At 37.2% G+C, this 144,179-nt stretch overlaps 9 protein-coding genes, 3 long non-coding RNA genes and 5 other non-coding genes across 22 annotated transcripts; 12 read left to right on the top strand and 5 right to left on the bottom strand.

The window, feature by feature from the left end:
• The first annotated feature begins 25,111 nt into the window (after nt 1-25,111).
• LOC139190403 (uncharacterized) lies at nt 25,112-26,817 on the top strand. Its single transcript, XR_011574653.1, has 2 exons — nt 25,112-25,183; nt 25,705-26,817. It is a non-coding gene; the product is annotated as an uncharacterized lncRNA (long non-coding RNA).
• A 2,919-nt stretch (nt 26,818-29,736) lies between these two features.
• On the top strand, nt 29,737-29,946 carry MIR156F (microRNA MIR156f). Its single transcript, NR_120843.1, has one exon. It is a non-coding gene; the product is annotated as a microRNA MIR156f (primary transcript).
• A 29,205-nt stretch (nt 29,947-59,151) lies between these two features.
• On the bottom strand, nt 59,152-61,298 carry LOC103440732 (thioredoxin-like protein HCF164, chloroplastic). 3 transcript variants are annotated; one of them, XR_530140.4, is made up of 5 exons: nt 60,990-61,298; nt 60,398-60,616; nt 59,915-60,018; nt 59,447-59,786; nt 59,152-59,346 (listed from the first exon to the last, which is right to left on the bottom strand). XR_530140.4 is itself a non-coding variant. In XM_029091545.2 (5 exons), exons 1-5 carry the CDS (start codon nt 61,143-61,145, stop codon nt 59,504-59,506), a joined length of 717 nt encoding a protein of 238 aa, XP_028947378.1. In that variant the 5' UTR covers nt 61,146-61,280; the 3' UTR covers nt 59,152-59,503. The 3 variants fall into 3 exon arrangements, 2 of the variants coding, with proteins under 2 accessions (XP_028947378.1, XP_008377652.1); XM_029091545.2 differs by having other exon boundaries at nt 59,152-59,786; nt 60,398-60,549; nt 60,595-60,616; nt 60,990-61,280; XM_008379430.4 differs by having other exon boundaries at nt 59,152-59,786; nt 60,990-61,293.
• Nucleotides 61,299-61,458: 160 nt separating this feature from the next.
• LOC103440733 (uncharacterized) lies at nt 61,459-62,228 on the bottom strand. The gene has a single exon (XM_008379432.4). The coding sequence runs from the start codon at nt 62,072-62,074 to the stop codon at nt 61,601-61,603; it is 474 nt and encodes a 157-aa protein (XP_008377654.1). The 5' UTR covers nt 62,075-62,228; the 3' UTR covers nt 61,459-61,600.
• LOC103440734 (uncharacterized) lies at nt 62,151-65,901 on the top strand. The gene is made up of 6 exons (XM_008379433.4): nt 62,151-62,634; nt 63,330-63,574; nt 64,376-64,582; nt 64,718-64,808; nt 64,954-65,227; nt 65,315-65,901. The coding sequence occupies exons 1-6, from the start codon at nt 62,198-62,200 to the stop codon at nt 65,645-65,647; spliced, it is 1,587 nt and encodes a 528-aa protein (XP_008377655.2). The 5' UTR covers nt 62,151-62,197; the 3' UTR covers nt 65,648-65,901.
• Nucleotides 65,902-70,423: 4,522 nt separating this feature from the next.
• Nucleotides 70,424-71,820, top strand: LOC103440736 (uncharacterized). Its single transcript, XR_011573448.1, has 2 exons — nt 70,424-70,850; nt 71,538-71,820. It is a non-coding gene; the product is annotated as an uncharacterized lncRNA (long non-coding RNA).
• A 2,681-nt stretch (nt 71,821-74,501) lies between these two features.
• On the top strand, nt 74,502-77,598 carry LOC103440735 (BTB/POZ domain-containing protein At5g66560-like). The gene is made up of 4 exons (XM_029091532.2): nt 74,502-75,072; nt 75,191-75,260; nt 75,361-76,674; nt 76,805-77,598. Exons 1-4 carry the CDS (start codon nt 75,014-75,016, stop codon nt 77,408-77,410), a joined length of 2,049 nt encoding a protein of 682 aa, XP_028947365.1. The 5' UTR covers nt 74,502-75,013; the 3' UTR covers nt 77,411-77,598.
• Nucleotides 77,599-80,112: 2,514 nt separating this feature from the next.
• Nucleotides 80,113-80,198, top strand: LOC114823828 (small nucleolar RNA SNOR75). Its single transcript, XR_003771775.1, has one exon. It is a non-coding gene; the product is annotated as a small nucleolar RNA SNOR75 (small nucleolar RNA).
• A 185-nt stretch (nt 80,199-80,383) lies between these two features.
• LOC114823811 (small nucleolar RNA Z105) lies at nt 80,384-80,452 on the top strand. Its single transcript, XR_003771758.1, has one exon. It is a non-coding gene; the product is annotated as a small nucleolar RNA Z105 (small nucleolar RNA).
• A 1,580-nt stretch (nt 80,453-82,032) lies between these two features.
• On the bottom strand, nt 82,033-82,106 carry TRNAV-AAC (transfer RNA valine (anticodon AAC)). Its single transcript has one exon. It is a non-coding gene; the product is annotated as a tRNA-Val (tRNA).
• A 117-nt stretch (nt 82,107-82,223) lies between these two features.
• TRNAI-AAU (transfer RNA isoleucine (anticodon AAU)) lies at nt 82,224-82,297 on the top strand. Its single transcript has one exon. It is a non-coding gene; the product is annotated as a tRNA-Ile (tRNA).
• Nucleotides 82,298-83,065: 768 nt separating this feature from the next.
• Nucleotides 83,066-84,966, top strand: LOC114820558 (oxygen-evolving enhancer protein 1, chloroplastic-like). The gene is made up of 2 exons (XM_029091529.2): nt 83,066-83,508; nt 84,033-84,966. Exons 1-2 carry the CDS (start codon nt 83,266-83,268, stop codon nt 84,786-84,788), a joined length of 999 nt encoding a protein of 332 aa, XP_028947362.1. The 5' UTR covers nt 83,066-83,265; the 3' UTR covers nt 84,789-84,966.
• A 1,539-nt stretch (nt 84,967-86,505) lies between these two features.
• Nucleotides 86,506-88,800, top strand: LOC114820555 (CASP-like protein ARALYDRAFT_485429). Its single transcript, XM_029091524.2, has 3 exons — nt 86,506-86,958; nt 88,083-88,215; nt 88,309-88,800. The coding sequence occupies exons 1-3, from the start codon at nt 86,828-86,830 to the stop codon at nt 88,501-88,503; spliced, it is 459 nt and encodes a 152-aa protein (XP_028947357.1). The 5' UTR covers nt 86,506-86,827; the 3' UTR covers nt 88,504-88,800.
• A 914-nt stretch (nt 88,801-89,714) lies between these two features.
• LOC103401256 (pentatricopeptide repeat-containing protein At2g22410, mitochondrial-like) lies at nt 89,715-96,024 on the top strand. 4 transcript variants are annotated; one of them, XR_011573441.1, is made up of 6 exons: nt 89,715-91,837; nt 92,485-92,622; nt 92,706-92,790; nt 92,911-92,981; nt 93,125-93,239; nt 95,515-96,024. XR_011573441.1 is itself a non-coding variant. In XM_070808653.1 (2 exons), exon 1 carries the CDS (start codon nt 89,833-89,835, stop codon nt 91,822-91,824), a length of 1,992 nt encoding a protein of 663 aa, XP_070664754.1. In that variant the 5' UTR covers nt 89,715-89,832; the 3' UTR covers nt 91,825-91,837; nt 92,358-92,497. The 4 variants fall into 4 exon arrangements, 1 of the variants encoding a protein (XP_070664754.1); XR_011573437.1 differs by having other exon boundaries at nt 92,706-92,816; XR_011573440.1 differs by having other exon boundaries at nt 92,290-92,622.
• Nucleotides 96,025-99,815: 3,791 nt separating this feature from the next.
• Nucleotides 99,816-100,617, top strand: LOC114820545 (uncharacterized). The gene has a single exon (XM_029091503.2). It carries the CDS (start codon nt 99,925-99,927, stop codon nt 100,399-100,401), a length of 477 nt encoding a protein of 158 aa, XP_028947336.1. The 5' UTR covers nt 99,816-99,924; the 3' UTR covers nt 100,402-100,617.
• Nucleotides 100,618-118,545: 17,928 nt separating this feature from the next.
• Nucleotides 118,546-120,732, bottom strand: LOC103430511 (uncharacterized). Its single transcript, XR_003767987.2, has 4 exons — nt 120,485-120,732; nt 120,316-120,381; nt 119,512-119,575; nt 118,546-118,731 (listed from the first exon to the last, which is right to left on the bottom strand). It is a non-coding gene; the product is annotated as an uncharacterized lncRNA (long non-coding RNA).
• Nucleotides 120,733-128,953: 8,221 nt separating this feature from the next.
• LOC103426817 (uncharacterized) lies at nt 128,954-134,105 on the bottom strand. The gene is made up of 12 exons (XM_008364902.4): nt 133,608-134,105; nt 133,432-133,514; nt 132,525-132,597; nt 132,148-132,234; nt 131,901-132,017; nt 131,287-131,715; nt 130,632-131,026; nt 130,450-130,549; nt 130,290-130,349; nt 130,122-130,208; nt 129,886-130,014; nt 128,954-129,563 (listed from the first exon to the last, which is right to left on the bottom strand). The coding sequence occupies exons 2-12, from the start codon at nt 133,506-133,508 to the stop codon at nt 129,261-129,263; spliced, it is 1,857 nt and encodes a 618-aa protein (XP_008363124.1). The 5' UTR covers nt 133,509-133,514; nt 133,608-134,105; the 3' UTR covers nt 128,954-129,260.
• Nucleotides 134,106-144,179: the final 10,074 nt, after the last annotated feature.

Genomic DNA, 144,179 nt, shown 5'->3' with positions numbered 1-144,179 from the left:
AGAAACTGCAGCGAAAAAAATGCCCACCCAATCACGTATAACCACACCATATCCTTCCCGATGGGACCATTCATGCCAATCTCCATCAAAATTATACTTCAACCCTCTTGAGTTCGGTTTAGTCCACCGTTGTAGTGTCTAAGCTTTTCTTGATCTATCTGGAGAATGCCATTTGTGATACTCCTGAAGCCTACTCTCGGTCGCGATCAAAATCTTCATTGGGGAGGGGGTAAGATTTCCATGCAAAAGTAGTGCGTTCCTTGCACCCCAAATACTTGACACTAACATAAGACATAAGTCGAATGCCTGCTTTGACATGTTTTGTGCAACACCCAAAATCCAGAAACTAGTTACAGGTGCCTCACAAACTCGTAGCCCCAATCCCGCCAACCACACCGCATCAGCAAAATCACAGTCTCGTAGCACATGTTCAATGTTTTCCGGGTTGCTTCTACAAAATGCACACTCAACATCTTGTAGCAATCCTCTTCTTGCTAATGTTGTACATGTAGGGAGATTATCCTGACATCCCCACCACACACAAATTTGAACCTTTCCAGGAACCCGAGCTCCTTATAGCAGCCTCCACAACACTTGCTCATCTCTACTAGCCTCGAAACGCTTAGCTTCAACACCCATCAAATACACATCTTATCGAGCAACATAATAAGCACTACGTACCGATAATTTGCCATCTTTTTCATGATACCATATAATTCCATCACAAGTGGATCAAAAGCTAAATGGGATGCTTAGAATCAGCGCCACTTCCTCCGCGTTAAATACAGTGTCCATTATGTCTCAATCCCACCGTCGCGTAACAGGGTAGATTAAGTGATCCACCGTGGTCTCTAATCCCTAAGTTGTTGGGCATGGGATAATAATGCGAAAGAAGTTTTTATTAAGGATAAAAATGTAATTACACCTTCAAGGGATAATACTTAGAGGCTAAGGAATGTTTAGTTTGTTAGCTTAGTTACACTTTCTGTTAGTTGTAATGCCAACTGTGATAGTTGTGATAGTTGTATATAAATACTCAAAGTGTAAAAGTTATTTTTTGATTTAATGAGAATATTTCTCCTAATATGGTATCACTCGCCCTCAGTCTCACGACGTTTCTTTTTCGATCCTCTTTTCCTGCTTCTCTCTGCACCGCTTCATCTTCTCCGATCCATTGATCTTGTTCTTGATCTTGATCATGTCTTGTTGTTCTTGATCGTATCTTGTTCTTCTCAATTGTGATTTCTCTCTCAATCCAGCTATGGTGACTGCTACATCTTCCTCTTTTGAGTCCACCGATCCACATCCTAACCCTAATTCTGCGATTTCTTCCTCCATTACCATCCAAAATATTGGATCTATGGTTCCGCTCAAGCTTACCACCACAAATTACCTGACCTGGAGTGCCTTATTTGCTCCAATTCTTCGTCGCTACAATCTTACTGGTCTTATTGATGGATCCATGGCGGCGCCGCCCAAATATCTTCTTGATTCTTCTGGCAATCGCACCGCCACTCTCAATCCTGCTTATGTTACTTGGTTTGAGAATGATCAGAACATTCTCATCTGGATCAATTCAACTCTATCTGATTCTTTGATTCCTTACACAGTTGGCGTCACTTCTGCTCGCGAACTTTGGGCGAAATTGGAATCGCGTCTCGCCACTGCATCTCAGTCTCACATCCATGAGCTTCGTTCTCGTCTTCGCAGTCTTGTTAAAGGTGAATTGATTGCTGCTCAATATCTCCAGCAAATTGAAGAAATTGCCGATGCCCTAGCAAGTGCTGGTGCTCCTGTTGAAGATTCCGATCTCATCTCCGTCACACTTCATGGCTTACCTCCTGAATTTGATTCTTTTGTGGATGCTATTCAGTTTCGTCTTAGTTCCACGACTATTGATGAATTACACGGTTTACTTCTCAGTAAGGAGATTCAACTCAACAATCGGAAGAAATCTGTCTCCACTGCACCATTCCAGGCATATAATTCCTCAGCTGGTATTCTTCCCTTGTCTGCTCCCTCTATCCCTCAAGCATTTACTGCCCAGCATCTTTCTCAGTTCTCCAATCAAGGTCGCAATGTGGATCGCAATTATCCGGGCCCAAATCGGGGCACTTTTCAGAATCGTGGAAATTCCAGATTCAACAATGGCAGGAATACCTACTCTCGTAATAATCAGCGATTCAATCGTGGAGCTCGCAATAACTCATCTTTCCCTCGAAAGCTTTTCTGTCAGATTTGTCGACAACCAGACCATGAGGCTTGTGATTGTCCTCATCGCATGGATCAAAACTACAATGGCAAATCTTCTCATTCTGCAATGGTTGCTGGTACCTCTCATTCTACTCCTACCTAGATTGTTGACTCTGGTGCTAGTTCCCATATGACAAACTCATATGCCAACCTTCAGAATCCAGAAGCCTACACTGGTCCTGAGCAAGTGTATATTGGAGATGGCAAAGGTTTGCCTATTCTCCATTCTGGCTCATCCTCTTTACATACTTCTACTAATTCTTTTGCTTTAAAGCATGTCTTACATGTTCCTGCTTTAAAGCACAATCTTCTCTCTGCTAATCAATTTCTTCTTGACAATTCTTGCTCTATGCATCTTTATCCTTTTCACTTCACTGTGAAGGATCTTTCTTCGGGGAGAATGCTTTTTAAAGGACCGGTTCAACATGGCTTCTATCCTTTTCACTCATCCTTCTCTCCTGCTACCTCGAGTCAAGCTTTAGCTGCCTCTGTCAAAGCTCCCCAGCATCTTTGGCATCAAAGACTGGGCCATCCTTCTGTAAAGATCATGAATAAGTTGGTTTCTCAATCCTGTATTTCTGTTCTTGCTGCTTCAAATAAAGCTTTTTGCTCCGATTGTGCACTAGGAAAATGTTCTAAACTTCCATTTTCTAGTACTACTTGTACAACCCGCAAACCTTTAGAGCTTATCCATACGGATGTTTGGGGACCCTCACCCATCCTGTCTCATCATGGTTTTCGGTATTATGTCATTTTCATAGATGACTATACCAGATATTGTTGGTTTTATCCTTTACGGTGTAAATCTGATGTTCTCTCCACCTTTATGCAATGGAAATTACTTGTTGAGAATTCTCTGTGTACAAAAGTTATTTCATTACGTTCAGATTCTGGTGGTGAATATGTTAGTACTGCATTCTCTCAGTTCTTAGCTCGCCATGGCATTCATCATCAGCTCACTTGTCCTCATACCCCCGAGCAAAATGGGTGTGCCGAACGTAAGCATCGGCATATTGTTGAGACCTCTCGAACTCTCCTGGCAGCATCTAAAGTGCCTCATGCTTATTGGGTTGAGGCTTTTGCAACCTCTGTTTATCTCATCAACCGGCTACCCACAATATCTCGATACTCTCCTTGGCAGTCTCTTTTCCAGAAAGCTCCTAACTATACATCTCTCAAGGTTTTTGGTTGTTGCTGTTTCCCTTGGTTGAAACCATACACATCCTCCAAACTTGATCCTAAAAGCACACCCTGTGTCTTCTTGGGTTATAGCTTAAATCACAAGGGTTATCTATGTCTAAATCCATCTACTAACCGGTTGTATATTTCAAGACATGTCCTCTTTGATGAGTCTACTTTTCCCTTTCATACCTTACAATTGTCTCCATCTCAACCTGTCTCCTCCTCTCCCTTATACTCCCCCTCTATTCCCTCATCGCTCACATTTCACTTTGTCTCCACCCCACCTACACCCTCTGCCCCTTCTACAACCCAGATTCCCACCTTTGCAGCATCTTCAAATCTGCTCCAACCATCTGCAGCTTCCCCAAATCCCTGCTCCCAACCTACAGTACCTATTAACACCCACCAAATGCAAACTCGTTCAAAATCTGGCATATTCAAACCCAAAGCCCTAGCTGCAACCAAACACCCTATTCCTTCCCATCTTGTAGTTGACTATGTTCCTTCAACCTACCTACAAGCTTCTAAACACTCTCATTGGCGCAAGGCAATGCAAGAAGAGTTCAATGCCCTTGCCTCCACTGGTACATGGTCACTTGTACCCCATTCTTCCTCTCATAACCTTGTGGGCTGTAAGTGGGTGTTTCGGATCAAACGAAAACCCGATGGTTCTATTGACAGGTACAAAGCCCGTTTGGTTGCTAAGGGTTTTCACCAACAAGAGGGTCTTGACTACACTGAAACATTTAGTCCCGTGGCAAAACCAGTGACTATTCGTCTCCTGCTCACTCTTGCTACTCAGTTTGATTGGTTCCTCAATCAATTAGATGTCAGTAATGCCTTTCTCCATGGCACCCTTACTGAATCAGTGTTTATGCAACAGCCCCCTGACTTTGAAGATCCAACCTACCCGCATCATGTTTGTCATCTTCACCGATCTCTTTATGGTTTGAAACAGGCTCCTCGAGCTTGGTATGACAAGCTTCATAATGCTCTGCACTCTCTTGGTTTTCATGGGTCCAAAAGTGATCATTCTTTGTTTATAAAGAGTTCTTCTACTCCGGTGTTCATACTTGTCTATGTCGATGACATCTTAGTCACCGGCCCCTCTCCTGCAGCCTGTCAACAGGTCATCACTCAACTCAGTGCTCTGTTTCCCATCAAAGATCTTGGTGCTCTTCATTACTTTCTTGGTATTGAAGTTAAACGATCCTCTTCTGGTCTTTTCATCTCTCAAACCAAGTATATTTTGGATCTATTGGCCAAAGCAAAAATGGATGGTGCCAAGCCCTGCAGCACCCCTCTCAGTACAACCAAGCTGGATCACTTGTCTCCTCTGCTCGATAATGCTTCTGAATATCGATCTCTTGTTGGAGCTCTTCAGTACTTGACTTGGACTCGGCTTGATCTTAGTTTTGCTGTGAATTTGGTATGTCAGTTTATGCATAGTCCCCGACTTTCCCATCTGCAAGCAGTAAAACGTATTATTCGCTATCTTAAAGGTTCTCTTGATCTTGGATTATGGTTCCCCAAGTCCTCTCAAGTTCCGTCTATTCAAGCCTTTTCCGATGCCGATTGGGCGGGCTGTTCCTTGGACAGAAGATCCACAGGCGGATACTATGTCTATTTTGGCAAATCTCTCATTAGTTGGAGTGCCAAGAAGCAACCTACTGTTGCTCGTTCCTCCACAGAAGCGGAATATCGCTCTCTTGCAAATACGGCTGCGGAAATCATATGGATATGTAAACTGCTTGCTGACCTCTCTTATTCTCTGCCTCATTCTCCCACGATCTGGTGTGACAATCTCTCTGCCATTTCTTTAGCGAAAAATCCTGTTTTTCATGCTCGAACAAAGCATGTCGAGCTTGATTATCATTATATTCGTGAAAAGGTTCTCGCCAATCAAATTTCTGTGCAGTTTATCAGTACACAGGATCAGGTGGCTGATATCTGCACCAAATCTCTGTCCCAACCTCGGTTCATCCTTCTTCGTGACAAACTCCAACTGAGATTACCCCAGTCTCGTTTGCGGGGGGATATTAAGGATAAAAATGTAATTACACCTTCAAGGGATAATACTTAGAGGCTAAGGAATGTTTAGTTTGTTAGCTTAGTTACACTTTCTGTTAGTTGTAATGCCAACTGTGATAGTTGTGATAGTTGTATATAAATACTCAAAGTGTAAAAGTTATTTTTTGATTTAATGAGAATATTTCTCCTAATAGTTTTCCCTAGGAATCCAATTATCTTTCCAAATCTTCACCTCCTTCCCACTGTCGAGCTGCCATCTTAAATTTTTGTGTATAACACTCCTTGTTGTCGCAATGCTCTTTCAGAAATATGAAGCATTAGCTTTAACATGAGCATTAAAAAAAATCAGTTATCGGGAAATATTTTGCCTTGAACACCTTATACGCAAGAGATTCTGTACCCTTGACAAATCTCCAAGCCTGCTTGGATAGTAGTGTGATATTGAATGCATAAAAATCTCGAAAGCCAAGACCACCTTCAATCATGGGCTTACATAATATACGCCAATTTAACCAATGCACTTTCCTCTTCGTTGCACAGCCAAAAAGTCGGCTAATAGCTGCTGGTTTATGTTCATGAGGTTGGAGCTAAAAGACAAACAACTTTTGGTAAGGTTCACTGCTTGTCTTGAGGCCATTTCGTACGTCCTCAATACTCGCTTAATATTATCGAATTCTTTTAGTGTTCCACGAGCAAATAAGAAACTATCATCGGCAAAGAGTAAGTGGTGAATCACATGGGCATCCCGGCAAACTCTTACCTCATTAATCCCCCATTCACAACCTTCTTTCTTGAGCAATGCTGATAGACCTTCCGCGCAAATTACAAACATAAACAACGAAAGTGGATCGCCTTGTTGAATACCCTTTTTAGGTTAGACATAGCCTACCGGCTCTCCATGAATCTTGAAAGAATATGATAAGGAAGTGATACATACCATAATCAGCCGAATACATCCCTCTGAGAAACACAATCTTCGCATCATTTCCTCCAAAAAATTCCATTCAAGGTGGTCATACGCCTTACTGATGTCAAGTTTTAGTGCCATAATTCCATTCCACCTAGAAGTACGTTTATGCATATAATGAGCAATCTCTGCAGCCACGATACTATTATCCGAAATAAGCCTCCCTGAAACAAATACGCTTTAGGAATGCAATATAATCTGAGGAAGAATACATTTCAATATATTTGTAAGTACCTTGGCCATAATCTTATATAATACATTGCATAAATTGATAGGCCAAAGATGACTCATATCCTTTAGATCTTTAACCTTAGGAATTAAAGTCACATGTGTAAAATTCACTTTCCTAAGCATCATTCCTAACTGCAGTAAAGACCTGACTCCATTACAGACGTTGACACCAACTATCCCCCAATGTTTCTAATAAAACCCTGGTGTAAAACTATCCGTACCAGGAGCCTTCGTAGGGTGTATTTGAAAAATTACGGACTTGATTTCCTCATCCGTTGCAAGTTGCATAAGATCCTCATTCATTTCAGGTGTGACTTTAGGTGCAATATTCTCAAGTAGTGCGGCCATATTCTCTCCCCCATTTGTATCAAATAACCTCGGGAAATAATCCACCACAACCTTCTCCATTATTGGTTTATCATTATGCCAATCACCGTTCTCATCCTGAAGCCCATACAAAAAGTTTTTTCTTTGTCTCAAATTAGTCTTTTGATGGAAATATCTCATGTTATGATCACCCGATTTCAACCAATTTTCCTTCGAGCATTGCCGCCAAAACATTTCTTCTTGTTTAAGTAACATATATCAACTCTTTTTTTTTTGCCCTATTGTTTCCCTCGTGAATGGTTGACCAAGAAGACTGGTAAGCTTATCCTTAATCTCCTTAATCTTGTTAAGCCCCAGTCGTGCATTTTGTTTAGCCCACTAAGACAGCTTCAACCGAGTAGCTTTAATTTTTTTGGTAATTTGAAACATTGGAACACCATGCACCTGACATGCCCATCCTTGGTTGACAACATCTTCGCAACCCTCCTGAGAGCTCCACCAAATTTCATAGCTGGATAATTTCTTTCTCCTAGCCAGAACCCGCCCATCCCAACATACCAAGATCGGAATATGATCCGATGTGGTTTTATTTAAATGAAATACCTTGAATCTCGAAAATCGGTCCATCCAAACATGGTTTGCCATTGCCCGATCTAGTCTAACCTTAATGCCCTCATCCCTAGTAGTAAACCAAGTAAATTTATTGCCAAAAAAACCAAGGTCATTTAAATTAAATCTCAGCACTCTATCTTAAAAACCTTCCATTTGAGATGTTCTTTGAGGGTTAGCCCATTCCTGTTAGCTAGCTTGTAGAATCTTATTAAAGTCGCCCAAGCACAACCAAGGTTTGTCCCCATTTTCCCGTAACACATCAAACAGTTGCCAAGATTTGTACCTATCACAAACTGCTGGAAAACCAAAGAAACATGTGATCCGCTAGTAATCAACGTCTTCTATTCAACTTGCCACCACAAGAATCAAGTTAGGTACTTACACGTATTCTTGCATCAAAGCTACGCATTCACTCAAGTTATCATATACTTTAGATTTGTTGGACTTGTTTTAACCCTTAAATTCGTGAGTGTTCACTTAGCCTTCTCGACATCGCTATTCGCTAAATTTGAGAGAAATTTTCAATGAATTTGTTTGCGTAGGGGTTGTGAATCACATTGTTCTGGTTCTCGGTGTATCGTTACTTTTGTACCTCATCGTGATATGCGTTTCACTTCTAAGTTTTGTGAAATTTTCATGAAGGTCTTGAGTACTAAGTTGTTTGTCCTGTAACGCATTTTTATTTGCAGATTGTTGGACAGTCTTGAACGAACAATCTAGATCTTGAAAGATGTGTTGCGTTCTTGACTTCCCAACTTGAGGTAGGCCTCGCAATGCTTTTGATCCTTACTCTTTCGTGTTGGGGATTTAACTATAACCTAGATTGTGTTTCGTAAACATTGGTTTTGCTCATGAATAAAGAAAATATGAAAACCCAGATTCCGACGAGAAACAGTGGCTTCTAGGCCATTTTCCGACCAACTCCGGCCACCACACATCTTGAAATTGGTACGAACCTCTTCCTTGTTCCTTGGGCTTCAATTTGGTATATTGCATGATAGGTTTTAGTCACGTTTTAGGGTTCTCCCTTGAAACTGACCAACCTTGCCTGAAAACGTGTCGACCCGACCTGCAAAACCCAACCTCAAATCCCCTAATCCAGCCTAAACCTTGGGCCTATGTAACCAAGCCCAACTCAGAGACCCAACCCACTAAGCTAAGCCCAAACCCAATTGCCCAGGCCTAACATGGCGGCTGAAAACCCCCGGCCCAACCCAAAACCCAGAACCTTGGCCATCACGTGGGTCCCGCATGAGCCTACACAAAGATGCGCGTGAGCGCCTGTCTTGGTTGACGAGTGGAGTAGACGCGCCTTCCTTGGAGGTACTTTGCTCTGCCACTGTCCACGACGGCGCCGACGACTTTTTCGACCAACTTTTCGGCAACCTAACTCGTCGCGTGACGGCAGGTGCGACGGTGCTGGGGATACCTAAGGTCCCCCTTTATGTTTTTCAACGTCCTTAATTCGTTTATGAAGTCCGTTTCCCAAAATTCAATTGTTATGATAGAGTTTTATTAATTGGTACCTCTATGTGATTAGGTGCAATTGTGTATGGCATTTCCGTCCTCTCTTGTTTGCATGCCTCTTCAACGGTGAAGTATCTGTGAGTGAACCTTTTCTAAAGTGCATATTTTTATTATTAGAAATGCATACATGAAAAGCATGATTTTATGTCTACGTTTTATGAAACGTTTATGAGTAAAATGGTTTCATGCTTTATGAATTATCAGGCTTATTCGACTTTACTTTCTTTGTGGTATATATGATTGATGACTATATACCTACTTATGAACGTGGTTTTACGATATGACGTTTTAGTTACTGAACTCCAATTTGAGATATATATATATATATATATATATTAGAAATATTATGTTTATGTTTTATGTGCTTATTTTGGTGGCTATTCATATGATACTGCCTACAGGCGAATGATACTTATATTGGCTTCAGTCGGGCGTTTAGTTGGTGGCTTCGGCCAGAAGATACTTATACTGGCTTCGGCGGGGCATTTGGCTGGTCACTTCGGCCGGGTGTTTGGTTGGTGGTTTCGGCTGGAAGATACTTATATATTGGCTTCGGCGGGGCGTTTGGCTGGTAGCTTCAGCCAGGTGTTTGGTTGGTGGCTTCGGTCGGAAGATGTAGTGCCTACAAGCGATTGTGATAATACTACTAAGCATAACACTATATGATATATGTTTTACGAAAGGTTTTATGGCATGTTAGGGTTTTGGAAAACCTATTACATATTATACTATTGAGTTTTGATAAACTTTGGGGGTTAGTATGTTGATGAATAATTGTTTTAGTATTACTATATATCAACTTGGTTTATTCATGTTTTACTTTGCGCTCCCTCAAGACTTAGAAACGAGGCGTACAATCCCGGCATCATGGCACTCCTGCATCAGCATCTTCGAGTCCTCTCGGTGTAGGACTCATCCCTTTGTTCATTCAATTTAATATTATTCCTTTTTAGTGTCTCAGATTAGTTGTATGTTATGAACACGTTTCATAATTGCGTAATCATTATAACTAAATTTACAAGTTTTATTTATGTCGGTTAATTGTTTCTAGTCATCATGCATCGTAATATGGCTTTGTCACCTTCGGGTGTTGGCCAGCACATGCCTACCCTGGTGTTTAGTGAATATCAGGGTCGAGTGTGTCAATTTGGTATCAGAGCGTGGTTTGTTCAGAGCATACTTAGGATCTTCTGTTACTGTAGTAGTCTGTCGATCATGACATCATTTGGATGTCACGACTTCCAAATTTGGTGCCATTCGGCGTAGTTATGCAAATCTTTCTCTGTATGAATTGTCACTTTCTGGTTGAAATACAAGGATTCGTGTCGGGATTATGCCTCATCGATGACGAAATTGATTGTTGGACGACTTTCAACATCATACCGATACTTTACAACATGTGTTCCCTATGAATTGCGGGTAGAGTTAGTTTTACATTAAAGTGACTTGAATTAGAAATCTTAATAAGAGGAAGTCTGGTTAAGACCAGCTACAGATCTGAAGTGGCGATGCCACTCTGCAACATGCATTCTTTAGGAATTGCGGGCAGAGTTAGATCTGCATATGAGTGTTTGGAAATTGAAACTTTTTAATGGTATGAGTTGGTTAAGACCAACTGGAGACCCGAAACGGTGATGCTACTCTTCAACATCCATTCCTTAGGAATTGCGGGTAAAGTTGTATCTACATAGGAATGTGGTGAAACGGAAAAATCTAAGTGGTTTGAATTTGGAAGACCTGAATCGGTGACGTCACTCTGCGACAATCGTTCCCTAGAAATGGTGGGCAGAGTCATATCTTTATGGAAATTATTCGAAACATTCGAAGTTCGTGTTAGTGAAAGCGAGTAAACGCTAGTTGTTACGAAGTTTAGTAAGTGGTAGTTTGGTGGGATCAGATCAATGCTCTCGAACTCATTCCTACTGAGGAAATTCGTGTGGACCCTTAGAGTAATTCTTGACGATTGTTCTATCGATAACCTTCTCGCTTACTCCAACCATGAGGTCAAGTTCACTAAACATTAACAATCAGTTGTACGTCAAATTCTTCGAACGTTGTTTTTGTTTAGGGTAGATACTCTTCTTGGGAGTTTCTTTGATAACAGATGTTATTCTCATCAATTTCCAAAAGAGGTTACAACTGTTGGAAATTGAAAATCCTCACAAGATGTTGTGAAGTACGAAATATCTTTGGTTTTGTCAAATCATATCAGCAGTTCTTAACTATTCTTTGGGTTAGACCTACTTCTTTTTTGGCTAAGAAACTAGTCAACCTTATTGCAATGCTGACGGCGAACGAAGTTTTTGAAAACGGGGTATTGTCTCATCTGATTGTAGCTTTTACACTTTTCGAATTTCTGCGGTGGTGTATTATTAAATGTTGGATGCACGTTGATGCAGCATGATCAAGTAACGCATGTACCTCTTGATGATTGGAACCGCATGATGTGAACCATCCTATCTTTGATCTAGAGTTGATAACGATCTTTCTTGCTGTAAAATGTGGTGATGTTTTCTATTCAGTGAGAAATGTTGCATCCTTTTTACCAAAGAAGTTGTAGTGTGTTTTCACACAGAAATAGTTGAGTTTGTGACTAAAGAGGTGGATGGAACTCATCGGTGAGTTGTTTGCACCTCTGAGTACCATCATGGCCAGGCAACTGTCGTAGCTGATTCTCTTAGTAGGAAATCCAATGGACAGTTTACCTCCATCCGCGCTATCCATATCCCGCTATTGTTTTCTCTCCGAAGAATTAGTTTTACTTTGGCGTTTAACCCACGGTGAGTGTTGTCGGCTCACATTTCAGCTTATGCCATGCATGCTGGCAGTATTAAATTGTACCATTGTTTTCGTCCATTTTATTACTGGCATTGTATGAATGGGATGTCACTGAATATGTGAGTAGACATCTGGTTTACTGGTAAGTGAAAGCGGTGAGATGGAAGCCATTGGGCTTATCTCAATTTCCTTCTAGTCTTGTTTGGAGGTGGGAAGAAATTCCCATGATTGTCCTTTTTGGGTTGTCAGGGACTCATTAAGGATGCGAATGGAAATGGGTGAATGTCACCATAGATTTCTAGTACAAACCATCTTGTACACGTGGAGACTATGATGACGTTTCGGTATTTGTTGATCAACTCACTCGTCGTATTATCTACCAGTACGAGAAGAATATAATTCAATCGTTTGGAAAAATTCTTCATTCTAGATTTCTTTAAACTAACGTCTCAATTTACATCGATTGCGATTGTAATCCCAATTTCACCTCCTGGTACTGGAAGGCATTTGAGTCAAATTTGGGTTCGTGCTTACCCTACGACACTTCGTATCATTTCTAATGCAGGCAGACTGTTTAGGAGAATCACTCAGATATGAAGGTTTAGTCGGAACCATCAGTCGTTCAATCACCCATTAACATTCTATCGAGCAAAATCATTACCACTGATGATTGAATATCCCTAAGATTATTGTCCCTGAGTTATAGTTGTAACATGTTGTTGTGAAAGTTGGAATAAGGAAAAAGTTTGAGTTCCTGTTTATCAGATTACTTTTTACTACCACCCGAGTCGAGTCAGCACTCAACCATTTCGACTTGCCATCACAAGAATCAAGTTAGGTACTTACACATATTCTTGCATCAAAGCTACGCATTCACTCCAGTTATCATATACTTTAGATTTATTAGACTTGTTTTGACCCTTAAATTCGTGAGTGTTCGCTTAGCCTTCTTGGCATCGCTATTCGCTAAATCCAAGAAAAAAAATCAATGAATCAGCTTGCGTAGGCGTTGTGAATCACATTATTCTGGTTCTCATTGTATCGTCACTTTTGTACCTCATCGTGATGCGCATTTCACTTCTAAGTTTTGTGAAGTTTTCGTGAAGGTCTTGAGTACTAAGTTGTTTGTCCTGTAACCCATTTTTATTTGCAGACTGTTAGATAGTCTTGAACGAACAATCTAGATATAGAAAGATGTGTTGCATTCCTTTGATTTGTGTTTTCTAAATGATTAGATTTTGCACCGATCTCTTTTGGAGTAGTTACAACGATAGTTTTTATTTTCAGTTTGAGTATGGCACTATGTGAAACTTGGTTTGATAGATTCTATTGGTAGCACTTGAGTGGAGTTTTACGAATTGGTTTTCGGATGTTTGATTTCTTTTGGTTGTGGGAAACTGTGTGCTTATGTCGTTGTTGACTTGAGTTTGGGTAAATTGGTATGTTTGCACCCTTAGGAAATTATTGCATGCTTATCAAGACAACAATGTGTTGTCGGTATCGCGGGCGGCCGACTGTGATATCGATGGCTTATTCTTTTTTATGCAACCACTCTGACTTGATTTCTTCTTTATACATATATTCTTTCCCATCTTCGAGTATTTATGTATAGTACATTATTTCAAATTTCAGGATGAAATTTTCTTAACGGGGGTAGATTGTGACGACCCATCCTAGAATTTATGCAATAGATAGGTATTTTCATAATTTTCACTTTGGGTTTAAGATATTTTGATTTGGGTTACTATTTGGTCTTAATTGGTGAGCCATGTGAGGCCCAGCCTTTGGGTTTTGTCCCCCAGCCCAATCATTTATTTCCCTCTCCTTCTTCTCTCTTCCCTCTCCTCCCTATTAACCACTCTCGGATCCCTCTCTACTCTCTATGTTCTCCCTCTTCTTCGCCAAGCACAACATACACACGCATACACTTATTCCCTTCGACGAACATCATCACCCACCACCAGTGATAGGCCTTCTCCCTTCCTCCTTCTCTGTGAAGCACATAGACTACCCAACAACCCTCTCCAGTGAGTTCTCGACTTCCCGACTCGAGGTAGGCCTCGGGATTCTTTTGATTCTTACTCTTTCGTGTTAGGGGTTTAACTATAACCTAGATTGTGTTTGGTAAACGTTGGTTTTGCTCAGGAATAAAGAAAATATGAAAACCTAGATTCCGACGAGAAACCGTGGCTTTTAGGCCATTTTCTGACCAACTCCGGCCATCACACATCTTAAAATTGGTACAAACCTCTTCCTTGTTCCTTAGGCTTCAATTTGGTATATTGCATGATAGGTTTTAGTCACGTTTTAGGGTTGAATGGAGCTTGGATAGCTCCGGCTTTCTTCTCCCTCGAAACCAACCAACATGGCCTGAAAACGGGTCAACCCAACCCGCAAAACCCAGCCCAAATCCCATAATACAGCCAAACCTTGGGCCTATGTAACCAAGCCCAACTCAGAGACCCAACCTACTAAGCCAAGCCTAAACCCAGTTGTCCAAGCCCAACCTTGCGGCCCAAAACCCTCGGCTCTGTAATACCCTGAAAATTTAAACATATGAATTATATATTCATAATTATGAATATGTGAAGAAAATCGAAAATAAATTAATTTACGGTTATGAAAACAAAATTGGGAAAATTGTAAAGTTTTGTTTCCGGAAATTATTATAATCTATGTATTGGTATTATTGAGATTTTATGTTATTTTTCAAGATATTCTATTAATTTTTTTGAGTTTAGTTTTAAATTAAATTGGTTACGAAGTTTGAAGTTTGGAAATTAATTATTTAAAATTTGTAGACCATTTGAGGTCACAATTTATATTTTTGAATAGAGCTCAATCTTATGAACGCGTAGACGCAAACCGTTCGTGAAACGGAATTATAACGAAAGAGTTATTAACGTTTGAAGTTAGGGATATTTTTGTAAATTTCATCTTTAATCTAGAAGGCTCCAATTTATGGAGCAATCATGTGGGGCCACCTGGATGGCTGAGATGAAAAGGGGAGGAGAGAAAGGAGGGAAAGGAAAGAAAGGAGGGAAAGGAGAGAATGAGGGCCAATCAGAAAGAAGAGAAAGGAAGGGAAATGAGAAAATAAAAGGAAGGGAATCGGATCCCCTTTGAGAACCTGTGACTCAACCCGGTTCCATCTCCCAACTCCGGCCACTGTTGACGATGATGTTGGTGTCAAAATGACCTTACCTCGAGGCCATTTGATCCCTCTCCTATTTTCATTCGAAAATTTAATAAAATTTGGTGGATTTTGAGAGGAAACCGTACGGAGGGGCGCACGGGTTTGGCTTCGATTCACCATGATCTAAAGCTAACTCTGCCATCACCACCACCCATAGTCTCCCCTCAACCTTAGGAACAAATCCCGTGCATTGGTTGAGGCGTCGGAGTGGTTTTCGAGGCGAATCAAGAACACCCAAAATGAAGGGTTTCCGATGGCTCGTGGCCAATTTTAGGTGTTTCCCGGCCAAATTGGACTTGGCCACAGGTATGAAAGTTGTTCCCCTCACTGAGATCTACTTGCCTGTAAAATTTGGTAATTTTTGGAAATAGTTGATATTTTCCCGCAATTCGGGGCGGCGCTTGACCAGCGGGCCGCCATTGTCTTTTTCATGCAAATTTCGATATTCTGAATCCATAATTGGTAACCATTTGATGTGATTTGATTGTGAAAGCTAATGGTAAATATGGTGGTTACTAGAATATGTTTGGAAATTGATAAAGAAGGGAAGGAAGGAAATGTGAACTACGAAAAGCTTGATCCCGATCAAGGGTACGTAGGCAGTCTAACAGTGTTAGATGTAGCCTTAAATAATCAAGAAAAAATCCTTGTTTGAGGAATTGAGCTAAGTAAGGAATTTGGTGAAAATTTTGAGATTTAACCTTATGTTTTGGTGGTTAAATGTTGGTCATAAATCAATAAGTGAGAAATGGAGAAAATTGAAGTAGAGAATCGTAAGTAATGATAGTTAATTAAACAAGAGTTTAGTTGGGCCTATCACCGATAATTATTCTCGAAAATAAATATTTCGGGGGCGGGTTGTTACAAATCGTATCAGAGCAAATGATCTTGCTCTACAATATGCAATATTCTCGAATTCTTGTTGGTGTGAATTATGATATGAACTATGGTGGCATGATTTTGAAAGAAAAAAAATGTGAATAAAGTGGCATTCATGTGACATATATATGTGAGATACATATATGATTTGCATTGTGTTAGTGGTGCAATTTTCATGGTGATTATGAAAAATCCGATAGTAGGAATTATTATTTGCATTGATATTGCATTATTCTCTAAGTTCTTTGAATAATGAGTAAGTTATGTGGAATATATATATATATATATATATATATATATATATATATATATTTGAATGTTAAGGAATTTATTTGGATATGAACATTTGACTCAAGTCTCGGATAAATCTTAAATGGGATTGATATTATGTTATGAGTTATGAAAATATTTGAATGTTAAGATGATAGTGGAATTGTGACATGTAGATGGAAGAGTTGTATTATACCTATGCCTGTGAGAAATATTGAATTGGGTAGAAAATGTCGTCGATGTTGATTTGGGCGAAAAAGGCCTGTGGATGTCAATTTGGGCGTGATAGCCCGTGGAATTGGAGGATGAGTAATATGGGCACAAAGACCCGAAGATGTGTGATGTGGGCAAAAAGGCCTAAGGATGTTGATTTGGACGAAAAAGCTCGTGGATATTGATTTGGGCGAAAAAAAAAATAAAGAAAAAAGAAGCCCGTGGATGTGGATTTGGGCGAAATGACCCATGGAATGTGGAAAAGTGATTGAATGGGCATAAAGACTGAGTATTTTCGGGAGAAAAGCTCCATGTGTAGGCTGTGAGAATGAATTATTGAAGTAATAAGAATATGTGATGTGTATTGGCCAGGTATATTACAATCTTTTCCAGTCCACTAGTAGCTGATTGGAAAAAAAAATGGTGGTGGAAACATTGTTTTGACAACGATCATAAAGATTTCTTCATTTATTATTGGTGGACATGAATGAAAATATGGAATGAGATCCTGAGTTCGTTTAATATAAAAATTTCCAGTTGAGTTTTTGTGTTTGATGAGGAGAATTGACGAGGAAATTTTATAAATTACGAATTTGATTGGTTGGTTTGCCATTAACGAATTATGGTGTGAAATTCTGATATTTTGTTAGCCACGATAGTCATGGCTTGAATTTTGACATTTGATGTTGCCAATATTGTTTATGACCAGAATCTCTGATATTGGTGTTGCCAAAAGAAATGGTAAGTGGTATTACCAATAATTATGATATAAATTTCCAATTACTGTGAATGGGATTTCGTATGAAGATTCATCGAATGAGAATGAAATCATAAACTGAGGTTATGATTTGGTTATTATAATTTGAAATGGTGGAAAGACCATGAAGTTTCCTTCATTTATTATTGGTGGATATGAGTAAAATTATGGAATGAAACATTGAGTTCATTTAATATAAACGACTTCCCAATTGTGTATTTACAGTTGATGGAAATAATTGTTGGGGAAAGCTTGTAAATACAAACTAGATTGGTTTGGTTACCATAGTCATGAGTTATTATTGTTAGATTTGATATTGCGAACAGACCTGAGGAAGAACACGTATTTTCATGACTATGTGATTAATAAGGATTAGTTTTGTTGGCCAATAAAGTTGTACAATATATAAATCCCTCTTCATTGATTGATGAAATGTGAATAGTGCTCTAGAAGTGTGGCTCACAAATTTATTCTACACTTTGAAGCAATTTCAAAGAGAACCAATTGAAATAAAGAAAAAAAATAAGGTTTTAAATTTACTATGGGTAATTTAGTTTAATGGTGGATATGAAATGAAATCATAGAATGAGATTGATTTCGTTCAATGTTAATGGTATTGCATATTTGGTTTTAAACTCCTTCCCATTACTTAGTGAGTGTGATTGGAAATTTTAATGGTTGGTTAAAATTTTGATATTTACTTAGCCACTAAAGATTATGGCTTGAAATTATGATATTTAATTGACTAAAGATGGTTATGGCTGGAATTTATGATAATCGTGGTTATTATGCTAGTATATATCTAGCCAATGGTTGATGTGGTTTGATGTTTTGGTATTTATTTAGCCAACAAGAATTATGGTTTAAGGTTGATATTATTTTTGCCAATGTGTATGAGATATTTATTTTGCCAATGAATGTGGCTGGGAATCTGAGAGTGTGGGTGAGAATCATAATTATTATTCGTTGGATGCTTATTTTGGAGCCTAAATAAAATCGTAAACTGAGATTATGATATCATTCACCATTAAAGGAATGGTGGAAATAATTCTAATTCCTTTTCGTTATTCAATGGTTGAAATCTCGGGGACGAGATTTATTTTAACTGGGGGTGAATGTAATACCCTGAAAATTTAAACATATGAATTATATATTCATAATTATGAATATGTGAAGAAAATCGAAAATAAATAGATTTACGGTTACGAAAATAAAATTGGGAAAATTGTAAAGTTTTGTTTCTGGAAATTATTATAATCCATGTATTGGCATTATTGAGATTTTATGTTATTTTTCGAGAAATTATATTAATTTGTTTGAGTTTAGTTTTAAATTAAACTGGTTACGAAGTTTGAAGTTTGGAAATTAATTATTTAAAATTCGTAGACCATTCGAGGTCACAATTTATATTTTTGAATAGAGCTCCATCTTATGAATGCGTGGACGCAAACCATTCGTGAAACGGAATCATAACGAAAGAGTTATTAACGTTTGAAGTTAGGGATATTTTTGTAAATTTAATCTTTAATCTAGAAGGCTTCAATTTCTGGAGCAATCCTGTGGGGCTGCGTGGACGGCTGAGATGAAAAGGGGAGGAAAGAAATGAGAGAAATGAGGGAAAGGAGAGAAGGAGGGCCAATCAGAAAGAAAAGAAAGGAGGGGAAATGAGAAAATAAAAGAAAGGGAATCGAATCCCCTTTGAGTACCCGTGACCCGACCCGGTTCCATCTCCCAACTCTAGCCACCATTGACGACGATGTTGGTGTCAAAATGACCCTTACCTCGAGGCCATTCGATCCCTCTGCTATTTTCATTCGAAAATTTAATAAAATTTGGTGGATTTTGAGAGGAAACCGTACGGAGAGGCGCTTTAGCTTCAATTCACGATGATATGAAGCTAACTCTGCTCATCACCACCACCCATAGTCTCCCCTCAACCTCAAGAACAAAGCCCGGGCATTGGTTGGGGCGTCAAAGTGGTTTTAGAGGCGAATCAAGAACACCCAAAATCAAGGGTTTCCGGCGGCTCGTTGCCAATTTTAGGTGTTTCCGGAACAAATTAGACTTGGCCACATGTATGAAAGTTGTTCCCCTTACTGAGATCTACTTTCCTGTAAAACTTGGTAATTTTTTGAAATAGTTGATATTTTCCGGCAATTCGAGGCGGCACTTGACCAGCAGGCCGCCATTATCTTTTTCATGCAAAATTTGATATTCTGAATCCATAATTGGTAACCATTTGATGTGATTTGATTGTGAAAGCTAATGGTAAATATGGTGGTTACTAGAATATGTTTGGAAATTGATAAAGAAAGGAAGGAAGGAAATGTGAACTACGAAAAGCTTGATCCCGATCAAGAGTACGTAGGCAGTCTAACAGTGTTAGATGTAGCCTTAAATAATAGAGACAAAAACCTTGTTTGAGGAATTGAGCTAAGTAAGGACTTTGGTGAAAAATTTAAGATTTAACCTTATGTTTTGGTGGTTAAATGTTGGTCATAAATCAATAAGTGAGAAATGGAGAAAATTGAAGTAGAGAATCGTAAGTAATGATAGTTAATTAAACAAGAGTTTAGTTGGGCCTATCACCGATAATTATTCCCGAAAATAAATATTTCGAGGCAGGGTGTTACGGCCCCAACCCAGAACCCTAGCCAGCGTGTGTATCCCCACGTGGGCCTGTGCATAAACGGTTGTCTTAGCCGGTGCGTGGAGCACACGCGCCTCCACCGTAGGTACTGTGCTCTGCCGCCGTCCACGACGACGACCAAGACAGCTCTGACAACTTTTTCGGCCAACTTTCCGGTGACCCAACTCGGCGCGTGCGACGGCGCATGGGGTTACCCGAGGTTCCCCCTTATGTTTTTCGACGTCCTAAATCTTTTTATGACGTTCGTTTTCCGAAATTCAATCGTTATGATATAGTTTTATTAATTGGTACCTTTATGTGATTAGGTTTAATTGTCTATGGCATTTCTATCATCTCTTGTTTCCATGCCTCTTTGATGATGAAGTATCTGTGAGTGGACCTTCTTCTAAAATACATATTTTTATTATTAGAAATGCATACATGAAAAGCATGATTTTATATCTACGTTTTATGAAACATTTAGAGTAAATTGGTTTCACGCTTTATGAATTATCATGCTTATTCGACTTTACGTTCTTTGTGGTATATATGATTGATGACTATATACCTACTTATGAACGTGGTTTTACGATATGACATTTTAGTTACTGAACTCCGATTTGAGATATATATATTAGAAATATTATGTTTATGTTTTATGTGCTTATTTAGTGGTTATTCATATAATATTGCCTACGGGCGAATGATACTTATATTGGCTTCGGCCCGACGTTTGGTTGGTGGCTTTGACTGGAAAATACTTATATGGGCTTCGGCCGGGAGTTTGGTTGGTAGCTTCGGCCGGAAGATACTTATATATTGGCTTTGGCCGGAAGATGTAGTGCCTACGGGTGATTGTGATACTACTACTAAGCACAACACTATATGATATATGTTTTACGAAATGTTTTATGGTATGCTAGGGTTTTGGAAAACCTATTACATATTATACTATTGAGTTTTCATAAACTTTGGGGGTTAGTATGTTGATGAATAACTGTTTTAGTATTACTATATATCAACTTGGTCCACTCATGTTTTGTTTTGCACCCCCTGAGGACTTAGAAACGAGGCGTACAATCCTGGCATCATGGCACTCCCGCATCGGCATCTTCGAGTCCTCTCGGTGTAGGACCTATCCATTTGGTCATTCAATTTAATATTATTCCTTTATAGTGTCTCGAATTAGTTGTATGCTCTGAACACGTTCCACAATTGCATAATCATTATAATTAAATTTACAAGTTTTATTTATGTCGGTTAATTGTTTCTAGTCCTCATGCATCCTAATATGGCTTCGTCACCTTCGGGTGTCGGCTGTCACGTGCCTACCCTAGTATTTGGTGAATATCAAGGTCGGGCATATTAACATCACATTCCACTTCCATGGGCTTCAACCAAGCGTTTGGTTGGTGGCTTCGGCCGGAAGATGTAGTGCCTATGGGTGATTGTGATACTACTACTAAGCACAACACTATATGATATGTGTTTTACGAAAAGTTTTATGGTATGCTAGGGTTTTGGAAAACCTATTACATATTATACTATTGAGTTTTCATAAACTTTGGAGGGTAGTACGTTGATGAATAATTGTTTTAGTATTACCATATATCAACTTGGTCCACTCATGTTTTGTTTTGCGGCCCCTCAGGACTTGAAAACGAGGCGTACAATCCTGGCATCATGAGACTCCCGCATCGGCATCTTTGAGTCCTCTCGGTGTAGGACCCATCCATGTGTTCTTTCAATTTAATATTATTCCTTTTTAGTGTCTCGGATTAGTTGTATACTCTGAACACGTTCCACAATTGCATAATCATTATAATTAAATTTACAAGTTTTATTTATGTCGGTCAATTGTTTCTAGTCCTCATGCATCCTAATATGATTTCATCACTTTCGAGTGTCGGCTAGCACGTGTCTACCTTGGTGTTTGGTGAATATCAAGGTCGTGCGTGTCAACATCACATTCCACTTCCATGTAGGGTTGGGTTCGGTTTGAAACGATTCGGTTAAAAAACATTCGGTTTTTTTCAGTTCGGTTTTTTTTCGGTACTGTTTCGGCCCGGTTCGGGTTTTTTTTCCCCCTCTTCTTCAATAGCAAAAAAAAAATTCCTATACAAATGCCAAAAGGAACTTTGGTTAAACACTATTGATGGCTGATTCCACAGATTAAGCAAGGACAAGTAGACAAAGTTCACAATTGGGTCGCAGCCACATACAGAATATAACCATATACAAATCTCTAAAGCTGAATCTGCATAACCACAGAATTGGAAAGACTGTACACATTTTAACTCCACATCAACCCGAAGTTGAGTTTTCTCCAATGAAAATAATTTTATGAAAGAACATTTATTCATGCCTTAATCCATAAATTTCAAATCTTGAACTGACCCAGATGGCCAAATGTGAAATATAAAATTATAAATAACCCTTTTTTTTCTTTCTACAACTAAAGGGGCTCCAAGAAGCTCCACTCAAATACCGAAAATCCAAACTAACATAGCAAAAATTGAAACTTTTTCAGTATTCAGATCCAACTCAAATCAAAGGTTTACAAACAATCAAGAAAATTATTAACTTCAACTAGCAATTACATGTCTACTTTCAGAATAAAGCCCTAAATCTCCCCCAAATTCACAGCACTCCAACTACCAATTACATGTCCACTTTTAGATTACATACAACCGGGAGTACACAAGAGGAAGACACAGAGGAGAGGATGAGGAGGAACCTGAAAGCCGATGTGGAAGATGCCGCTGAGGCCGATACCGTCCATGAAGAAATTCGCGAGGAGAACCAGAGAAGAATGAGGGAGAGGGTATGATTTGGAGGAAAAGAGGAAGAAACTAAGAAAGCAGAGCATGGAGGTGCAAGAATTCGACGGTGGGAGAGAGCGAGGCTGAGAAGTCAGAACAAAAAGGAGATGAAATGGGAGTAAATGGGACGGCTAGGGTTTTGTGTTTAGAAATCTTATAAAGAATTAAAAGATCCAGAATCAGTATAAATATTTTACTAATACAATTATAGTAACACAAAGCTTGTTGTCAAGTTGGCTGAAGTAAACACTCTCAACCTGGAGGTAAGGGGTTCGAAGCTTTTGGCCTCCAGATTTCAGTGTTGTATATGATTTAAATAATTAAATATAAATCGGTTCAGTTTGGTCGGTCCGGTTTCTGGACCATCAAAATTGAAATCGAACCAACCTATTTCGGTTCGGTTCGATTCACTTAGTTTGGTTTGGTTTTTTTCGGTTTCGGTTCGGTGTTCGGCTCGATTTTTTTCGATTTTCGGTTTTTTGAACCCACCCCTACTTTCATGTTTTCAGCATGTATATCTTGGGCAATTAACAACCTAGCTTTTTGGAAAGTAATTAATGCTAGCGAGTCAACCTCTTCATCACTAGAATCCACGACCATATTCAAATCAGGTAAATTTGTTCTAATAGGGTCATGAACCTCGCCAATCACAATCTTATCGGGATTGTCCAAATTGTCGTGGTCTTCATTCAGGTCAACCGTCCGAGCTCTCTACTGCCGTTGCGACCTTCTTTGCTCTGGTGGATCATCATCGCCGTCAAGTGATAGAGCTTTAATAGACGAGGTCGGAGAAGGATCCAAACCAAAGCGTTTCCCCGTCGTCCTCTTTACGCAAGACATCCTCCTAAAACTATCTCCCATAGGGTTTTGATAAATCATCATCATTTTGTTCTCGAAAAAGCTCACATTAATCTTCAATATGATTCATTATCCCGCATAAGAAGTATGTCAATGGTAGCTTTTCATATCTCACATCCACTTCAACCTTTTTCCCTTCAAGTAGCAGGCAGACACTTTGCCGAAGAGGCTTGGTAATATATGTTTTGTGCGAACTCATAATATACTCCCCATGGCTTCACCTTTCCTACTCTGATCCATCACAACATACTCACCCAATTGATTTGCAATAAAATGACCCATCTGTCTCGTCATATAGGGCAACGTTATGCCCTTAAGTTGAACCCATAAATCTTGTGAATTCAGTGGAATCATGTGTGGTTGAGTGAGTTCGTCTGCCTCCGCGAGAACCAACAACGCTCCATCAAAAAGCCAGGGACCACCTTTATGGATCATACTCTTCTCCCTTGCCGAATCAAAACCAAAGGAAAACAAATTCTGCTCCAGTTCCACGATTGTAACCTTAGCCCTAGGTCGCCAAATAAACTGCATATGTCTTTTGAATCTCTCAGTATTCAACGTTTTCCTCGTTAATACTTTTCCAACTAGGAAAACCCTAGTTGTCTTCAATAACACACCTTCCGTCTTATCAACTACCACAACTTGTTGCTCCTCCTCCGTAAAGACTAATCGTTCCGAAAAGCCAAATACCATGTCCTTCATTGAAAACCAAACCAAACTAAATAGCCTTTGGCCCAAATTTCACACAAGCGCCACGCAGCTCGCACCTCCTTGAAAACTATACAGCAAAACTATCCACACCAAAGAACTTGTTATCGAGAAACCCTTTATGCCGTTGTCGGAATAGAAATAGGAATCGTCGTCGAGCGACTGTTTTTAATATTCTCTCCTAGGAAATCCTAGAGAGCTAAAATTGTTTTTTCTGACTTTTAACAGAAAATCAATTAAAATTCAATGAATCAATTGTAGCAGATTAGGTAGACAATTCAAAAACTTTTATTAATTTTGACTATATATTTTTGTACACTTGATTTCGATGACTAAACTATGTTAAATTTTATTATTTAAAAGAGATTTTTTATATTGTGATTTTGTAATTTGAATAATTATCATACAAGTAGAAAGTATAGTAATTATTCATTGTAAGTAGAAAGTACAGTAAATAGGTAACAAACTATTTTTGTGTAGGAATTCTTCCACAATTATGTGGAGCCAAATTTATCAGGATCTAGGGGTATGTTTGTTTGCCTTCACTAGCTTTCTTTGGACTGGACTAGACTAAATGATAGTCCAGTCTGGTGTTTGTTATTTACACGGACAAGAGTTAATGAGACTAAAGGGGACTCGCCCCAACTGAACGCCTCGTTAGCCGTTCTTAGCGAGAGCCCTCAATTTCTAGTGGACTCCTAGTCCCGTCTTCCATCGCAGCTGATCCATCCGTCTTCTTCTCCTTCACACCTTCGCCATCTCCTTTCTCCTTCGAGACTTCGCGCCCTCTCCCTTGGGCCTTCATCTTCACCATCCCGCCCAAAAGCTAAACCCAGAGGCCGAACAAAAACTATTAAAGAGTCTACCGACTCCCTCCGGCAAACACAGCCATGGTTATTGCTTCAACCGCAACTCCCGCTCCTTCCTGGTTCACGCCCAAGAGGTGATTCATTTTCTTACACTTTTGTGTTTATTTATTTATTTGTTATGTTCTGGGGTCTGTTTGGTTGGTAAGAAAATATGGAATTCAAGAGAGAGTTTTGGCCTTTTTATATTTTTTAGGGTTTTTTATTGTTTTTGTTACTTGGGTCTGGGAAATACACGGTATTTCTATGTGGGTTTCAGATATTTTGGTGATTTCTTAGTTTTTCTCTACTTTTCCGGCAACCAACTCAGAAATTCAGTTTTTCTCCATTGTGAGCACTAAATATTCTTTCTGTGAAAGTTTATGGATGGAAAGGGAAAATAGTGAGAATTGTTGGATGATTAATTAGTTAAACTATTTTGAAATTGAAAGGAGGAGATGATGTATCATGTAAATGAACGCTCTAGAGTTAAGAATATATTTATAAGTTTGAGCTTTCAGCTGCGTTGAGTCAAGTATCATTTGAAGGTTTTGCAAGACTTTTGAGTCACTTTAGTATCTCGTTGTGCAATATGAATGACTTTGTGCTGTGATTGCAGGTTACTTGTTATCTTTTGCTTGATTAACTTGATAAATTATGTGGACCGAGGAACAATAGCAAGCAATGGTGTCAATGGGAGCCTTGAAACTTGTACAGATAGTGATATATGCACGGCTGGTACTGGGATTCAGTAAGATACTAAGAACAATTTGATGGTTTCCTTGTTTCTCTGGCTTTTCATATTTGGTTATGTTCATGCATTGCTTGATTCCATTTATTTAAATGTGCTGAGTTTTCAGGTTTTCGCATATAATCATGTTCTAGATGCTATGGTATAGAAACATTATTGAGATTTATGAAATAAACAAATGTTCATCTGTATTAATTTGTTATGGATATAAAAGTTTCACTTGATTTCTAAAAGCACCGTATTTGAGATGTTGCCAAATTTGTTCTCTGATTAATTTACTTAGCTATGGTGTGTGAAACATATCCACCAACTACAATCTGCAGCAGTGTTGAGACTTTAAGGTTGAGGCAGTTGGGGGATTATCAGCATTTTATCCATTTTTAACCAATTTCTGTTCTGTTTACTACACGATGCTTAAAACATGCAGTCTTTTGATCTGAGTATCTGACATCATGGTTAATCTTTCTCAGTCTGAGCTTCCACCTGGGGTGGAGTCTGCTCTACTACAACAAGTTTTGAGCCTAACACCGAAAAAACTGAGTTCGTTGTCTCCGGAACAGCAATAAGTAATAAAGCTCCAACAGATGCTTCGGTGAGATCAAATTCAGCCATCGTAGCGGAGTCATAAATGGCAGTTTTGATGTAGCTAGTTGTTACATGTGCAGGCACCAACTTGCTTGCTAGAGCAACAAAAGGCGTCGTATTGATTCAATCGATTTTGATTGTTTGTAACAGTATGTTCACGTAAGGAGTTGATTAAGAGGATCTGCAGTGCAGGAGTACTATCGTATTCGTGTAGCCTACACAAGCTTGTGTTTTAGTCTAGTCAGTAAATTAGTTAGAATAGCAAAATTTTGTCTGTATCACAACATTTAAATTTACATTCCCTCAGCTAAAATTTGTTGCTTCACTTTTGACAATCCTTTGCTCCAAACGTTGTGTACTTTGCTCAAGGTATATTCATGATCTCTTCCTTTTGCATATTGTTATTGGTTTTCTTCATACTAGTTGGAGCAAGCAATTTACGAGCTCGAATCCAAATGTAGCAATGATCAAGGCTCGGCAATCCACTTGTTATTGCGCCTCACACATCATTATGGTCTTGGGATTGAATGCAATCAAACCAAAGGTGAATAATTAAGAAAAGCATTCTAAACCCTCTCAATTGTTAGGAAAACACATTTGTTATATTGATGTTTGGAGCAATACTACTCTTGAATCATGTATGTTTCTTTTGTTGGCAAAATTTGGTTTTTGTATTTTTTATTGATTCATACTCTCATCTAATATTATTAATTTTGATAATATCTTTAAATAAAAAGAAATTAAAATATAACAGTAATTTAGTCTCAATCCAAGCAAACACCAAATTGATGACATTACTATTTTCATTATCCTGCTTCTTAGTTCGATACTGTATCAAACGCTTCATTAAGTTAGTTCAGCTTAGTCCCTGAAGCTAGTCCAGTCTGAGATAGTCCGGTGCAACAAACGCACCCTAAAAGTATAATCTCTGTTTAAAAATGATAGACAGTCGTTAGTGCTTGATTGATCATTTGGTTGTATTCTTGATAAATGTGAATCTCGCATGCATTGACGATTAAGAATCATACAGGCATGTGTCGGCAAACCGCAGAAGCCAGAAAGCAAAGGAGGAGGAAGGGTAGGGTTTTATGCAATTGTTTGACAATATTGCCCTCGGGAAGGGCTACAGTGAATGGCGGACGTGGGCGGTTGGCAAAGAAGGGAAAAGCACCAAAGGTAGGTAGCTTGTCTCCCTCGATGGCGCAGTCCTATCAGCCACTCACCCCAACTTCCAAGAAGATACCCGTCCAGAGTACCTCACCCTACTATCATTGCAATCTGACGGCAGGGAATACGGCTGGTTTCATACTCAAACCCCAAGTCATATCAATCAATGGCTACAAATCATTTCAATTAAGGGCTTCTTTAAAAAATGAATTAAAATGATTAAAAATAAAGGAAAACTAATGAAAAAGATTTGAAAACTTTGGGTTTTGATGATAAGGACAAAATAAAGGGTAAAGTAAATAGTACCAGGATTGATTTTTTAGTGTAAAAATGTGGTTTTTCATTAAAGTGAACAGTACCGGGTGCTTTTCGTAAAGTTCCCTAAAAATAATTTTAGGGAAAATATTTCTGAAAAGCAAAATTTACTTACATTTTTATTAAAGATTTATTTTAAAAATATTTTCATAAAACAATTTCAAATGAACCCTAAGTGTGTTGAAACCAACTTAAGTAAAATTGCCTCATTAGGATAGCGGATAGCTCTGAGGTGAAACCAGGGTGAAATTAGTTAAACCAATATACAGAAATCCTATGTTTTTGTAGCAGTCACGTAATTATACTGCCTTATCAAAGCTTTTTATTAAGAACTTGTACCAATATGTGGAACACCATGGTGGTTTTTTTAACACCAATATCAAATAGTGATAGGTGCTAAAGTTTAAACACATTACACTGCTTAATTGCAGCGGATGCATTGTCAAACCATGGTGCTATATGATCAAGGTTTTCTTGGTGGGATCAGCTCCTAATTTTATGTCGAATTTTTGCAAAAGAGACTGATTGGGGTTTCTTATATAGTCATTTCGGCTTTTCTTGTATTGTTTTCGCTAGCTAGGTCTGGTTTTATTCATGTCTTCTTGCTGTATTTTATTTTCGGCTTTTGTGTTTTGGTGTTTGCTGTATTTCATCACCCTTACTACTGTCGTTTCGTAAAAGTGTAAAAAAGAGGGAGACTTACATACAGTGACATTAATCTGTATCAATGGCATTACTCTTTTCAATATAGCATATAATTGTCATAAGTGTTACCAATTCATATTTACTTATGCATATGAATAGACAACACTCGATAGATTCCAATTAAGTTTTTAAAATAAAATATCAATTATATCAATTATACTATAATACGTGATAATAATATCACATGATAGTATTATAATATATTATATAACGATGTGACAGGCACAGTCAGAAAACTCTCACCTCACCCATGTGTTGTAATGAACACGTACGTTACACGTACCCTGAAATAATCTCAGCCAACCAATTATTCATCTCAACACACAAAATACCAACCAAGAGTCGTCTCTGTCTCTTTGTTAATCTTTAGGTTAGTCTCAAACTTGGTTTTCCTTTTTTCTCAAAAAAAGCTTTATTTGTCTAAATAGACTTGGCTTCCCAAAAATCCAGTCAACTCGTATCCCTTTGTCTTCCTCTCCTCCCACCACAAACCTTTAAAAACATCAAATCATGAGGACTTCCCTTATTTGACCGTTCTGGGTTTCGCCGTTCCCGCACTGTGGATTCACTCAGGTCACTTCTCTGGCTACGTGTTACGGACACCTGTACGTCCCGTTCTGCTTGATAGAGAGAGAAAAAGAGAAAGGCAGAGAGGAGGTAAGATCATAAATAAGAGCAGTCAATGAAGAGAGAGAGACAGACAGTAACACAGAGACGGAGAGAGAGAGAGGGAGAGAGAGAGGGTCGTAGATAGCAGCAGTACAGCTTATTTTGGTATTGGGGTTTGTGGAGGTTGTTCCCATTTTTTCTTCGTTTTGTCTTTATTTTTCGCCATTGAGCGAAACCCTAAATTTATTTTACACCAAAATAGTATTACTCGTAGATTTTTCTGACATTTTGGTATCTTTCCTTATATGGGTTTTTGTTTTTGTTTCTTCCTGGGTTCTCAGATCCGACTCTTTTCTATCAGTCTTTTTATTACTTTCTTGCTTTGCCGAACCAAGGAATCCCTTAGATATAATGCAAAATGGATCTTGCTCTATCATTGATCAGAGATTCTCTATGAACAATACGAATCGGAGTTCTGCTTTCTTCACAAACTTTTTCTTCTTATTAATCAAAAGAAATTGGCGATTGGGTAGTTATATTATTGTGGTGAGTGTTAATTTGGTTGGGACTTAGGGTAGAAATTGACAGAAGAGAGTGAGCACACAGAGGCACTTGCCATAAAGCGTATGCCATTGCTTTTGCGTGCTCATGTCTCTTTCTGTCAGCTTCCCCATTTCCACTGCCGGATTAATATTAAGTTGTTCATTTTTAATTTCCTTCTCATCCCCATCCTTCTTCTGGTCTTTCTCTTTAATTTGTTTCACCAGTTCCCCTCTCTTCTCTCTCTCTCTCTCAAACTCTTTAATTTATGGTGCTTAATTAACTGCTCAAAAGGGAATTCAGACTTCAAAGTAAACTGAATCCCTAAGCCTAGCGTAGCTAAGAGAGCATGCTCCTGTTACTCTTTTGAAATCGGTAAGTGATTATTTGTATTATATCAATTATTTTATGTTATCTTATCAGAAACTGGTGAAATGAGAGCGTGACTTTTGATAGTGTTTTATATATAAGAATGTGGATATATCTGTTTACTGTGCGGAATTAGCGGCAAAAACCAGGTTATCAAGCATAACATTATTACGGGACCATCATTCACGCTCTCTGGTGTTAGAATGGTCCTCCCTTTCTTACCCTCCCTTCCTCACTCGTCAGCTTGAAACCCTGATCTAGTCCAAAAATTGGTAATTTTGATCCCTTTTTAAATCCATACGCATGTGATTCTAACTTGAAAACTGGTTCTTTTTTGGGCCTTTTTTGTTATTTGGTTTAATTAATGGATTTCTGTTGAACCCTATTCAGCACAGCCTGAGTAGGGTTGATTTGCTTGTTTGTTCGTACTATTGATTACAAAATTTTATTTTAAACCAGCTAGTTAGATAATTTCACACCCATTATCTTTGAAATTATCATCAGTGAATGCATATAGTTCTTATAATTCTATTGTGATTTAATATGATGATCGAAGATAAAATGAATATGGTTTTGTTATCTGTCTCTTGTTTGTCTGGTTGATTTTGCAGGTAAGGCTTATGGATTGATATAACGGTCCACCCATTGTCAAGTTGTAAGTTTTTTCTTCCTTTTTTTGGGCTTGTGTATGGAGCTATATCTTTCAAGTTTCATCAGATGAAAACTTAACAGGTATGAATTTGCTTTCCGAATTATCAAAATCGATCTGGTGGTTCATTTTGCACCGAATTTATGTATATATTTTCATCTATATGATCTATATGGCATACATATATTTATTTGGATTTTATTTTTAGACTTATGTCTCTAATTAGACGCTGCCTGGTAAGTATTTTAACCCAATTAAATACTGGATCTTTATACATACTGCACTAACATGAATAATTTCAATATGTGCTTTTATCTTGCAGTGAAATTTATTTCATATATATGTCCACAAACTGGTTTTTTTTCTTTTTCAAAATGGAATCCGCTGTTAGCAAACAACAACTGATAGACCAGTAAGTTTTCAAGCATGGATTGATCTTATATTAATTTTAGAATTACATGTCATGTATTCCATATAGCATGAATTTCACTTTGAGTTTGAAGTTGCTATACAATTGAAGTCATTTTTTGTGGCTTAACATTGATTCATGCCCAAAATTGTATTATTTCTTGTATGGTTACTGGTTGCGATTATCAAATAGTAATCATTTAGTTAGTTAATTTGTGTGACTGTTTGTTGTAATTTCTCATGACATTTGTTTAGCAATTTTTTTTGCTATTACTTTTTGATGTATCGATAGAATCTAGACTTTTGTGGTCCTTCTTCCTTTTATCCATCGACATTCCTGTAAGTTGATATGCATGCAATGCAATTGATTTTTAACATCTAATTCATTGTATTTGGTTTTTCATGTATCTAGCATGTAGACTTGTGTGTGGCCACACGAACAAAATATTATTCTATATAGGTTCTACATATCAAACAGTAGCCACATCCCATTCTCAGTACCTTTCTTCGATGTTATGAAGGCATAAGTCAACAAATTATTCCAGCAAATACGCATGGAAATTATAAGTCAAATTGGTACGGGATATAACTATCTTTCATGTGAATGTGAGGTACCGTTAGGCTTTAGATGTTGGTCCTTATGTTAGAAGAATGTACATACAGATCTTGCTCGTGCTTTTTTTTTTGGTTAAATTTTGCGGTCCAGATTCACTAAACTGAGCAACATGAGCATTTTTTTGACAAGTCTAGCTAGGAGGAACAATACCCTTTTAATTCATGTGATTGGCAAGCCAATTAAAGATGGCTTCAGCCTTATCTTTCCAAAGTACAAATAAAAGAGAAAAAAGTTGCTTTGGCTTCGCTTCGTATTGAGTTTGTTGTGTTCCTCATGTACTAAATGGCTTACCATCTCAATCACATGATACTGGCATCAAGGTCCAAGCTTGGGGGTTGGAACTTTGTAGTACTGCATGCATGCGCTGGGATTAACAACCACCACATACATAGTCCGTGGTGACCACTTTATTGTCTGGGATCGGACCATAATGTTGCTGCGGTGGTCCATCAGTACTTTTTGATGTGAGAAGTAGAAGTGAAAGTTTGGGGACGTTTTTCAGCAATCCCACCAAGTAAACAAAAATGGAAAGCTCCACATACCTAGGAAAGAGAGACTATCTCCATCTGATCTTTTGCTCTATTTGCTTGTTTGTTGTGTGGTTAATGTGATCGATGTTGATGATTATCTATATCTTTCAAAATCCATTATTGTTAGAACATAAAAAATATTCGTGCTTTACTCTTCATAGGGTCCTCAAGCAATTCAACTAGAAAAAATTGGTGGATTTGGAATCAATAGCATATCTGTTAAATAATTGATTCCCACACTATTGAAGATATGGTAAGGACATTTCTAATTGAACTATACTAATCATTTCGTGATATTTTTATTGATTTTCTTTTGCTGGTCATTGTTTCATTTTGGTGAAGAACGAAAGAATGTATGTACCTCTGTCCTCAAAATAAGTTTAAGTTGGTTGTTATCATATGCATTTTATACTAAAGTCCAGGAGCGCATATCATGTTTAGTTGCTAAAAAATTGTAGTTAGGAGTTTAATAGCTTGGTAAAATTTCAAACATAGTCCTTTTTGTATGGTTAAAGTAAAATTCTTCGTTGAACTTTACTCATGAGTTATGAATTATTGATAGATTGGTATATATAATGGTTACAATTAATGTTAAATATTGTCCAGATTTTTTTTTAACTGACAATACTCAACATTTGAAACCTAGCTATCTAGCTTCCATCTCGCTGGCTCATAATCCAGTGTTCCATAGTCATACTAAACACGATTGATGTGCATTTCATTTGCAAAAGAGTTCAATGTCAAGATCTAAGAGTTCATCACGTTTTTCCTCTGAACAACTTGAATACATTATGACAAGTACTACATTCTCCACAGTTATTATATATCTTAGAAACAATCTCATGATAGAGAGAGTCCTATAGTATGAGATTGAGGACAGATAGCCTGATGCCACATCAGCATAATTCATACTGATGTGGTGTCTGTTCAACTATAGTTGTGTTAGTTTAGAATGTTGTGTACTTCTTAATTATGTCATTTAGGAAAGTACATAAATATATAAAGTCTGCCTTGGTTCAGATGTAAATACCGATTTAGTTTTAATGAGAAAAAGCTTTGTTACAAGCCCTAGAATTTCTTTACTTATTTCTAAATCAATTGGTGAATCTCAGTCCAGATCATGAATTCGTTGAAAGATCATAAACGTCAACTGGTAAGTTTGGTATTTTTAGGTCAACCATATTTGTGGGGGGAGATGGCGTGAAATATATACTTATATATCGCTTATATGGAAATGAAACTTTGGAATCACTTACGAGGTTGTGTCTGCAGGAGTTATAAATTGTTAAACATTATTTATTATCTTTCAGAGTTTCATTCAAGTGTAACATCCTTCAAACATATAAAGTTTATGCCTGCTTCTGCTCTATATTCATGTGTGATTCCCCCTTGTAGATGAGACTTTTTCTTTGATAATTGGTTGTTATTGTGTATTTAGGTTTTTGCTAAGATTTTGATCAGGAGCTGATATACACACGTACATATAAATAATCCAAATTCTTGTGAAAAATTGCAGGATACTATTGATTCATCGTCATAGTAAATAATATATCACATCTGGCTGTTGGACGTTGCTTTTGAGTTCATCATCCCCACATGGCGTTTTAGTGTTGGAGCTAAGCTATTCTATTTCACTGCGGATGGCCATGGGGAGATATTTCTGCGATAATGGAGCCCCCCTTTTGTTTATTTCAGCGGAGGATCTGGATTCGCTACACTTCATGTAGATTTGGAGAGCGTGGAGTTCAACTAGTAAGTGCTTTCCCATATTTTTGGAAGCCTTTGTAAAGACCGACACGAATTGCCCTCTTCATACAGTTAATCCTCTTACAATATTCAATTATTATTTAGTGGTAGATGCCTTTTTGTACAAGGCTTTAATGGAAAAATCCTTGTATATATGTTCTTTTTTACTTTTGACCAAAATTAATTCTGGGAATGGTTTTTTCATAGAAGTATATGGAAATATGGTACGCAGAAATTTGCCCTTGCTGAGTATATATATGGCGACTTCTTCTTTTCTCCCCTTTGATAATGGTCGTCTCTTCTTTTTTTACTTCATCCGAATATCACCTAATTGCTTTCTTCAGATATTCAAACTGCTTGTGTAGAGGGTTTCGGGTTTTCGATCAATTCAGAAACTCCGTTAAGCTTGTATCTCTCCAAATATGCTGTTCAATGGACGTTATTGATTGCATTGGAGTGAGAAAATACCCCTGCTTTGTCCAAAATTATGAGCTTAGTTATGTATATATTATGGCCGATTGCGTGTACTGGTCGTTTATCGGTGCTGTTGGCGGCAAGTGAAAACTGTTTGGTCAGAGAAACTGGTGTATTTCATGGTGCCAAAAGTTCCTTGGGTGCATATTTTACCATGGCCAGGTACTGTCCTTTTTCTGTTATTTATTCAGATTTCAGGATTCGAGGTCAAGTTTTACCCTTGATTATCTAAAAGAAATCTGGGTCTGGTTACGAGTTTAGCCCTGGCAGTTATTTCAGAAACCAGATCAATTAGAGCTCAACATCTTTTCACCATTGTGTTAAAAGGTGACTTGCTTTCAATAAAACAATTGGAGATGAAGAGTTACATCATGTATCAAAATTAACCAATCGAAATATATTTATATAATAACTCCCAGTCCCAAATCTTAATCGATCCCACCCTTTAATTTCCATTCACAATTATCAACTTAAATAATGCAATATTTAATATTTAATTTTCTAACACAATTTACTAACCAAAATTCTTCCTCAAAATATGGCTTGACGCTTCATATAAAATACCAAGAAAACCAATATCTTATTCATTAATTACTCGAAACTCAAAAGAACAGTACACCCACCAATATATAACACTGAATTGCCACAACTCTTATTGTTGTTTACATATTACCATCAAGTGCGTGCATGCAAAGGTTAGAAAGTGATGGTTGGACTAGGAGCCGGTGCTAGAGGACGAAGCGTTTCGCAATGAGCCAAGCAATCAAATCCCTTGACCCAGCAGCTACCATCATAAAAGCAAATCGCACATAGTTTTACGGTCTTTCCGCATTTGCACAGTCATGTTAAGCATTATACAGAAAAGAGAACAGAGAGATTGTAGAAGAAGAAGAAAGAAACAGAGAAAACTTAGAGAGAAAGAGAATGATTTTCCACTTGTATTTTCTTGATTAATTTTCTGGTTACAAAGATATTGTTGCTATATAGATGGATATTCACCTAACTGCCTTATCTGAATCTTACAATACCAACAACCCTAACTGCCTTATGTGTTTAACTAATGACATGTGTCATGATCCACACTCTCCATATCTTATATACTCTAACATCCCCCCTCAAACTCAAGATTGGGGCACCCAATCATGAGGTTGAAGCATTCAGGTTGTCAAAAAAACATCAGCGCAGAGTGTAGACAACTCGTTGATGAAGATATGTTGTTGTTACTCTAGCCACTAGTAGAAACTTTAAAAAAAAAAAATATGGCTTTTAGCATGAACCATGAGCTTTGGCAATCTAAACTCTTTTTGGATAGTATTCCTTGCAATTGGAAAGTGGAGTATCTGGTCGCTGTTGCACATATACTGATGTAGGCCAAGGACTAAAGGCGTTATTACATAAAATTACTGGTAGCTGGGATTTAAGTTTTATAATATAATACATGCATTTTTAACTCTAAAAATGCATGTATCTAGCTTTAAATTTGTGGCTTATGGAATTCCTAGGTTAATGACATTTTGTGAAATCATTTAGTTTTTTAGGAGTTATATTGTAAGCCTTTATTTTTTATGTCTTTTCATATTTTTCACTTTAAGTTGTAAGCCTATAAGTACTTGTATTTGTAAAGAAGAGGGAGTTAAACTTTTTTGTTGGAGAAGTTGTTTGAATTATCATATTGATATTTGAGTTGTAAACTCTTTTTTATGTGCCTTTCTCTTGTTTAAGAGTATGTTGCTTTGTTCTTTCTAGTGTCTACGTTGTAGGCTGGTACTAGAACCAAAGTTCTAAGGGTTTTCAGGCCTCTCCTCGCACAAGGAGATAGTGGACCCTACCTATCAATCATATCTGTCATTTTATTCGTTTTTATCCCGATGCACCCTGCATCAGTTGGTATCAGAGCGTCAGCTCGATCCAAGGGTGACGCTATATTCAGCATGTCGCATATGCCATTAGATAAAGACCTTAATCTGGACCTTCCTCCAATATTTGATCGTTACTTGGATAGTTCATGTCCAATATGTTGTGAAAATTATTCAGGTGATTGTCTCGTAAATCTTGATCTTCCTCCCGAGTTTGATCGTTCTTCATATGGTACTTATCACATTTGCTGTCAAAGTTCTTATGTGGTTCAACAAAATGTTGATATGGAATCTTGTCTAATTATTAAAAATGCTGATTACAAAGAATATTTGAAGTTGGAGTTTCATGATTTAATGAGTTCATTGGAAACTTCTGGATATGTTGATTTAATTGGGGTTGATGTCTTCTACTTCAGAATTTCCAAAGTTTTGGTTGACATTATAAATCAAATGAAAGAGAATGTCAAGGATGCGAGGTATGCTATTAAGGGTGCTTTTAACACTTTAACAGTCAATATTAAATGCTCCAAATATCTATTTGTTTGGACCGGCAGAGTTCAATTTTATCGCTCCAAATCAGATGATGATCCGAATTCGAGGACGAATTCTCTCCAACCCCACGAGAATGATGCAGGCCAAGGACTAAAGGCGTTATTACATAAAATTACTAGTGGTTGAGATTTAAGTTTTATAATATAATACATGCATTTTTAACTCTAAAAATGCATGTATCTAGCTTTAAATTTGTGGCTTATGGAATTCCTAGGTTAATGACATTTTATGAAATCATTTAGTTTTTTAGGAGTTATATTGTAAGCCTTTATTTTTTATGTCTTTTCATATTTTTCACTTTAAGTTGTAAGCCTATAAATACTTGTATTTGTAAAGAAGAGGGAGTTGAACGTTTTTGTTGGAGAAGTTGTTTGAATTATCATATTGATATTTGAGTTGTAAACTCTTTTTTATGTGTCTTACTCTTGTATAAGAGTCTGTTGCTTTGTTCTTTCTAGTGTCTACGTTGTAGGCTGGTACTAGAACCAAAGTTCTGGCCTCTCCTCGCATAAGGAGATAGTGGACCCTACCTATCAATCCTATCTATCATTTTATTCATTTTTATCCGCTGCACCCTGCATCACATACTCTGCGATAAGAAAACCTCTTAGCATCTGGAGCTTGTATTTTACCATTACATCGTGTATACCATAGTACCCAGATCAACGTAGACTTGGTGCCCCCACCCTTATCAAAAATTCTCATATGGTAGCCTAACTGAATATCAAATATAATTCCACCATTGCATAACCGAAGTACATAAAATCCTCGGAACTCACGTACAACAGTTTGAGTAGGAACACCAATTTTCGCCTTGTTGTCAGAGTTAAGAACTGGAAATGTCACTTGAATACAAGGTTGTAAACCCACTGAAATCAACTGAGAGTCTGCATTTTCCTTATCAATACATTCGGAAACTTGTTTTTATGCATCATCTATAAACATTTCATCTTCTGAAACAATGAAGTGAAAGATAGAACCAGACTTGAGATCGTAAGTTGTATGAATTTCAACATTAGAATTGCTCTGTAAAGGTGTTTCATGATTTTCCAGGATGACTGGACACACTGGTTTGAGTTGTTGATCTAATGGGCTTTGACATGATTCAGGGGTTGAAACTGAAGATTGAGCATTATGTATGTGATAACAATCAGCATCAAAATGATCTTTCTATGAACAAATTTGATGTGTAGGAAATTCAGGTGGTGGAGAATTAAGATATGGAGATGGAGGTGAGCCAAGAACTCTTGGTGAAAATTGAGGAAAAGACTTGTAGATATTAAATCTTTCACCATTATTGTAATGAAACCGACCTTTACCACAATTCTTGGACTGAAAATTCCTATTAGCACCATTATAACTGACTACAAATATAACCATTGTAAGCCTCATTATCATAGCTAGATTGGTCTGAACTACAATTGGATTGAGAATGATAGCCACCATTGTAGCCAGCAACACTATTACCATTTATACTACTTGATTGACTAGCATGAAAATGAGAGCTAAAGAGAGGAGAAGAATAACCTTTTGTCTCAGATTTAGATACCATAGCAAACCAGAAATGTGGCACAGGAACACAACCCACAATGGCTTCCTCAGCAAGCAATTATGCATGAAAATCCTCGAGTGAAATGACATTCTCACACCCTCTTATTACACGTTTAAATGTGTTGTATTCCACAGGGAGTCCATTCAAGGCAATAATCACAATGTCTTCATTAGGAAATGTAACACCAAGAATAGAAAGCGTATCCCTTGCTTCTTTAATTCTTCGAAGATGCTGAGAAATTGAATAAGATCCTTTCTTAATGTTGTACAGATCAATCTTTAACTTGATGATACTAGTTTTTGTGATTAGTAAGGAAAATTCGTTTTGAAGACGAACCCACATCTCTTGAGAACTCTTGCTACCAATCACACAAGAAATTGCAAATGAAGAAAGTATTGTAGTAAGTAACAACATCAAAGCATGATCATGCATTTTCCACACTTTAAATTCATCTAATTCTGGTCTGGCAGATGACTCATATGTGATTACATAATGTGTAAGGGTTGCTACATACTGAGGAGGACAAGGATTCGATCCATCAATGAATCCCATAATGCCATGACCTTGTAGCATCATCTTCATTAGAAAATGCCACTGCGAGTAGTTGGTGTCATCTAATTTTACACAAGCAGAGGAAGAAACAGACGAAATCAACTATACAATTGGGGATTGCAAAAGTTGCAATTGTGTAGCTGTAACCATAACTTTTGTTGTAGAAATGAACAACCCAGACTGAGATTTAGAAGAAAAACCCCAAATTTGTTGCAGACAAATCAAAATGAGGGAACCGAGCAGAAAAATCGAGAAGTTATTGCAGATACATCAGAAAGAAAAAAGAATCTTGATCAAGAATCAAGAAGTCGAACAAGAAATCGACCGAAGTATAGAAGAAACGAGCAGAACCATATTGTTGGTAGTTGGGCTCATCCAACTTGATTGAAACTGATGTTGAAACAGATGTAAAACAAACACCTGGTTGATCAGTTTTCTTTGAGAACAAAAAATAAACACCTGGTGTGTAAGAACTTGTAGAATACAGAACGCATGAATCGATAAGAAACACAACCTAGAAAATCAAAAAGGAAATCACAGAAAGATCATAGAAGAAAGAAATAGGTAGTGGAAGCAAAGAACTAAGGATCGAAAAAGCTTGCGACGAAACTTATTCGGCGAGGATACCATGTTAAGCATTATACAAAAAAGAGAACAGAGAGATTGTAGAAGAAGAAGAAGGAAACAGAGAAAACTTAAAGAGAAAGAGAATGATTTTCCACTTGTATTTTCTTGATTAATTTTCTGGTTACAAAGATATTGTTGTTATATAGATGGATATTAACTTAATTGTCTTATCTGAATCTTACAATACCAACAACCCTAACTGCCTTATGTGTTTAACTAATGACATGTGTCATGATCCACACTCTCCATATCCAATATACTTTAACATCCTTGATATCTTAAGCATGGAAGTTGATATTTATTAGTGTTGTTGATAGGATGAGTGCTTTCATTGCCTGGTTTATATTATAAAAAGTAACAATTAAATTTTAATTAAACATAGTTTATTGTGAAACAAATCGACTTCAAAATATTGGTTTCCAAATTTTGAACAATATTGGTGTCGGAGAAATAAGTGATACTCACATTCAACTAGAGCTGCTAAGAGAACTATGCAGACAATGCGAGAAAGTGCCAATGAGACTTTGCTAACCTTAGTTGTTGACATTATCACCTATGTATGAGAAAAAATATCTATGTTGTTGTAAGTGGCAATCAAATTTTTAGTCTTTTATATCATTTTCTTATCAATTTTTATTCTGAATGTGTAGTATTTTTGGAAACAAAATACATTTTAAAAGGAGATTTAAAATTTAATAATAACGCTTATACTTTTGGAAATGTCATAAAAATCACATATATATGCACATTTGAAATCTTTATAGTTTTACCAAGTCTAATGAGTGTTATTAGATATTTGTGCATTTTGAAACACTTTTGACACATTGGATTTTGAACTTAGATTGATGTGCTTTTGACTAAATATTTGTGATTATGTTATGGAAAATGTTATTAACACTCTTAAAAGATCAATTATGCAGATTGGCAGATTGGCAGATTCTAGGCAGAAATAGCTCATTACTGTATCCAGATTGGCAGATTCTAGGCAGAAATAGGATGGTCCATCTTGTTTGGGGTTTGTGGAGTGTTCTGAATAGATTTTAAACACTTGGGATTCTTTACAATATGAGTTTCTTTATTTGTGGATGGTCCATCTTAACTATTACTAGAGTAGTATTTTAGCCGAGTATATATTTTGCATAGTTTATTAACCCTCCAAATCAGGAAAGTAAAGGCAAGTAAAGGCCAAAAGGCTAGGATGCAAGTTTTCAGATCCTGAATGAGGTCCTGGATCAGAAGTTCGGTCGTTGTCATGGCAATGTTGTGCGGTGTATGGGGAAGGCGTGGGTTCATGAGACGGGTGCCTCTTCTTCCAGATCGACCACATGAGAGGCCAATGCCTTGAAGGAGGATGTGACAACCCTAAAAGGTCAGCTTGCGGCCCAGGGCGAGAAGATGATGGCTATTGTACGGGCCTTACAGATGTCCGGCCTCCAAATCTCAATGCCAACACCTGATCTTGCTCCACCTTTGACCTTCCAGCTACTTCACCCAGTTGATACCAGTAGCTTGAAGACTACTTGTAGTTTTTTCTTTTTTGTTCGGACATCTTGTATGTACATTTTCATATATTTTATAATCAAATACTTTTTTTCTTGGTTTATTAATTATTGTTTAGAATTTAATTACAATATTTATTAAAAATTAAATAAAAAATTTTTTTGCCAAAAAAAGGGTTTGCGCGACGAAGAAGTAAACTACGTCGCGCAAACCTACTTTGCGCGACGTAGGTTACTTCTTCGTCGCGCAAAGTAGTTTTGCACGACGTAGGACCTGCGTCGCGCAAAGCGGGTTTGCGCGACGTAGGTTACTTCTTCGTCGCGCAAACCCTTCTGTCACTGCCTTGGCGCGACGGTTGACGCGCGACGAAGGTTCGTTGCGCTAATTTTTGAGTGACATTTTTTGGACTTTACACGATGAAGGACCTACGTCGCGCAAAGTGTTTTTCCTACTAGTGTTAGGAATGTGTGGTATTTTTGGAAACAAAATAAATTTAAAAAAAGGAGATTTAAAATTTAATAATAACGCTTACACTTTTGGAAATGTCATAAAAATCACATATATATATATATGCATATTTGAAATCTTTATAGTTTTACCAAGTATACTGAGTGTTATTATGATATTTGTGTATTTTGAAACGCTTTTGACACGCTGCATCTTGAACTTTGACTGATGTGCTTTTGACTAAATATTTGTGATTATGTTATGGGAAATGTTATTAACACTTTTAAAAAATTAATTATGTAGTTTACATAATTAGGAATGTGTGGTATTTTTGGAAACAAAATAAATTTTAAAAAGGAGATTTAAAATTTAATAATAACGCTTATACTTTTGGAAATGTCATAAAAATCACATATATATGCATATTTGAAATCTTTATAGTTTTACCAAGTATAATGAGTGTTATTAGATATTTGTGCATTTTGAAACGCTTTTGACACGCTGCACTTTGAACTTTGATTGATATGCTTTTGACTAAATATTTGTGATTATGTTCTGGGAAATGTTATTAACACTTTTAAAAAATCAATTATGTAGTTTACATTTTCTAAATTTTAAAAAGAAAATTACACTTAGGAGTGCAAAATTATTATTTTTGTATGTAAAATGACCTTTTTGACATTTGCTAAGATTATCTCCAATTCAAAATAGAAAATGTAAAAGTTATAAGTCCTATTTGACTACAAATTTGGTGTTGTATGTTATAACATTTTCAATACATACGGAGTCAAATTTGACCATGAACTTTTACACATAAAAGGGAGTTTAAGTCAACTTTAGAGCTAAACATAACTTTTATATCATCTAGATATGGCCGGGCCTTCCACTTTTAATCTTAGAGTATTATCTAAAGACATGTAACTTTGATGACATATCACCAACGTCATATATAACTACTCTAAATTTTTCTAGTATATTGAAGAGTGTCGAGTCCAAATTTAAAGAGCCTTTAACGATAGATATGCTCTTCAAAGTGTAGATGTAAGTAGGATGGTGACCCGCCCAGGCCAGAAGTGTCATCACTCCTTGAGCTAACCTCAAGGACTTGCGTACATGCATGTATTTTTGAGAGAATTATTGGCTGCTAATGTAGATGTTTTATCTCTTCGATCGATTATCTTGTTTAACAACACTAAACCTAATCAAAGTAGAACGAGATCACAATATTACTAATACGGAACTCTTCAAAAGGGCTCATCACAACTTATATATTCATGGTCTGCAAGGTTGAGACAAAGTAATAAGCCCTAATATTTGTATAGCTCTCTAAAATTTGACGAGCAAGCGATTAGCTAGGGATGGCATTTTGTATTACATTCTTTGAAAGTATCCCAACACGTGATGAACCAACCGCAATAAAAATATATTTTTGTACCCAGTTCCGAGCCCGAGCTACAAGTTTCTTACGAGCAAACGTTAAATTATCAACATCACCTCTCACTCTTAATTCTTCACAACAATATCGTTCTTGATGCTGCTAATACCATTGCCTTCATTGCCTGTTTAATTATAATGTTGTTTGGACCCAATTTTTCACACATTTGGTCCATTTACTCTAAGCTTTTGAATGAAAGAAATATTAAGGATCGAGATTGGTTTCCAGATAAAGGTTGAATCAATCCCACAATCAATCTATGTTCAGATCCTAATTGAAGAAGGCAAGACTTGCAGGCAATAGAGTTTCAACCGAGAACAATTCTGAGTATATTCAGAGATTATGCCGAAGAATGATAATTTTACCAGAATTATACCAGAGATTATGCCGAAGAATGATAATTTTACCAGAATTATACCATACTTGCCATAACGAAATTCATCCCTTTAAATAGAAGTGATTTTGCAACGTAGAAAGGCCCTTCAACTCAACAAACAACTCAAACGTTCTACGCAAAACCTTCTCACATTTCTGAGAAAAATACTAACTATCCTAACCCCTCGTCAACACACCTTCAGTTTGGATTAACAATTGTGTTGGTAACCGACGACGCATTCAGTTTGAAACAAACCACTGAAGCTGTAGAATCAGTCTATCGAGTTAGCGAGAGGAAAAATGTTGCACGACCTTATGACAAAAAGAAGAAAAGAATTCAGATGCAACAGTAACAAAATTAAGTTCAAATTTACAAAGAAAGGGATAAAGAGAGAGGAGAGAGTTGAGTACCTAGAGATTTTGATTCGAGATTTTAGCAGCAAAAGTATACTAGTTACTAGAGAGAAAGAGAAAATTGTTGTAGCTAGATAGAGTGAGAGATCGAGTTGCTGAGCAAGGAGGAATAAGAAAGGAACTCGTACTTAAAAAAAGATCAGAATCTTTGGCCGACGAACTAATCCGTCAAGCAAAGGTACCAATTCGTTTGGAAAAGGTATTAAAAATGTGACATGTGTATTCCGACCCAACATATTCGTCAGTCAAACTAAGTTGGTTCGTCGGGCAAAGGTTCCATAAAAATGCCGTGCATTTAAGTTTTTGGCCAAAAAAATTGGTGGGAAACACCTTTGCCCCACGAATAGTACAAATTTTCGTCAAATAAACCTTTTAATATAGGGAAAATTTTGAATTTTTGGGAAAAAAGTGGGAATTTGAAAGTTTTTCCCGATGAATATAGTGCTTTTGCCTGATAAAAATGTTAAGTTTGCCTAACGAATAGGTATATTTCGTCAGGCAAACACAAAAAAATAAAAAAATTATTGAAATTTTATTTATTTTCAAACAATTAAAAGATCAAGACCATCAAATAATATGAGTTTGTGGTTTTACTCTCAATGAGCACATTTTTAAAGTCATCAAAATCAGATCTAAAGTAGCCCGTTAAATCATTAATGATACATTTTTAACTGTCGAAAGATTTATTCCTGTTATTTAATCCCTAAATGATTTTTGGCGTATGCGATCTCATACTATGTTCAAACAAGTGTAATGGTTGGATAGTTGAAATTTAGTTGTCAGAGTGCAAAATCAACGAAGTAAGTCTTTCATTTATTTGTGCTAAATTGATTTTTTTTTTAAATTAATTTTCATCGGGTAAGGTTAGTTTTTTAGTTTATTGTATTGCTTTTAGTTTTTTGTTTTATTTTTTTTGCCCGATGAAACTTTTCATCGCACAAGGTTTTGTATTTCAGTTTAACTGTATTGCTTTTATTTTTTTTAATTTTAGTGTTGCAGAAGGTTTAGTTTTTTAGTTAGTTGTATTGTTTTTATTTTTTAAATTTTATTTTTTTGCTTGACGAAACATTTTTTTCCCACAAAAGGTTTAGTTTTTAGTATAACTGTATTGCATTTATTTTGGGAACTGTTAGTAGCACTCCAAAAATCTCATTCTAAACTCTTCACAAATGTAGTTTTCTTTCTAATTATTGAAAGTTTGGAATGTCAAATAAGATTTTTGGAGTGCTAATAACAACTCCCTTTATTTTTCTTACTTATTGTTTTGCTCAACAAAACTTTAAGACGTGCCAATTTTTTCCCTTAGCTTTGCCCGACGAAGGCTTTTGTCGCTTAAAGTCTCTGACAAAAACCGAAATATTAACCATTATTGCCCGACTCAACCAAAAAAAAAAAAAAACAATGTTGCCCGACCAAAGTTTCGATTTCGTCCGGTAAAATTGTCTGGCAAATATTAAATTATGATAGTTATTGCGTTAGAAAGTAGTTTTGGCTTTTATAATATTCCATGTACTAGGGTTATATAAGAATCATCATAAGTACTAGGCTCATTGTATTAGGATTAAGGATTCATGCATCACATTACTCTCGGTTATCCAAAATTAATCTCCTCAAGCCACTTAGTACTACGATCTAGTGATATTCCTCTTCACTTATAAATGAAAGGTTTAGATTCGATTATCATCAAGGACGAGTTTAGTCCCACCTTTTAACATTCACAAAGAGTTACATCATGTATATATCAAAATTAACCAGTCACACCTATACCCAGTCCCAACTCTTAATTGATCCCACCTTTTAACAGACACAATTATAAAATTAAATTATTTAATATTTAATTTTCTAACACAATCTACTAACCAAATTTCTTCCCCAAAATGTGGCTAGACACTCCATAAAAATACCATGAAAACCAATATCTTTATTCATTACGCGAAACTCAAAAGTGCAATACACCCAACAATGTATAAGACTGAATTTCCACAACTCTTATTATTGTTTAGATATTATCATCAGGTGCTTACATGTAAAGAGTTAGAAGGTGACGGTCGGAGTAGGAGCCGGTGCTGGAGGACGAACCTTGTCGCAATGATCCAAGCAATCAAATCCATCGACCCAGCAGCTACGATCATAAAAGCAAATCGCACATCTTGTTACGGTCTTTCCGCATTTTGCAGTCTTTTCCTAGAAACCCTTTGCATGAAAGCTGATGTTTATCGGTAGCACTGTTACTGCTGTTGGTAGGATGAGTGCCTTCATTGCCTGTTCAAGTTTATATTGCAAAAAACAACAATTAAATTTTAATTAAGCAAAACTGTTGGGAAAAAATCGACTTCAAAATAATGGTTGTCAAATTTTGAACGATATTGGTGTGGAAAAAAAAAAAGGTGCACATTCAACTTGAGCTGCTAAGAGAATTATGCAGACAATGCAAGAAAGTGCCAATGAGACTTTGCTAACGTTGGTTGTTGCCATTGCCATTACCACCTATGTATGAGAGAGAATATCTGTGTTGTTGTATGAGTCACAATCAAATTCTTAGACTTTTATAGCAATTTCTTCTCAAAGCTTCAGAATGTGTGGTATTTTTGAAACTAAATAAATTTTAAAAGGAGATTTAAAATTTAATAATAACGCTATACTTTTGGAAACGTCATAAAAAACACATACATATGCATATTTGAAATATTTATAGTTTTACCAAATATAATGTGCGTTATAAGATATTTGTGCATTTTGTAACTTTTTTTACACCATGCATTTTAAAACTTTGATTGATGTGGTTTGATTAAATACTTGTGTTTTTTCAGAAGAAGTTATTGACACTCTTAAAAAATTAATTATGCACTTTAAACTTTCTAAATTTTAAAATGAAAATTACACTTTGGATTGCAAAGTTATTTTTTTAGAGTAAAATGACATTTTTGAGATTTGCTAAGGCTATCTCCAATTCAAAATAGAAAATGTAAAGGTTATAAAATCTTTTTTCTTTTTTTTTTTTGAAAAATGGATCAGCTGGTGACTTCGTCATGACAGTCCACCCTTTCAGGAGCCTAAAAGACTTACAAAGGCATTTCAGCCTCCCCATAGCTACCATCGTGTGATTTACTAGCTAAGAATCGAACTCAAGATGGGCCGTGTGAAATATGGGTCTGGATTTCGTCCCCATCCACTAGGCCAGTGTTGCAAATTGTAAAATTTCCAATGCATACGGAGTTAAATTTGACTGTTAACTCTTATACATAAGAAAGAGTTTAAGTCAATTTTAGAGCTAAATATAACTTTTGTATCATCTAAATATGGCATGGCCTTCCACTTTTAACCCTAGAGAAATATCCAAAGACATATATAACTTTGATTACAAATAATACCGATGTCATGTATAACTACTCTACATTTTTACAGTATATTGAAGAATGACTGAGTCAAATTTAAAATCCCTTCAGTGATACATATGTTCCTGAAAGTGTAGATGTAATTAGTTGATGATCACACAGGCCAAAAGTGCCGTCACCTTGAGCTACTCTAAATCTCCAATGCATGTTGTATTTATCTTTTTTTTTTTTTTTGAAAGACTTTGGATGCGGTTCTTAATTATAAATATTCTTTGACTGAAACTTTGTTGGTTTTCAATTTTTGATCGAAGTCCCTGAAATTATTGTGATAATTTATTTCTATATATGTTACTATATTTTTAAAATTAAAAATTGAAATTTATAGTTGTTTATATTAATGAGATTTTAAATGAAAAACCATAATTTGTGGGATTAAAAATATTAAGATATAAATATACTATTGTGTGTGTATATATAAACATGGGTACATTCATCAAAATTAATCAAAAAATTATTATACCAAAACATGGGTACATTCTTCAAAATCACAACAAAAAAAATGATATTAGGCTTAATAACATTAGTAAATTTCTTCGATTAAACTTGACATGGATACATTCTCAAATCAAAGAAAAAAAATGTACCCATATAAGTTTAAAAATGGATTAGAAAAAAAATTGAATAGACTATATATATATATATATATATATATATATAAAGGGTACATTTTACATATAACAAATTGGTATATTTAAGAATGAGTACATTTTAAGATTAAAAATTTGAAAAAATTACATGAATGGGTACATACAAGATTAAAAATTTGAAAACATTTTAAAAAAAAAGCTAATGGGTACAAACTTATTCTAATTTATTTACTTATTTTGGAAATGTTTTGAATTGAAAATTAGTTAGGAGTTTAATAAATGTATGAGTATTAAAATTATAAATCAATTATTAATTTTTATTTAAAAAAATTATGTAACCGACATGTAAATTCATTATTACATTAATGCTATTGACTTGGATCAAAATCTGAAAACTAATAAGGTTTTAGTCAATGAGCATTAGTAACTAAGGAAAGTATACTAATTTTTCCTTTTATTTTTTCTCCCTATATCAAATTATTAGTCGCATCTTGAAAGTACAGAGTAATGATGATCACAATTTACTTTTCTCCTAATCAACTTTCTCCTAATCTTGCCTAATCTTTTAATCTCAACCCTTTACAGGAATTAACAATGATCACAGTCTATTAACCAAAATCCAACGTAAAGGATAAATTGTTATATGAAGAATGTTAACTAGTTTTGAAACTCAAATAACAACTCCACCAGCTATTAAAATACCAAGAAAACCAATATTTCATTACTTAACACTCCAAAGAGCAATACAACCAATAACATAGAACTGCCACAATTATTATCATCAGGTGTTTGCATGTAAAGAGTTAGAAGGTGATGGTCGGACTAGGAGCCAATGCTGGAGGACGAAGCTTGTCGCAATGATCCAAGCAAAAACCTCCATTGACCCAGCAGCTACGATCATAAAAGCAAATTGAACACCTTGTTACGGCCTTTCCGCAATTTTCAGCCTTTTCCTAGAAATCCCTTGCATGAAAGATGAGATTTGACTCATCGGCGGTCTCTTCCTCACCGTAGGTTTCTTCGTGCTTGGAGGACCCCTTATCAATCTCGTTGTCATATGATGACCCCTTAGTCGATGATTTAGTCTCATAATCATCAGCATTCTCAAAGTAAGGCCATCTCCAACCGAAGGAGGGCTAGACGGCTCTCTTTAGCCCTATAACCCTTCAAGAAATTATATTTTAATGAACAGTGTTAGGTCATATTTCATACCATCTCCAACCGAAGGGGCCAAAGGACCATATGCCAAACATAGCCCTGTGACAAAAAAACCATCTCCAACCGAGGGGGCCAAAAAGCCATAGGGCAAACATAATTTATTATTTTAATTGAATTAATATAGTTAATTAAATTTAAACTACCATATTAAAATAAGATTTTCGGAGATATTGGAAGATTATTGAAAGAGGTGACCATTTGAAAATTATTGAAAAAATTAAAGGAAAGATTATTGGAAGAGAATAGAATGTGAAGAATTGAAATAAAATGAGATAAGATAGTATGGAATGGTGAAAAATATGTGAGAAATGGTGTAGGAAAAAATTAGAATTAAAAAAAAAAAACAATTCGTCCAAAAAAAAAAAATGTGGGTTGGGCTCATCAGGCTGGCTGACTGGCTAGAAATAGCAAGCCCGCTAGCCTGATTTGGTGGTTTTGGCCTGGTGGGGCCCACAAGCCCTTTGGCCTAGCTCTCGGTTGGAAACGGTTTTCGTGTCATTTCGAGCTATTTTTAGCCCTATGGCCCACTGGCCAAATCGGTTGGAGATAGCCTAAGACACCAACTGGCCAGTCTTCTTATCGTACTTGATCGCCGACGGCTCCTACTTCTTCATGTAACGCTCAAACCTTATGTGCTCATTTTCTTTGTGGGGTTCCTCTCCATAAGAGCAACTACATTGGTGGTCTTTCTTCGGCAGATGGACCATTTGTTGGAGTTTTTGAGTAGAAATCTCATTCTATCTCATTGTCTCACATTGCTCATCACTAAAAGTTTCTCACACTTTGTAATACTTTGTCTCTCTTACCAAGTGAATGGAAAGATGGACCATAGAGAGCGAAATTGGACACCTTGGATTTGGGCTTTGGGGTGTGATAATTATATATAAATTAATATATATTTAATTAATATGGGCTTTGGGCTTGGGCTCTAATATTAAATCTAATATTGAATTATTTTATTAATTCAGAATCAATTATTTATTTTTTAAATCAACAAACTCATCCTTTTGGATGAAGTCCGAGAGGACGAAAGAGTACTAAGAGCAACGCATCCTTCTGAGCAGATGCCTCCCAGAACATGCATCCCAAATTCGTACATGTTGCGAACAAGCATATGTACATTATATATTTATCCATCTGCATTGCATTTATGAAATATAAATTATTCTTCCTATGAATTTTACCAAATTCTATCAATATGAGAAAACCACAAAGACATTTGTCAGAAGTCATGTTTTTTGGTGCTAGGATCTTGACTTAGATGCTTAAATCCTAGTGAAGCAGACATCTATTGAAATACAAGCACAAGGTAGGGACGAAATTATGTCTTAAAGACATTGCATTACACAAGCCTCGATGTCATTTTATCTGTTTGATATTACTTTTGTTTCATTCATACTCTGTCAATATATTTAGTTGCAATTTATTATTTATTCGCATATTCAAATTTATTCCTATATATATATATATATATATATATATATCATTGATTGTTGATAAATATCAAACACTCTTTCCCAACGAAACTCACCTCCAACGGTAGCAAGTTGCCTAGGAGAAATGGAAAATCCCGACCTCCCCCCCCCTCAGACGAACAAATCTTTTTTATGCAATAAGATATAAAACTGTATAGTCACTTAATCGCTTGTTTGACACCCAATTATTATTATTTAAATAAAATCGATATTGAAAGATGTGAGATTGGAACACAAAATCTTGAATACAAAGACAAATATTTTTAATCAATTGAGCTAACAACACCCTTATTGAAGTACAAACATAGAATGGCTTGTTCGGCACCTAATTATTATTATTTTGATACAATCAATGTTGAAAGATGTGGGATTGGAACATAAAATCTCGAATACAAAGACAAATATTCTTAATCAATTAAGCTAACAACGTCCCTACAAATTGAAGTATACGAATATAATAATGGAAGATTCGTACAAAATAAAAGTCTTCATAAGGACGCACGCAAAATTATTTTTTTATTTATTGTACCACATTCAAAACTAAGCAAAATGCATCAATAATACAATAATATAGTCTATCTGTGATAATCAGTTAGCCTAGCTAGCTAGTAGCTAGGAGTAGGGGCAGGGGCTAAGAGGCGACAGTTTTCATTACATTCTTCCCGAGTTGGATAGCAAACATGGTGAAAGGCGCAACACCAGCATTCCAGTCCTGTAGCTTTTTTACATTCTTCCCTGCAAAATGTTAGTCGGCGGCCGCGGTCCGGGATATTATTCACAATATCATCTCTCTCCCTTAAATTCTGATAAACTGCATCACTTTTCTCAGCAACGCCATCGTTGCCATTATTGCCTGCTTATATTGTTACATGCAAAAATAAATTAATAAAGCTAAATTATGTAAAAACCAAGAGGGTTAGTGAATGGTTATTTAATAGGCATGGAGATATACGCACCTTCGGTAAGAGCCACGAGACTTATGAAGATAATGCAAATTGTAGCCAACTGCATTTTGATTGCTTTACCAGTCTCCATTGATTTGTATGTTGGAGGAAGCAGAGACAACTTTGTAGTGATACGAAGTAAAATATTACTGTTAGGTTTTTATAACAAGAAGTTTTAGGTCAGTTTATTCAATTGGAAAGATATTAATTGGCTAATTGTTTTTTTTTTTTTGGGCAAGTAATCTCAGTTTCAGTTTCTTTGGATTTTACCAATCTAACGGTCATATGCAAGTATGCAACTCAGTTGTAATGAGTTTAGTTGGTTAGAGCAATATGCTATTCCCTCTAAATTTAAGTTTAAATTTTCTTTTCGTAATTTAGATAAGTTTAGTGTAGATTATCGCTTGTAAAAGAAATAAGAACAATTTAGTATAGTCGGCTTTATCAATTTACTCATAATCCTTATTCCTCAACATCTACTTGTATTTATAAAAAAAAAAAAAAAAACAATAGTTATAGTTGTGTAGAAAAAAGATATAAAAAGGTCGTACCCAGTGCACAAGGCTCCCGCTTTACGCAGGGTCTGGGAGAGGTGAATGTCGGCTAGCCTTACCCCCATTTATGGAGAGGCTGCTCCCAAGTCTCGAACCCGAGACCTACCGCTTATGGGCGAAGGCACTTGCCATCGCACCAAGTGCGACCTCTTAGAAAAAAGATATGCTTGTATAAAAAAAAATTAAAACAACATTGTTGATGAAATATGTGGTTCTTGACGTTGATATTCAAATTATTTTCTTAATAAAATTGTGCAATACATGGATTATCTTCCCTTTACGGGTTTAGGGTTTAACATTTAATTTGTGCGGGTCACAGACTTGTTGACATTCTTTTAGAGACCTCCAGCACTCATGGTTAAATGCACAACACCAACATTTTTGAATCTGATTTGGCGAACAACTTTGTGAGCATAGCTCCAGTTTGCTGGCCCAGATATTCACAGTTTCATCACCTTTCACCATTGAATTCTCGACCACATTACTCTTCTTGTTGCTAGGAACATCAAAGTTGTTTCCATTACCTGTTTATAATTTCCAGTGAAAAAAGAAAATACTTAAAATTATACCCCGTAAACGAAAGAAGTAAAGTTCAAATAACTCATAGAATTTAATGTCCTTTGAGAAAGAAATATAATAGATGACAACTTCCATATCACTAACAATCCTACAAGTTTTATTGGAAAGGATAAATTTTCTTCATGACTATGTATATGTATGAAGTTTGCATCTATTTGTTTATTCAAGCCACTAAATCTGATAAATTATTTATTAAATCTAATCATGGATGAAGTTATATACTTACATTCAGTAAGAGCCAAGAGGGCAACAAGGACCATGCAAAACAAAAGCAACTGCAGTTTGATTGCCATTTGCCAACGATGTGTTTGAGAAGTCAAATACAGCTTTGTGTTGGGATATGATGTCAAATTACATCTTGTTCTGTTTTTATAACAAGAAAATTTAAACCTCTATTAATCAGAGAATCAATGGTGATAGCAATCATAGCAAAGAATCCAACAAGTAGCAGGAAAGTATATGATATAATTGGAATTATTTTTAACGTATAAATTGTAATTGCCTTGTCTAGGAAAAATCAAACTAAGGTCCTGGTTTCAAGTTCTTTTAGAATAGTTGAGCGGGGGGAGTCCTATGACAACAAATCCAATCTACTCCTGATTGGTTTACCATTTTACCATCTAATGCAATTAGAGATTTGGTTTACCTTTTGTTTCTATCAATCTTTCTAATCCACATGTTATATTATAAATGGGAATGAAGTTTGATGTTTCGTGAATCTTTGATATATTATTAATAGATAATACATGTATTAAACTATAAGTAGATTGATAATATCACATGTAATAATGGTCACATTGTTGAATTTGGCATTAAATCATGCCTAAACTAAAACAAGAATCAAATAAGGATTAGGATATCTTGGACGCAAAATATTTGGATTTGTGTTTCCTAGTTGGTTTAGGATTTGGTTTTAGTATAGGATTTGGTTTCCTATATTCTAGGGACTTTGTGTAAACCTATGACATCTATTAGTATAAATAGATGGATGTGGGATAGAGTTTTGTATGTGAGAGTTTTTGAGAGGCATAAGTTTGTATACTTGAGAACACTTTGTGTTTGTGAGTTCTCTTGTATTTGTTGGTAATCAATAAAGCTTCCATTGTTAGAGAGGTCCTCCTATATTGGAGGAACTTTGAAATCGTTGTGTTTTGTTTATTGCTTGATTGGTTTTTGGTTTAGTTTACAACAAGTGGTATCAGGAGCTTAAGTTCTTACGTGGGTTATGACTATCAAGCAATGACGAAGACTGGTGATTCTACCAGTGGTGATGATGTTGAAGAAAAGTCTAGCACTAGTAGAACCAAGACGATGGTTCAGAGTGCTAGGTTTAAAATTGAGAAATTTGATGGAACGAACAACTTTGCTATGTGGCAATGTGAGGTTTGAGATGTCCTAATACAACAAGGTTTGGTTGTTGTGTTAGGAGACATGCCATTTTCGATGAAAAAAAAAGAATGGGAAAGATTGAATGCTCATGCATGTCCTACAATTCGGCTATGCTTGGGAAAGCAACAAAAGTGTGGTGTGATGAACATAACTTCTACGAAGGAATTGTGGGTTGCATTGGAGACAAAATATATGAAGAAGAATGCAGAGAATCGACTGCATCTTAAGAGCAAGTTATGCAGGTTCTAGTACAAAGAGGGCACGAAGATGATTGGCCATCTAGAAGAGTTCAACAAGCTTCTAGCTAAACTGGCAAATCTTGAAGAGATAATCAAAGATGAAGACAATGCCTTGATCTTGATGAACTTAGTGCCTGAATCCAATGAGCCTTTCGTGACTACTTAGATTTATGCTAGGGAGACAATTAAGTATGATGAAATCTTAAGTGCTCTTCTAAATCATGAGGTGAGACACCTTGACATGCAAGAAAGGAATAACTTTGAAGCTTTGATGGTGAGAAGGAGATCGAAAGAAAAGAAAGGTTCGTACAAGAAAAATAGTAGGTCTCATACTAGAGGAGTCTCAAAGAATAGGAAGTTCTTGGACAAAGATGAGTGTGCTTTTTGTCATAAAAAGGACACTGGAAGAAGGACTGCCCTAAAATCAAAGAAAAGACTAAAAAGAAGAATGACGACTTGGAACCATTCCTAAAATCAAAGAAAAGACTAAAAAGAAGAATGACGACTTAGAAGCAAATATGGTTGAAGTTGAGGATGAGGAATTTGTCTATGCCCTAACTGCATCGAGCACTGTGGATTATATGAAAGTATGGGTGCTCGACATAGGTTGTACTCATCACATGACTTCTCAAAGGCATTGGTTTTCAAACTTCAAAGTTATGAATGGAACTGTGTATATGGGAGATGATAACCCGTGTACAACTCAAGGAACTAGAAGCATCAGGATCAAGCATCATGAATCATGATGGTGTGATTCAAGAATTGCATTGTGTAAGGTACATCCCAAATCTAAAGAAAAATTTGATCTCACTAGGCACTCTTGAGTCACAAGGCTACAAGTTTTACTCTGATAACAACATGCTCAAAGTTGCTAAATGAGCACTTGTCATAATGAAAATGCCTCAAAATGGCTTACTTTATATGCTACAAGGAAAGACTTTGGAAAATGGAATGGCTATGGTAACTGATGAAGTGCAAAGTGATAAAAGTGACTTGTCTGCATTATGGCACATGAGGTTAGGACATGTAGGAGAAAAAGCATTGCAAGGATTGATCAAGCAAAGGTGTTTAAAATGAGCAAAAACTGGAAAGATAGAGTTATGTGAGCACTGCATTCTTGGCAAACAAGCAAATGTGAAATTTGGCTCAGCTGTTAATCAAACAAAAGGGATTTTGGACTATGTTCACTCTGATGTTTGGGGGCTTGCAAAGAATGCTTCTTTAGGTGGAAAAAGATGGTTTGTATTTTTTATTGATGACTACTCTCACATATCATGGATATATATGATGAAACAAAAGGACGAGGTTCTTAACATCTTCCTAAAAGAAGAACATGGTGGAAAACAAGACTAGAAAGAAGATTAAGATACTGAGAAGTGACAGTGGAGGGGAATATACCTCTGATCCCTTCTTTAAAGTGTGTAAAAATGAAAGGATTACTCGACATTTCAGTGTTAGACATACTTCATAGCAGAATGGGATTGCAGATAGACTAAATAGGACTTTGCTCGAGAAAGTTCGTTGCATGCTATCTCAAGCAAAGCTACCAACGAGATTTTGGGTAGAAGCTTTGAGCTATGCATGCCACGTGCTTAATCGACTACCATCAACAACATTGGAGGGTAGAACACGCATTGAAGTGTGGTTTGGAGAACCAGCTCAGGACTACGATAAGCTACAAGTGTTTGGATGCAATGCCTACTTTCATGTGAAGGAAAACAAACTGGATCCACAAGTCAAGAAAACTGTCTTTATGGGATTCAATAGTGGTGTGAAAGGCTTTAAACTTTGGTGTCCCGAGTTGAACAAGATTATAGTAAATAAAGATGTGACATTCGATGAAAATCACATGAAATTGAAGGAATGTTCAGATGGTGGAGCTTGGGGAACAAGTAATTGTGAATTCACAGCTAAGTAAAGAAGTTGTGGAAGAAGAAAGACAAGGTGATCAACTTGAACATAAAGAAAGTGATCACGAAGAAGAAACACCATCAGAAGAACTTAAGATACAAGATGATTGCATAACCAAAAGGAAGGGAAAAAGAGACATATCCTTACCTGCGAGATATAAAGATTGTATTGCATGCATGGTATATGCATTGCTTGTAATTGAGGCTGAAATTCCCACTAATTTTGAAGAAGTAGTAATTTATGAAGAATAGAGTAAATGGCATGTTACAATGGACGATGAAATGTTCTCCCTTCACAAAAATAAGACTTGAGAATTGGTGAAGCTGCTTAGAGGAAGGAAAGCAATTGGCTGCAAATGGGTTTATGCAAAAAAAGATGGAGTGGATGACAAGAGCTTGGTAAGATTTAAAGCTAGGGTAGTGGCTAAAGAATATGCTCAGAATGAGGGAATATATTACAATGAGATTTTTTTTCTCCTGTGGTTAAGCACTCATCCATTCGAAAATTGCTTGCCCTAGTTGCACAATTCAACCTTGAATTGGTACAGCTAGACATGAATACTGCATTCCTTCATGGTAATTTGGATGAAGAGATTTATATGAGACAACCCGAGGGGTATCAAGTGAAGGGCAAAGAAAGATTGGTTTGTAAGCTTAGAAAATCTCTTTATGGTTTGAAGCAGTTGACCAGGCAGTGGTATTTAAGATTTGACAAGTTTATGAAGGGTCAAGACTATACAAGAAGTCACTATGATCATTGTGTTTATCACAAGAAGTTGAAAGATGGTTTGTTTGTGTACTTGTTAATCTATATGGACGACATGCTCATAGCCTTAAGCAATATTTCAGAGATAGAAAAGTTGAAGGAGCAAATGAGAAAGGAGTTCGAAATGAAGGATCTCGGTGAAGCCAAGAAAATATTGGGAATGGAGATCACAAGGGATAAACAAAAAATGTTTATTATGTTTGTCTCAGAAGCAATATCTTGAGAAGTTGTTACAAAAGTTTGGAGTAACAAAAGTCACTAAGCCTATAAGAACTCCATTAAGTGCTCACTTCAAGTTGAGCAATCAACAATGTCCCAAAACTGATGAAGAAAAGATGAAGATGGACGATATTCCATACGCTAATTTGGTTGGAAGATTAATGTATGCTATGGTGTGTACTCGTCCTAATATAGCACACGCAGCTGGAATTGTTAGTAGATTCATGCATAATTATGGAAGAAAGCATTGGAATGCTGCTAAGTGGATACTAGGGTATTTACTTGGAACGAGGGACAAATGTATTTGTTTTGAAAGATGTGATGAAGGAATTTATAAGTTCTCAATTGGATATGCGAACTCAAACTTTGCTAGAGACTTAGACAAGAGAAGATCGACAACTGGGTATGTGTTTACTATGGCAAAGGGCCCTATATGCTAGAGATCAATATTACAACCAACGGTGGCACTATCAACCACAAAAACAGAATGCATGGCAATCGCTGAAGCTATCAAAAAAGCAATGTGGACACTGGGGTTGTTAGGAGATTCAGGTGTAGAACAACACAAGTTGGATGTATATTGTAACAGCCAAAGTGCCATTTATTTGGCCAGATATCAGGTACATCGTGCTAGGACTAAGTACATTGATGTATGATATCATTTTGTGAAAGAAGTGGTAGCTGAAGGTGAGATTCGTCTAAAAAAGGTTGCTACAGAATATAATCAAGCTAACATGTTGACAAAGGTGGTTAATACAGCAAAGTTCGAGCACTGCTTGAATTTGGTGCAGTTGAAGCAAGTTTGATCTTGCGATATGGTGGAGCAACGAAAGTTGTTTGATGCCTCGTTATGGATTTCATGCCAAGGTGGAGATTGTTGGATTTGGCATTAAATCATGCCTAAACTAAAACAAGAATCAAACAAGGATTAGGATATCTTGGACGCCAGATATTTGGATTCGTGTTTCCTAGTTGGTTTAGGATTTGGTTTTAGTATAGGATTTGGTTTCCTATATTCTAGGGACTTTGTGTAAACCTATGACATCTATTAGTATAAATAGATGGATGTGGGATAGAGTTTTGTGTGTGAGAGTTTTTGAGAGGCATAAATTTGTATACTTGAGAACACTTTGTGTTTGTGAGTTCTCTTGTATTTGTTGGTAATCCATAAAGTTTCCGTTGTTAAAGAGGTACTCCTATATTGGAGGAACTCTGAAATCCTTGGTTGGTTTTTGGTTTAGTTTACAACACACACGAAAGAATTTCAGACACTAGTTTCAGTTAGCCGGGCAAGACGAGTCATTGTGATGCGTAGACAATGTGTGATTTAACATACGCTTTCCGGGAGCATTGATATGATTAAGTCACGTAATTATTAGTTGTTAAACACCCCAATTAAATTATACGTAGAACAAATTGATCGAAGACTGCAAAAATTCATTCAAGGGTCAGTTTATTTATTCAATGTACCACATTCAAAATCAATCAAAATTCATCCGTGAACCGTCGTACAATATATAGTCCCTCCCTTGATGATATATAGGCTTGGGTCTCTCGGCGGTAGACTTGGTATTGCTTACTTGATGAGACAGATAGAAAACTTTGTCTCCAGCTTTGTCTGCAACTCCTAAGTAACACTGCAAAGTTTGTTGATCTCTCCTCTGGTGTCTATTGCAACTTTTTCCATGTTCCTCATCACTTGGATCATGGTTCTCAGTAGCTCCTCGTTCGACACTTGCTTCCATATGATAACAGGGTTCTTCAACTCGGTTGTGATCAACAATTTCTCAATCATAGTAGACGCCGCTGGTTTTCTTAATTGTCGTTTCAAATACATCTTTGTTAAAAAAATCAATCAAATTGTAGATCACTTAGTCGTTAATATGTATCAAATAATTGCGATTTGTTATCAGGATCTTAGTTGTTATCAAAACCATCAATCTAGTAGTTGTGCTTTATGGGGTGTCCAAAACCATTAAAATACTCATTCCCACAGGTAGAGAAGCTCCTCTAAAAATTCATTCAAGAAAGGTATGTATTACGAAATATTTCTTAGCAAAGTAATGAAGTTGCAATACAAGGACTCCCTTCCTCTACGGGACTTTACAATTGAAGTAAAATTCGAGATCTATGAGTCGCAAGAGTAGGTCAAATAACTTACAGGAGGCATATGAACAGGACCGCTAACCAATATCATTTTGCGATGTTTATCCTGCAGGTCGATCGAGGACTATCGAGATTCAGTCCCACCTTAAATGCAAAGACATGCAGTGTTACTGTATCGAATAACCCACAAGGTGGATACTCATTACCTTTATACGTAATTCCTTCAACAAATTAATGGGTTCTACTCCAAAATTAGCGAGCACCTATCCGTGACTTCTTGCATCAGAAACTTGGTGAACCTTTCTGGCCTCGGCACTTGAAAACTGCCCCACTACACGAGCGTGAGGTATGGAGGCTTCTCCACGGGCAAGAGCGTCCACATTTTCAAGCAGGTACTTCTCTGGAAGCCTGCCTACTACGTTACCCTCTTCGTTTCCCGCTTTATCTAGGAACGCAAAGTGTGGAATTCCCTCAACACCAAACTCATCAAGCTCCTGTTCCCACTTTGTGTTGTCTACGTTCAGCATAACAAAATTTACACGACCCCTGCGTACATTAATAATTGGTGAATAATGAAAAATAATAGTAGATCTACTTTAAAAGAAGAAACTGTGAAGCGTTCTAGTAGGGATGCAAATTTGAAGTAATAAAAAGTTAGAACTTGAAGATCATACTTATACTTCTGCTCAACTTTATAGACATCTGGAGCTAATTCCCTGCATACTTCACACCAATCGGCATAGAACTCAACAACAGTAGGCTTCCCGTTTGAAAGAGCCTAATCAGCGATAAATTACAGAAGATCGTAAGAAACTATTCACATTGAAGATCATGTCTAGATTCATTAACACACATGTACATGCTGGAAAACACAAATTAGATGACTCAAGACAAGGCAATTAGAGTGATCGTATGTTCAAATTACTACGTTCTCCGAGTTAGAGCATAAAAATCCCATTACAAATTACAATTCATTGTGGAATAAGGTCTGAACCTCAGCACTGAAACGGTTCATTTGTACTTAAACGTCTATGTTATTGTTTGAGGGTATATACTTGTCTAGGTTCTCAATCATGCTCATCACAACCGCCTACATACCTCTACACAACACCTGTTAAGCTAGACAAAGTAAAAAGGGAATGGCAAATCGAACGAACCTCTTCATAAGGTAATGCCGCAACGGAGAGGTCCTTCAAAGAAACACCAAAATCGAGCCTTGCTGATAAGAAAAGTGCCAGAGCTGCAAGAGTGGAAACCACCGCTACTTGCCTGTTGGTATTCTTGTTTGGAAATTCCGGAGGGCCAGAGCTCGTAGAGGAACTCGTAGCTTGACTGCAGCTATCACTGCCAGAGCCTGGCTCAACAACTGACTTCTCCTGAATCAGAATAGTTGATGAACACAGCACCAATCACATGGTAAATTCAACTCGAAAAACTCTTCGAACAAGAAATTGAGCCAACAACGATTCAGATACGCAACGATTAACGAAACCAAAGACATGCAGGATAATTCTAAATTTCGGTTGCCCAAATCCTAAATTTCATATAAATGCGGAAATCACGGAAATTCTAGAATCCTGAAATTCCAACTTTCTGCATCAAAACAACAACTTTGAGCTTCACAGCTGAAACCCAGAAAGGATAAATCGGGCAACATGCAAATTATTGAAAAGGGAACAATTTACAGTCGTGCAAATACTGGTTTATGCGAGAAAGATGGGAGATTTTGGAGGGAAAGAGAGAGCGTACCGTCGTGGAGGGGGTTTGCTGGCAAGAAACGGTCGGAAATCGGCGGTGGTGGTTTGGGAAGTGGATAGAGGGTTTAACGTAGCGGGGGAGTGGAGGAGTTTGGAAACATGGCCGGAATCTATGGAAGCCAACTGGGTTCGAAGCCACGCGAGCCATTTGTAATTTGCAGATAATCTGCCAACGTTCTTTTGTAATTTGCAGAAAGCCTATCGATCTTGGTTCAATCAAAATATTATATCATAGTTTGCGTATGATTACTTCTTTAGTTAGCGTGAAAGGAATTTGGATTTTGGCGCCATCTTTAGTTGAGTACGAGATCGTCACTCTTTAACGACTTTTTGGTTTTATTACGATTTTTATGAAAGCAATGGTGCTCCTCATCTGTCGTCGTGGCACATACAAATGCCCTACAAATTGCCAAACGCAGAGCCTCACGAAATCCACCATCGTCGTGTAATTACATGCATAATTAGCAATAATTCTCCTTCATTAGCTAGCAATTAAATACTTCAAGTTTACAACTTACAGTCCAACCCCATTAATCCAGATTTCACACAGACAAATTAGAAACAAATACAAATGAAATCGAAATTTCTATTAACGATTTCTAACTAACTCTCCGGCCCCAGAATCCCACTCACAACCGAAGTTGCCACCAAAACCCCCACAAACTCCGCTCCCGCCACCGCTCCAGCCTGCGCCAACCCCCCGAAGCTCAACGCCGCTTCCACCCCTTCCTCCGCCGTTTCAATCCCCAGCTCCGCCGATTCCAGCCCCTTCTCCGCCGTTTCCAGTCCCTTCTCCGCCGCCTCAATCCCTTCCTTCACTATCACCTCCGCCTCCTTCTCCACCTCCTTCACCTTCCTCCTCAGCCCAAACAGCCCGATGTCCTCCGCCTTCGCCTCCTTTGCACCCACAGCCGCAATCGCCGCGGTCCACGTCAGCGACAGCGCCAGCTGTCTCCGCCCGGATAATGCGAGTCCACTCGGCGGCGTAGGCTTCGGAACGTGCGCCGGGGAGGAGGAGGAGCTGCGGTGCGCATTGCGCTCTGGGTGGAGAGCGAGTACTGAAGCTCTCGCAGCCATGTCTTTCCTCTCTGAAAATTTTGCGAATTTTGATACCACACGCTAACTAACTAAATCCTTGAGCACATTTTTAAATGACGAATATACCCTTGTCACTGTGAACCGCCCCTAGAACGCAACAAAATGCTCCGTTTCGAGGTTCATAAAAGACAAAAACGAGGTTTCATTTTCATTTTCATTTTCCCTCTTCAAAATTCGGGGGTTTTTTTCTCATCGAGTTCTCTACGTTTTTGCGCCAAGAAGGAGAGGGTTTTTGAAACGATGGTAGAAGAAGCATCAGCGTCGGCGTCGGCGTCGGCGTCGGCGAGCGAAACCCTAACCCAAACCACCGCGCTGGAGGCACAGAGGTCGAACGAGGCCACCATCACGGAGGTAGCTCAGGGAGGCGCCGAGTCCACTTGCAACAACGACAGCGCGGAAGCTTCAGCTGTCAGCTCCGATGGAGATCGTGAAAAGTCGCTCGAGTTCGCCGACGAGCTGATTGAGAAGGGCTCCAAGGCGGTCAAGGACTCTGATTACGGCGAAGCCACCGAGTGCTTCAGCCGTGCCTTGGAAATCAGGTTAGGGTTTTTTATTTCCCTGATTTTCCTTGCTTGCCTTACTTAACATTCTTCGTGTTTTCTTAGAAATTGAGTATTTCGGGTGTATGTGATGCTGTAAATATTGTTGCTTTTGTTAATATTTCTTGGATTTTGCTTCCCTCATAAACCCTAACTTTAGGTCAGTTTTGATTTGTTGCGTTGCCGTCGGTTAAGGTGTTAGACTCTGTAGGGATTGTACAATTTGAATTATTCTTTTTCAATTTGCATTGCTTTCGTTAGTCAAGCCAGTGTGCCGGTATACGCATTTTCATATTATCAAAATTTTGTATTGTGCTGTTGAGCCCTGCTAATACAACAATTTAGTTGCCAAACTGTGCATTTGTTGGAGTCCAATTTCTTTGCCCTGTTATATCGTATTGCATTTGTTTAACCATGGCTTGCATTTGTTTAACCATGGCTTAAAAAATTTACATATTCGCAAGATACATTAGTTAAGGTCTTAGACTCTGTTATATTGTATTGCATTTGTTTAACCACTGCATATCTTTCATATTCACGTTGTCATTAAATTTTTGTTATTATTTGTACTCTCATAAAATCTGCATTAGTTAATTTGCAGATTGCCTGTGTGCTTTTCTTAGGTGCTCCTCTTTTTCCGAAGCGCACTAGGTATGCTAATTAGTAATTACTATTGATTATGTCAATAAATCCAGGGTTGCACATTTCGGTGAACTTGCTCCTCAGTGTGTCAATGCGTACTATAAATATGGATGTGCATTGCTTTACAAAGCTCAAGAGGAGACTGATCCATTGGGTACTGTACCCAAGAAGGAGGGCCAGTCACAGCAAGAATCTGCTAAGAATAGTGTAAATGGTGAATCTTCCACAGCTTCTGTTTCATGTAATGCCGAACAGGATGCAGGTTTGAGTAATCAGGAGGGAGCAGCTGATGATGGTGGTATGTCATTTGTGATTCTAGTTGAGTATAATTGTTGAATAGAACATTTCTCTTATGAATTTCTATTGGAAGCCAATCATGAACATTTATGAATGATAGAGCATTGAATTCCAAACCATCTTAACTAAAAGTAAAAGCCATTCAATGTAGCTCTTTGTTTTTTGCATAAATGTTGCACATGTATGAATATGATATCTTCATCACATATAATGTAATGAGATTCTAGTCATGTACTCCTGTAAAAATTGGCATCGTTGACTACTGTTAATACGCATGAGATACTGTGTCTACGTCTCCCCGGTGGCACCGTAGGTGCTCACACAGATCTGCTCCACTCCAACTCTTTGACTTCAAATCCATAGGAAAATCAAATGAGTTATCCCTTCTGTTTGGGAACAGATCATGAGTCTCATATCGTATTTTAGTGTAGGGATAACAAAATCTGTCAAGAGACACTGTTTTGCACATTGATCAACCGTTAGAAAAAATCTAAACTTCTATCCTGTGTTTGTGTTTGTCATGTCTTCTGGTTTAGATATTTGAGGAAACGTAACATCATATTGTCATTGTTTTAGATAGTCATTTAGTGTGTTTAAGAAACTCATGTGACAGTAAATTCAAAGGAAGATATGGAGAAATAGAGTCTAAATAGCTGAGAAGGATATAAGGACATAAGTTTAGGTATACGCAGATTGTATCGGATGATACTTTCTGTCCAAAAACTGATTATTGAGGATATCTTATCATTTTTGTTATCATTGCATTATGAAGTTTAACAGTTCATTTCCTTTTCTGATGCAGTTTCTGGTGGAAAAGACCAGGATGAAGATGGTGAGAATAGCGATGATGCGGACCTGGCTGAAGCAGATGCAGATGAAGATGAAACTGACCTTGATTTGGCATGGAAAATGCTAGATGTTGCAAGAGCTATTGTTGAAAAACACCCGGCTGACACAATGGAGAAGGTGGACATATTATCAGCTTTGGCAGAAGTTGCATTGGAAAGAGGTATGTTATGTACTCAGTTTAGTTGAATTGAGATCTGTATATCGTAATCGAAGAGATTCTTGAACTTCACTATAATTTTTTGTTGCATTTCTTCTGAAAACATCTTATTTGGCTTTACATTGTGTCTCCTTGTAGAGGACATTGAAACTTCTCTCAGTGACTACCAGAAAGCACTTTCCATTTTGGAGCGGTTGGTTGAGCCTGATAGCCGACGTATAGCTGAACTGTATCCTTTTCAAGATCGACGTACAGCCTTTGAGTTCATAACTGTTACTAATAACAGATCCTTTTCTATATTTTTGTTTTATTTTATTTGGGTTTCCCCCATTCCCACTGGGTAAGGGACTCACGACCTTAACTGGAGAATTCAGAAATTTTCGAATATGTTTGTGTCTAGAGATTGGTTCTAAGCCTGAGGAAGCCATTCCGTATTGCCAGAAGGCTATATCAACCTGCAGGTCTCGTGTGCGGCGTCTCATGCTTGAATCAAGGAGTTTCTCGGAGTCCACAACATCGCCGTCTGCTTCTATATTGGAGCCTGGTGTCGCGCTCTCCTCAAATGTTACCGAGTCTGATAGTATTGTGACGGATAAACAGGCAGAGATTGAAACACTAACTGAACTCTCTGGAGATCTGGAAAAGAAGGTCTCTAATAATATTTTCAACCTTAATTTTAAAATTAGAAAACATTCAGGCTTATATTTTCTGATTTTTGTATTCTCGAGCTTGTAGCTTGAAGATCTGCAACAGTTGGCGTCAAACTCAAAATCCATTCTTGCTGAGATTCTGGGATTAGCATCTGCCAAGGCAAAAGGGACTGGGAAAAGTGAATCTTCAGCAGTGGTGAGCTCTTCAAGGATGGGAACTGCTGACAACAATGGAGGCTTCGACTCCCCAACTGTTTCTACTGCTCATACGAATGGAGCTTCTGGAGTCACACATCTTGGTGTGGTGGGAAGAGGAGTCAAGCGAGTGTTGATGAACGCAGGCTCGGGAGAATCAAGCGCATCGAAGAAACCTGCTTTGGATTCATCGGAAGATAAGGGTGAGGGCAACGCGTCGTGAAGGTCATGGATTCCGGTAAATGTATGGACAGAATTGAGAAATCTTGGTTAGATTCTGGATTCTAGTATTATATGCGAAGTAATTCCTATTGAAGTTTAAGCTGACTTGTAGATTTTTGTGTGATGATAGACCTTGCTATTTAGATTTGAGATTATGAACTGCTCACTGCCCGTGTTTCCATTCGACTAAAGTTCATGCTGGTTTGTGTTCGATTTCGAAGAAATGGTAATGTACAAGTTGGAAGGTTAGCATACCATCTCTTTCTCATACTAATCAAAGTTCTAGAAATGCTCTTTTTTCAACGTTCTTCCTGGTTGATCATAATCTTGCAAGCTCCATTTACTTAGGGTTTCGTCTTCAGAATTTATCATGTCTATTTACTGAAGAAAAAAGTTGTTACAAGTTCATGAATAGATGGGCGAATTTAGCCTGTATTGTTCGTATCCGGGTAAATTATCATTTGGTTTACAAAATTTAGTTTAAAATTTTGGTCATCCTAGCATTACCCTTCTATCTAATGTACTCGAGAAAAGTTAAAAGGAGAACGAAATGAAAATTCTGCAATTTTTCTTTCATGGTACATAGCACTGAGTGATCTAGAAAATCAACATTTAGATCTTACATGTAAGGATTAACTGATCCTTGTAACGATTAAATCTTATATAAAAGTAGTATTACTAAGTGGGACGTACATTGTACCGAACCGGAAAGTTTGGACCTAAAACTCTTAACGATTGTCCCGCTGGGCAACTAGTAGCGGGCAAAGAACCGGCTAATCAGTCAAACCAACTGAACTGGCGTGAAAATTTCGTTTTTATTATAAAATACTTTTTCTTTTGTTTTTTTTCAAGAAACAATCAGTTTGTTTCTGGTTTTCAATTTTCCCGAACCAGGCCAACCGGCACGGGTTTTCAATTTAGTCGAAATCACCTTTCATGGTTTGTTTTAAGAAGTTTTAACAAACCACTTTCGGTACTGTTCACTTTTAACGAAAAACTACATTTTTACCATTCTCTGATACTATTCGTTAAACTTTTATTTGTTATTTTTCATTAAAATTAAATATTTTTTTTTACTTTTTGTTAGTTTTTTTTTTTTTTCAATATCAAAAAAGCATATGATTTTAAATGCAAAAAAGGTCCAATACAAGTTACAGAAAGCAAGTTCAATAAAAATTAGGGATTGCCAAAAGCCCATCCAACACAAATATAAAAGATAAAACAAAAAAACTCTAATCTTCCAGCAGCCACAAGGGTAGCTTAGAGCTGGTTTGGTATTGCTGTGCTTTGAAAAAAAACTGCTATGAGAATAAACGGTTGTGCTGTGAGAATAAGCGGCTGTGAAATAAATCAGCAGAGTGTTTGGTAAACTTTTTTGTAAAAGTGCTTTTAGAAAAAAAAAACAGTCTAATAATGGATCTTTTCATTAAAGAAGCATTGTAGCTCCGTGTGCTTTGAAAAAAAGCCAGTTTTCCAAAGCTGCAAATAGTAGCTTCAGCTTTTTCCTTTGATTTCAACTTATTCTCACAGCAGCTTCCAAAATAAGCCATTTTTTTCAGTTTACCAAACACCTAAAACCCTCACAGCTTTTTTTCATGGGTGCTTTTTTTTTAAGCACCTCACTCCCAAACTAGGTCTTAGCTGCCTTAAGAAAATCACTTCATCTGGAATTCGACGAAAGTATTGCAACACAAAAATGATCAACCCGCAACAAGGAAGAATCTCCAATCAAATTTCGCCATTAAAATCACCACACGGGAAGAGAGCCCATGAAACAGAGGCACCATCAAATGCCCCTGCAAGTAAAACCAAAAACAAAAACTAATGGAAAGGGGATGGGGATGGGGCTAAAGGGGGCCATTTAAAACACAGCACACTGGCCCCAATTTTCTGGCATGCCACTTGGGGTGCGGGATGGTGAAGGGAGGATTCGAATCTAATTTCCAAAACAAATGTGTTATTTCCAGCTTTGAGCAGAGGTTGGAGGAGGGGTGATATGTGAGGAGGAACCAAAGGAGAAGATGACAAAAAGATGGGTGTTGGGGGTTGAAGATGGGGGGCTGCAGGATTGACATCTGGTTTGCCTAACACAAAAACGGTGATAAACACTGAAAAATCAGCAAACAACGCGGAAGATATGACGAAGAAACCGAAAAAACAAAGCTAAGCTACTAAAAAGGAGAATAAAAAAGCAGAAATAAGTAGGGATTGCCACTGACCCCATCCAAAAGAAGGGGTCAGTGGCGAGACGGAGGCTGAAGCGGCTAGGGTTTCTTTCAAGAGAGAGGTTTAGGCTCGAACTACTCCACCCTTCACGGTTTTCAATTTAATCAATTTCCATTCAAATTCTAAGTCTTAATCAATTTCCATTCAAATACTATCACCAAGAAAGCATTAATTTACAACCAAAAACATTGAAACCATAATTATTATGTTTGGCATTTCTTATGAACACAAGCAGCTGATGAATATGTGAGACAGACTTGTTCTTAATTACTTCCTACCATCTTGATGATTTGTGGGTCCATTTCCATTTGCCTCGGATGTTCAAATTGGCTACAATATCAAGAGAACATGGGATGAAGGTGAAACCTAATAAAGTGATGATTAATCCTAATTATTTCCATAACGATGTGTTTCTGTTTTTGTTTTGACTGCCTTAACTTTAACCATCATAGTATAATTAGGTTGTGAGTTACCAACTTTGGCGGAATGTGAATCCTAGCTACTTTTTGCTTAGTAGCTTTCCCCTTCAACCTTATTCTCACTACCAGAAAATACAGGTTGTCTTCACGGATGTTTGAGTTGGCAGGGCTAAAACTGTGAACATATAGGGTTTTGGAAAAGGGAATTTTTAACGAAAAACTCCCGGTACTGTTCACTTTAATAAAAAACCATATTTTTACATTAAAAAGTCATGAGTAAACTGTCGATTTGCCTCCTAAACTTTCACCTAACTTTCGATTTCCCCCTGAACTTTTTGATTAGAAAATTAAGGACTCAAACTAATTTTTTTAGCCAATTTGCCCCCTACCGTTAGTTTTTCAAACATTCCATCCATAGTTTTTCAAACATTCCATCCATTTTTCAAACATGTGAGGGTAGTTAAGTCATTTCACTCTTAAAAATGATTAAAAACTGAAAATAATTTTTTTTTTTTTAAATTCCCTCTATTTTTTCCCTCTAATTCATATCCTCAATTTTATTTTTCACTCATTCCTATGCATGAGAAATGACATATGATGTTATTGTCTTCAAAAGTATCTAAGTTAGTTTTTTTCTTAAAGCATGTACTACCATTTTTATTCTCTCTAGCAAATTAATAATTTAACAAATGCTCATAGTGTTAAATGTGCAAGAATGCAGTTGAAATATCCATCATTTGATTCTAGGTTGAGTTGTGCACTTTCTTCTCTTTTATAGTAATTAATTTATTATTTGAAAACATTGTACTTTGAGGAGGCAAGCAAAGCTTTGTGGAACTGCGTGGGTATGATATGCTTTTTTTTTTTTTTTTGTGATTTGGTTGGATACTATTGCTAGAAAATTGGAGTACTAGTTAGGATTAGTGCAGTTAGCCGATCTTTGGAGTTTTGATGCTGGTGATTGGAGTAGTTTTTTTCTTTGACTTGTTGTAGTTTTTACTAGATGGCGGACATGTTAACTACTGGAAACTATTTTTATAACTCTTCTACTAGTAAAGTCTTAATGTCTCTAAAATGAAGCACAACACGTAACATGCTTATAATAATGCACTGCTTTGGAGACAATAACACCATGAGCATTTGTCAAATTATTAATTTGTTAAAGAAAATAAAAATGGCAGTACATGCTTCAAGAAAAAGACTAACTTAGATATTTTTGAAGACAATAACACCATATGTCATTTCCCATGCATATGAATGAGTGAAAAATAAAATTGAGGATAGGAATTAGAGGGAAAGTTTTTTTTTCTTAAATTTATTTTCAGTTTTTTAATCATTTTTAAGAGTGAAATGACTTAACTATTCTCGGTCTCACTTAACAGAAATATGGATGAAATGTTTGAAAAACTAACGGTAGGGGGCAAATTGGCTAAAAAAATTAGTTTGAGTCCTTAATTTTCCAATCGAAAAGTTCAGGGAGAAAATCGAAAACTAGGTGAAAGTTTAGGGGGCAAATCGATAGTTTACTCAAAAGTCATTTCTGGTACTATTTATTTTACCTTTATTTTGTCCTTATCGTTAAAACTCAAAGTTTTCAAGCCCTTTTCATTAGTTTTCCTTTCGGAAAATCTTTAAACAATTGCACACCGTTGTAGGGCAACAAATCAGTCGTCAGGCAAACTTTTGTCATGATCGGATTATGAATCCTAGCTAATTTTTGCTTTGTAGCTTCAACCTTCTCGTTCTCATCATTTAGTGTGTTTTGATGATTAGAAGTCACCCTTTAACAATCATCTTCGCAAAATTTGAACCTAGTTAATTAGAAATCGCTTATTAATCTAAGTCTTTTATCAAATAAAAGTACAAGTCAAATATATTGCTAAACACAAAATTATTACATTGTTAGTCAAATGACTGGACGATTCTCAATTATGTTCATTCTTAAAAAATAAATGGTTTAATAATTATATCTTGCAATATCCAGAAGAAAATAAAAAATAAAAAAAAGGTAAAACCCTAGGGGAATAAAAGCATCTTGACTAAAACACTTTGTAAGATTCGAAAACATGTGCCGAAATTATTCAAAATCCATTGGCTATTACTTACTAAAATATGTCAAATACTATGCAAAGAGAATAAAGCGATGGCTTCAACGCCAAGTAATGAGGGGCATTCGAGACAAGAAGAAAAACAAGTCGATGACATCAAAGCAAAAGAGACTGCATATATACAACTGCAATTGGATACGATGGAAAACAAAGCAAGAAACAAACATCCACCCAATCTCCACAGAAAGAAAGAATAAAACTTGGAGTCGGGAGGTTGTTGTCGAAATCGAAATCGAAATCGAAACCGAAACGATGTGCTTCAGAGTGGAATGCAAGCAATGTGGGAAGACGTCGTGGGGAGGATGTGGGAAGCACTTGACGAATCTGTACGCAGGCATCGAGCAGGGAAAGCACTGCATGTGCCGCTCATGGCCTGGTGTTGTCGTACCAAACCAGCAGCAGGGGACGACAGCTACTCAGCAACAATCTCCGGCTTCTGCCTCTGCCTCAGGTATGTACGTATCTAATGTGTAATGAAGAAAAATTAGATTATTCATATTGTATTGTGGAGTGGTGATGCTATATATGTACTATGTTTGATATAATATTGGTATGTTTGTACTAATTAAATAGGTGATGTTCTCTTATCATACAATTTGACAATTTAACCATATGTGTTGGTATGTTGTGAATCTGAATTCAGCAACAACAATAACACATATTATCTATACGTTATCAGACTATCTAGCAATATACAGGGATGTTAGCATCCATTGTTATTAATAAGGAAAACTAATGAAAAGTGAAAAAAAAAAAACTTCTTTTTTAACGAAAAGTCATTTTTAAAGGTATAGTGAATAGTGTTAGTTAAAGGTAAAAATGTGGTTTTTCGTTAAAAATGAACAGTACTGAAAATGTTTTGTTAAAACTCCCTTGTTACTATACATAAAACTTCCCCTATGGCTTCCATGGGGACCACGTATTCAAGAAAATGTCTCAAAGATGTTGAGACAAGGTAATTAGGAGGCAAGGGCAACCAGGAAAGTGACGTAGATGCTTATGTTTTTTCCCCTCGTGAATAAAAAATTCTGAATCCGTCACAGGATGATATGAGTCAAGCAAATTATAGCTTATACTTATCCAACAACCTAATGCCTATATTGAATTGTTGATTAATTCATGGTGTGTCTATGTGCAGGCAAGTAAGTAGCTTGCAGTAGCATAAACAAATGGAGATTTGGAATAATGGTAGCTAAAAAGCCTTTTGGATGAATATCATCTTATCATCTAGCCATCTAGGGTTTTGTTTAATTTAGATTTGGAATAATGATTGTGCAGGTTGTGGTCAAGACACATTTGACCCAACTCCAACCTGCCTTTTCTTTTCTAGTGCTTGGATTTGAATAATGTTGAGGATTACATGAAGATGATAGAAGGATTTTATTATGAAAAAAAAATATTATGTTACGTAATTGGATGTATACATACTTGATTATACAATTCGTGACACAATTTTTATTATTTTTAACCAACTTAATATTTTATACAAGTAATATTAAATAACGAAAAAGTCGAAACTAAAACCTCCAGTTTGAATTAAACGCTGAAAACCACCTATAAGCTCTATTGCATTTTCTTCAATTTTGGTTCTTCATAGTTTGGCATCTTATTGTCTTGTCACCTAGCATGGTAGGTGAGTCGGTGTGTGCCCAAATCAGCCTCCCCAATTCCCATCCTTCTTTGTGCATTTTGCCTAATCACTAGTCACCAAACCACGTGAAAACAAAGGGCTAATCACAAGTAGTCCACCATTTGTATCATTGATTACTTCCCTTTCAACTTAAAAATCATTCAAAAAAAGCAGGTAATTACTATTAAATCACTCACAAGATTCCGTCAGAAGCAAAGTGCGGAGGGAGAGAAGAGATTTTTCTGTGTGTCTGGAACATAAACACATATATGTCAGTATTTAAGTGGAGGGACACCTAAAAAATATTTCTCTCTGCTTGTATAATAACAATGGCGTAAAAGTCCCTTTTTGGGCATATTGAAAAGGCTTAAATGTCAAAATAGTCATTGTGTTTTACTCTATCGGCCAATTTAGTCTCTATGTTTTTAATTTGGCCAAATTGGTCCTTGTGTTTGCATATGTTAACCAATTCAAGACAACTTGCTACAAGACCGTTAAAATTGACATGTGCCAGGCACGTGAGAGGACAAAAACGTAATTTAAGATACACCCAGTAAATAGATATAATGCCCATCTTTAGATATTGATATTTTGGTCAATTCACTTGAGTATTATGGGATTTAGGACATGTCAAGTTTAACTGTTTTTTAACGGATTGTCTTGAATTAGCTAACAGATGTAAACACAATGACCAATTTGATTAAATTGAAAACACAGGGACTAAATTGGCCGATAGAGTAAAACATAGGGACCGCTTTGACATATAAGCCTATTGAAAAATATGGATCCGGATTCTCTTTATGAGGATCTCGGAGATCCGTTCATTGTAAATGGTGCGGTCAGAAATTATTTTAATTTTTTTTATTTAAAATTAAATACAAACAGTACTTGACGAAAACTTATTGCACAATATATAATAAACAGACACGAATCACAAATCATCAGGATTCTCACCAAAAGATTCCAAAGAGAATCATGTTGGAAAAAAAATATCTCGAGACAGAGTTTGTTTGTCTTCCCCTTGGCCCCTACGATACGAGTGACACATCATCACCATCTCTCCTTGCCTTCTAATCAAAATAAAATAATTCATTAGATTTACTCAGTAAAAAACCAAAACATTAACTAAGAAATCATGTTTAATTAACAATTTTGATTACAATTAAAAACAAAAGATTAGTAATATTATAATGATCTGACCAATTTCAAATTTGAACACCTCTCAGTTTCCCAATGTGTCCATGAAAACATTCAAGGCACCCTGCTTTTCTATGTCCGTTTCATAAATGCAAAAGCATAAATGCAAGACCAAACAATGGTCTTGGAGTAGATGTGTTGTTATAAATGCATGAGAGTTCCCCTTTTTTGGGCTTTCAGACACAAATTTTAATCATCAATCAACAAACGAAATACCGCAATCAACGGGTAGCTCAAGCAGTTAAGAACATCATCACTAAACAAAAAAAAAAAAAAAGCCTTTTCCAAATCCATCGGATAGAAGATGATAGAGGGTCATATCATTGCACTAGACAAGCCGGTATCGTCTCACTTCAAATGTAAGTTAGTTGGAACCTAAATTTTAGGGTTTGTAATGTAAAAAAAATAAACTATTCATCTTAGTAAAGGTCCACTAAATTTTAGAGAATGTTGTACACAATAAGACGATATCCCCACTCATTTTCTCCCTCTGCACACTCGTGTCAAAATTACAAATACAAAGGGAATTTAATAGTAAAAAAATTGTAAATATTCTGGCTTTCACTATAAAACCAAATACTAGAGTTATCAAAAGACAGCTCTTGTAGCACATTCTGCTATGACTTGTGAGGCCCGGCCAATTTGAAAGCGCGACTGCAGTTTTGTGACACTCATGCGGGGCAGTTGAGAATTTGTATCGGTCTCACCAGAAGTAGGTTGTTCACGATTCTTATGGATTTTCCACAACAACTCATAATTACTCTATCACTCTTCGTTAAGAATTTAAGAGAATGGTTGGAGAAACTCTTTTAAAGTGAGATTCTGTATGAACTCTTTATTACTTTACACTTCAATGTTATTTTTCATGGAGAGTATTTTTGCTCATCATTTTATTTATCACCGTTAAATAGATTTGAATTTTGAGATTCATGTAGTGAATAAACACAAATTTCAAAGTTTAAATTTATCTAACAATGATAAATAAAATAATAAACATATACCACTCTAAATAATAATAATAAAAAATACATTTATTTCTCATGTTAATATTATAAAACATCTTGAAAAAAAAAAACGTGAGGTGATTTAAAGAGTTCAAAAACATGAGGTTGACACCAGATTATCAAAATTGAATTAAAATATCACTGTATTCCATCATTTGCGCCAAAAAGCAAATAAGGCCCCGTTACAGTTGGCACGCAACGCAATGTTTGGCTAATTTATAATAGGTCGTGGTGCTCTTTTTTTATTAATGTCTCAAAAATAAAAAAGAGCGAATTTGCCTCAAAGACAACGTACCTTTTCCAACGCCAGCCCCATTTCTCTGTCTCAGCATTTGGAGTGGGGGGAGAGAGAGAGAGAGAGAGAGAGCTCAGAGAGTCAGCTGGGAGTGAGTGAGATTCTTCTTCTGAATTCTGGATACCCTTTTTCGAAATTTGATCGAGTTAGCTCTATTTCTTTGTCCTCTCTCAGTTTTGTTGGATTCCAAGCCCCCTCTCTCTCTCTCTCTCTCTTCTCTCCTTTTTCTTTCGTTGTTTCTATTGTCTCTCTCTCTCCAAATGCTGAATTGAGACTCACAGAATATCACAACCTCCAAATTTCTTCCACCCTTCCATTCCCATCAACCTGCCTTTCATTCCTTCTATCTCTCAGATGTTTCAGTGAACTGAAGTCAATCCCTTTCCCCCATTCGTCTCTTTCATGAATCTGGGTTTCTGATTCCCTACTCCAAAGGCTCTTCTTTCATTCAAGAGGCAGATACAGAGAGACATTACCTGGTCGAGAAAATGGCAGCATCAGCGGCGGCGGCGGCAGCTGAGAAATCAAGCTCCAAAGGCCAAGCATGGTGAGTTCAATGTTCAATTTCAATTTAAAAACCTCACCTTTTCGATTTTATGCCGGATACCCATTTGAAAACAATGCAACAATTTGCCAAAACTCACTTCAAAATCTCGTCTTTGCAGGTTCTGCACCACTGGATTACCAAGCGACATTGTCGTTGAAGTCGACGACATGACCTTCCATCTTCACAAGGTCATTTCATCAAACACCTGGAGAGCACATTCTGCATTTCATCTCCTTCCACCACCAAAAATTTCAGCTAACAGTTTCCAATTTTTCTGATATTTTACAGTTCCCTCTCATGTCGAAAAGTCGAAAGCTTCACAACCTGATCACCGAGCAAGAGACGAACCCATCAAACCCCCACCAGCAAGTTGACAACGACGACGACGAAATCGAAGAAGTCCAGTGCCAAATATCCCTCTCGGACTTTCCCGGCGGTTCTGAGACCTTCGAGATCGCCGCCAAGTTTTGCTACGGCGTCAAGATCGACCTGAGCTCCTCCAACGTCGTGCCGTTACGTTGCGCCGGAGAGTATTTGGAGATGACGGAGGAGTACTCGGAGGACAACCTCATTTCGAAAACTGAGAGGTTTCTCTCCCAGTCGGTGCTGAAAAGTTTCAAGGAGTCGCTCAGAGCTCTCAAGTCCTGTGAGCGAGTTGCGCCTCTGGCGGAGAATTTGGGGATTACGCAGAGGTGCATAGACTCCGTCGCTTCCCGCGCCACGTCCGCCGATCCCACCCTGTTTGGCTGGCCGGTTAGCGACAGTGGACCCAATCGGAATACTAATGCGGATACTGTTTCGGCTTCTTCTGCTTCCAAACAGCAGATTTTGTGGAATGGGATCGACGCGGGCGGCGGACGGAGAAGAGCCAAACACGCGGATTCATGGCTTGAAGACTTGGTGGTTCTGAGCTTGCCTCTCTTCAAGCGGTTGATTTCCGCCATGAAATCTGGAGATCTGAGCTTGGAGATGGTGGAGACGTGCTTGATGCATTATGCTAAGAAGTACATTCCTGGAATTTCGAGAACGAATCGAAAGCCTTCGTCTTCTTCCTCAGGCGCCGCCGCCGCCGCATCATCGGGTTTAGCTTCGGAGAGTCAGCAGAGAGAGCTTTTGGAGACGATCATCTCCAATCTTCCATTGGAGAAGAGCTCCAGACCTTCGACCGCGACTCGATTCCTCTTCGGGCTTTTGAGAACCGCTAACATACTCAACGCCTCCGATGCCTGCAAGGCCGCCTTGGAGAAGAAGATCGCGTTGCAGCTCCACCAAGCCACCTTAGACGACCTTCTCATCCCGAGCTATTCCTACCTGAACGAGACGCTCTACGACGTCGATTGCATCGAGCGGATCCTCGGCTACTTCTTGAACGGCTTGGATCAGAGAAACACCGCCGGAATCGAAGACGACGACGGTTCTGACGGCGCAGTCCGATCTCCGTCGCTGATGCTCGTCGGAAAACTGATCGACGAGTTTCTCTCCGAGATCGCCTCCGATGCGAATCTCAAACCGGATCGGTTCTACAATCTCGCGATTTCTTTGCCTGATCAAGCTCGGCTCTTCGACGATGGTCTCTACAGAGCTGTCGATGTTTATCTCAAGGTGCGTACGCAATTCGATACAAATTAGAATACGATTTCAGAAATTAAGCTTAATTAATCATAATTAATTTAGAAATGAAGCTCAAGACGGTGTTACTTGCAAAATATTAATCGTTTTCTCTTCTCTCCAGGCTCATCCATCGCTATCGGAACCTGAGCGCGAGAAGGTCTGCGGTATTCTGGACTGCCAGAAGCTGACGCTGGAGGCGTGCACGCACGCGGCGCAGAACGAGCGATTGCCGCTGCGCGCGGTGGTGCAGGTCCTGTTCTTTGAGCAGCTCCAGCTCCGTCACGCAATCGCCGGAACTCTTCTCGCGGCCGATGTCGCTCCGCCGGAGTCGGCCAGGCCGTCGGTGCTGCGACGCGAGCCAGAGGATGAGGAGGAGGAAGAAGACGACGATGCGGAGGAGGCACGCGGGGAGGAAGAGGACAATGGAGTGGCACGTGCGGAGGAAAGTGGCGGCACGTGGCGCGCGGCGGTGAGGGAGAATCAGGTGTTGCGGTTGGACATGGATAGCATGAGGACGCGGGTGCACCAACTGGAGCGGGAATGCTCCAGCATGAAAAAAGTAATCGAGAAGATTGATAAGTCGGGTCAACCCGGGATAGACGGTTCGGGTTGGAAAAAGTCGTTGACCCGGAGGTTCGGGTGCAAGTTCAAGACCCAGGTGTGCGATTCGCACGAACCTACGGTCGTCGATACGAGAAAAGGACGGCGACACCATCACCAACAGTAGGCCCGCCCGCAGCGGATCACTTCATTTCACTGCCACGTAGATAAATGAACCTTGGATTGGATTCGCTAATTTGGTACTGAGAACTCGACTTTTGAGGCGATGTGTCTGAGAAAATATGATTATGTACTAAAAAGCAAAAGCCGAAAAGCGATTTTACAAATGGTGCAAAATGCAAACTTTTTTTTCCATATCTGCTTTTTCTTTTTTCGTAAAAGCAGTTTTTGGTATGACTTTTGGAAGCTCCAGATATGATAACAGCTTGTCTCTCGTCTGGGGTTTTTGTTTAGTTGATTGAGATGATGAGAGGGGAAGGACAAAGAGAGAGAGCATGCACATGTGGTTCCTGAATATTCATGATTCATGATGATTAGTTCAAAAGATTATGTGTTGGATGGTTGAATTGTGTCAAAGGAAACATTGAGAGATGGAAAGTTAAGTAGACTTTGAAGTTAGGGGGGCCATTTTCTACTCATTCATCATGAGCTCCAGTGTTGGTTTTCAACCTTGTAAAAAGAGAGAAGAAAAATTAAGGTTTTGGTGGAATTTGTTGCGCACGCTTGAGTTGATAATGTCCCACATCAACGGTTGGGAGTTGTCTGCATCTGCTTTGGTGACTCAAATAAGTTTTTACGATTGTTTGAGTCACCAAAGTGTTTGAGTCACCAAAGAGGGCAGTGCATGCCCACTAGCAAACAATAGTTCTTCAAATTGTGCTTGGATAACTTACATGTCACTTTTAGAAACTTTGGCTACCTTCATACTTAATAGAGAATATGATAAACAAGAGTTCTTTTTAGTTCCTAACCAAGCATGATGATTCCTTGGGCCTGGTCACTTATTAGGAACTTGGTGCAAGCACCTAGCATCAGGAGTTATGAGGATGGGCTTGAGATTCTAATCAACTTCTAGGTGGATTTAGCCGAGCCATATAGAAAATGGATAAATAGATGAATCAAGGTTTCCAATGGCGTTATGGCTTAGTGATATTCTTCTTTCTTTGTAAACTAAAGGTTTCAAGTTTACATATTATGTGACTTAGCCAAACTGCTAAGTCTGATTTGAGGCATGATTACTAAAATTAGAATCAGAAGCAAATGTTGCACGTAGAGAAAAGCTCACAAAATTGAGGACTACACTTCTTATTGGACCAATTCACCAAGCAAAAAAAGATTGCACTTATCCTAAATCCCAAGTTCGAGTCCATGGGCTCATCATCGAGGTGAGGGCTCTCGAGCTGCTGATTCTTGGACTATGTGTAGTATTGGCAAGAATAGTACAAATAATGCTCGGGAGGTCGATTTTAGTGGTCTACCCCTTAAAACTAGGCTACTCCAACTGAGTTTCTAATATAAATTGAGAACAAGGTTACAAATAGTGCTCAATCAAAATAGTACAGTTTCTCTCTCAATTCATCCACCCCCTCTTTACGGAAGACTCATCCCCCTTTTATAGACATTCTTCTGAACTTTCAGACCTTATGTTCGAATGTATCTCTTCCTTTACATTTAATGTGCCCACTGGCAAAGCTACATAGGGGCAAGAAGGGGCGCCCGCCCTTCCGGTCGTCGGAAATCACCTTCCCTTAGAAACTTCGTGACTTCGCCACTGAATGTGCTGAATGCACATACTAGACTGGCTAGCTATCTCTCTATTCTTAGGCCGACATGTGGCAATGAGGGGACACTAGAGTACAGCCACTTGTGTCTTTCTTGGGGTGACGTAGTCAAGCACCTTACTCAACCCTGGGTTGGTGAGAACTTATATCCGAGCGTCCTACCTGTCAACCTTTATGTTCCTTCATAGGCCAATGTTCCCTTGTTTAGGCTTGCCCCCTCTATTCCTGGGACCTCGTGCCATAAAGCTATTAGTAGCCAACTTGCCCTTTGGTGCTCGAAAGCGCTTTATGAAAAAGCACTCGGCTTGACTACTAATAAGATAGACTTCTTGAAGCACTCGACTTCCTCTTTCCTTTGGACTTGTGTCGCTATGGGTCTGTGTTCCTTTGGGGCTTGTGTCCTTATGGGTCTGTGTTCCTTTAGGCCTGTGTTTCTTTGGGGCTTGTTGGGGTCGGAAAGAACCATCTGTTAACAATCACTTTAAGTGTGTTATAGAACCCAAAAGAACTTTTAAATTTCTTTACCTAACATGATTAGAAATACTTTTAGTGATCTGAAAACGCTTTTTTATATTAAAAAGAACTTCCAAACATGTCTATGTCTTCATGCAATAACGTGTGAACTCCACCTCGTCGATATTTAAGCCGAACCACATCACGCTAGTGAAGCCCAAAGTCCAAAGTCCAAAGTCCTCATGTTCGGACAAAGCAAAGCCCAAGTGTCCTCATATCAAAACCAAGGCCCATGGGCCATGACTGCGCTCTATTCGGCCGAAATGATGGCCGATTCGTAAATTCCCCCAACACCGAAAACCCAAAACCCTAACCCTAATTGAGCCCTATAAAAACAGCACCATAACTGGTTCACGGAGACCCATCGCAAGCTGTCGAAATGGCGGTGCCGTTTTCTTCCTTCTCCTTTTCGCTTCTTCATAGCCATTACTCATTTGGTTAATCATTCTGATTTTGATTCTTCTGTTGATTATTTGCTCCGTTTTTCCCAAAAAAATAATCTTCCCTTCTTTTTGGTTCTGCTTCTTCGTTATGAAATCTTGATTTTTATTTTTTTTGAATTTGTTTGGGGTTTTCTCAGTGATGATCAACAACGATGACGAGTCCGATCCATTCATATATAAAATCGTGACGACAAAACGAGGCATTTGTCTGAGAGATTAACACCCAATCGCCATTTTTTCCATCTTTTTATCTGTTGCTAATTTTTCTGGGATTTTATAAATTTGTTTGGTTGGGATTTTGAGAGTAGGCATGTGTGTGGATGAACCATTCGGCGTTCCCTTCTGAATTTATCTGGGTTGCGGTTGATTTCTTGGTGTTTTTTTTTATTGTTTTTGAAAAAGCAGGCATAGTGATGATGTGTATTTTTCTGATTTATTCTTGATGAATTAATTACCTCCTACTCATACTGAATGCCTGCTACTCAAATTTTAATTTAATTTTAAGTAAAGTTTTGATCCTTTATTTCAAAACTGGGTGAAAAGTGTTTTTGTTTTTAATTCATTTTTATTTTGAGTTGGTGTTCGAGTATGACGCAATCGCAACTGTTTAAATAGGAGGAGATAGAAGGAGGGAGAGAAATCCATTTAAGTATTTGAGAGAGAGAAGGATGATGAGGTAGCAATGATGATAAAACTCAATGTACAAGTCTAGTATTGCCATGAATTCGCATTAGCAGCATTTATTTGCTACAAAATACAAAATTAATGCAGTAATTGGGTTTAGTATTGCCATGAATTCTGAAAATACAAGGAATCTGCTGATATTTAACCAAGGACTTCAGAAATCCTGGAAATAATTCAAGGTTTTGAAACAATGCCATAATCCACATTTGGAACAACTAATCGCTCTAAAATATAGATTGGATTTGGATCCCTGGGGCCTCAGAAAATCTGCGAGCCTTGAAATTTGGGAAGTGGTTTTCTCCATTAGGGGAAAATCGCTATTAGGGCAATTTTGATGTCCTCCGACTCTTGGTGCATATCATCTGTTTGATGAAATGCTTGAATGAAACATTAAGCTGCAAATGATCTTGAACTCCTGAAAATTAAGCTGAAATATGACATGTTATGGAAAATTTTCATGGATTTCCATAGTACAAGTTGAATTGGAATGATGACAATGAAAAGGGGCACTGAAAGGATATCTGAAATTTTGGATGCCTTGATCTTTAGAATTTGAGCAAACTGAAATATCCATTCTTTCGAATGTCGGAAATTTAAATATAGAGTGCTACTAATTTAAATATAGAGTGCTATAGACCCACCTCAGTGTCTTATTTTCCCACCAACATGATAATCTAACCCACCATACAAAATTAAAAAAGTAAAATGTTATTTTCCCACCCACCATTATTCCCAAAATAACCATAATATTTTTTTTTAAATAACTCTAATATATCTTTAAATAATATTATAATTAAATAAATAAAAATAGAAAAAATGAAAGAAAATGCAAGACCTAAGACCTAGACATTTATCATCTCCTTCACACCTATCGCCGTCCTACAGAGACCCCGTACCCCCAAACCACTCTTCTTCCTCCTTTTTTGTCAAAACCGCACATCTCACACTCAATTATCTTTTTTCTCCATTGAAGTTTCTCGCCTTCGTCTAGCACACGCTCATTCCTTCCACCAACCTTTCCCTCGATTCTAACCCAAATCTTTCCCAACCTCTTTCCCCCAAAGATATCACACCCCACCCACCATTATTTATTTATTATTTTAAATTATTTTTTGTCTTTTCAAAATTTTAGTATTGAATTAAATAGGGGTTTAAGAGTCTTCTTTTAAAAGGATAAATATGTTATTAACATTTTCATTAAATGGTGGGTGGGGAAATAAGACACCGGGGTGGAAATATCACCACTCTTTAAACAATTCCTTGCATATTATCAAAAAATGGAGAAGAAATTATATAGTACTCACACAGCAGACCACACCTCAAAAGAACAGATGTCCAAGAATAAAAATTATATATATACAAGAACATGGCTTCGCCCGGGTTCGAACCGGAGACCTTCAGTGTGTTAGACTGACGTGATAACCAACTACACCACGAAACCTTATTGGCGATTCTTTTTCTACAATGCTATTTCATTGTAGCGTTTAAGTTCTGTATCTCAATATCTATTTAGGTACTCTTTCGTCTAATATCGATAATTCAGAACGTTGAACAAGAAGGCCTATTAGCTCAGCTGGTTAGAGCGTCGTGCTAATAACGCGAAGGTCGCAGGTTCGAGACCTGCATGGGCCAATTTAGTTTTTACGGTTTCGGTTATTAAGCCTGACATTTGAGAGAGCGAACTGTTTTAAGGTGGCAGGTTCGAAACTTCTATGCTCTTTATTTTTGGGGGTTTTAAATGGATTAATGTCACATCCCCCTTCATTGATTGAATTGTTTTAGAGTCTCTAATAATATCTTCTTGCTTTTTGGGAACAAGCTGAAGTTACAACGATAATCCTTTAAGGATATTTATTGATCACAGTACATGTATTTTTTAAGTTTACTAAGAAATTTTGAAAACTAAATACCATTATGATGATAATGTTGTCCTAATGTAGTTACTGCATCAACTACCTAAACCCTAAATCCGAAGTTATGCGTGAATGATAGTTGTGAAAACTTCGCCCTTGAGGTAGTTGATATAATTCTCCAAGAAAATTGTGCTTTGCCATTAATTATGTTGATGAGAACTTGTATATTTCCCTCCACTTGAACATTATCCAGACCCTAGGTGTTAATATCTAATTGTCTATCTACAATATAGATTGTAGATAATGACACCTAGTTGAAATTGAGAGCGAAACACAAATCTTTAACGAATAATCCTCTAACTTTTTCATTCATTATGTTTTAGTAAACGTTAAATAGGTCAAAAATTAGAGCGAGACTCCTACATTTTATATTGTCATTCCGGATAAGTAACCATGTACTAAGCCTAAGGTAGACAAATAAAACGTTGAAGTTAACCTGTGGGGTAGGAGGCCAAGGATATATGAACTTGCTTGTCTGACCACTAGTATCTTTATCCCAAATGAAAAACTTGCCACTTGGCTTCCAACACATCCAAACCCTCTACCTTCATTCCACCAATCACAGCAAGCCTTATCCTATCCATTTTATCTTACTCCCACCAAATAACTCCCCATTTGCCACACAAAAACGCTTCCAAATGCTCAAATTATTGTGTGAGAGATCACAAAAAAATAGTGAACACAACCATGGCAGCCTCCCTCCAAGCAGCTGCTACGCTCATGCAGCCGACCAAGGTCGGCGTGTCGGCGAGGACCAGTGTGCAACTGAGGTCCTCTCAGAGTGTCTCCAAGGCCTTTGGCTTGGAGCCATCTGCTTCTGCTAGGCTCACTTGCTCTTTGCAATCTGATCTCAAGGACTTGGCTCACAAGTGCCTTGATGCATCCAAGATTGCTGGATTTGCTCTTGCTACTTCCGCTCTCGTCGTTTCGGTATGACATGCTAATTCCATTTCACTCCTTAGTTTCTTGCTTCATGTGATTGAAATTGTGGTGTAGAAGTAGAACAATGACTAAGTTGTTTGCATTTGAACTTTTGTGAATTCATGTTTACTAGTACTTACTCGTTAATATGAACTATAGTTAGGCGGTAAGTTTGGACTAGTTGAATACGCAATTGTGTAGCAATATCGACATGTTCTCCATTAATTTGTTAGAATTGGATCGTCTCACCAGACGAGAGTAATGTTCGTTTTAGATATATGACATGTTATGTTGTTTGGATCACAAGCTAAATCGCATGTCATATGTACGTATGCTCATCTAATAGTTGAGATTGAAAACCTATCAAACATAACGCAGCATCACTTGATTTTATAAAGTATGGATATAAATCTCACTATTTCAATTTAGACTGACAGTTTGACAACAACTTAGGTAACGTGATCATCGGATTCCTTTTTATTATTAAGTAAGATTGACATTTGGTCATTCTTGGCCAACACTTTGTGTTTCAGGGAGCAGGTGCAGAGGGAGCTCCAAAGAGGTTGACCTTCGACGAAATCCAGAGCAAGACCTACTTGGAAGTGAAGGGAACAGGAACTGCTAACCAATGCCCAACCATCGACGGAGGATCCGAAGCATTTGCCTTCAAACCCGGCAAGTACAGTGCCAAGAAGTTCTGCCTAGAGCCAACATCCTTCACTGTTAAGGCTGAGAGTGTGAACAAGAACGCTCCACCAGAGTTCCAAAACACCAAGCTCATGACCCGCCTAACCTACACCCTCGATGAGATCGAAGGACCTTTCGAAGTTGCTCCAGATGGCTCCATCAAGTTCGAAGAGAAAGACGGAATTGACTACGCTGCAGTGACAGTCCAGCTCCCGGGAGGCGAGCGCGTGCCCTTCCTCTTTACCATCAAGCAGCTGGTAGCCTCTGGCAAGCCCGAAAATTTCACGGGAGAGTTTCTAGTACCATCATACCGTGGATCCTCTTTCTTGGACCCCAAGGGAAGAGGAGGATCCACCGGTTATGACAATGCGGTCGCACTGCCGGCAGGAGGCAGAGGAGACGAGGAGGAGCTGGCAAAGGAGAACACCAAGAATACAGCAGCATCGAAGGGGAAGATAACACTGAGTGTGACAAAGACCAAGCCTGAGACTGGTGAGTTGATTGGGGTGTTCGAGAGCCTTCAGCCATCCGACACTGACTTGGGAGCCAAGACTCCAAAGGATGTCAAAATCCAGGGAGTTTGGTATGCTCAGCTTGATTAGTTTCGTTTTCCTCTATGTATTAATGGTGATTCTGGGTTTCAGATTTTGCTATAAGTTAAAAAGGTGTTGCTCAACTCTCTTTGTAACCCAATTGAACAACAAGCACTGAGATCACTCAGATCATTATCTTCTTGTATATTATCATGCCTATTATCTTGTATGTATTATCTTTCTTGTACATTATCTTTTAAGGAGTCAAACTTCTTTAACGGTAAATCATTATACGTCAAAATTTGACATGCGTAAAAACTGTTTCTTTTATAAATGCGTCAGACAACGATTTGCTGTGAAAAAGTAACGAGCAATATTGATTATAATAAATTATGATCATCGACATCATCTTTTTACGCTAATTGCTTTCTCATATCCTTTTATGTGGTTGGTGAGCCACACAAATTGGACATTTGGACTGAGTGACATGCATTTGGTAGTATTCTCTTCAAGATTGTCAAACTTTATTTATTTATTTTTTAAATGTGTGATTATAATTCTCTGTGTTTTGTATGGCAAAACTTGAAAGTAATTATATTATATTCATATATGAAATAATATTTAAACCCTCTATGAAAGAGACCATTGAACCATGATATTTGGGAAATTATTGTATATTAGTTTAAATGAAAAGCATCAAACATTTAATTAAATATTAGTTCTTCAATAGACATTGTCTCAATTTTTATAATATTACTAGTAAAATGATGTGATTTGGGTAAAAGATAACATGTTGACAAAGCTACATTCATATAGACTTTAAAAATAATAAAGAAGAAAAACTAAAAAAAAAAAGCAAAACTAATGAAAAGGGTTTAAAAACTTTGATTTTTAATGATAAAGACAAAATAAGAGGTAAAGTGAATAGTACCATGATTGACTTTTTAGTGTAAAAATATGATTTTTGGTTAAAGTGAATAGTACCGTGAGTTTTTCGTTAAAATTCCTAAAAAAAATGGTTTAGTAATATTTTTTTTGTCGCTCATAAGTAGAGGTCTAAATTTTGACTTACATGAATGATAAAGATGTATAATATCACTGTTAAGTTTGAAATCTAATTATATTTGACTTATCGTCTTTTTTCACTTGTAAGTGATAGTAAAGTCGTAAACCAACTGGGTTGTGTTCATGAAGATCAAATACATGTTAAGTGAGAAATGAAGTTTGTTAAGTTTCATTTGAGCTTTGTACTACTTTTTGGTTCTTTTGTATCCAACCTGTATTAAAATACACTCGGCAATTAATCATGCAAAATAAAACAAAGACATATAATAGCAAATTTAAAGCCAATTCCCTTACTTTATACGCTTTGATTCAAAGAACCTTATTGAGGAAAAAGAAAAAGAGAAAAAACACTATTTTTATCCACCTAATAATTTTTGGGTTTTGCCCTAATGGTTGAGAAATTACGGGTACATCACCACATGCCAATGAAATAAGAATATATGAATAAAATTTATATATGTTTTTATTTCATTGGTGCACAAACATCATTGTGATTGTATATATGTGTCATATAGTCACTCTCTATGATTATATTTTTTAAAACTTATTTAGAATTAAACCCTATGTAAATACAAATATAAACGGAGTAATAATATCGCTTATAATAAAATTAATAATAATAATAATAATAATAATAAATTAAGCGGGATGAAATGAAGGAGAAGATGCCGCACTCCCTGCCTACCCGATAAGAACATTATACCATTTATGCCCAAATGATGGAGGAGATGCCAAAGCCAAAGCCAAAAAACCCACCAAAATCTGCGTACCCTTTACGTCTCTCTCACTTTTGTTTTCTTTTCTCCCCAACACTCCTTTTCCTTGACAATTCACCACAACGATTCACATTCCCATTACCATTCTTCCCACCAAAGCAAGTCCTCCTCTCCCCCTTCAAAACCCAGTTCCCATATTTCCCCAAAATTATTTGGAACTCCATTTTTGCCACAACTATTTGGTCATGTGGCTGAGAAGAATTGTTCTTGAATTTCGTTTACCATGAGGAGTTCTTGTTGTTGTTGCTGCTGCATGCAATTGCAAGCATGGATGAACTGCCGGGGTCGTTGGGAACCAGCGCCAGCTTGGCTCTGCGATTCGGGCAGACCATCTTCTCCACTGCCTCCCTTCTCTTCATGTGCTTGGACGTCGAGTTCTACAGCTACACCGCCTTCTGGTACTTTCGAATTCTTCGAATTTGGAGTTTCTTAGTTGAATTTCATCGGACCCTTTTGTGATTTTGACTTGTTGTTCAATACCCATGTCTCTGTTTCTGAATTTGATGGCAATTCTGTTTTGATTTCTTGGGCTGGATATTGACTTTTGGCTTTGTTAAGAACTGGAAACTGTGTTTCTGTAAAGATCATATGGAGATTGAACTGGTTAAAATTTAACATATTCTATACATGCAAAAGATTATAATAATATATAGTTGGGCTTACTGATGAAGAATTTTCAGTATATGCAACTGTTTCTAAGTTTCTCCTAATTGAGCAAGTAAATATGTTGGAATTTTTTGTAGAGAATGAACTGTTTAGGACTCTGTAATTCACTATCGAATTTTAGCAGCTTTGAAGTCATCAGAACATTGTAGAGCATCAAAACCGCTTCTTGATAGACTTAACTGGTTTTATGGCCCGTAAGATGTGAATCTAGATTCGAAACCAAAAACTCAACAGAGAATTGGAAGCAAAATCTTTCAGCCTTCAAACATTTTAAGCGTAAACTCTCATGGAAATGAAAAGACTCTGTAAACTCTCATTGTAGAACATTGTGGTATCATCTGCTCTTAGTTGACTTTTTTTCTTTTTCTCACAAAGCTAATTTTGCACGTCTGTTTTTGTTGGTCATTGACTTAGTCTTTAAGAATTTATGCTCTAATGACATGTCCAAAGAAGTCTACTGTGTTCAACTGTATGTGTTGCTTCCATTGCTCCAAATGTACTTCCAATCAATAACCTCACCCTGAACTTGTCCTTATTGGTGTCTTCTCGAACCTGTAAAATATTACCATCTCTAAAAGTCTTGTGGCGAAGAGCTAGAAATTTTAACAGTTAAGAACTTTTCAACTTCTAAAACCTAACAAATTCAAGTCACTTTTCCTGCAACGTTTGTTTCTTCATGTTCTAATCTGTAAACTGAAATGATTCTATGGTGCTATTTGAATTGTCCATTATAGCCATTACCAGATTTATGTTGTCTCGGTTATTTCACGTTTGCAAAATGAAGGAGATGAAAGTGCTCAACGAGAACTTTTTTATTAATATATAGTAGTAACTCTTACCATTGCTTGCGTTGCAGCTATTTGGTGACAGTAATGGGTTTGGTAGTTCCATGGAGCATGACGTTGATGATCGTGGATGTCTACTCTGTCTTCTTTAGATATTTGCCTCGTCGACCAAGAATAACTACAATAATTATTTTAGGAGACTTGGTATGTGTTTTTGTCTATAAACTTATTTATCTCATTAAGAACAAATTCTTCGTTTTCCCAACTTAAGAATATATTATGTTCGTTTCATCACAGGCGTTGTCATATCTCTCACTCGCTGCAGCTTGCTCAACGGCTAGTACCACATATCTCCTACTTCATCTCGGTAGATCCTACTGCCCTGCCAAGTTATGTACTAGATATCAGTTATCTGCTGCAATGGCTTTCCTTTCTTGGTTTCTTTCACTAGGTTCCTCTCTATTCAATCTTTGGCTTCTTCCTTCTTTGTAAAAGTCTTGCCGGCTGTTGTGTCATATACAGAAAATGAGCTCCGCCGAAATTGAAACAATGGTGTCATATGCAGAAACTTTTAGGAGATACAAATAGGGTCGTCTGAGATGAAGCTTTGAGAAATGTATATTACAAAGTTATTTTGAGTTGTATTTTATGAAGAAGGAATAAGTTGTTTTTCTAATCACTTGTAAATGCAAGTGACACCTGTAACCATATTTGCAAGAAGTTTTTGTTGAAATATCTCACATCGACCGTATTTTTGTTAAAATAAAAATTTTAATACTCTTAACTCTACTCCAACTAATATTGAAGCTTTTTTTGTATAAATTCCTACACATGTTGGACTGTGCAAGTGATATTTAACAAGTTGAGAACAATATCGATGTTGTTGGAAGTGGGCATTTGACCCGTCTCTCTGATAATTTTACATGGTATCAGAGCCAGGGACGATGATGGTGGGTCCCTTGGCCTCGCGTGTAGGGTGAGTTCCCTTGGCTCCACGTTACGTGTGACCCACTAATTGATCCCACGTGAGGGGGCATGTTAAAATATACTCCATGATGGTGAGTCCCTTGGCCCCGCGTGTAGGGTGAGTTGTCTTGGCTCTATGTGGTCGCCGATGTGTGAATCTCTTACGTGTGACCCACTAATTGAGTCTCACGTGAGGGGGCGTTGAAATATCCCACATCGACTGTATCTCTGTAAAAAGAAGAGTTTAAATATCTTAACTCCACTCCAACTAATACCGAGGTCTTTTATGATAAAACCCCACACTTGACAGATTGTGTATGTGGTAATTACCAAGTTGATGACAATATCAATGTTGTTGGAAGTGGATCTTTGGGCCGTCTATCCGATAATTCAACAACTTTACATATGGGTCATTTGGTTTAGAACATATAACACTAACATTATGAATGGCACCATTGTGGGTTGTACTTTCTCTTATTAGACTGTCAATCTAAATCATACATTCAAATAAAAATTAATAATATGGCTTTGTTTTTTAGGCGATGTCCATTTTAGTGAAGAGGGGTTCAAATTAAGCTTGCACAATGATTCGTTTGGAGATCTTCCATACAAATTAAACGCTAGTTGTTTTTGCAATATGATATTTTTCAACCCAAATAAAAGGGAATTGTTGTTGGCATTCCAAAAATTTCATTTTGAACTCCAAACTTTCTATAATTAGAAAGAAAAATACACTTATGAGGAGTGTAGAATGTGATTTTTGGAGTGCTAATAACATTTCCCAAACAAAAAACAAGGTATCTTTATAATTCATAATACCGTTACATTTGCCTCCAAACCAAAATTCCAACGGCCATGTTCTTTACTCCCAAAAATCCGACCGTTGCTTCCCGCTTCTTTCACTCTCTACACCCCACTCTCCCTCCAAAGCCCACCAATTTCGCCCACGAATTCAAAAACTCCACTCACCAAACCCTGCATCTCCTCCTTGAGCAATGCTCCTCCATGAGAGAACTCAAACAGCTCCACGCCCTAATCATCCTCCACAGCCTCACAAGCGAAAACCTCACCCTCGGAAAACTCATATCCTTCTGCTCCGTCTCCGATCCCAGAAATCTCCGCTACGCCCAGCTTGTGTTCGACCAAATTCCTGAGCCAAATAAGTTTATGTACAATAGTCTTATAAGGGGTTACTCAAATAGTAATGACCCATTTAAGGCCTTTTCACTCTACTGCCAAATGGTTGGTTCAGGTCTTTCACCAAACGAGTTCACGTTGCCCTTTGTGCTCAAGGTTTGCGTGGGACAGTCCGCATATTGGGAAGCCGTGGCTGTTCATGGCCAGGCTATTAAACTAGGAATTGAGTCTCAAGTTTGCGTGCAAAATGCCCTTATTACTGTCTATAGTGTTCGGGGGTTGATCCGGTGTGCTCAGAATGTGTTTGATGATATGTCTGAGAGGAGTCTGGTTTCATGGAATTCAATGATCGGTGGCTATGCTAGAATGGGTTCGTGCAAGGAGGCTCTGTTGTTGTTTAGGGAGATGAGAGATCTGGGGGTTGAGCCTGATAAGTTTACTTTGGTTAATTTACTCTCTGTTTGTTCACAAGCTTGTGATTTGGAGTTGGGAAGATATGTGCATCTTTTTATTGAGGTTAGTGGGATTGAAATTGACCAAATTGTGAGAAATGCTCTTCTGGATATGTATGCCAAGTGTGGGCATTTGCACTTGGCACGAAAGATTTTTGATCAAATGACTCACAAAAATGTGGTTTCCTGGACGTCAATGGTTAGAGCATACACTAAACATGGGCTCATTGAATTTGCCCAGGAGTTTTTCAACCAGATGCCACATAAAAATGTGGTTTCTTGGAATTCAATGATCTCATATTATGTACGGGAAGGCCAGTGCAGGGTGGCTTTGGATCTATTCCAGAAAATGCTTAATTCGAGTGTGGTGCCTGATGAGGCTACCTTGGTTTCTGTCCTTTCATCCTGCAGTCAAATTGGCGATTTGGTCATTGGAAGGAAAACCCATAATTACATTTGCAACAGCAATATTGCACCCAGTGTAACCCTTTTTAATTCCCTTATGGACATGTATGCAAAATGTGGTGCTGTTGAAATTGCCATGGACATCTTTATTCTGATACCAGAAAAGAATGTAGTATCATGGAACATCATTATCGGGGCCCTTGCATTGCACGGTCGCGGATCAGAATCAATCGGGATATTCGAACAGATGCAAGCAGGTAGAATCTGGCCGGATGAGATCACCTTCATCGGACTTCTTTCTGCTTGCAGTCACAGTGGTCTTCTAGACTTAGGGAGACATTACTTTGAAAAAATGAAGTCTACTTACAGAATATCACCTGAAATTGAGCACTATGCTTGCATGGTAGATCTGCTGGGGCGAGCGGGACTTTTAGAAGAAGCAATGAGGCTGGTAAGAGGAATGCCAATGAAGCCTGATGTTGTCATTTGGGGTGCTTTACTTGGTGCTTGTCGGATCCATGGAAATGTGGATTTGGGAAAGCTGATTCTAAAGCAGCTGTTGGAGTTGGAACTGCATGGTTCTGGACTTTATGTACTTCTAGCAAACATATTTGGTGAAGCGCACAGATGGGAGGATGTTAAGAACATCAGGAAACTAATAAAAGACGGTGGATCCATAAAGAGTAGAGCAGTGAGCTCGATCGAAATTGATGGCCGTGTTTACGAATTTATGGTTGATGACAAGAGACATGAAACTTCAAGCAGTATATACTCCATGCTTGATCAGTTAACAGATCATCTGAGGCGTACTGGGTATGCTCCAAGTGCGATTTTGGATATAGAAGAATCGTAGTTCTGCTGTATCTGTAAGTTAGAACCGTTACACTCTGATAATTATATATACTTTTAATTGTTTTTATATGAAGTGACTTGCAAGTAGCCAATGCCTGCTTCTGTTTTCCATGCCAAACCCAGTCGGGAGAAACTCACCTTAATTAAAAATAACTACTTTGCTTTTGGAATTGAAGGTAAAGGTTTGTTTAAATGTCAAGTCATTAGCACCATCAGACCAACGTTACAAGTGTTGATCTAATTTTTGGTTACTTACTTTGACAAGGTATTAGGCAATAGAACTGGAAACTTACTCCTTTGAGTTCTAAAGTTGAGTGTGTGAAAGGTAAAGGTGCCAAGAACGTAACTTGCAACTGATAATATGAAACTAAAAGTATCATTGAAATTTTAGTTGATTTAAGTAGGATATACAGCATATGATTATCATTGAAATTATAGCTAACATGAAATTTACTGCAACTTGAAGTAGGATATACACCATATGATCACATAGCAAGTAGAAATGTCTTCTACCAAAAGGTTTCCTCCTTTCAGGGGCCTTGATTAAGTGTGCGAAACAAAGCTTGAGCACCTGGATTCAGACTTCTCTCTAGTTCGAGAGCATGTCAACCAGGCAGAGAGAACCTAATACCGACTGATGCATCATGGTCGTTGCTAATAGGTTACTTGGCGAGTTCGAAAATTGGAAAAAGTACAATGAAAATCCATAAAAAATACTACTGTACGAACTGTTAGGGAGTAATGAAACTTGGAAGGATCAAGGATGCACATCGAACATGCAGGTCGCCTTGTTTTCTGGGTAAGTTTTTAACCAGCTATGGCCATTTCTTTCTGTATTTTTTTCTTGAGAATAATAATCTGTTTTCCTTTTCATGTCTTCAGAACTTCATGTCAAACTGCAGCTAATAGGCATATATATACGGATGGGAACAACTAAAACTTCCATACAAGTTTCATTGAATCGGATGTAGGGACTACTATGAAGTATTAACAGTAATATTTTGTTCCTTTTTATTCTATCCGATTGTGTGTTGATTTACTGAAATATTTTTGGATTAAGGGGCATTATCCATTCCTTTTGCTGCAGTTCAACAAAAAGCCAAAACCCAAGATCCAATCTTGCAAGGAAAGAAGAAGGAAAGCCACATCCAATCTAAGGTATCTCATTTCTTCTATATTTTTAATGATCTCAATCATCCTGTTGAATTCATAGGACGAGTAGGGGACACAAATTCTTTGTATTTGTTGAAAATCTGTTCAATTATTTAGTACTGCATTCTTTGTATTCTTTGATTATGCAGATTGCAGAACCTATTTGACCAAAGCTCGAGTCTTTCCAAATCTTAAGGAGCTAAAGAGAGGTGGGGCCCTGACAGCCATGCATGGATAGAGTGCTCTGCATCAAGAACTTTCATGGTAATGACGTTACCCTACTTTTTTTTTTATCAACTTTCTGCAATCTGCACTGATAAAAATAATGCTAAAGCGATATGTTGTCCAACCTTTAAAAATGTTCAAATCTAACAACTAGGGTTTAAGTATTAGTTAGATCGGATTCTTTTCCAGGGTTTTGTCTGAATTCATAATCCACACATAATTGAGTAGGATTTGCTTTTATCCGGTTGGTGGGGTTCATTGTTTGTGTTGCCAACATCTCTGCTCAAAATTCAATTAATTTACCGAACAGAAGAAAATAAAGTCCAAACCAGAAATAAAAGAATGCAAATCTCATAACTCATTCAAAATAATAATTTCTTATTAGAAAATTGATCCCGAATCTGAATATATTCTTTCTTTTATATGTTGAACGAACGGAGGTCCGTTCTTTATCGAAATACAAAGAATCTGAATATATTCTTTCTTTACATATAGTCCGGCTATGAAGCACAGGTTAGAGAACGGGGAGTCGGTAATGTGTCAGTAACACCGTAACCGTATTTTTTCTTTAATAAAGAACGGACGTCTTACGTAAAGAGTACTTGTATTTATATATACATCTAGGCCTTAGCCCAAATGAAAGCAGAGCCCAAAACAACATATGTTTCCAACATGAACTCATAAACAGACAAAAAGGCCAGCAAAGATTTGAAAGGGAGATGGTGGTGAGAAAGGAACAGAAAAAGGTCATTTGTCAAAATAATTAAGTTTTTTAATGACAAATGATTAAAAACACAAAATATTGTTTCTTTTAAAAAATTAACTAAATGATTAAAAAACACAAAGGCATTGGGTGTTAGACATATTTTTTGGGGTCAAAAAGTGCATGATTGAAGCACTTATTTTAAGAGGGATACATGCACGACTGTTTTTGGTGGGCGACTGGGAGAGGTGCAGAAGAACACTAAGAAGCTTCAAGGAAAGAAGGGTTAGGGAATTGATGTGGGACATTTTAATAATTAAGGCCCATAAAGTAAGGTTGATAATTATAATAATTATAATCAAAACCTAAACAATTAGTTAGTAATCTTTCTGACAAACTATGGGGTTTTAGCGGTTTTGGGTTTATTAAATTTAATTAAGCATACAAGGGGGCCAAGTGGGTAGCTCTTTTTTTCTAAAATGTAAGACATTAACATGTATAAAAAACAATTAACAAAGACCATCACAATTCACGAACTCCATTGCCTGTGTGGTATTGTCAGGGTTTGAGCCCTTTGCTGACAGTTTCATACTTAATGGTCCTTGAGACTACTCATGTCCCACGTCATCGTACTAATAGAAAATTTAACAAAATACTAAAATAATTTACGATGAACAAACACATGACCCACTTCAATCGATTTTCATCATTAAGGACTAAACTGAAGAATTACATCAATCTCAGATACTATTTTGACTAAAAAATCAATATATTATTTCATTTATTTGCCAGTAGGTGCATGATCCATAATTGGTGATCATTCTCTCTCTCTCTCTCTCTCTTCCAATAGAACATGAGCATGCATGCCAAAATGGAAGAAATCCTGGATTTCCTGTTTTCTTGTCTTTTGTTTAAGAATGTGTTGAAATTAAGTGTGGATTTGGATGTGTTTATATCATTTGTCATACAAGCAAATTAAAAAACTCAAATCTCTCCTCCAACCACACTTTGAAGTTTAACCCTCTAAAAATCCAAAATGTGAAATTTTTTACAATTACATTCCTCTAGTCAAAGTATTGATGTAAGTTGTAACAATGTCCATGAAATTCAATGCCAATGGATTCATATAACATGCTTAATTGATGATAATGTATGTTGATGCAGGATTTGACATGCTATGCTGTTAAATTATGTATGTAAATCTGAATTATTTACTTCCATGCAAACTATTCAAATAATCTTCAAACTTATGAACAATTTAGATTCACCAATTCAATGAATGATAATATTGTATTGTCGTAGTATTTATATGGATATACACATTCAAATAAATGTCCACTCAATGAATATTTTAGATTCAATAAAAGGGATATTGATGACATATTGTTGTTGAATTTAACATGTTATGTTGTTAAATTATCTAACTTTAATATGATGCATATATAATTTAGATTCATAGTCCGACAACGTAAGAAGAAAGACAATGAATACAAGACAACATCCTAGTTATCATACATACGTAGTGATAGTAATTAAGTGATAGTGGCACAACAACACTAATAAACATATACAAGAATTGTAGTTAAAAGAGAGGAGGTTTGTGGATTGCAGGATGATAAGAGTCGCCGGGGAAGCAGGAAAGGGCGGCGGACTTTGGAAGCGATTAAATAAGTTAAAAGAGAGGAGGGCTGCATTGCGCCGGGATGCATGGGTGAGCATGCAGATTGCAGGCGCAGTCGGGGATCAAACCAGCAAACCCACGTCAGCTTACGCCATCGCTTGTCTTGTCGGATACTTGATTCAATACCTTGCAATAACATATATATATTGTATGTACCATTTTAACGTCATTATATTATCTACTTATTAGTTATAGCTAGGGGTGGTTCGGTATGGGATACCGAACTAAAATCTTAGAGACAATTCCCAAACTGAAATTTTCGGTATTCTTAATTTCAAGATCGATCTCAAACCAAAATTTCGGAAATCCCAAAATAGTTTCGGTATTTCGGAACAATCGGGAATCCCGAAATATTTTTGGGCTTTTGGTGATTCTGTATTCCCAATTCCCATAGCTGTTATATTTTCACTGAAATAATCAGGTACATACTTCAAACATTACTGTGCTTCTTGTTTTCCTTCGTTTTGTGATTGTTCTTCCATTACTAGTTTCAACTTCATACTCCCGATGAGTTACATGGCATGAAGTTGAGGAGGTAGAAGGAATAATGCATGAATTGATCAAACGATATCGGTAGACAACATTAAACTCTTAAACAACCACCAGTGCAACCGCGGATAAGTTTTATATGATATCTTTTTTTTTGGTATTGAGATGCATTTATAAGTTTATAACCTATAGAACGGAGTTGTTTTACCATTTAAGAATACACTAGAAGGCAAACCTATTACAAAAGTTACATACCTTTTTGTGATTTTGTCAAATACTCATTACACTTATGGTGTTTATGTTCTTTACTTTCTTCAACAACTTTGACACTGGTGTTTGTGTTACTTCCAATAAAAGTGATTCCTATCAATGAAATAGAATAACACATAACACATATCATAATCATTCATATCTTTATGTTGCAGGGATGAAAAATAAAGTAACATGATTTTTTCATTATTGGGAAGACAATCCCGATTTTTGTACCGAAATTTCGGTATTTTTTCAGGATAGCATCCCGAAAATTTTAGGAAAATCGGTTTGGGATCGATATTTTTTCAATTTGGTTCGGAATTTTTGAGAATTTTTTTCCATCCTTAATTATAGCTTGCTTGTTGCAGTTTTCATGGCTACTCTTTTCCACGTGCCTTCTCTCGTGCACTGTAGCGACGCACCACCTCCTCCCGCACCCTGCCACGTTTCCATTTCTCTTCATTCATGCATTCCAATTTTATATTTTTCTTCTTATTTGTTCGTTGGAATTTTCCCTGCCCTTGGAGTTGGGCCAAATTTTGAACAATGTGCCTGCAAAGTGCCAAAAGTGCAAAGAAAACGTTGCAAGTTCATCAGCCACCCACTCTCTTCTGGTCCCAATTATTCACATTTTGTTGTCTCTGAAATTTACCCCATCTCTCTCCCCCTAAATGGAATAGGATCCCTTCTGATATTCTTTGTGAGAGATTTGAATGATCAATTAATAGTATTTGTTTATCGTACAACATATAATTAGAAATTATTTAAAAATTTTAATATAAAATTAAATATAATTAATACCTAATAAAAATTAACCATATGATATAAAATAAACGAACAAAATTAATTGATCATCGAATCCCCACAAAATAATTTTAATTTAAAATTAAATATAATTAATACCTAATAAAAATTGATCGTATAATATAAAATAAACGAACAAAATTAATTGATCATCGAATCCCTACAAAAAGAATCTCGAAAGTATCCTTGTCCCCCATAAATTACAATTCACCTGCAGATTTTGTCTGGGGAGTGGAGATGCTTGAGTGACATGAACCCTTTCATGCATGTGAAAAATCTGTGTCCAACAATTGGAGTTTTAGCAATGTGAATTGTATGTGACAGATTTCGTTTGGTTTTTTGGGGGTCGCAATTAGAATAAAAAATTCGGACTCTTCTTACTTTTGGTTTTATGTATGCGTTTCTAGGGTTAATGAGCCAAACATATTATTTATAGAATTAGGCGGATATAAAATTTTACAATTATAAATGAAGAAAAATATTCTTTGTCGTATTAAATATTTGTTATTTTCATATTAGTATATTAGTAAACGCAAGATATGTCAGAAATGAAAAGGAAAAAAAAAACGTAGTTCTTATCTTCGCTCTAATACTTATCTTCACAAATATCTGCATGCTATTTTTCAGCTTTTCTGTGTTCTTTCCAGGGGTAACTTTGTAAGGAGAAGCATTTTGTGACTTTTTATTCCATTTAAAAAAGTACTCAGAGTTCCTTTTACCTAGTGGAATCCATCCAAAGGTAGCACATTAGCATATATAGGGCCGTATACCTCTTAAAGTCTAATCTAACATCTAAAAGACCCCTAAAGTTTAAGCATAAGTGACCAAAACCTTCAAGGCTAAGGAAGGTTAAGTTCCTAACATCTTTGGTAAGTCCAAATTATTCCAGGATTTGCTTTTTTTTTTCTTTGTTTTTTGGTACACCGATATATTTCATACTAGGGGAGGGAGAGTTCGGCTAAACCACACAATAGGCAACCTAATTTGGTATCGAATTCATCATTCACAAGATTCGAACCTAAGATCTCTCACTTACAAGTGAAGATGAATAGCACCAGATAGTAGTACTGCGTGGCTTCCAGGATTTGCTTTTAAACATTCTTTTTTTATATATGCCTTCTTCCAATGGTTAATGGTTTTCACATTTCTGTGTTCTGGTTTTAATTCCATAGCAAATCAAATCCATGATACTCTCTACATTTTATTCTTTAAAAAGCAAACTTCTATCTGTTTCATGATTAATCATGATAAAAATTGAGATTAAATACTAATTAATTAGTTACAAAATCAATTGGTGGACCCATTATATTCAGAAAACAAACAAAATAAATAGTAAATAAATCTCCCACAACAAACACAAGGGGGAAGTGGAAAATATAATTGGAACCATATATTAATATTAGCACCCCCCAGAAAAAAGGGGTTGATATAAAATAGTAGTACCATCATGATCATGATCATGCTTAGGTGGGTCTCCCATTCCCATAATCCCATTATCCATGAAATGGCTTGCCAAGTTTAGCAGTTCTTCCCCCTTTTACAAGCATCCTTTTGACATCACTCTCTACTTATAGAAACTGTGCTAATCTCATGACCAACCCTAGTCCCTACCCTTGTAATTTTATACAACCAAGAGGGCAATTTAACTAAGGACCCCAATTCCTTTCTTTTTTTTAGAAGTGATAAGTCTTTCATTGATCAAATAAAACAAAGAACATCACACTTTCTTAATACAATTTTATGTTTATAAACGCAACAGAAAGAAAATTAAAACTTACTCCACATAAACCCATCTAACCAAACGGAAAGGTAACTCTTACGAAGATAAAACCTTACACCATGTGTTGATGATGAACTTGTAAAAGACAACGCTTATTCGGCAAGAAGCCTTGGTATGAGACATCTCGAAGATGTTCCTATAGTCTTTTGCTAAGCGAACAGACAACAAAATCACAACACAGTACAAAATAAACTCTTCAATGTATGATTCCTCGATCACATGAAAGATAAACTCACAAGGCCTAAGCCCTATGAGTCATCAAACATAACACTGTCAAGACACACAAGGTAACTATCATACCATCGCCGAAGAGTTTGCAATGACAAGAAAACATGATTGTGAATCCCTCAAAGCGCTGAAAAGACCCCACGAAAGAAAGAACACATCATTCATTCATAGCTTGCAATCACATGCAAAAAATCTTGTTATGAGTTACCTCCAACAAACGTCAAACCTCTTCTGCATAATCCTTGCCAAGCACACAAATCACAAAATTACCTCCTCAACTTCGAATAACAATGGTCGATTTAAGATTTGAAATTAACCAGTAAGTCATATATGTTAAAAAAAAATTCTCCTCCTCGTAAATTACCCCAAAAGCCAAGACTAAAAGCCCGAGTCAGTGGCGGCAGGTGCTTTAACCGCAAGTTAATCCCAATTCTAAACTCCCAGAAAATATTTGACAAAAAAAAAAAAAAATTAAAAAAAAAACTCTCAGAAAATCGATTACAACCTGTCACCACCACCAACTTACAGCCTGGCTGTGGCCAAAGCCCACTGATAAAAAAAAAAACAATGCTTAGCTAAACGACAAATATCCTACGTGGTATCCAGGTTCAAATTACGAGGCCCCACCACCTCATTTTCTCTCTATATATTGACTCTCTTTCTTCTCTACACCCTCCGTGCTTCTCCCTCCTCCACCAAATATCTCATGCCCTCTCTCTAATTTCTATCTCTAAAAAGACACACCTCAAATTCTCAGCCATTTTCCAACGATCCGATTTCGACCCAAATGGGTATTTGCAGCTCGTCCGGGTCGACCCAAGTGGCCACCGCCAAGCTGATTCTACAGGACGGAAATTTACAAGAATTCCCGTACCCGGTAAAGGTTTCCTACGTGCTCCAAAAGAACCCCACTTGCTTCATCTGCAACTCCGACGAGATGGACTTCGACGACGTCCTTCAGGCCGTCAGTGATAACGAGGTGCTCCAGCCGGGACAGCTCTACTTTGCCTTGCCGCTCAGCTGGCTCAAGCACCCGCTGCAAGCGGAGGAGATGGCCGCATTGGCCGTAAAAGCCAGCTCCGCGCTTATGAAGAGTGGCGGCGAAAAATGTGGATGTCGCCGGAATTCGGTGTCTCCACTGATATTTTCCGGCGTGGAGGTGAAGGATCGCCGGAGAGTGGTGGCCAGTGGGGGGTCGAGGAGGCGGAGGGATAGTGGTGGAAATGGACGGTTTGCGGCGGAGTTGAGTGCAATTCCGGAGTAGGGGTAGTTTGGGAAATAAGATGGGTAATTGTGTAAATAGATTGTAACGATTTGGATGTGATTAGTGGGTGGCTAGATTTGCTTAATTTTGTTTAGGAGTTTAATTTGTTTGTCCCCTAACCATTTTGGGGTGGTGTTACAATTTTACCCTGATGGTTTTGAGAAAATTGAATTAAAAAAAAAAAAAAACAAACAAACAAAATGTTCCCCATAAAAACGAGTATTTTGGTGTCCAAAATTTAAATTTGACAGAACAGATGCATATACTTAATTAAGTTAATTTTTGGAACTCTGCGTACGTTACACTTCACCAAATATTAAATAATTAGATAGCTATCTCAACCAAATATTAGTTTATTTAGATGGTTATCTCAAATAATTAATGTGCTATTAAAAAATAATGTTGCAAATCAAAATAACTAAAAAGTAACAATCACGGAGTGTAGACTAGTTGAGGACGAATTTTAGATCTATATTTCACATAGCACGTTCGAGGTTCAATTGCGAGCGTTAATGAATCATATGATTGTGGTTAGGAGAAGTTAAATGTCTTTGTGAGCTTTTTGAGTCTAAAAATAGTGAATTACCGTTATGAAGCCATTAGCTGGTCTGTGGTGAAAAAAAAAACCCTAAAAGGGGTGTAGACAAAAGCAAAAACCAAAAGGGTACTTCTTTGTTTGTAGGAACCAAAAGTGTACTTAAAATAATTTAATTGATGATGATTAAAATAACTTTATACCATGTCTTTGGGAGAATTGAACAGCATATGCTCGTACAAGAAGAAAGCCAAATCAATTTGTACTAAAAAAAGTTAAATTCGAGTAGAGTAATATTTGGTTACACTCGACTCGTTAAAAGTGTTACTTATCTTACTCATCTTGCTTTACACATAGGTGATGTTCGTGCATGATTTGAGAAACTATCGGACATTTTTTTGGATCTATTACCCTCTTGATTTTTACTTAGTTGCATTTCTTATCCAAATTACATTTGCAATACAAATAAAATCTGCGATTCAAGTTTAAGGTTAATGCTTTGGGTTTGAACTTAGTATATAGAATTCATGTAAGAAAGATAATAATTCTAGCAAAAGTTGAAACCAAGTAGTTTTAGACGCAAATCTAAGATTTAATTCGAATATGATTATGATAAAATAATTTTTACAATGTGTGTAATTATATGTGAATGTACACTTAACACTGGTGTATCCATAGACACATAACCAAAGGGAAAATAAGTTAATTAATTATTAAAGTAAATGATATATTTATTTATTTAGTTAATTAATTAATTAATTCAAAATATATGAATGATTATGTCTTGGGGGAAGTTGCAACTTTCCTAAAACGGTATTTCATCTTTATATATTCACTGAACCCTTCGTCAAAGTAGATCATAATTCCAAAGTATTCTTACTTCTGTAGCTCATATCTTTCACACCGCACTATAAACTTCAGTGTCACGACGTCGGTTTTTTATCCTGTCTTAATATCCGACCCCAATTTCCATCACATTGATGTAACACTAAAAAGATAGGAAAACTAATGAAAAGTTAAAAAAAAATTTAATTTTAATAAAAAATGACAAAGAAATGTATAGTAAATAGTCATCAATGTAAAATGACAAAAAAATGACAAAAATAAAAATGAAAAATGACAAAAAAATGACAAAAATGAAAAATGACAAAAAAAATTATATTTTTACTTTTTTAACTTTATTTTGGTGTCCAAAATTTTGGACACCAAAATAAAGTTAAAAAAGTAAAAATATAATTTTTTTGTTAAAAATAAACAATACTGGAAGTGTTTCGTTAAAACTCATTGAAAAGATTACAATGATAGATGATTAATGATCCATTATTTTGGGGTATTTTGGGTACTTTATTAGATATTAGTAGAGCAATTACTTTGTGAGTTGAAAAGCTTGGTAGTAGAAGACCACCAAAGGAGAGATAAGAAGCAAGTGGCAATGGTGTTCAGATAATTGGACCACGATCCTCTCCTGAGCTAAGGATGAGGATCTTCCTCATTAATCAGTGTAGGCCGTTGGATGAAAATCTAACAGTTACAAACAGGGAATCCTTTTAAAGTTATAATAATTGTAACCGTTGAATTTTCATCCAACGGCCTACATATCTTGATGAGGAGGATCCTCATTCTTAGATCAGGAGAGGATCTGGTCCCAGATAATTAACAAGAGGCCGGTCACTTTTTTGACTTTGGTTTGGGGTTGACTGTTGAAAATATTAGATATTTCCGTGATGGGGTTTGTGTGCATGGATGGTATAAAGATATTTGATGTCAACTACTTTATCTGTGTGTTTAAGTCACTGTGTTGACGGATATAAAGAAGGTGCTTTTACAATAAGTCACTTTTACGCGGAATCGGTACGAACTAGGAAGGAAAGAGACGGAGGATGAGGAGGAAAATGTGTAGATTAACTGGCAATTTGGCAGCTTAATCTCGATTAATTATATTCTTCACGAGGTTCAGTTATATATATATAGGGACCATGCATGCAGGCTGCTAATTAATTAAACAACGCGGTATTTGGTTAATTAGATTTGAAGGAACGAAAATTCTTTACAGCTGTGGTAGTAGAACTAGCACGTCGTCATTATAATTAGTCATCATGCAATGTATGTGTGTTATTTATGAGGGATTTATCACACTTTTCTTTTGATTGATCAAAACTTTTCGAGGATAAGGACATATCTCGGTTTCGTAAGATTGATTGTGTAAAAATATAACATGTTAGATGTTAGATGTGTGGCAAGAGAATAGTTATATACTTGTATTCGAAACATGTTGACAACCCTAAAAGGTCATTAGCCGGGCACATTCTGCGTTGTATACTTTTTGTTTATGTTTTGATCTTTTCAGATTGACAATCTAACATAACGTGTTAGATTGCATGGCAAAATAATATTATCTGCAGAGATGCTGGCAAACCCTGAAAAGTCACTATGCATTATTCATCGTGCCCTCCTAAGAGTTTGGACTAGTAAAAAGCTTAAATTTTAGTTTTTGACAATGTCAAACCTACGATATAACGTGTTAAACCGACTGACATATAAGATGTTGATGATAAACGTTAGAAAATGATATTAAAGATTGTGAACAGTAAATTACTGAAATTGCCATGTGTACAACATCCAAAAACTATGGATGCATCATGTTGAATATAGGACGATATGACGTATTAAAATGACTAACATATAAGATGTTGATATAAAACGTTAAAAAATAATAGTAAAGAGTGTGAACGGAATATATATTTACAACATTGGCATGTCTAGAACGTCCAAAAACCATGCCTGCATCATGATGAATATAGTACAGCTAGACAATGATATGTCATGGGTCTCGTTCTTATTATCTCTTGGCCTCGTTCGTGGGGTGTGCTTTTTGTTTGCCATATTGTTTGGATCTGTAATAACACCGCGATGTATCCATATATATATAATTGTAAGGTTTTTGTTAGCAGCTTATCAGAAGAATTGGCCACGACAGTGAGCGTTGTGTCTGCGTGTGAGTAGTAACAAGGGCAGAGAAGTTAGCAGAAGTAGAGAGAGGGAGAGCTGCCATTTTTACATGGGATGTTTTGTACGTTAGTACAGGGATACAGCTGTTGCGATGTGCTTAGTCCATTTGGATCTAGTAGGCTTTCCTTGAACACGAAAGGAATGGGTTGAAATTTCTTGGCTTCCTCTGGTGTAGGTATACGTAAGGTTTGCAATTAGGCTTATTAGTCCATCATTGAGTCTCAGTTAATCTCCTGAAATTGGTTTTGTCTTACTTTGCCATCTAAAATTGACATTTTCAACTCTTTTGTCTCACTTTACCCACTTCTGTTAATGGACTGTTGAATTTAAGAGTATTTTAGACATTACATTCTTTACACATTTATTTACTTCTAGCCTACACATTAAACAAGTCTCAATTTTATTTTTGAAACTCTAATTCAAACTCATAAATTCAACAGTTTCAACTCTAATTCAAACCCAAGAATTCAACAATGTGACATTTTTTTGTTTCAAATTGTGCACATTTGCTTTAAATGATTTTTTTTGGTTTGTGAAGTATTTTGGATATGATAGCTTAATGATATAATGATTTTGTTGTAATGAATATTTTTTCAATTGCAAAGTTTCGAGCCAATACATGGATGTCTTGCAAGTGAAATGACTCTACGAACAAAATGTAACCCTTATTTTGGTTGATACAATGATTTTGTTGCTCGAAAATTTTCTATTGACTGAATAATTTATTTTTGAAGATGTCCAAAATTTATGGGTTTGAATTAGAGTTTCAAAAATAAAATTGAGACTTGTTTAGTGTGTAGGCTGGAAGTAAATACATGTGTAAAAAATGAAATGTCTAAAAGAGTTGAAGTGGGTAAAATGGGACAAAAGAGTTGAAGTGGGTAAAATGAGACAAAAGAGTTGAAAAAATCAGGTTAAGGGGCAAAATGAGACAAAACTAGTTTCAGAGGGTAAACTGAGACTCAATGACATTTTTAGGGGGCATTCGACTGATAAGCCTTGCAATTATACAAGTTGCAAATATTATAATGTCTTATTTTGTTTGATTAATTTATAGGTGTCACTTCAATTCACGTAGTGCTCAGTATTAAAAATGTTATAATCATTAAATTAATGTAAAAAATTGTTAAATTATATATTTTTTTCAACTTCAGTCATTCATTTCGCATATCATTTAAATTTTACACATTATTGTCCTGAAATGGCTAAAAAATTAAATTATATGTTAAAGCTGCAAAAACTGAAACCAAAATTCAATCAAACAACACCGATGCCAAAACCGAGTGAGAACTTATAATAATATTACCTTAACTAAAAGAAAATAGAGTGAAGTTTCCTTCTAGTAAACAGTGACATGTTAAATATACAATGGTACGTGTGACAGGCTCACCAACACTGTACTTATGGTACAAAAAATAGTGTGGGAAATTATGATTGATGTTAAATATACAATGTAAAATGTAAAGGAGACAAGTTCACCTAAAATTGAGTCAATACAAAATTAATCCTGATTTATTACTTAATTAAAACACATGTACAAACTACACAAGTGGGAAGGAAGACCCCAAGAAGGGGAACAGCTTGAATTGTCATCATCATTCTACTAAGATTAGCTTGTTGCCAGGGGACCATTGACCAATCCCAACAAATTATCATCATTATCCAAAACCTAACTCAATGGTCCTCAAGCAAAATCAAATAAATAAAACTAATAATAATAATAATCAAAGTTTTAATTAGTGGTCCTGATCATCAGGTTCTCGTGAGCTGGTCCAGTCAAGGTGACATATACTGATATGTATGCCTATATATGGCTATGGGTGCTTATGTTCTTCCTCGATTTGCCCATTGAGAATCCTTCTACCAAGAGAACAAGTTGGTAATCGATGACGAGGAAAACTCGTTTTCCTTAGGTGTATTTGATGTGGCAAGATATGATCTACATACTTGTATTTGACAAAAAAATATAGATTTTCAAGTCGAGCATCAAAAGACCAATTCAAGGCAATTATTTGAATTTGTTTAAGTTTAATAGTTGATAATGTTATGTTAATTTGTTATCTATGTATATGAGTCTTTTTAGTTTTCTTCACATGAACTAATTTCGCGTGGATTAGAATATTGATCTTTTTATATCATGTTTAGAGGTAAATGGTCTTAATCATTTAAATTACAGACATATATCTTCGACATTTAACTACCGTAGTTTAAACAACATGACATAACTATTGGCCAAATAAAAAATAAATACTCTATTGTAAAAATTAAGGCTCGTTTGACTTTAGAGGATAAAGACATGAGAGAAATGAGTGAACTAAAAACGTAGAGGAATGAAAGACAAACAAAATGAAAACTAAAAATAAAAATCGTTTTAAATTGTTTTCACGTTCTAAATTTTGTTTTCATTCTTTCATCTGTATTTGTTCTCTTATATATTTTACTCGTATTTCCAATCCAAAAAGTAAAATTAAAAACCAAATAATTATTGTCTTGTATATCTTTCTTTTACAGGTATATATTTATCATTTACACTCATCACACATAGCAACTATTGCAAGTGTGGGACATAATGCACTCCTCAAGTCCTCATCTACTAGTACAAATAGCTATATTCGTGAAAGAATGTGCCCCATTTCCACAAGTTATAGGCCTTCAAAACTACACAGTTTCAAGTGCATGGGACTACAGGTCTGCAAAAACTCGTACTGGAAAACTAGCTAGTTGAGAACTTAATAATAGTGCGTTACTTCTGCTCGAAGAACAAGGAACAGGACGATTTGGATTATATAGTAGGGTTTTCATATCGCTGTCCTCCACTAAAAGCTTGTCTTTTATGTGTTTGTTTGAGGGTGAGAAGATTCCGAGACACTTGCTTTGGTTGCAAAGGAGTCCAAAGTAGTTCCATTAAGCATGCATGATATTCGATCTTTTCTAGCTTTGGGAAGCTACATATTTTGGCTTCACTCCACCCTAAACTTCAACACTTTTGGCCCCACTTTCTTTTTCCCTACGTTCTTTGATTCATATGGTTTACATTAGTATGATAGTCGATCCCTTGGATCCAGCTGTTGATCACAATAATCTTATGCCTATATGAGTAGGGTTTTTGTGAAGGTGACGTTATCTTGACATCAAAGTGGTGCATGAGTTTGTCCACCATCAATTATTTTGGTCATTTCATGAAAAATTATATTAAATAAAGACCAAAATGACATAAAAACCCCTCAATTTAATAAACAATTGGCCAAATGATTTGACAAAAATTAGAGTATTTTTGTCATTTTAGCCTTATTTAATAGAGATTTTTCATGGAATGACCAAAATGATTGATGGTGAACAAACTCAGAGACTACTTCTATTGATTTTAAATCTCAAAGATCAAAGTGAAGAGTTATGCAAATCTTAAGGACTATTTTGACTGAAAAGCCTAGTATGAATGCAGCTTATGTGACCCATTAGTTTGTACATATTCGACATCAAATTAATAGTTAGTCATGCATAATGTCATCTTTTAAAAATTTAAATCGCAAGAAATAATCATGGAAGTGATCTTTCTTAGGCATTTTTCTTAATTTGGATTGGATTCAAATGAATAATTTATTTTTTTAAGTTATTCACGATAAAAGTGAATTATTATTTTGAAAATATTAGATATAACATAAATGTATTTCACACAGCATATATTGGGTTCGATTTCTGATCTTGGTGAATCACACGATGGTGGTCAAAAAGAGACTGAAATACCTCTGTGAGTCTTCTCCTCCCCCAAAAGGATGGACTGCAATGGAGCAGCCACCAATTAGTCCATTTTTAAGGGGAAAAAAAGTTTACTTAACAAGTAATTCATCTTTACCTTTTACACTAATTTATACTAAGAGATGGAAGACAATTTAAATCCAACTCAAACACTCTATTCCGGTGGAGTATCTAGACAAGCCAAGCATAGAGGCAGAGCCGGCAGCCAAAGTGTCACAAGTTAGTATAACTTCCAACTGGCACAGTTCTATTATAAACTACCTAGTCAATGGCACATTTCCCACAGAAAGGTTGGAGTCTGGAAAGCTCCAAATAAAGGTAACACGCTACTACATGTAGAACGACATTCTTGTCCGAAGATCCTACACCGGACCATATCTTCGCTGCCTAGTGCCTCCCGACGACCTAAAGAAACTAAGCTCAATCCACGAAGGCGTTTTTGGAAATCACTCCGAAGGCCGATCCTTAGCACATAAAGCTCTTAACGCAGGCTACTACTGGCCTACCATGCATTAAAACACTAAGGTGTTAGTGCAAAAGTACGACCGTTACCAACGCTACAAGCCGGTACCAACACTGCCTACCAGCGAACTACACCCACAAACAAGTCCCTGGCCGTTCATGCAATGGACAATCAACTTGGTAAGGCCAATGCCACCCGCTATTAAGGGCAGAGGCATGATGATCGTGGTAATCGATTACTTCACTAAATGGGTAGAAGCAGAGCCCATGACAACCATGACTCAGACGGATATAAAGCGCTTCATATGGAGGAATATCATTTGCCGATTTGGCATTCCTCAATCCATCGTTACCGACAACGGCCCGTAATTCGTGGGCAAAGATTTGGCGAAGTTCTTCCAAAAGTATGACATTAAGCAGCATATGTCCACACAGAGATATCCTCAAGGGAATGGGTAGGCTGAAGCATCCAACAAGACGATCCTCAATTGCCTCAAGAAGTCCCACACCGACAAGAAGGGAAAATGGCCAGACGATCTCCCTGAATGTCTATAGGCATATCGCACCACCAAAAGACAAGCAATTGGTGATACTCATTTCTCTTTGGCATTTGGGTCAGAAGCAATCATTCATCCCAATGTCATCGTACTAAGTATTAGCACTCTACTGCCAAACGTTGAGCAAAACAGTAAAGAGATGGCCACAAGCTTAGATCTGGAAGAAGAGAAGCGCGAGCAGACCATCACCCACATCGCAGCCTACCAGCAACAGCTCTTCTCTAGCTACAACAAAAGGGCCAAGATCTGGTAGTTCCAACTCAGAGATCTAGCCCTAAGAAAAGCCTTCATCACTACTTGCAGAGAAGGTTCCAAAAAGATGGATCACATTTGGGAAGGTCCGTACAAGATTAGTAGAGTAGGCGGCAAGGGTAATTACACCCTTACCACCATGAACAACAAAGAGATCGAAAAGTAGTGGAACGCCTACAATCTAAGGAAGTACCATGTATGACCTCTCACTACATCAAAGCCCGAAGAACTGAAGCAGCTCAACGGGCACCACCTCGCGAGCCGATGACTATCTAGTTGTTATGCAGTCTCTACTTTACAGTTAAGTTTTTGTTCGTTTCACTTGTTTTTTAATGAGGAATTCAGAAGTAATTTACAACTTTGCTCGACTACATGTCTACAACAATTGATCACTCCTACATTTCAAAAGAAGACCGCACCCTTCTTAGAGACTCATCTCAGGAATTACACCCCTTGAGGGACCAACCATGCTCTCCAGTACGAAAGGGTAAACCAATTCCGCGACACCCACATGGGTTTGCTCACCAAATCGGAAGGATAAACTCTACACTCTGAATATCCAGACGTGGATGAGCCGGGTTGCCCTAGTATAACTATATGCATGATGGCTTGCGTCGAGATTCCTAGAAGTAACCACAATCATCTTTTTCAAGGCTTAGCTAATTGAAGGATTTTAGGTCTCTTGGCCTAATCCGCAGGGAACCGGGCCCTAGAGACGGATGAGGTGCATTACACAGTACGCCCTATGGACGGCTGCCCTGGAACCCTAAAGTTTCTATCGAATGCACTAAAGTAGCATACGGTTTCCAGAAAACTGCCTACGGCTTGCCCTTCGAGTTGTACGCCACACTAAACTTATACAGCCGCACGTTTATGTGAGAGGTTAAACAAGTTAGCGCGCGTATAAAAAACTTCATCCATTACCGACATGCTACGCAGTCGATGAGCTTCATTTCTGCCAAAGCGCAGAACAATCTACACCAAGTCCTAAAGTGTTGTGATACTTGCTACGCAACCTACAGAATTGGAGAAAGCCAAGGTTAATAGCTTAATGGTTACATGAACTCTGTTTCTGTAAGTAAGGCATTTGGCTGCCAACCCTATGGCTAACAACTTTGCAAAGTTCTACACCAACACCTATGGCTACATAGGCTACGCGGGCTTGTCTGCTTATAGAAAAGTAGCACGCCCACCACTGGTCTATAAAGTCTAAAGGTTAAGGCATGAACAAAAGAAGCGAAAATGGAAAAAAACGAATGAAGCAAGTTTATTAAATTTTCTAGCAAAATTAATAAACGACTAGCAAAGACCGAATGAGTTTAAGCAAAGAAAAAAGCAACAAGGAAAACAAAGAAAATCTTAAAGGGTACCTAGAAGACTAATTTTCTGCAGCTTGGACATCTCACAACTACTCGTTCGCCACACCTTCAGTAGCCGCGACGCTCTCAGCAACGGCACCGTATATCGCTTCACCCCCAGCTGCCTCAGCATAGACACCATCATCTCCGACTGCTTCACCAATAGAAGCCTCAAAAGTAAAGGCGACCAAGTCTTCTGGAGAAATAGAAAAGGTCTCGAAATCTTTACCAAAAAACTCAAAGTTAGATGGCCGCCCAAAGAGATGGTTTACATAACCCAGCTTGACTCTGAGTAATCGAAGCGTCAAACCCAGCCTTCTCACCCTTCAACTACTCATTTTCCTCGAGCAGACAAGCACGGACCCACTACAACTCCTCCACTTCCTTCTTCAAACTGTCACTGATCTTCAAAACACCTTGGAGTTCCAACACATAAGGCTTAAGCTTATCAACAACATTCTTGAAGTGGATCACTTGGTTGTAAGCAGCGATCAGTTCTTCATCCTTTGTGTAAACAGCAGAGCAGAGCTCAGAGACGGTACGCTCAAGGCCTTGAATATGAGGTATGTAACACCCGATCTTCTTATCTGCACTTATGTAACACCTGATCTCCTTCTATGCACTTTCATACTTTACTTGGATCGCATCAAACCTAGTCTTCAAATCCACGATCTCTTAACGAGTGGTCTCAAGTTGTAGAGATGGGGGCAGAGATATTAGACCCCTTTGAAACAGCAAGGTTAGATTCTAACTTCTTGACTTTCTCAGCCGAGGAGTAAGCTTCAGCTACCACATTTTTTGCCATCTCCTTGGTATCCTCTTAATCAAGGAATATAGACTCGACTGCTAGAATCGTCGTTTTCTATATCATAGCCAGCAGAGCGGTCCTCCTATACTCGGTTGTATGCTTAGCAAAAGAACTCATGCCAACAACCCATATAACACCATCAACAAACTTGGTACACACATCCATGTCCTCGAGCAGATTTGGTCTGAAAAACGCACAAATCTCAGCAGCTTCCCTAGAAACAAAATTGATGGATTTTTCACAACTGCCCGCACGAACAGTATCCTTCTTCTCAGCAGACGAATGGGTCTCAGCAACAGAGGGAACGGGTTTTTGTGCCACTTTAGCAGGCAAAGGCACCTTGTCACTCTTCATAATAGCAAGCCTCTCCAAATGTGATCCAGACGTAACCCCAAACAGATATTTTGACATAAATTTTGGCACTGGGGGCATGGTGGTACTTCTACGCTGAGCAATCCTATCAGCAATCGAACTAGCCACCTTTAGAATGGTAGGCGTCACTGGCACAGATCTAGCAACCTTATCATTCTCACCCTTGGGAGAAGTCAAGTCAATAATAAGCTTGGGGGCAGCCAGCGAACCCTCATGAGCAGCGAAAGAAGTCTTTGGCTTTTTCTCAAGCGATATCTCTTGAGCAGGCGGGGAATGTCTCTTTTTCCCACCTTCACTTACAACAGGCTCCACAACGACGATCGAACGGGCTAATGCCTCCGCCTTGATCTGTTTTATCTCTTCTCTTGGGGGCAGCCCATCTTTTTCCCAACGAAGATAACTAAGCAGCCAACACCACTCATGGTAATTGAAAAGGATACCCAGAGCGACATACACTTTCTTCATGTCCAGAGAAGCTTTATGAGTTGAGCCAAATTCTGAATCTATAAAAGTAGCATGAGACAATTAGAAAATTAGAGAGCAGCTTAGCACAAATACAAAGCAATCAAGAGATTAAACAACCTACTTACCTGATATGAAGACCGTTGGAACACGCAACTCGGGGGAAGAATCAGACTCCCATTCTCCACTTATCTCTGAAGTCTCTTTGGCCGAGTCATGATCTCCCTTGCTCGAATGATAAAAGAATTTATGGCGGGATCGCAGCTACCCAACTTCCTCGATGTGGCTTATGTCAAAAAAGTACAAAAATTCGTTGATGGTTAAATCTAAGTCAAAGAATTAGCTTAGATTGAGAAATCCTACCATCAAACGGATCGCATTTGAAGAGCATTAAATAAGGGCACACTTCATGGAGTAGAGCACTTCTTGGAAAAAACGTGGCATGAGAAAAGTAAATCCCAATACAAAATAGAAAATGTGGAACTTGATGGCTCTCTAAGCCCCACTATATGGCTCACGGCTGCTACCATTCTTGACGCGCTTCACTTGCACCCCTGATGGAATGGCATGCCTATATGCGTTGAGAAAGTCCTTGAACAAGTCATCGGAGCCAATTTTGAAGTGAGCAACCTTAAAGTAGCCTACATTGCTTAAAGAATTACCTTGACAATAAAATGACGACACACCATCATCACTCTTGTGGCCTGAGGAAGACATGCTTGAAGAAATTCTACAAAGACGCGAAGAAAATTCGTTAGATGATGGCTTGAAAAAAAAAATTCTCTCGGCAAGCCTGGCTTCTCGACCCAAGATAGTAGTAAGGGGACAGGCCCCCCAACGCACGCCTTAGCCTAGTAAGACCAAGCCCAGCAGATCTCGGCCTAAGATAGTTCAAGTGGGCCAAGCCCAGTGGCCCGCAGCCCACCATACCTCCTTTCAAGCACGGGCCCAAGCCTTGTAGCAAAAAAAAAAAAAAAAGGAGGCCCGAGCCTCCTCGACCCACACCACCGTACCAGGACCAACGAAGACCAGCCACCCACGACAGCCCTACTGTGGCCTCCTCCCACCGACTTTTGCACATCATCGACCCTTTACGAGCCAAATTTCAAGCCCGAGGCTCCCAAAAATTACGAAGACAAGGAAAATTAATTTTTTCTTACCTTGGCGCGACATGAATACGAAGAAAGCAACGAAAGACATGCCTTCGCACAGGCAAGTGTAGAAGATTGCTAGGGGTGGGGGAACAAATATCCTCTAACTTTCTCTCTCTTATAGGGTAGAATAAATCACTCTCCAAAGTTGATTTAATGATCTACTTAAGGTAGACTTAAATAGACTTTGGGAGAAATTTATTTTCCTTTCCTAGAATGATCTAATTTCCAATTAAAGAGGGAATCTACATCAAAATAGGAAACAATCATATGTTTCCTAAAGCAAGAAGATCTCTACACCTGTTGCCATTTCCTACAAGTAGCCCATTAGGTGTGGGGGCATTTGTGGAACAAAAAATAATCGAGAAAAATATGGATGCGACACGTGGATTCTTGGGGGGTGAAAAAGACAAAATTACCCTCAAGGCATATCGAAGCTCCTACGTGCAAGCAGCGGATAATCATGACTCAATCAAGGTCAAAAGTGATCAAAATAGATATTTATTCAAAACCTACTTCATCCATCCTCATCAAATCTCCCCAAGGGGCCGGCCACACCCCTATAAATACCACATCATTTCTCCAAAAACCTAAGTCCAACTCTCTTACTAAATTCTCCAAATTTCTCTAAATATTTTTCCCTCAAATTCTAACTTTAGCATCGGAAGTTCTTCAGCTAAAGCCCACCCCCCCAAAATTCATCGTGGGCGTGTGAGACTCTTGACCTTAACCTAAGGTATTGATTGTTTTGTAGGTGCAATTTTGTCCCAAAAAAAAGGCGGAAATTTGCATCCATAACTAGGACGATTCACCATTTGCGAATTTGCGTTGAATTAAGTTAAAATAATTAGGCAATCCAAAAAAGTTAAAATGAAAGGAATAGCTTTTTGTCTAGAAAGCACATATAATACCATGTCCAAGAATATAGCATCTTGCTATCTTAAAACAGAAGCATATGATTATGGACGTAAAAGTGACAGTATTGGAGGATAAAACAGAAAAAAAGAATCATGGGACTAGGAGAGAGCATATTGGATGGAGATAAAAGAATTACATTCCTGCAGTTGGTACATGATGTATAATAATAATAACATGATACCTTGTGGAAAATAATTCTAGCTTATCCTTTCTTTATATATTCTCTTAGGCCATCTCTAACCAAGGGCTGGCCAAAGGGCTCGTTTTAGCCCTCTGGTCCTCCAAGATTTCCCAAGATATTAATATTTTAATGAACAGTACATGGTCATATTTGCCTCCGTCTCCAACCGAGGGCTAGAGGGCCAGAGGGCTCGTTTTAGCCCTGTCACAAAAAACCGTCTCCAACCGAGGGCCATAGGGCCAAACATAATTTATTATTTAAATTTAAAAACTACAACAACTTATTGTAGACATCGAAATTTCGTAAATAAATATTGACCGATAAATCAAAGTGTCAACGCTCATGTATTACATAAATTTTACACGTAGCGTGTGACTCAACGAAAATTGAAATGAGTTGGAAAAGTCATCAAATAGGACACGTGTCAACACCTGGCAGAAACGACTTATTTCATCTGGGATATTATATTCAAAATTAGGCATTGGAAAATTCTATAAATACAAGCCCATTTCATTCATTTAGGGGAACCAATTCATATTACACCTTGAAGCTCTGAAGCTCTGAAACTCCGAAGCTCTCAAGCATCCAGGTTCCCGAAGAATCAAGAAAGCTCTCTTCGTTCTTCGTCCATCGCTCTCTCAAGATCAAGCCCCGACGGCCCTTGAAGAAAGCACCATCGTTCATCATCCGTTCATCCAAGATCAAGCCCCAACGGCCCTTTGGATCAACAATCATCCACCTTCAAGATCAAGCCCCGACGGCCCTTGAAGAAAGTGTTCTTCGTTCATCGTTCTTCCAAGATCAAGCCCCAACGGCCCTTTGGATCAACAAACGTCGACAAATCCACACATCCAACCGTCCTTCAAGATCAAGCCCAAAAGCCCTTGAAGATCCATTCATCACTGTTCTTCAAGATCAAGCCCAAAAGCCCCTTGAAGATCCGCTCAAATCCACCTTCAAAGATCAAGCCCACGGCCCTGCCAAGAAACTTCCAACTGTTCATCCAAGATCAAGCCTCGACGCGCCTTGGATCAACGAAACATCCACGAATCAACACCTTACGGAGATCGAATCAGAGGATCAAATTAGAGAGAGATTGGAACCCAAAATCATCAAATACAAATATTTGTTTGTGCACGTTGTTCTTGTCTCATTCGTTTCAGGAATTTTCCGTGTTCACACTTATATTTAAAAACAACAACTTATATTTAAAAACTAAAAATTAATTTTAAAAACTACAAATTAAATTTAAAACAACATTAACTTAAATTTAAAAATTACAACGACTTAAATTTAATATCCATAATCAACATCATCTTCATCATCCGCCATTGTAGGAGTATAGTTAGAGGTAAACAATTGCCGCCGAGACATAATTTCTTTTTTTTTCCTATCAAAATAGGCCTTACTCATTGGAGTGTAATTCAAAGTGTTCATTTCCATATTCTTATCATCCATCTCTTCTTGTATTTGTTTGGCCCGTTCTTCATGTCTACACTTCCTTTCTTCCGCCTCAAGGGCGTTTTGCTCCGCCAGTAATCGCAATGAGGCCACCACTTCATGTTGAGCGGCGTAATCAGCATTTGCCTTACCCTTTTCCCTCAACCTTTGGGCCTTGTTTCGTCTCATAGCCCTAAGTAAAGAACTTTCGGACGGAGTCGGATTTTCTACCCTTGTTTGTTGAATAGTAGGAGATCCATCTTCATTCATATCTACAGATGAGGATGCAGCTCCCAAAGGATCCACTCTATGTTGAGGTGGATTTTCAAATAACACCCACCCTTTACAAATTTCCCAACAACCGTGAAACTGAAAGGGTTTTGAGCTACCCTCCATATACAATTCCTCCGCTTGGCGTACCTAGAAAATATAATTACAAAAATTTTAGGAAATTAATTCATGAAATTAAATGTAATATAATGACATATAATTACAAAAATTAAATGTAATATAATTAAACATTTAAAATAAACTGTGAAAACACTAACTTCGTCATAGTAATTGGCGCCGCTTTCATGTCTACTTGCTGCTGCTAATAGTGCTTGATGCCATTTATTCAAACTTGGATGAAGATGTTTCTTCCATCTTGAAAAACAACTTTTGTGGTTCGAGTGGAATGGTGCCTTCATAGAACTCTAAGTATTTTTTGGACACACGAGTCCAAACACCTTCACTTGTTTGAGAAATCCCCCTCACACTATCTTCTGAGACCCATCTATAAGCCTTGCAAAGAGCTTCATCTTCTTTTCGGGTCCAAGACCTACCTTTCATTGCAGATGAGGCCATTTTTTTTGAAAAAAATGAAGGAAATATTGAAGGAAATTATTGAAAAAAATATTGAAGGAAATTATTGAAAAATTGAAACAAATATTATAGATGAAGGAAATATTGGAAAATATGTTGAAGGAAATATTGAATGAGATACTGAGAAATATATTGAAGGAAATATTGAAAAATATTGAAGAATGAAATATTGCAAATGAAGTGAAGAATTGAAAGAACTTCACCATATTTATAGAAGAAAAGAAATGTTTAAAATTATAAAAAAAAAAAAAAAAAAAAAACCCCAACTGCTAGTTGACTCAGCTAGCCGTTATATTAAAAAAAATTCAAATTATTAGTGTCGGTTATCTATAAAAAAAAAAAAGAATTTCTCTTTAATGCTGTCGGTTATAACCTTTGGCCCTTTGAACTTCCGTGGGGCCCTCCCAGATTCTCGAGCCCTCTGGCCTAGCCCTCGGTTAGAGATGGTTTTAGGGCTATTTTCAGCCCTCTGGCCCTGTGGACCCTTCGGTTAGAGATGACCTTACTATCCTCTCAAGTCTCAACACTCGAACTTTAAATAAAAAGTTCGTATATTTAAACAACGGGTGGATCTAGGAACCATTTTTTTACACAATTTTTTCCACATGTTTTGTAGAGTGCATTTCGTAATATATTACAATGATCCGAATCGTTTTTATTTTATAACATCATTCATAGATCATTCTTGTAAAAACCTAGACAAATCTAAAACCATGGAAACATTTGTAGTGAAGTAAATGAATGAATACGGTTCTATAAAAAAAACAGTAAATTTAATCCAATGATCATATTGTTTTGAATTTGGATGGTTTTTGGTATACATGATCTTTGGGAGAAAACCTAAAAAATAAACGATTCGGATCGTTGAAAAACATTACGGAACAACTTCTATAAAAAAAAAAATTTTAAAAAAACATGTGTTAAAATTATTTATATATAGTGTCACAAATCCGCCCTTTTAAACAATAATTATGTGGATAAGATCGAGCGAACATTTCCCTTTAAATTTGCATGGCAAAAAAGCTAATTGACTATATATGGTACTTAGTGGTGAATGAGGATCCTAAGGATTCCAGAAATTCTCAAATTGTATCCGTTTATTATACATTGTGCGGTCATAAATTATTTTAAATATTTTAATTTAAAATTAAATATGAATAGTATCTGACGAAAACTGACCTCATAAAGAGAATCCGAAGATGATCCTCATTCCTTGATGGTCACCACGAGCATCTGGTTAATTGTATTTTAAACCTTCCAAGATGTTACAACTAGCTAAGCAACATTAATTTATATAGTAAGTGGGTTTTATAGTGTTTATATTACAAGCCACTTGTGATAAGGAAGAGGAAGGAAGATTAAAATATAGAGAGTTTTAACGAAACATTTTTGGTACTGTTCATTTTTAAAGAAAAATCACATTTTTATCTTTTTTAAGTACTATTCATTACACCTTCATTTGTTATTTTTCATTAAAACTAAAGCTTTTTGAACTTTTCGTTAGTTTTTTAAAATAACTTATAACTTGTATTATTTATTTTTTTAAAGGTCCTGATTTCAAATTGTCAGAAACGTATCATAGTAGTTACTAAAGAAAATATGATTGTGAAATGAATACTGATAGAACCATATTAAGATCTTTGTGATACTCTTTCTTTTCAATATTCTATGGAATACTCTTCGACTTTTATGAATTTTTTATTTCAATATTGCGTATAAACTTTTAAGTTTAAAATAGTAATTAGAGAAGAGATTGAGCTTAAAGCCTTGCATTATAATACCATATTTTTTTTTAATGAACATGAATGTAATTGTTCGGGCAGGAATTTCGCTGGGAAGGGTCCCTAGCTCGAGCACACAGCTCCCCGAGGAATTGGCACTTTGGTTGGCTATCGGGCTCTTGACACGCCCCGACCCTGATATTCCTCGAATACCAGGACCGACACGTGCTGGCCGACACCCGGGGGTGACGAAAGCCATTAATTGATACAAAAGCTAAGAATAAGAAATAAATACAGGTTATGAATTTAAAAACAATGAATTAACAATTTAGGAACGTGTTCAGAGCATATAACTAAACCTAGTCACTAACAAGAACTAAGATAAGATTGAATGAACAAATGAGTGAGTCCTACCCCGAGAGGACTCGAAGATGCCGCTGCGGAAGTACCTTGATGCCGGGGTTATGTGCCTTCATCCTAAGTCCTGAATGGGGGCGCAAAACAAGGGTGAGTGGACCAAGCTTGTATATATACATAGTACAAAAACAGCTATGAACATACTAACCCCCACAGTTTAATAATGAAAACTACTAGAATAATAAGTGATAAGCTTTTCAGAAAACTCTAGCATGCCATAAAACAATTCATATATCTATCTGCAAATCAATCTCAAAAAATCATATCAGAAATCATCTCAGCAATCATATCAGGAAGCATAACACAAGTTGTGCTGCTAGTGAGTGCACTGAATAACAATACTCCCGGCCCAATGCCTGCACCTCAGTCTCTGTGCCCGTAGCCAGAGATATCTCCCTCCCGGCCCAATGCCTGTCTCCGTGTCCCTCAGCCTTTCGCTAGGGATTATTTCTTCCGGCCTCAATGCCAACACCAGATCCTCGCCCCAGGCGGCATAGTGTTCACTAGGTACGCACAAAACATAATTCACCTCTAAAATACAACTTTGTAGCATAAATTCATCGATCCTTTATACTACGAAGAGGTGTTCGAAAGTCATTTGAAACACATTCTTAGCATCCTATCGTCATCGATCAGATAGTCTACCAGAATGAGGGTTCTATAGAAAATACGATATAATGGAAATAGTTCAAAACATATATATATATATATATATATATAATCACGTATAATCAAATCATCATGCTTCCTGTAAAGTATTCCTCAAATCAATAATTCTGCAAGGCATGCTATTAAATTATGCATTTCTATCAATAAAACATGCAATTTTCGAAGGTGGTCCACTCACAGATACTCCGAAGCAGCAGAATTGTGTGGAAAAAGATTAAGGAAGTCTCCACTAGCAACTTCACCTAAGCACGAAAATGTACAATTTAATAAACTACCCGAAAGATAGAATTTTAGGAAATGGAAATGGGTTTTGGGTTTGGGTAGGTTAGGAACAAGAGGGAGTTTTAGGCTTAAGCCTAAACCCATGCTTATACACACACGGCACACACACCACACATTCACACACATACATACACAACACATACTCACAGAGCTGCACCGCATAACGCACACACTGTACACTTCATACAATACACAAACATACACAACACACACGTGCACCATACACCATCACACTTACTCTCACACACACACACACTTGCACGGACACCAACATGCCAAACACACACACAGACAGCATGCACATATATATATATACAAATATACACACAGAGGCAACATGCATATATATATATATATATATATAGATACATACATATAAACACACACACGCATGCACAGCATGCATATATATATAAGCACACACACGCACAGCATCATGCATATATATATATATATATATATATATATATATATATATATATATATATATGTAATCACACACACGCACAGTAAGCATACTTACACACACACACACACGGTTCACGCACACACACTTGCACAACGTACACACTGCACAAACGCACACTCACGAACTCGCCGGAGTTCGTCGTCGGAACCGGACATGCATGCACAAGGGATGGTAAGAGTTAGGGCTTGAATAAGGGGTTCTAAAACTTCACAAATATACCTAAGAACTCACCTGGACGCACTGCAGCAGGTTTTGGGAAGAGATGGACCTCGAACTCGTCAGAGTTCGTCGTCGGAGCTAGATTATTAGCACAGAGAAAAACTGAGATCAAAACCCTTGAGTTTTGTCATAAAACCAACATGCATAACCCAGAAATTTGAAGAAGGAACACAATCCTCACCTGGGTTCGCGTGTTAGAGCTTTGAAGCTCTCGGCTTCAATGGCAGAAAAGCCCACGGTGCTCAGATGGCGCATGCAAGGGTACCATTGAGTTCGTTAGGTCTCAAGGATTCCAAATATATGGTTTTTGGGGTTTGATTTGTAAGGGGAGTGAGGTGAAAGCTAGAGAGAAGCTCTCGGAGCTTAGAGATAGTGTGAGTTCCTGAGAGTTAGAGAGAGATAGTTGATTTCAGATATTAGAGGGGGAGAGAGATTGGAAACCACGATAGAAGTATAAAGAAATAAGGCGGGTCCCATGGTTCACTAATTAAAGACTAAAGAAATCATTTTAATAAGTAAAGAGTGGGTGTGGTTGTAACAGCTCTTGCTCGCTTGTCGAGCTTCAAGAAGAGGACATAATTAGTTCTGAAATGTGCCTTTGTCGGGCCTTAGGTGTAGGCCGTGATGCTCACAATCAAAACTAACTAAGTACTGAGGCGTGCCACTGACATCTCTGTATGGTAGATGTAGAATGAATGTATTTAAGCCGATTACTTGCACCCCAAGTTATTCTGACTTCTTATTATCAAAGGATTATCGTGAATGGGTTAAGTCTACATTAAGTTTTTTTCTATGCCTTGAGATCAATGACCTTTGTTTATCTTGTATGCTTTAAAGGGTGAAAGTCCAAATCTGATTAAGACATTAGTTTCATTTACTTTTACGATAGTAAAAGTACTAAGTGAACCAGATCTGAGAGTTAATGGAACTTTAGATCATTAAGAGACCGAAAATGACTTGCATATATATTGAGGGATACATTATAACACCAAATCTATTAATGGAAAGGCAAAAACAAAGAGAGTCGGGTAAGATTTCACCTTGTCGGGTAAGGTTAAAACGTCTTGCGATCTCTTCTCTTGGCAGTAACAAAAGGGTTGAGTACTAAAAGGGGTGATTGGAAAAGAGTTTACATATGAGAAATCGATACTACATCATTTAGAAAAAAATGTAGCAAAGCTTTTACATAGACAAAAAATATCTTTCTACGGGAAATCTAAGGCTAAAAGGGTGTAGAATCTAGACAAAGCGCAACTTTCTGAGTATTTTGCTTGGCTGAGAGACAAGTTGTATATTTGTTTGTTTGAATGGTTGAGTGTCTTTGTCTCTAGGCCTTCTTCCCCCTTTTATAAACGAATTGGCCTAGCCGTGTTGTTTCTGCTCTTGCCCGAAAGTAACTGAAGGGTAGTGAGTCATCAGCATTTTGACGTGTTTGCCTTCCAAAAAGCACTTTTGGGCCTAGAGTTGGTGAATTTCCATCGGTTGTCACTTCTTGTAAGCAACTAGCCTTTGCATTAATGGGGGAGTGCCAACTGGTCTTTGAGATGGATGATCTGGGCTTAGGTGCTGGGTCTTGGACGAAATCTCATTCTTGAGCTCTTTTTGGGCTTCCATTCCTGAAAGCCCAAAGTTTAAATATTAACTCAAACAGTAATGTTTTAGGGTGATTATCACTCACCACCACTTAAGTTCAAGCACAAATGCTCAAAAGTTTTTAAAAGAAGAATAGGAGCTCCAGCTGGGCCAAATTTACTTTCTGCTGCCATTGCATCCCAGAAGCCGGTCTCTCTGGCAATCTAGGCCAGCTCAATGTTGGCCAGAGACGGCGGTCGCCTAATTTCCAAGCTCAATTTTTACCGAATTACTTATAAGTAAAGTAAGTTGAGCTGATTTCCATATAACCAATTAGTTTTGTGGTAAAAGTTGAAATCTCAACTTTCTTCATATTCCACAGTTCACACTAATCTCTACTAGGGAAAGGAAGGAAGGTTGGAACATGCAATGTGAGTTAAAGAAAAAAACACTTGTATCGCGTTCAAACCCTAACCATCGGAACAAATCCTAATTCAATAAGAAGACGACGTCTCTTATACGTCATGTATTGATCTCTTATGCAATACAAATTCATGTATATAGGTGAGGCTTTAAAAGTGACCACCGTCACAAAGCGTGGGTGCGAAAAATGTTGTCCTGTAGATCAAAGCTATAAATTCAGGTCACGGTTTAAAGAGAAGTCAACGCCCCCACGCGCATTGACGTGGGAAATTTATGTACCGTTTGGTCAGTTAGGTACATTCATGCTACACCAACAATCACTTTACTATTCAACCACAAACCAACTCGATCAGTGAGATTTTCTTGGACGAAAAATCAATAATCCTTCTAAATCTTTGGCTAAAATGAATATACCATGACTGAAGTTGAGTCAAGTCAATTTTATAAAGTCTTGCCGCTCTAAATGATACTTGTAAGGCATAATAAGCTGGATTGTTGTCAAATTCAACAAATCTAGAATCAACCATTATAAGGTTTGTTATACAAAAAAGTTATAAGTTAACCAAACAACAAACATGCATTAGTCCAATTTAATTGAAACTATAACATCACACATTTCTGAAAATTAATTAGACAGAAATGTATATGTTGATCACGATTGAGAAGAACCGCCACACCCCTCACTCTATCACACCCTGAGAAGTGCAAATGGCCATTTGAAGGTGGATTGGAGCGTGTTTGTGAAGTGGTTGCATTTGTACTTATATACATAAAAAGGGCAAACCAAACTTCACTTCATTCCGTCCACTAATTCACAAAAAAAAAATCACTATATAAGTAACAGATATTGATATCAAATAATCATATGTAGCACATCAAAATAAAGAAAAAATAATGGCCCAATTTCCCTTGGTTGTAGTAGTAGCACTAGACATATGCAGCTCAGCCCATGGCGCCGCTTCAGCCACCGCCTTAGACTACGTCGAAGCCCACAACCGAGCAAGAGCGCCCGTCGGTGTCGGCCCTTTAAAGTGGAGCGAGTCCTTAGCAACAGCCGCTACCCGAGTGGTCATCTACCAAAGAGACAATAACCGCTGCGACCTAGCAGCAGAGCCCAACAGTTTGACTGGTTCCGACCCCAAGTATGGCTTCAACCAGTTTTGAACAACTGTCAGGACGCGGACGGCGATGCTGCGCATGGCGTTGGAAAACTGGGTGGAGGAGAAGCAGTACTACGACCACGACAATAATTCTTGTGCACCAAATAATCGTTCGTACACGCAGGTTGTGTGGAGAAAGTCCTTGGAGTTGGGGTGTGTTGAAGCCACGTCTGTCAAGGAGCAGAGGAGTCTTACTGTTTGTTTTTATAATCCTCCGGGAAACTTTGAAGGGGAGAGTCCCTACTAGCTATTAGCTAAGCTAAGAGATGTTGATTAATTAGAAAGTAAAGAATAATAATGTATCACAATTGACAATTGGGAGAGAGGTCGAAGTTTCATCCATGCATATGCCTTCAGGTTTGTCAAATTATGTCATCTCCTAAAACTTGAAGGCAGACGTGAGATATGGATACAAATTGAAAGCAATTAATTATGCCTTCAAGTTTATCTAATCACTAAGTACCTAAAGTAGTGCTATCAATTTTTGCACTAACCTTTATATTTGGATCTTTTCATTTTAATAAAATGTATTTTTTTCCACACAAAAAAAAACTTTTAGTGCTTTTTACTATCAATTTATTTAAGACCAAGTCTTATCGCAATTAAACTCACCTTCAAGTCTTCATGACTCAAAGCGGTTTGAAGAACTCAAGAATTATGATTTCTTGCAAGCAGCGGCTTATTTTTTTTAAGATGTAGCTTTAGTTCCTTATATTACTTATATTAAAGCTTATAAAAGAGAAAATTCTAGCATTGTTTATAATTTTCTCAATACATAATCCTAATAAAACACTTGAAAAATTGGGAGTTTTGAAGAACCATGAGTGAGGGAGGGAGGGAGGAGGGAGAGAAAATACAGTTCTTTCAGTTGTATCATAGGAGTAAGGGCTGGTTTGGTATTGCTGTGCTTTGAAAAAAAACTGTTGTGAGAATAAGCGGTTGTGCTGTGAGAATAAGCGGCTGTGAAATAAATTAGCAGAGTGTTTGGTAAATTTTTTTGTAAAAATGCTTTTGGAAAAAAAAAAAAGTTTGATAGTGGGTCTTTTCATTAAAGGAGCACGGTAGCTCCGTGTGCTTTGAAAAAAAGCCAGTTTTCCAAAACTGCAAATAGCAGCTTCAGCTTTTTCCTTTGATTTCAGCTTATTCTCACAGCAGCTTCCAAAATAAGCCCTTTTTTTCAGCTTACCAAACACCTAAAACCCTCACAGCTTTTTTTCATGGGTGTTTTTTTTTAAGTACCTCACTCCCAAACCACCCCTAAAGAACTTGCTATTGTGTATTTTAGGAGTGGACCTTAATTATAATTACAAATAAGCAATCCTACATGCGTCCCATATAGCTTAAGGGCATTGTATATATAATTGAGAACAACAGAGTGTGTGGCCAATTAATTTGATGGAAATTAACGTGTCATGTGTTGTGTGCTGATCACGAAATTAAAGAATTCCTTCCATCAAATTCGACACGTACAACACAAGACTCCTAAAGCTTCTATAAATAACTGTACGGCCAGAGAGTATCTGGAACATCCATTTTTACTTCTCACACATATTTTTAATTTTCGATCGTCGGATCGAATGAATTGAAGAAGATTAATGAACAGAAATTAACAAGGGGTGTTTGAGAAGTAAAAAAAGGTGTGTGGATAGCACATCCCTATCTAGAACCCCACAACAAAGCAAGAGCCGTGGTGGGTGTCGTCGGGCCTCTCAATTGGAACGAGTCCATGGCAAAAGTTGCAACCAAAGTTGCAACCCAGCCGGGTGGTGAGCCACCAAAGAGACAGCAAACACTGCGACCTAGCAGAAGACCCCCGCAGTTTGAGTGGCTCCCGCTTGAACTATAACTCCAACCAGTTTTGGTTGGTTGTGCGGTCGCGGCCAGTGACATCTCGTTTAGCTGTGGAATCCTGGGTGTCGGAGAAGCAGTACTACAACTCATGTGTGCAGAGTCATGGGCGTGGTTCGTACACGCAGGTTGTGTGGAGAAATTCTTCGGAGTTGTGGTGTGCTGAGGCCATGTGCAGACTAGTTTAACTTTGTTTTTATAATCCTCCAGGGAACCATGAAGGGCAAATCCCTTATTAGCAGGAGGGCTGAAGGGGTTAGGCCATCTTCAACCGAAAGTTGGTTAGATGGCTCGTTTTAGCCCTCTTGCCGTTCAAGAAATTAATATTTTAATGAACATTGCATGACCATATTTCTTACCATCTCTAACAGAGGGCCATAAGGCTCGTTTTAACCCTATCACAAAAAACCGTCTCCAACCGAGGGTCAAAAGGTTATAGTATGGAATGTGAATAATTGAAATAAAATAAGGTAAGATAATATAAAATTATGAAAATTATGTGAGAAATTGTGTAGAAAAAAATTAGAAAAAAAAAAAAAAAGTGGGCTAGGCATAAAAAACAAAAAATGGGCTAGGACAAAAAAAAAACTAAGCCCTAAACCCTAAAGTGGGCTACGCTAGGCAAATGGAAAAGAACAAAAAAAAAATGAAATTGGGCTAGCCAACGGGCTGGCTGGCTGGCTGAAAATGGCCAACCAGTTGGCCTTTTGGCCCTTTTTGTCCAGTCTTGACCCTCGGTTGGAGACGATTTTCAGACTATTTTCGACCCTCTGGCCCTCTGGACCATTCGGTTGGAGATGACCTTAGGTATTATAAAGAGTTTGATATCAGGGCCTCATGTGCTACTAATTAAATAAAGTTATAGGTTGGATGTTATAAATCTTTTGATTTATAGCCTTTGAAATACATGATGGTGATAATTAATATGTACTTATTCTTATAAGCTTATTGTATATTATTGGCTTTATCTCCTCAGACTATTTCCAAATGAGATGTCAAATATGTCAAATATAATTAAAAGACATTTAGGTGTTCTCCAATAGATATGCCAAATATGATGTGGCAGTTGAGTCATTTGACTCCTTACTTTCTAACTGTCTTTTTTGACAGCAAACAAAGAAGGAGTCAAATATTTTTAATTTAATTTTTTAATTCATGAGTCCCATTAGCAACTAATGGAATAAAAACTAAAGTTAATTTTGATTATTTTTTATTTTGTATAAAATCAATACAAAGTTACCATATTGACAATAAATCAACAATATTTGTATTAATTATAAATAAGTCAATCATGTATTGTGGCACTTATATGCATTTAAAATAAACAAAAATAACAGAATCTGCCATTATAGCTGGCACCCACTTCAATTGACACCCTAATTCTATATTTTTCATATTTTGGAATAGATCAATACGGATCAAACACTATAACGCAGTGTTTGTTTACTGATTATGTTTTTTACACTTGGATTCAAACGCTACATTGCAGTGTCCGTTTCCTGGTTTTTTTTTTCATCACTCATACGCCTTCTATGCTTCATTCTTCGAGCGACTATTTATTTTTATGTTTAGATTCAGTCACTGCAATGTAGTGCCCATTTCCCAGTTCTGTTTTTCTTTTTTTACATTTTGATTTAGAAATTACAACGCCGTGTTTGTTTCCTAGTTTTGTTTTTTTTTCTTTTTTACATTTTGATTAGACATTGCAACGCAATGTCAGTTTCCTAGTTTTTTTTTTCTTTTTTTTTCTTTTTTTTTTACATTTTAATTTAGAAACTACAATGCAGTGTTCGTTTCTTGGTTCTTTTTTTTTTCTTTTTTACATTTTGATTCAGACACTACAATGCAGTGTTCGTTTCCTGGTTCTGTTTTTACATTTCTATTCAGACGCTGCATTGCAGTGTCAATTTCATGATTCTCTTCTTCTTCTTGTTATCATTTCCACATTTCATGGAGTCTATCTCGACCTGTAAAATTACTTCTTAAAAAAAAAAAAAAAACTATAAATTTCATATCACATAACTCTAGGCCTAATAAAATAATAAAATACATATTTGACACCTCCATTGGAAAATACGAGAATTTAGCACTTTTATTTAATTTACCATATCAGCCATCAAAAAATTTTTGACATATTATTTTTGACATCTCCTTTGGAGATGCTCTCACACGTCAAGGTTTAGGATTAATGGTTGTTTAACATGACATCATTATTAGAGTTTTTTTTGCGAGTAGTTTTAAGTCCGATCCTGATTTTTTTGCCCATCACCTTTATCTCAATAATTTGAGAAGTTCAATTCTCGTTCTCCACTTCTTTGTTCATTTGCATTTGCAAGATGTGGAATGAAAATGAAGTTTCATCTATATGTTTATTTCTCATATCTTCTATTTTATCTCTGCCTTACAAGATATTTAAACTTTCTGAGTTAATGTTTGTCTAACAGTTACAACCAATTATAATGATCACCTACCAATTAGCACATCAATCATAACTTATGTGATCAATTCATAAAGTCGATAAATTTTGGCACATGCATTTAACATTACTCCCACAAAGAAGGGCCAACAACTTCATTCCCTTCACTCAAAGGTGTCCCTATAAATACCTAGACACACCAATTAAGGATTTGACCACATCGAACACCAGATCAAAGATCAAATGGCCCATCATCGTCCTAGCAGCCCTGGCTCTAGCCATGAGCTCAGCCCATGTTGCGGGGGCTCAGGCGCCAAGCTCCAACACTTCAGCCAGAGAATACCTCCAAGTTCACAACCAAGCCAGGGCAGCCGTGGCCCGTGGGTGTTGAGCCGCTCAAGTGGATTGAGTCTCTCGCCAATGCAACAAGTAGGCTAGTGAGGTACCGAAAGATCAACCAAGCCTGCAACTTTGCTATCCTCACCAGTGGCAGCAAGTATGGAGCCAATCAGCTGTGGGCAAGTGGGCAGTCAGTGAGTCCAACCATGGTTGTGGACACTTGGGTCAAAGAGAAGGACTTCTATAACCACAGTGGGAACTCGTGTGCCAAAGCACAGGTGTGGTGTGTACACCCAGGTGGTGTGGAGGAAGTCTTTGAAGCTTGGGTGTGCTCAGGCTACTTGTGTGAAAGAACAGAGCAGCTTAAGTATTTGTTTGTATAATCCTCCTGGGAATGTTATAGGGGATAGCCCCTACTAGGGGAAAAATAATTCCCTTGTATCTGGGATGTTACGCCGACAGAATCTCAAACCAATTGGACTACATGTCATCACAGCATTCCAGGTGTCGGTAAGTTTCTCAAACTTAGAGAAGTTGAAGTAGAAGCTAGTTTGAGTTTAGTTTTTGCAAGTGATGTGATCTATGATCTTGAGGGGTTGATTAGCAAATAATGTGTTGTACTTAGGGTGTTTGATGTAAATTAGGCAAATGTATTAGGGTCTTTGCTGCTAAATATGTAATGTAACACTATGGTTCTTCAGATCTCTTTTCTCTTTGTGATTTGTTTTGCGTTTTGTGGGTTGCAGAATACAGCTGCATCTCTGTGACTATATTTTAAGAAAATGGATTTGGGAGATGCAAGAAATATATGATGCAGAAAACTGCTAATAAACACGTGACTCTCATGTGCAGAGTTCATTGACATATGAAATGCCTAGAGAAAAATTCAATCTACATCACTAATCCATTTTACTATTAAAAATGATGGTTTAAGGGAAACAAAAGATATATTTACAGTGCACCATCTCAATTCATTCACAACATTGCAGATACTTTGCTTAGCCTAACACAAGATAATGCAGAAACAAAATGCTGCAGGGTTTACGCCCTTCTATTCTCCAGCCATCACTTCTTTTTACTTTTTTTTTTTCGGGTTCATATTCTACTTTGTACAAAAAAGATATATGAATTCTTCTACCATAAAAACCTTAAAACCGTTGCAGATTACTTGATGAATGTATGGGACCCTGCGCAAGTGTTCACTTCACCAGTTCTTTAGAAATCAGATACCGAAAAGTGAAATTGTGAGGAATATACTCAATGCTCTTCCGAGGATTCCCAAGATGGACTTTCTTGACAGTCTTCCTCAAAGATTCAGGCAATGTCTGTTGGATCATCTCCAAAACACCAACCGGACACAAACCTGAACTCTTTGCAAATGCCTCAACAATCTTTGGTAGAAGAATTTTGTGGTCCTTGCGCACTCCAAAGGCAGCTCGAATGTACTCCTCCTTTGCAGCTTCCAGATCTTGATATACCCTCTTGGGTGTGTATAAACGAACCTGAAAAAGATCATGGAAGGTTCATACAATTCCTCATAAGTCACTTAAAACATAAAAAGCTTAAGAGCAGATCAAGGTATTCAAATATGCAAGTTGGCTTTATTATCATTTTCTTTTTTGGTGTAATGTGGAGAATTAAGCCTCAAACAAATTTTTGTTTTTGTTTGGTTACAGTGCAAGGGAATCGAACCTAAGCAGAAAACTATTGTTAGTTTTGCTAGTTTAAAAGAATAAGCAAACTGTAATTCTGATGCAGCAAAGCTTAGTATTTATGAATTAATGGTAGACATGAATTTATAAAAGAATGAAGTTAATGGAGTACCGCAGGATCAGAATGGCTTCCTGAACACAGTGCGAAGTGTAGAAGGGGTTCCGGATGGTCAATTGCATATGCTTGCCGTTCATCTCCAGTCTTGAATTTCGCCCTTGGAGTAAGTAACAAACGAAGCCACTGCGAGCAGAGACATACCATTGTAAGTTTGAATCCCACACAGATTAATAAAAACAAGCGTTTCATAACACTTCAAAGTGCAAGTGCATGCGTGACTTAGGATCTACCTGTCCTGGGCGAGACATTCTGCATCCAAGGATAGAGCTCTGCATTGTGTCTGCACTGATTGTGTGGCCCCCAATGTTATAAGCAGCCTGGATAGCAAAAGAAACCAAGTAAATCAAAGCCGGTGCTCAACTTTTTCACCTAAGTAAAGCCAGCGGAACTATTCTTACCTTCAAAAGCAAAAATACTCTCTTTACATTGTTTTTAGGAACCCCATAAGCCAAATACGCCTGTCAGAAACAGAATACTGATTACAATCCAGTAACAAACATCCAAAGAAGATCACAATGTAAAACCAGTATATTAATTATTAAAGGTGGTGAGCATTACATGCATAACCAATGTATTGTGTACATTAATCCAGAACGCTAACTTCTCATCATTTTTCAACTTTCTTGGATCTACATCCTCTAAACGACAGATAAGTGACCTGTAACAGGATAACTTCATAAGCATAATGATAGTGTCAAGAGAATATGGAGTTTAAATCAGATCGGTACATAAAGCCTCACCTGAAATGTTGTAGCAAGTGCTCGACATCGCCTAGTTTTTTACTATCTCTATAAATCCATGGCACTTCAACCATGGTGCTGTATGGCCCACTAAACTCCTTAAGTCCTTCAACATGAAAAGGATTATCCAATCGTACATCAAAAGATGAATTATTCCTACATCGTGGACTCCACATGTCACTCTGATCTCGCGGAGAAAATGATGACAAAGATGAGTTGGGAGATGAAAGGCCATTATGTGACAAGGGTGGTTCCATTAGCTTGCAATATATGGTGGACATGCACTTGATCATGTCCTCTGAAAGCCTGTTCGGTGTCTCTGGTATATGATCAGAAATGCGTGTACCAAGATGCTCTGCCAGACTAATTAAATTTGACGAAGTATTCTGAGCATACTGGAAAAACAATTGAAAGTCATAATCCAGATAAAGCCTCCAAATTGCCACACATACCATGAAAGAGGTTAAACCCTCTAAAGTTAAGTTTCCCAAAATTGTCACTATTACATGAGTATCACCACGAACAAGGATCTTCTTCAGTAAAAATGGTGAAGTAAAGCAGCTTATGCCATGGTATGTGGTGGTAAAAAATAGCAAGCATTTTTAGGGGAACAGACTTTAACAAGAAAATGGTAAAAACAATGCACGGAAGTTACCTCCAACATGGACAATGGTTGAGAATGACAGGAACGCAAAGCTTTCGCCAAAGACTCTTCTGGAGAGGTTCTACTTAAGAATGCAGAGCGTTGCGAAAGTTCAGAGTGGCAACGGTGAATGCTGGAATCTAACAGTTTCTCTTCTCCTCCAATTTCATTGATGTCCTTTTGTGAATTTTCGTGGACAAGAGAAGATATTGCTCCAACTGCCAAGTTTTCCCTCACCAATGGCATATCAGGTTTGGAAACTTCCAGGAACATGCTTCCTGGAGTTGTTGGAGTTGGTTTTAGTCGTTCATCCTTCTTAGATGGGGAAACAGTGGAAAATTGTCCATCAAATGCCTTCCTATACAACGAGAGAAGATATTGTTCCAAATGTGTGACTTCTAATTCTAATACAGCAATCTCCTTAATCAATTCTGTAGCTGGCTGGAGTTACATAACAGCAGTGTCAAGATGTCAGATAAAATTTACAAGATTAGTTCAGAGAGTGTGATAGAATATGACAAAAATAGAGCAGGTATGTAGTTATGTAATTATCCATGTTAATTATTTCATTTTCATTAAACAAGAAAAAACAAACAAAATTTTATATCAAGACAGAAATAAGTTACCTTAGGCATCACACTTTCGTTTGTGTTATGATGGATGGAAGACCTATAACCCAATGCGTTTTCTAAAGCACGACGGACCTCGAACTGATCTTGTAATCTTTTCTCAAGCTGTAGAATCTGTGTACAAAATATTTAAAACAACATCAGTAAGCAAAGTTAAAGCTGGAGCTTTTTTGCAATAATGGGTTGGATATAATAATTTAGAATCTCCTGAACCTAAATATAAATATATACAAGTTTGGTATACCTCTTGCTTTAAAGAGTTGTGCACTTCCACGGTAGGAGGTTGTTTCTTCTTGGTTTTTGTACCACGGCCCTTGAACCGTCTCATATCCTGGTTTTAGATCCAATCCATAGGTTAGATATAAAGTTATTTTTCAACACCAGAGTTCAAAATTTTAACGTGTGAATAATCAAAATAATTATCAGTCTATTCAACTTACTTCAACAAATAATATTTCCCATCTATGGCAATAGGTATAATAATCAAAGATATAACAATTCTATATACGAATTTTTAGTTAAGATTAAATAACTGGCATTGAACTTAAGATCTTTAATTTAAGACTTATTGTAATAGACTAATAGGTAGTCAAACAAACAATAAGCTTTAAGATATCTTACCAGCTTCACACGGTCTGATGCTTCACCGGAACTATCCAAATCATCTTCCTCCACCCTCTTCTTCTCAGGAAAGCTGGCAAATGCATAGGTGTGAACAAAAGGAACTAATTGATATTGACTGAAGACGAGGACATTTGACGTCTTTCATTCCACACATAGGCCACCGCATACATGATTTGTTTATTTACAAGCATACATGATTTGTCCATTACTCCATTTACAAGCCCAAGCTTAAGGTAATCTCCTCAAAGAAGAGGAACAAAATTTTTCAGGTTCAATATCCTATAATACTCATGATTACAAACTTCAAGAGGAAAACGAAGTTGGGAAAGATTTAGAGAAAATGGAGAAAATAAATTTGGCACAGGAGAAAAAAATTCAATACCCTCAATTGCTCATGAAAATAAAAAGATTTTGGGGAGGGAAGAGCTATAAATTTTCGGGAGAGAACCGAAAGATGGTGATAACACCTGAAATTCCAAACAAAAAGCACCTGAAAATCAAGGGTCTCAATGAATTAAAGCATTCTCAACTAATATCCCTCCCTTGGGCACCGAATCTTGTATCAATTAAAAACAATCAAGGCTTCCATCCATGAAGAATAATTGAGCAGCAAAGTAGTAACAGGCCAAAGTGGAGGGTTTTGTTTTTTGGTCTGAATCCCAAAAAAGGAGGTTAGTAGAAATTGACGGTGTTGTCACTTGAAGAAAAATTCTTTGCAGCTGTGAAAGATCAGACTCCCAGTTGTCCCAAATAATCCACCTCACAAGTTTTTCCAGTTCAAGAATTTCAACAAGTATGCATACTAAAATAAAGCAAAAGTGTGAGAACAGTGACTGCTTGATAACAAAAGAAATAAATTTAATGAGTTGTCACCGAAAAATGTACTTAGTAATTAGAAACCAACCTTTTTGAACGCTTGTGTTGTTTCACTCTTAATCCCAGCACTTTACCTTCACCGCCGCTCATCCCTCCGAACCCCATTAATCTCTGCAAAAACCATCCGAAAACACAACGGAAACTAATTTCAGTAAAGAAATTTCAACACAGAAAAACAGAGGAAAATGTAATTTTACCACTTACCCGCCAGCCCAAAACTGGAGAAAATTTTCACAAACTCCTCTAATCAGACTGCAAAGTCCAAAGCTTTAACTTTCCCACTTGCATTTTTCACCTTCCCGGAGAAACCCCACAAAGTGAAAACTTGCTGCTATCAGAGTCTGGAAATTGCAGAGCTGAAATGCTGCCTAAAACCCACAAAAAGCGTCTCGGAGAAAGACGACCCTTTTGACCGGGGAGCTTCCCTGTGAAGATATGGCTGTAACTTTTTGAGCTTTTTTGGCAATGGAGGGGAGCTTTGGCCTTTGGCTTTTCGTTAAAAGAAGGAGAAACCAGGCCGTGGGGTGTTTAGTGGGAGAATAAAAGCCGGCATGGACTTGTGGCGGTAGCAATGGAAGACCCCTGAATGTCAAAGGGTTCCAAAAGCGGACAACTTTCTTTCTTTCACTCAGCCAGAGGACAAATGGGAGGGTGATAAATAGTGGCTCTGACTCCGACTCTTGATGTATTGCGTGAGTGAGTGAAGATTTATAATGTTTTATTAATTGTGTGCCACTTATTAAACAGTCTACCGGTATTTTATTTTATTTTCTTCAGTGTAAACATGTCATTTTATCGGAAGTTTTAATTAACAACACCAAAATTTCAACGTTCTGTTCTCTTGTTGTGAAGCAAGTGGGAGTTGGTGACCGCCCCTCCACTCCTGTCCCATGCTGATTGCTCCATATGGTCACTGGCCTAAGACTCTGGCATGACCTGCATATGGAGCATTTTACCTGCATTGCACGCCATTGCTATGCATAATATTACAAATGGCAATAATCATAATTATTTGTTATACCGGTTTGGGTTTTTCATTCTTTTCCCAATTTTTGATCAAGGGATGATGGTGAGAGGGGGAATAAGATTTGAATAATACTAGAGAGATTAAATTTGGAGATAAAGTTTTGAAAACTAAAGGACATGGAAATTGATGATTGGTTGATTATTTAAACGTTGATAAACCGTAAACGTGCTTATTCATATTGGTGACACATAATTTAGTTTGCAAATTTACTCTTCTTAGCATTACTCATAAGATTTTAAGTGCAAAGATAAGTACTCTTAAATATGTGTGGTATTAGAGAGAATGGGAACAAATAGAGAATTTTACATACATAAATTGATAGTCTTAATCACTATAGATTAGAGAAATGATTTTCACAGTCTGTTTTCTTTTCCTACACGATAATTCATGAATATAACCCAGGTTTTCAAGAAAAATCAATTCCACGTTATTTTAGGGTTGAAGAAGTAGTTCTATAAGTCCACATGATAACTTGTAAATTTAGAAATTCAAAACTTGTTAAATGAAATTTTAGTATGGCTCAAAAGGTCAATGAGTAAGTCCATGCGAACTAAAGACAGTTGTGAGCAAAACCCAAAAATGGGTTGTGTCCAATAACGACTGGGTAACAAGTTTTTTGGGTTTTTAGAAGAAAAGCAAATAAAAGAGAGCCTCCATCAAAAGGGATGAAAGGTTAAAGGATAAAGGAGACATAGGATGCTGGAAAAGGAAGAAGGACTTGAGAGCTTTCTCTTTGTCTAAATCTCTTTTGAGGAAAAAAACAGGTGGATGCCCTAACTGTCCTTCAGCGTCAAGGGAACTAACGTTTGTCACAGAATCCACACAATAAAATAATGCTTAATATTATGTTTAAAGCTTGACCTTTTCCAATTTCTCCAATACCAATACAAAAGAAAAAGATGAAATGGCCAGTGTGGTAAGGTGGCCAGTCTCTCTCTTTTTCTGTCGTGAAATTCACCTAACTGGGGAAAAGAAAAGGGAAAGGAAAAAAGGCTTCGTTTTTCACTGCAACGAGAGATACTCTTTTGTTTTTTTGGCCTAAGCGATGAAAGAAAGTGAGAGGTTTTGTTTTAGTAAAAACTTTTCTGTGGATTGTTTTCTGGGTGCCTTTTGTATTGAGACTGCAGAAACCAAAACCCTAGGGCAACTGCATGAGTGTAGAAAGTATACTATAGACTCTAGCTAGGATCAGGATTTTTTTATTTTAGACTGAAGTAATGGATTTAATTAGTCCAAAAAGGCCAAACCAAGACATGAGGAAGTTAAGGAGGAAAATAAAAATTGCAAAAAGATGGAAAAATCCAAATTTACAAGCATTTTGAAGGTTTTTTTACTTCTTTCAATCTGCACTTGAGCAATTATTATCAATGAGTAATCACATCAATCCATGGTGTCTAATTGGTTGGTGAACTCTACTGTGTGAAAGACCGCTATTTGTTTGAATCCACAAAACGATTTCTATGATTGATCGTTGATGGTAAAACATTAGACGCATAAGTGTTTCAATCATATTATGAAAGTGACTTTCGCACGTCCATTTTTTTCTCTTAACTTGTTTGTTTATTTCTAACCTTCATATTCAACAAATCAAGAACAGTGTGCATAAATCATCTCTCTTTATTATTAACTGTCTTATGCTTGGTTTGATCCTTTTTTATATTATCTTTGCGTGGGTATTCTTCATTTGGGGTTGAGGGTATACAGAGTCTAGAGACAGAAAATATTGTTTCCTTTTGGATCCATCTGCCATTTTAATCTCTATTTTTATGGAAATATATCATCTTCGAATCTCTTCCACCAAGGCCACCGGATCAAGTGATCCGGACCTTCCAAATTTCATCCAATGGCCCACTTGTTTTGACCCCTTAAAAGCTGTAACAATTTTGTACCGTTTGATGAAATTTGGAAGGTCCAGATTACTTAATCCGGTGGCTTTGGTGGAAGATATCCGGAGATGATCTCTTTCCCATTTTTACTAGAAGTTAAAGCTTTTGTTTCCAATAAATAAACAAATGAAACTTCTATTTTATCTTATTATCAACAGTTTATGCAAGTCAGTTGGATGGTTTCTCAATGCCAAAAATATTAGAACCAAGAAAAAAAAATTACATGTATTCAATTCAAGAGTAGGAGAATCTTTAGTTTCAAATCAAAACTGACAGACATCCTCCATGGAAATTTGGATTTATATGTTGCATTAATAATATGCGTTAGTTTGTGGACCTCGAAAATGACATCCTTGCTACAAGGATCAAAGAGTGTAGGGTTCAGAGTTCCATGTTACTGAGATTTCTCTCGGAATGCTGTTGGTTATCCAAATAATTAGGTTAAACAGACAATTTTCCATTGATTTTAAATCAATAAAATAGCTGTCATATAGCTAATTTAAATCTATTGTAACAACTTAATTAGGGGAATTAGGGGACATAAACAAAACTTACCGGCAATATACGCTAACCAAGATGTCAAGCATGCATGAAATGCAACTTGACAAATTAGAAGTGTATGCGAATTCTGAGTATTTGAAATTCAAAAGAAGCTCTTAAAATCAGAAGGAGAAACCTGCAGCTTCAGAGTCAGGATGGCTTTGCTCTTGTTTCTTTCACTATATTTTCCATTTTTTTTATATGAAAATGTTAAATAAATTCCTGATTATATAGAAAAATACAAGAACTTCATCAGATGTTTGTGACCAAACAAATATATGTTGAGCAAATTCTTGACTGATGGGAAATGTCTGTTTTCATTCAGTTAATCATTCAACAATAATGATTAATTCAATGCCACTGTTTTTTTTTTCATATTATATATTGATGCCAAAATGGGGTCTACATGTAAAGAAGGAAGAATGAAATGATTCACATGGGAAAATTCTTACCCTATGTCTTTGATTTTATCATTGGTCCTATAAAACGGAAAGATAAAAAAAAAAGAGTAATCTTAAACAAGAAAAGGACTCTCAAAGGTGGTATGTATTGTTAAAAAGATAAAGTGCGCAAATCATATAGCCAAACATAGAGCAAACAAGAATCTATGTTTCTTTATCTGCTGTCTCTATCACTAACAGGGACGGGTCACTACGTTATCTTGAGTTGGCCAAAATTATATATAGATCCATATAAAATGTCCTTCGGTGTGCACCGCACTCTTATTGTGCCACCAATTCGTCCATTGTGATGTATCCACATGCATAAAATGTATCTTAGACGATCAAAGTAATGTGATATGAACAACCATACTAAAGAATTTTTGGTGGAAGAGACATATTGTGTGTAGTAATGAGAAATGGGGAAGAGGATTTTATTTTTTATATTTTGGGGTTGAATTAATTTGTTTTGGGTTGGGGAAGGTGAAGAAGAATCCCACTAGTGGGACAGAAAAAGCAAAACTTTCCAAAGACATTTGGACAAGGGAGTCAATGCCAATCATAATCAATAAAAGGCATCTCTCTTTCTACCTCCTAGTTTTTGTCCCTCACCCTCTGTCTCTCTGGTAAGGTGGATGGTCCAACACCAGAAGGTTAATGGGGTGGAGTTTGCGCTCCAACTTGATCCTGATGCAATTAATAATTTAATTATGCTTAGAGAAATCATTGTCTAATTACACATTATAACTCTAACATCTAACAACACAAAAATGATCTTCAAAAATTTTTGGTTATGAGAGTTTTCAGGTGCATTAATATTTAACCCTCTACTTCTCCTAAATACAATTCCTGAAGATAACTACTATGACACGTTTACGTAAGGGTAATCGGAATAAAGAAAGGGAATTGAATTCCGATTACGGAGTATTCCGATGTTTACTAAATATTAAGGAATCAAAAAAGTGGTCGAGCCCACACGAAACAAGGAATCCAATTCCTGAAATTGGAGGAACGGGATTCCCTGGATAGATGAGGTATTTGAATTCTCGGTGGGTAAGGGAATCGGGAATGCATCTTTTATTCCTATTATGCCCTCACTTGTTTCTAATTATCCCAACATTGCCCTTCATTTGACACTCATTATGCCATCTTTTAATAAATAAATAAAACCTATTTATATATTTTTATATAGATAATTTTATTATATAAATTTAATTAAGAATTTAATTTAATTAATTAGTATGAAAATAATTTATTTATGTAAGGGCAATTTAGTAATCAACCTAGTTTTCATTCCGATTGAAGTGAATTAGTAAACAACTTATATGGACTAAATATCATTCCTGCCGTCTTTTAATAAATAAATAAACCTATTTATATATGTTTATATAAATGAATTTTATTATATAAATTTAATTAAGAATTTAATTTAATTAATTAGTATGAAAATAATTTATTTATGTAAGGGTAATATAGTAATCAACCTAGTTTTCATTCCGATTGAAGTGAATTAGTAAACAACTTATATGGACTTAATATCATTCCTACTCTGATTCCAAATAGTTTTAGTAAACAACTTCAATAGGAATCTGATTCTGATTCCACCTCATTTCAATTCCTCATCAATTCAATTTATTCTCAATTTCATTCGTTTTAATTTGATTACGAATTAGTAAATACGTCATAATTGTCTACCATTGGCCCACTAAGTCACTAACAGCACCACTACACAACTCTACAACCTCTACATGTCATTACAAAGAGTAACTCCAAAAGCAAGACAGAGAATACAAAATTTTGTAACATTTTTTAACAGAATTTTTTACCACTTATGGATGGGTTGATTCATACATTTGGAGTTTTTAATGACAAAGGCACTGGGATTTTGTAAATTTATTTTTGCAAAAATTCAATTAATGGTGTCACTTAGTACTACGGTCTAGTGGTATTCCTCTACTTATAAGTGAGAGGTCTTAGGTTCGATTATCGTCAAAAGCGAAATTGAACCACATTATTGATGGCTCATTATGAGGCTTGGCCCACTCCCCTACCATTTTAATGTAGATAATATCGTTTGTTAAAAAAAAGTCAATTAATTGCACCCAAATGATGTACCAAGCATATATACATACATACATACATACATACATTAGTCAAATAACCAGTTATAACGCATATTCAGAAATTTTAGGGGTGTTCATTGGTTCAAAATCGTTGATTTTTAGCAAGACGCAACTCAGATTCGATTATTACACACTTATTTTTTCTTTATGCATTGACTTATTTTTTGTTTTTGATGTGTACAAATTAAAAAAGAATCAAGAGACATGAATTTTAATGAGTGTGCATATGCATAATGATAAAAATAATGTGCTAAAATCATTTCTGGATATTATAATATGATACAGACACACGTGATGCTTACATGTACCTACTCGACCATTACGATGTCATTTTCTTTGTTAAGTCTTTGCTTAGAGTATTTGTGCAACCGTCGTCCCAATGTGCATTCATCATGTGTATGATCCATCGATCTAAGCTAATTTTAAAGAGTTTGATGATCCAAGTTTAGTGGCATTTTTTTCTACCTTTCATATATTGTAAAAGAAGATTCAAGTTCGGCCTCCCTCTCTTATGTTGATTTTTTAAAAGGATAATACATGCATTCTCCACAAAAGGAATGCACAAATCTCACTTTGCAAATAATGTGTTTTTACCGTATCACCCAATTATTAAATTTCTTAATTAACCTTCATAACGACATCCAAGTATATAGTCTAATATTATAAATTGTACGTAATTAAATATTTTCTACATTTTGAAACTTCTATCACAATGATGTATGCATGTCTCCATCTAATCTTATTTTAAGAACATTAGTTAAAAAAATAATAATTCACAAATTGTTGTAGGTATAATTTACTGAACAATTATGGAGGTCATAGAGAGAGGGAGAGAGCGCGTCATAGAGAGAAGAAGAGATAAATGTGTAATTGTGGGTGTGTGTTATTTCACCCCATTGTGCCTTTATTTATAGTGGTAGGAAGGGTTAATTCATTTCCCTTTAGGATTACAACATTTAATAGGTAATCTACTCCTGATAGGAATATAAGAGATATTCCAAGATATACTATGATATACACAATCACATTCCTAATCTAATAGGACTGCAATACTCCTCATTGAGTGTGTAAATACTCAAGTAAATGGCGCATCAGGTCTTCAGTGATGAAGCAAGTACAGTTGATGAAGTCAGTACAGTTGATGAAGTCGTCGGCACAATGAGCGAATACGAGTCTCAAATCAAAGGAAAAATGCATAAAAAGTAAAACTCACAAAACCTCGTTATGGTAAAACCCAAGGTGAGGAAAAACCCATAGTCTAAGAAGAAATGTGAGAAGTTGCATTAAGTCAAAACTATACGTCTTTTGGACGCAAGTAGAATAACTCACAAGGGTATGATTAGCCCAGGATGGGTGCCTCGTTAAAACCTAGTTAGGTAGCAAAAACCCAATGGGAAATTGCTCCTAATCATAAGGAAAAAGAGTACATTAAGATCAAGTGAGTATACTTCTGGATACTCCCATAACTTCCAAATGAGAACTAAAAGCATTGCAAATGATAGTTAGGCATACCAATTCCTCAGACAAGCTTCTGGAAGGTTGACTTCAGCAGTGACGTTGTGTAGAGGTCGGCAAGGTTGTCTGGGATCAGGTTGCATGACTTCAATCTCCTGATGCTTTGCTAATGTAGACGCAATATGTCTTAGCGTTGACTTTGTTGATGTATCATGTCTTGGTCAGATGGATACATGCAGCATAATCTTCATGGATCGTCGTTGGGACTCAACAATGGATGAAAACACATCAATTATTTCAAATATGCTCAACAAGAACTTTTAACCATGTCTCACTTGTGGCATAGTGAAGTAAGGTGAGTCTTGGAACGATTCGAAGATTTCGCAACTAAGGTCATATCATCGACCTCCAAGATATTGCGATATCTCTAAAGGTAAAAACATAACCATTTGGGGATTTTTCCTTGTGCAGGTTTGATAGGTAACATGCGTCAGCATAATAAACAAGGCAAACATCATTATAAGGATTAGAGGGGTTGGATCCGCTCGAGATGCTTTGGGATTTGCCCTTGTAGTACCTTCAGGGTAGTCTTTAATACTAATTCAGTGGTTGCGTATAGGCGCGGTGTTGCATCTTTACCGAGATCAACAACGAAGGAGATGTCATGTCTAAATACAAGGAGCTAAGTACAATGAAGCGCAAAGCTGAACTTTAGATATGGAATTTCGGATTCCATAACCTCTTCAAAGGTCTCATTTGCATATAACATATGGACGATCATAGGTATACTTAAAGGTAACACATTCGGGGTGTAGTTTGATTGGTAGACCAAAAATACCGTCAGAACAATGCTTCAACTTTGGGTTAAGGCATAAATGAGTTTTCCCAACATCCTTCATCTCAAATTCCATCTTCAGGTGCGATGCGGTTTTCTCAAGCTCTTCCGGAGTCTTAGTGAGATTCGTGTTAACGATATAAACTGTAACTCTAGCAATTTAGAATAAGACTTCATAGTTTAACACGCAATGACATAATTCATATCCCTGACTAATCAAATACTCACTTAGACGGGTATACCACATCCTTCAGATTGTAAGTGAACGCCTCAAACAAGTTAAGAGGGTGTTCCGTGGTTTGGAACTATTTGAACCAGTCCATGTAATTCTTCGAGAACTTACATGTAAATCTCTGTATCTATATCCCCATGGAGAAAACACTAACCACATTTCATAATGCTGCTATTAATCACATGACGTTTGAGAGAAGCCTTACGCCGTAAGATGTGCATCATATCGCACTATTTCATTCATCTCATAACGTTTCCTTTCCCATTTGTAACACAATAGGGTTACCTTAGGTAGTGTAGGAACGACAAGTCCAAACACACTTTGGTAAGGAATTTGACCTGGATTGTAATTTCAGTTGTCCAATCAGTTCTACGTTGTCACTTAATCAACAGAACATGGTTTGATATCATCGCTTTTCATTTATGTCGGTAGCTACCATATAAGTGAAAACATCATCGAAGGGATAAGTAGGGTGGTGAACCCTTAATCGGCCATGAGGTTTAGCAGTAATGTTTGTGGACAAACATGTGACTAGTTTGTCGATTCATCAACCAAAACCATAAGTATTTATATGGTCTGCATTTTGGTTGGATTAGTCCACATATATTCCCTTGAATCCAATGTGAAAAAAGAAGTCGTGTAATATCTTTGCAATGAATGATATAGAAATCAATTTTCCTAATGAGCAGGCTTGGCAAAGTATGCTTGTAGGCACAAGATCATCACTTCGGGTAATGAGATGCGTCGCAGCATCATTGTTCGACCTAAGTGTCCTAAATGGTCGTTCCAAAATAAGTAAACTGCTCAATCACCCAGCTTTAGGCCGGCCATATGTGGCGTGTTCCCAGTTGAGAAACTACCCATTGGCCCCAAATCAAAGCTACAGGCTCATTTTTGGAAGTGGTGCAAAGATATTTCACTATATTTTCTTCAGTGGTTTCATTTATGATCATTGTCATCTCGAATATCCTTTAAAACTCAACGTTAGGGAGAATTTAAGGTCCCTTAAATGGTGATTCAATACCATTCATACAACGAGGAGTGTGCCAATGCTCTTAATCAGGTTGGATAAACCTGAAGTCGTTGTTAGAGATGTGATTTAGGTGTAAAGTTAGTGTGCGTAGTACACATTCATCCAGACAACTAACTTTCCCACATTCCTACCTAATCACGTGTTTAATTGAATCGGTCACATGTATTAAGAAACATGATTCAATTAACTCATATTTGAGGACAATATCAATAAGATTATCCATAAGTAAAACATACACCAAACTTGAATCCCGAACATAGAAAAATGTTCACAAAGTAAATGGTTTACTAAATTCTGTTCTTCCAACGATGTTCGATGAAGCAAAATCAATCTCACTTATTGACTACTCTCCTTAACAACATTAGTAGGGGCACGAACACGTGCATAACCAATGATCTATTCCATCAAAACGGAAGTAGATTCTACACGGTTAAGGTTTGGGAATACTATCTATTATTCTTGAAGTTTTAGGTCTTAGGTACCAAGGATCATGCTTCGGGTATGATGCCACACCTTGGAAGGCCCTGATTCTACCATATGTTGTAAAAACAAACTCGAAATTTGATTGTGAGAGAATATGCCATTCGGTGTATCCTTGCCGAAGCAGTGCATCACCATTCGGTAGGTTTTGATCGAACTGGGTCAAGCTATTCGTTAGACTCCATCCGAACTGGGTCCATACCTTTCTCTTATGTTTGTGGTAGTAATCAGAGTCGAGATTTTGGTAAACTTTCGATATCTACACAAGGAAGGACGAGAAAAGTATTCTCCAGTCAAAATTCGATTGGATTTATAAACTTCAAAATTGTACTCATTCATGGATGTAATCATGATGTGCTTCAGGCAATGTCTTTCATGATTAGACGGTCTGTAGAAGTGAGCCAAAGAGCTATGAAATCCTCGATCATGAGGTATTTCCATTTGTAATGCTTGGAGCATAAGTCTTCGAATGAAGATCATGGCGGAGGCTTATTCAACTCTTCCATACCATTGTTGGCTTCAATGGTTTCTCAGCTTCATGATAGTTAAGTGGAGATTCACGTCTTGTACCCCATACAAAGTGGTTTCTATTAGAAACGTCCAAATCAGGAAAATCGAACTTGTGACAGTTTGACAATCCACTGAATTGGAGGGAACAATATTGTGATTGGTGTTATGGGAATGAATCATCCATAGGCATCAAAGTTAGAACATTCAAGTTCTAA

Source organism: Malus domestica, chromosome 02 (genome assembly GCF_042453785.1).
Source record: "Malus domestica chromosome 02, GDT2T_hap1".
In the NCBI taxonomy this organism is placed as follows: Eukaryota; Viridiplantae; Streptophyta; class Magnoliopsida; order Rosales; family Rosaceae; genus Malus; species Malus domestica.
Note: the sequence above shows the minus strand (reverse complement) of the source record. Positions and strands in the feature narration are given on the sequence as shown.

Excerpts from the sequence above, each read along its gene's own strand:
- LOC114820545 (XM_029091503.2), top strand. The coding sequence starts at position 99,925 with ATGGGTATTTGCAGCTCGTCCGGGTCGACCCAAGTGGCCACCGCCAAG.
- LOC114820555 (XM_029091524.2), top strand. The coding sequence starts at position 86,828 with ATGGATGAACTGCCGGGGTCGTTGGGAACCAGCGCCAGCTTGGCTCTG. Across the intron at positions 86,959-88,082 it reads TACAGCTACACCGCCTTCTG|CTATTTGGTGACAGTAATGG; the intron begins GTACTTTCGAAT and ends CTTGCGTTGCAG. Across the intron at positions 88,216-88,308 it reads TAATTATTTTAGGAGACTTG|GCGTTGTCATATCTCTCACT; the intron begins GTATGTGTTTTT and ends GTTTCATCACAG.
- LOC114820558 (XM_029091529.2), top strand. The coding sequence starts at position 83,266 with ATGGCAGCCTCCCTCCAAGCAGCTGCTACGCTCATGCAGCCGACCAAG. Across the intron at positions 83,509-84,032 it reads CTTCCGCTCTCGTCGTTTCG|GGAGCAGGTGCAGAGGGAGC; the intron begins GTATGACATGCT and ends TTTGTGTTTCAG.
- LOC103440734 (XM_008379433.4), top strand. The coding sequence starts at position 62,198 with ATGCTCCGTTTCGAGGTTCATAAAAGACAAAAACGAGGTTTCATTTTC. Across the intron at positions 62,635-63,329 it reads AGCCGTGCCTTGGAAATCAG|GGTTGCACATTTCGGTGAAC; the intron begins GTTAGGGTTTTT and ends CAATAAATCCAG. Across the intron at positions 64,809-64,953 it reads AGCCGACGTATAGCTGAACT|AAATTTTCGAATATGTTTGT; the intron begins GTATCCTTTTCA and ends TGGAGAATTCAG.
- LOC103440733 (XM_008379432.4), bottom strand. The coding sequence starts at position 62,074 with ATGGCTGCGAGAGCTTCAGTACTCGCTCTCCACCCAGAGCGCAATGCG.
- LOC103440732 (XM_008379430.4), bottom strand. The coding sequence starts at position 61,145 with ATGGCTCGCGTGGCTTCGAACCCAGTTGGCTTCCATAGATTCCGGCCA. Across the intron at positions 60,617-60,989 it reads AGCAAACCCCCTCCACGACG|GAGAAGTCAGTTGTTGAGCC; the intron begins GTACGCTCTCTC and ends ATTCTGATTCAG. Across the intron at positions 60,019-60,397 it reads CGGCATTACCTTATGAAGAG|GCTCTTTCAAACGGGAAGCC; the intron begins GTTCGTTCGATT and ends ATCGCTGATTAG.
- LOC103440735 (XM_029091532.2), top strand. The coding sequence starts at position 75,014 with ATGGCAGCATCAGCGGCGGCGGCGGCAGCTGAGAAATCAAGCTCCAAA. Across the intron at positions 75,073-75,190 it reads AGCTCCAAAGGCCAAGCATG|GTTCTGCACCACTGGATTAC; the intron begins GTGAGTTCAATG and ends TCGTCTTTGCAG. Across the intron at positions 75,261-75,360 it reads TGACCTTCCATCTTCACAAG|TTCCCTCTCATGTCGAAAAG; the intron begins GTCATTTCATCA and ends GATATTTTACAG.
- LOC103426817 (XM_008364902.4), bottom strand. The coding sequence starts at position 133,508 with ATGGGGTTCGGAGGGATGAGCGGCGGTGAAGGTAAAGTGCTGGGATTA. Across the intron at positions 131,716-131,900 it reads ACGAAAGTGTGATGCCTAAG|CCAGCTACAGAATTGATTAA; the intron begins GTAACTTATTTC and ends ATGTAACTCCAG. Across the intron at positions 130,550-130,631 it reads CACTTGCTACAACATTTCAG|GTCACTTATCTGTCGTTTAG; the intron begins GTGAGGCTTTAT and ends ATCCTGTTACAG.
- LOC103401256 (XM_070808653.1), top strand. The coding sequence starts at position 89,833 with ATGTTCTTTACTCCCAAAAATCCGACCGTTGCTTCCCGCTTCTTTCAC.